The 102,225-nt window shown below is 34.3% G+C and overlaps 4 protein-coding genes across 4 annotated transcripts; 2 read left to right on the forward strand and 2 right to left on the reverse strand.

The window, feature by feature from the left end:
* Positions 1 to 6,695: 6,695 nt before the first annotated feature.
* LOC132543059 (stAR-related lipid transfer protein 5-like) lies at positions 6,696 to 47,095 on the reverse strand. Its single transcript, XM_060206513.1, has 6 exons — positions 46,937 to 47,095; positions 38,619 to 38,668; positions 33,014 to 33,146; positions 27,565 to 27,679; positions 23,150 to 23,243; positions 6,696 to 10,679 (listed from the first exon to the last, which is right to left on the reverse strand). The coding sequence occupies exons 1-6, from the start codon at positions 47,048 to 47,050 to the stop codon at positions 10,505 to 10,507; spliced, it is 681 nt and encodes a 226-aa protein (XP_060062496.1). The 5' UTR covers positions 47,051 to 47,095; the 3' UTR covers positions 6,696 to 10,504.
* Positions 47,096 to 51,698: 4,603 nt separating this feature from the next.
* Positions 51,699 to 69,478, reverse strand: LOC132543129 (arrestin domain-containing protein 3-like). The gene is made up of 8 exons (XM_060206590.1): positions 69,372 to 69,478; positions 67,165 to 67,310; positions 65,264 to 65,383; positions 64,572 to 64,801; positions 59,612 to 59,794; positions 59,063 to 59,245; positions 57,021 to 57,255; positions 51,699 to 56,509 (listed from the first exon to the last, which is right to left on the reverse strand). Exons 2-8 carry the CDS (start codon positions 67,277 to 67,279, stop codon positions 56,376 to 56,378), a joined length of 1,200 nt encoding a protein of 399 aa, XP_060062573.1. The 5' UTR covers positions 67,280 to 67,310; positions 69,372 to 69,478; the 3' UTR covers positions 51,699 to 56,375.
* On the forward strand, positions 69,401 to 79,086 carry LOC132543130 (mitochondrial outer membrane protein SLC25A46-like). Its single transcript, XM_060206591.1, has 10 exons — positions 69,401 to 69,579; positions 71,074 to 71,116; positions 73,110 to 73,170; positions 73,462 to 73,539; positions 74,143 to 74,243; positions 74,425 to 74,481; positions 74,709 to 74,766; positions 76,018 to 76,233; positions 76,734 to 77,144; positions 77,609 to 79,086. The coding sequence occupies exons 1-10, from the start codon at positions 69,444 to 69,446 to the stop codon at positions 77,627 to 77,629; spliced, it is 1,182 nt and encodes a 393-aa protein (XP_060062574.1). The 5' UTR covers positions 69,401 to 69,443; the 3' UTR covers positions 77,630 to 79,086.
* Positions 79,087 to 82,958: 3,872 nt separating this feature from the next.
* Positions 82,959 to 90,676, forward strand: LOC132543124 (guanine nucleotide-binding protein subunit beta-5-like). The gene is made up of 10 exons (XM_060206586.1): positions 82,959 to 83,085; positions 84,247 to 84,389; positions 84,986 to 85,027; positions 85,802 to 85,878; positions 86,230 to 86,353; positions 87,161 to 87,304; positions 88,081 to 88,221; positions 89,311 to 89,407; positions 89,720 to 89,886; positions 90,249 to 90,676. The coding sequence occupies exons 1-10, from the start codon at positions 82,959 to 82,961 to the stop codon at positions 90,258 to 90,260; spliced, it is 1,074 nt and encodes a 357-aa protein (XP_060062569.1). The 3' UTR covers positions 90,261 to 90,676.
* The last annotated feature ends 11,549 nt before the right edge of the window (positions 90,677 to 102,225 follow it).

A 102,225-nucleotide genomic window follows, 5' to 3' on the forward strand; every position in this document is an offset into this window, starting at 1 on the left:
GCATTTATAAAACAACCTATAAACAATCTACCTTATACTATCAAATATGAATTTGTTTCGGTCCGACACAGGAGTAAATATATATTTGTCTGTTGGCCAAAAGGATATAAAGGAATCGAAATAAGGGGGCCTTGCACATCATTGATTAGTTACAGTTTATCAATTTTCAATGGAGATTTATACTGTTGAAGACGGTGGAGAGATGTCTATTTGGATTGGTGTAAAAAAACATTTGCCTTTTGATTGGTGCCGAGAGGATTATGTTTGTGTTGGAGTAAAAATATTTGTGTTATGGGTTGGTGTAGAGAGGTTGTATTTGTATGGGAGTGTAGAGATTTGCATATGGGTTGATGATAAGAAATGAACGTTTGGGTTGGTGAAGAGAAACGTATAGCTTGGTGTGGAAAGAATTGTGTTTGAGTTGGTATGGAGAAATTTTATTTGAGTTGATATGGAGACGATTGTGTTTTGAATGATATGGACAGGTTTGTGTTTGGGTTGGTCTAGAAAGGTTTGTGTTTGGTTGGTGAAGAAAGGATTGTGTTTGGTTGGTGTAGAAAGGGTTGTGTTAGCGTCGGTATGGATGGATTTTTTGTTTAGGTTGACGTGGAAAAGTTTTTGTTTGGGTTGATTAAGTGAAATGTTTGTGTTTGAATTGATGAGGAAAAACGTTTGGGTTGGTGTAGAGAGGTTTGTGTTTGATTTCGTGTAGAGAGGTTTGTGTTTGGGTTGGTGTAGAGAGGTTTGTGTTTGATTTCGTGTAGAAAGGTTTGTGTTTGGGTTGGTGTAGAGAGGTTTGTGTTTGATTTCGTGTAGAAAGGTTTGTGTTTGGGTTGGTGTAGAGAGGTTTGTGTTTGATTTCGTGTAGAAAGGTTTGTGTTTGGGTTGGTGTAGAGAGGTTTGTGTTTGATTTCGTGTAGAAAGGTTTGTGTTTGAGTTAGTTTAGAGAGGTTTGTGTTTGATATCGTGTAGAGAGGTTTGTGTTTGATATCGTGTAGAGAGGTTTGTGTTTGATTTCGTGTAGAGAGGTTTGTGTTTGATATCGTGTAGAGAGGTTTGTGTTTGATATCGTGTAGAGAGGTTTGTGTTTGATATCGTGTAGAGAGGTTTGTGTTTGATATCGTGTAGAGAGGTTTGTGTTTGATATCGTGTAGAGAGGGTTGTGTTTGATTTCGTGTAGAGAAGTTTGTGTTTGATATCGTGTAGAGAGGTTTGTGTTTGATATCGTGTAGAGAGGTTTGTGTTTGATTTCGTGTAGAGAGGTTTGTGTTTGATTTCGTGTAGAGAGGTTTGTGTTTGATATCGTGTAGAGAGGTTTGTGTTTGATATCGTGTAGAGAGGTTTGTGTTTGATATCGTGTAGAGAGGTTTGTGTTTGATATCGTGTAGAGAGGTTTGTGTTTGATATCGTGTAGAGAGGTTTGTGTTTGATATCGTGTAGAGAGGTTTGTGTTTGATTTCGTGTAGAGAAGTTTGTGTTTGATATCGTGTAGAGAGGTTTGTGTTTGATATCGTGTAGAGAGGTTTGTGTTTGATTTCGTGTAGAGAGGTTTGTGTTTGATATCGTGTAGAGAGGTTTGTGTTTGATATCGTGTAGAGAGGTTTGTGTTTGATATCGTGTAGAGAGGTTTGTGTTTGATTTCGTGTAGAGAGGTTTGTGTTTGTGTTGGTGTGTAGAAATTTGTTTTGATTGATGTAGAGATGACTGTGTTTGGGTTGGTGTGGAAAGGTTTGTGGTTTGGTTGGTGTGGAGAGTTTGTGTTTTGGTTGGTGTGGAGAGGGTTGTGTTTTGGTTGGTGTAGAGAGGTTTGTGTTTTATTGGTGTGGAGAGGGTTGTGTTTGGGTTAATGTAGAGAGGTTTGTGTTTTGGTTGGTGTGGAGAGGTTTGTGTTTTGGTTGGTGTGGAGAGGTTTGTGATTTGGTTGGTGTGGAGAGATTTGTGTTTTGTTGGTGTGGAGAGGGTTATGTTTGTTTGGTGTAGAGAGGGTTGTGTTTGGGTTAATGTAGAGAGGTTTGTGTTTTTGGTTGGTGTGGAGAGGTTTGTGTTTTGGTTGGTGTGGAGAGGTTTGTGTTTTGGTTGGTGTGGAGAGGTTTGTGTTTTATTGGTGTGGAGAGGGTTGTGTTTTGGTTGGTGTGGAGAGGGTTGTGTTTTGGCTGGTGTGGAGAGGATTGTGTTTTGGTTGGTGTGGAGAGGTTTGTGTTTTGGTTGGTGTGGAGAGGTTTGTGTTTTATTGGTGTGGAGAGGGTTGTGTTTGGGATAATGTAGAGAGGTTTGTGTTTTATTGGTGTGGAGAGGGTTGTGTTTGGGTTAATGTAGAGAGGTTTGTGTTTTGGTTGGTGTGGAGATGGTTGTGTTTTGGCTGGTGTGGAGAGGGTTGTGTTTTGGTTGGTGTGGAGAGGTTTGTGTTTTGGTTGGTGTAGAGAGGTTTGTGTTTTATTGGTGTGGAGAGGTTTGTGTTTTGGTTGGTGTGGAGAGGGTTGTGTTTTGGTTGGTGTGGAGAGGGTTGTGTTTTGGTTGGTGTGGAGAGGTTTGTGTTTTGGTTGGTGTAGAGAGGTTTGTGTTTTATTGGTGTGGAGAGGGTTGTGTTTGGGTTAATGTAGAGAGGGTTGTGTTTTTGTTGGTGTGGAGAGGTTTGTGTTTGGTTGGTGTGGAGAGGATTGTGTTTTGGTTGGTGTGGAGAGGGTTGTGTTTCGGTTGGTGTGGAGAGGTTTGTGTTTGGGTTGATGTGGAGAGGGTTGTGTTTTGGTTGGTGTGGAGAGGTTTGTGTTTTTGGTTGGTGTGGAGAGGTTTGTGTTTGGTTGATGTGGAGAGGATTGTGTTTTTGTTGGTGTGGAGAGGGTTGTGTTTTGGTTGGTGTGGAGAGGTTTGTGTTTTAGTTGTTGTAGAAAAGTCCATGTTTTGGTCAGTTTAGAGAGGTTTGTGTTTGGGTTGGTGTGGAGAGGTTTGTGGTTTGGTTGGTGTGGAGAGTTTGTGTTTTGGTTGGTGTGGAGAGGGTTGTGTTTTGGTTGGTGTAGAGAGGTTTGTGTTTTATTGGTGTGGAGAGGGTTGTGTTTGGGTTAATGTAGAGAGGTTTGTGTTTTGGTTGGTGTGGAGAGGTTTGTGATTTGGTTGGTGTGGAGAGATTTGTGTTTTGGTTGGTGTGGAGAGGGTTGTGTTTTGGTTGGTGTGGAGAGGGTTGTGTTTGGGTTAATGTAGAGAGGTTTGTGTTTTGGTTGGTGTGGAGAGGGTTATGTTTTGGTTGGTGTGGAGAGGTTTGTGTTTTGGTTGGTGTGGAGAGGGTTGTGTTTTGGCTGGTGTGGAGAGGGTTGTGTTTTGGTTGGTGTGGAGAGGTTTGTGTTTTGGTTGGTGTGGAGAGGTTTGTGTTTTATTGGTGTGGAGAGGGTTGTGTTTGGGTTAATGTAGAGAGGTTTGTGTTTTGGTTGGTGTGGAGATGGTTGTGTTTTGGCTGGTGTGGAGAGGGTTGTGTTTTGGCTGGTGTGGAGAGGTTTGTGTTTTGGTTGGTGTAGAGAGGTTTGTGTTTTATTGGTGTGGAGAGGTTTGTGTTTTGGTTGGTGTGGAGAGGTTTGTGTTTTATTGGTGTGGAGAGGGTTGTGTTTGGGTTAATGTAGACAGGTTTGTGTTTTGGTTGGTGTGGAGATGGTTGTGTTTTGGTTGGTGTGGAGAGGTTTGTGTTTTTGGTTGGTGTGGAGAGGTTTGTGTTTTTGGTTGGTGTGGAGAGGGTTGTGTTTTGGTTGGTGTGGAGAGGGTTGTGTTTTGGTTGGTGTGGAGATGGTTGTGTTTTGGTTGGTGTGGAGAGATTTGTGTTTTATTGGTGTGGAGAGAGTTGTGTTTTGGTTGGTGTGGAGAGAGTTGTGTTTTGGTTGGTGTGGAGATGGTTGTGTTTTGGTTGGTGTGGAGAGGTTTGTGTTTTTGGTTGGTGTGGAGAGGTTTGTGTTTTTGGTTGGTGTGGAGAGGGTTGTGTTTTGGTTGGTGTGGAGAGGGTTGTGTTTTGGTTGGTGTGGAGAGGTTTGTGTTTTTGGTTGGTGTGGAGAGGGTTGTGTTTTGGTTGGTGTGGAGAGGGTTGTGTTTTGGTTGGTGTGGAGAGGTTTGTGTTTGGTTGGTGTGGAGAGGATTGTGTTTTGGTTGGTGTGGAGAGGATTGTGTTTTGGTTGGTGTGGAGAGGGTTGTGTTTTATTGGTGTGGAGAGAGTTGTGTTTTGGTTGGTGTGGAGAGAGTTGTGTTTTGGTTGGTGTGGAGAGGTTTGTGTTTTTGTTGGTGTGGAGAGGATTGTGTTTTGGTTGGTGTGGAGAGGTTTGTGTTTTGGTTGATGTGGAGAGGGTTGTGTTTTGGTTGGTGTGGAGAGGTTTTTGTTTTTGGTTGGTGTAGAGAGGTTTGTGTTTTATTGGTGTGGAGAGGTTTGTGTTTTTGGTTGGTGTGGAGAGGTTTTGTGTTTGGTTGATGTGGAGAGGATTGTGTTTTTGTTGGTGTGGAGAGGTTTGTGATTTGGTTGGTGTGGAGAGGTTTGTGTTTTTGGTTGGTGTGGAGAGGGTTGTGTTTTGGTTGGTGTGGAGAGGTTTGTGTTTTAGTTGTTGTAGAAAAGTCCATGTTTTGGTCAGTTTAGAGAGGGTTGTGTTTTGGCTGGTGTGGAGAGGTTTGTGTTTTGGTTGGTGTAGAGAGGTTTGTGTTTTATTGGTGTGGAGAGGTTTGTGTTTTGGTTGGTGTGGAGAGGGTTGTGTTTTGGTTGGTGTGGAGAGGTTTGTGTTTTATTGGTGTGGAGAGGGTTGTGTTTTATTGGTGTGGAGAGGGTTGTGTTTGGGTTAATGTAGACAGGTTTGTGTTTTGGTTGGTGTGGAGATGGTTGTGTTTTGGTTGGTGTGGAGAGGTTTGTGTTTTTGGTTGGTGTGGAGAGGTTTGTGTTTTTGGTTGGTGTGGAGAGGGTTGTGTTTTGGTTGGTGTGGAGAGGGTTGTGTTTTGGTTGGTGTGGAGATGGTTGTGTTTTGGTTGGTGTGGAGAGATTTGTGTTTTATTGGTGTGGAGAGAGTTGTGTTTTGGTTGGTGTGGAGAGAGTTGTGTTTTGGTTGGTGTGGAGATGGTTGTGTTTTGGTTGGTGTGGAGAGGTTTGTGTTTTTGGTTGGTGTGGAGAGGTTTGTGTTTTTGGTTGGTGTGGAGAGGTTTGTGTTTTTGGTTGGTGTGGAGAGGGTTGTGTTTTGGTTGGTGTGGAGAGGTTTGTGTTTTAGTTGTTGTAGAAAAGTCCATGTTTTGGTCAGTTTAGAGAGGTTTGTGTTTGGTTGTTGTGGAGAGGATTGTGTTTTTGTTGGTGTGGAGAGGTTTGTGTTTTTGTTGGTGTAGAGAGGTCTGTGTTTGGGTTGGTGTAGAGAGGTCTGTGTTTTGATTGGTGTAGAGAGGTTTGTGTTTGGGTTGGTGTAGAGAGGTCTGTGTTTTGATTGGTTTAGAGAGGTTTGTGTTTTGATTGGTTTAGAGAGGTTTGTGTTTGGGTTGGTGTAGAGAGGTCTGTGTTTTGATTGGTTTAGAGAGGTTTGTGTTTGGGTTGGTGTAGAGAGGTCTGTGTTTTGTCGTATTCCATTGTTTATTAAAGATATATAAAATAATATTTCTATTTAGAACAAAGAATAACTGTGCCAACTGGATTATAATTTCATTAAAATGCCTGTTGCATGCATCGGGATATTGTTTGATGTGGTGTTTACATAGCTCACAATTATACCAACAAACAAAGTTTGTAGGTTCATGAATTTTAATATATGACAGCAAAATCTGTCATTTCAAAAATTTAACAATGCATAATGTAATTATGTTGATAGTATTCATATTAAGTATAATATATTTTACATTCTGCCCCAAAATGCAACAAAAGCTAACACATTCCAACATTTCATTGTTATTTAGAGATATTCATGGTGTAATATTTTTTGTATGTTATAGGCAGTAATTAATGTTTTGGTTAATTTGTACTATATATTGGTGTGTTTGGTTGGTTTATTTTTTCTCTGTAACAATTAAGATGTATTCTAATTTTTATGATTTTTTTTTTTTTCTGAAATTTGAAAATTATCCATCCAGGACATCTAAGAAATACTGATAAACTTTCATAGTCAAAATACAAGATGTCAACCTGTCAGCCATTTTGTTTTTCTGATCTGTCCAAAAGTCAAAAGGGCACATTTAGGGACCAGAGGGAACCTACAGATGAAATTTAAATGAGATCCATTTGGAACTTATCAAGAAATAGCAAAAGAAACATTTCCATGTCAAAATCCAAGATGGCTGACAGTTCGCCATTTTATTTTTCTAATATTACAGTTTCTGAATGTTATCTACATAACAATCATAATGGATGTGCCAATTCTTTATTGTGCTAAGTTACAAACAAGAGATCCCAGAGAGATCTTGGCACCTGCCATTGTTTGATCTTTACCTGTTTTTAAAAGTAGGATCTTTTCCCTTTTTCTTCTCTTAATTATTCGGAATTTGAACATTCCTGTGAAGAAATCGCCATAACAACCTTTAATTGTCAAAATCAAAGATGAATGCCTACCAGCCATTTTGTTTTTCTTATCATTCCAAAGATGAAAAAGGCAAAACTAGTGACCAATGGGCCTATACATGAAATTTGAGAAAGATGGACAATGGACTGGGAATATAGGGTGATCTGAACAATGTAGAACTAATTATAAACAAAGTAAGAAAAAGTGTGACAGAATACAATATTTATTAGATTTTTTATATTTTCATCACATAAAACATTGTATCTATGACAACAGGTTAATGAAAGCAGTTGTAGATGATCCTAGCCATTAAGTACAATATAATAGCAATATTTGATCTTCTTCATTAAGTACATTATCAAAATAATAAACCAAATATTCTGTCAAAGCATATCTTTTTGTGGGGCTCAAACTTCATGGTTTTGTTTAAAACTGGACACTTGACTTTGTGGATAAATATCCAGTACTATAGATAAAATAGACTGATATTAAGAATTCAAATCAATTTACATCCATATTAAACAACATATTTAAGGGTGTCCTCGAAAACAATGAAAATGACCCCCACAAAAATTGATGACACTACAGTATTTATGCCACATAACACAAAAGCTATAATTAGGATCTTTGGTCAACATGCACATCGTGTCATATCTATGTAATATATTATCTTGTTTATTTTGTCACATACATGTAATATATTAGTTATTGTCATAATTGTTTATTCTAGTAAATATATCTACACTATCTCTATAAAATATATATGATCTTACATGAGTTTTCATTTCATTTGAAATTTAGGAAATGAGTCCCAAGATTTTTTCTGTTTGATAAGAAGCCTCTGATGATGATGTACACTGTAATATTAAGTGGTTCAAATAATTCTAACTTTAAGCAGTAAACAGAACAAAAGCAGCAATACTTTCTTCGTTTCAGTTTTTTCAACATTCCCTCCTTCATGTTATTTCAGCTTAGTGGCACCAATGGGAAAGTTTATTTTTCAAGATGGCAGCCATGGTGGTCATATTGGATTTTGGACCCGACCAAAACAGAACAAGAGGCCTAGCGGCCTTGACACCTGAGATAAGCAATATTGAAAATAAAGGTTAAAGGATAGTTATCAGGTGTCATGAAACAGTAAATGTGACACTGAATAGAGTAAGCCAGTGTCAATACATGCATACCATCAAAACTGTCATCCCATACTGATAATTCTTATTAAGTTATTTCAAGTGGAGAAACGTTATGCTCAAAAATCTATTTTTCTATGAAAATTATTATGAAGTCTAAAAAAAAAAAAATCCTCCACAGGAAGAAATGAGAGACTCACTTTGGTAAATAAAACACCTTAAGATGCTTCCATTCCTGAAGAGCATTTGATTATACCATCTGAGCGTTGAGAAGAAGATTTTTGAAATTTAAGTCAATTTGACACTTTTGGCCCGGCCCATCAGACCCTTGTGGTCAGTCAGGATCAAAATGGGCATACTATCAGGCTGTCACCCTTCATTAATATTTCTAACCAAGTTTGAAATATTTCCAATGGAAATTAAACAAATCATGCTCAAAAATCTAGTTTTCCTATATAAACTATAGTAAACTTTACCCCCTGCCCACGGGGAAATGTGAGACCCTTCACCCTCAGGCCCCTGGGGGCGGGGACTGTATAATTCACAATTTTGGTTCATCTTAGGCCAGGAAAGGTTTCTGCAAAATTTCATTGAAATTGGATCTGGGGTTTGTTGAGAAGAAGTCGAATGTGTTAAAATGTTTACGGACGCATGACGCACAATGTTGGATGAAGGGTATTAGAATAGGTCACCTTGAGACTGTCTCAGGTGACCAAACAATTTAAGAAGCATAAAATAGGTGTTATAAAGGAAAACTATGGCTGTACAATCATGTTACAAAATAGCTGTCATGTCTTAAGTTTTGATGAGGCTGAAAACCACAGACACTTTGTTGGCTTACTTGTCCTAAATATCTCCTCAATTTTCAGCTCAATTGCACCACTTGAATTAGAGAAGAAATTTTTTCTTTCTAAATGGTGGCCTTATCAATTTTCAAGGGATTTGAAAAATAACATTTAGTCAGGTTTTTTATCTCACATGAAGAACTTTTGAATTTGAAAAGTTTATGCACAGCAGACAATATACAAAACACGATCATGTGACAAATTTCATAAATCACATCTGAAATGGAAACAAATTTAAGACATCCTTTCTTTTATCACAAGATCAGTTATTTTGGCAAATATTGCAGGAAACAGTTTATTCTGTGTTGGAAATGAAATCATGTATGGTGTATATTTTGACAATGTTATAAAATCTGAGTTTTTTTTGACATCATATCATCACCTATTTCCGACATCACAATAGCAAAAGACATACAATGTGTTTATCATGAGTGAATCTACGGACTAACAGGGCAATCTTGTGATGATATCTGATGATATACTGGTCAATAATGTGCCTAAACAGTGTCTGGTGATGAACTGGTCAATAACGTAACTTAGCACTGTCTGGTGATGAACTGGTCAATAATTTAACTTAGCACTGTCTGGTGATGAACTGGTCAATAATGTAACTTAGCACTGTCTGGTGATGAACTGGTCAATAACGTAACTTAGAACTGTCTGGTGATGAACTGGTCAATAATGTAACTTAGAACTGACTGGTGATGAACTGGTCAATAATGTAACTTAGAACTGTCTGGTGATGAACTGGTCAATAATGTAACTTAGAACTGTCTGGTGATGAGCTGGTCAATAATGTAACTTAAACACTTAACTTGTCAATAATGTGCCTAAACTGTGTCTGGTGATGAACTGGTCAATAACGTAACTTAGAACTGTCTGGTGATGAACTGGTCAATAATGTAACTTAGAACTGTCTGGTGATGAACTTGTCAAAAATGTGCCTAAACTGTGTTTGATGATTCCTCAGCTAGAGCAAAACTTTTGATGGTAGCCTTTATTTACATTTGTCATTTCAACATTATTTCACCAATATATTGATCACTCGAAAGAGACAATATACAACAATTAAACAGAAGAAAACAACAAATAATTCATCAACACCAGACTAGTTAGCTTGAGGGACGGTGAGATGTGCAATTTGTTACAGACGCACATTAATTTTGTTCCATTTTTGATAAATGTATCTTTTTCACTATTCATAAGTTAAAACACACCAAGAACTAAGAGTTACTTCCCTTTACATGCATGTATCTAGTATAATTTTACTAAAATTTGTTGTCGTTTTATATTTTAAACTTCTGGTAAATATGTGTACTTGTTTATCTCTTGAAATCATTAATCAATGAGTGTTGCAGGAAACTATGTCCACAGTTTGTTGAATGTTTTATTTTAACTTTGCAGTGTGTAGGAAAATCTAACTTCTATAACACAAAATTCAGTGATGTCAAAACATCTATTTCCTCTGCAGTGTCTTGCTACCTGTGTGCGTGGTTGGAATACTAAGCGTCTTTTTAATTATCTGGACAATGAAGCTAACTTAGAATATTGACGGTATTTAACACAAATTTCTTTAAGATTTCAACAAAAAAAAAAACTGGAACAAATTTAGGTAATATCAGAATCAAAACCCTGTTCAGACCTGATAAATGGTCTGTTAAAATGTATGTCAGTGATTACTGGATGGCCAATATGCATCACACTTGGCAGTGGCTACCAGATCCTGGTCAGATATGAAAGAGTACAAGATCTCTTGCCTGACCACATGGGATTTCCCCAAGTACTCCAGCATCTATCTCAATGACCAAAGCAACCAGAGCAACTTGTATAAGTTAATAAGACTAGCACTCATCAAAAAAAGTGAGTAATGCTGTTAAATTCTGAAAAGAAATATGGAGTATAAAGATTTTTAAAAACTTTAAGCACTGGAATTAAATACCAGTCAATATTCAACCTATCACTACATGTGATCATCTACATGTTTCTGTAGGATATGAGGAGGACATGCCAATAATTATCACATTTCTGTCGCTTGGTGCTTGGTTCAGTCACTTGATTGTTCATCTTCACACAGCTTGCCGTCTGCCTTGAGTGCATCACGTAGTTGTGTAAAGAACTCCATCATGGAGCCTGGAATCGCAGCTTCCTTCAGTGAGGCTGGAACCATTCCACATATATCAGGCTGAATGAGACTTATCAACTTACACTTGTTGGGTTCGCTGCAAAGACAATAAAGTAAAGATTATACATTATCAGGAATTCTGATGTGACAGTGGTCAATGTCGACTTACAATCAAATGTAGATCACATTACATACTGTAAATGTAATTGTTTTAGGTATGATTGTATTTCCGCGCTTTTCATACGGTACTTTTAGAGATTGTATGGTTTTTGATCATACATTACATGTCACATTTGTTTGAATAAAAACAAAACTGTGTACTACATTAAAAAAAAATGAATGTAAACTGTAAAGAGTTAGGTAATGGGACTGTAGGTACATGTCAGAATTAGGTAGTGAGACTGTAGGTACATGTCAGAATTAGGTAGTGAGACTGTAGGTACATGTCAGAGTTAGGTAGTGAGACTGTAGGTACATGTCAGAGTTAGGTAGTGAGACTGTAGGTACATGTCAGAATTAGGTAGTGAGACTGTAGGTACATGTCAGAATTAGGTAGTGAGACTGTAGGTACATGTCAGAATTAGGTAGTGAGACTGTAGGTACATGTCAGAGTTAGGTAGTGAGACTGTAGGTACATGTCAGAATTAGGTAGTGAGACTGTAGGTACATGTCAGAATTAGGTAGTGAGACTGTAGGTACATGTCAGAATTAGGTAGTGAGACTGTAGGTACATGTCAGAGTTAGGTAGTGAGACTGTAGGTACATGTCAGAATTAGGTAGTGAGACTGTAGGTACATGTCAGAATTAGGTAGTGAGACTGTAGGTACATGTCAGAATTAGGTAGTGAGACTGTAGGTACATGTCAGAGTTAGGTAGTGAGACTGTAGGTACATGTCAGAATTAGGTAGTGAGACTGTAGGTACATGTCAGAATTAGGTAGTGAGACTGTAGGTACATGTCAGAGTTAGGTAGTGAGACTGTAGGTACATGTCAGAATTAGGTAGTGAGACTGTAGGTACATGTCAGAATTAGGTAGTGAGACTGTAGGTACATGTCAGAATTAGGTAGTGAGACTGTAGGTACATGTCAGAGTTAGGTAGTGTGATGACCATTATTATATACTGTAGGTACATGTCAGAGTTGGGTAGTAACCATTATTGTATACTGTAGGTACATGTCAGAGGTAGGTAGTGACCATTATTGTATACTGTAGGTACATGTCAGAGTTAGGTAGTAACCATTATTGTATACTGTAGGTACATGTCAGAGGTAGGTAGTGACCATTATTGTATACTGTAGGTACATGTCAGAGTTAGGTAGTGTGATGACCATTATTGTATACTGTAGGTACATGTCAGAGTTTGGTAGTGACCATTATTGTATACTGAAGGTACATGTCAGAGTTTGGTAGTGACCATTATTGTATACTGAAGGTACATGTCAGAGTTGGGTAGTGACCATTATTGTATACTGTAGGTACATGTCAGAGTTTGGTAGTGACCATTATTGTATACTGAAGGTACATGTCAGAGTTGGGTAGTGACCATTATTGTATACTGAAGGTACATGTCAGAGTTGGGTAGTGACCATTATTGTATACTGTAGGTACATGTCAGAGTTGGGTAGTGACCATTATTGTATACTGTAGGTACATGTCAGAGTTTGGGTAGTGACCATTATTGTATACTGTAGGTACATGTCAGAGTTTGGTAGTGAGATGACCATTATTGTATACTGTAGGTACATGTCAGAGTTTGGGTAGTGACCATTATTGTATACTGTAGGTACATGTCAGAGTTTGGTAGTGAGATGACCACTATTGTATACTGTAGGTACATGTCAGAGTTTGGTAGTGACCATTATTGTATACTGTAGGTACATGTCAGAGTTGGGTAGTGACCATTATTATATACTGTAGGTACATGTCAGAGTTAGGTAGTGAGATGACCATTATTGTATACTGTAGGTACATGTCAGAGTTGGGTAGTAACCATTATTGTATACTGTAGGTACATGTCAGAGTTAGGTAGTGAGATGACCATTATTATATACTGTAGGTACATGTCAGAGTTAGGTAGTGAGATGACCATTATTGTATACTGTAGGTACATGTCAGAGTTTGGTAGTGACCATTATTGTATACTGTAGGTACATGTCAGAGTTTGGTAGTGACCATTATTGTATACTGTAGGTACATGTCAGAGTTTGGTAGTGAGATGACCATTATTATATACTGTAGGTACATGTCAGAGTTGGGTAGTGACCATTATTGTATACTGTAGGTACATGTCAGAGTTTGGTAGTGACCATTATTGTATACTGTAGGTACATGTCAGAGTTGGGTAGTGAGATGACCATTATTGTATACTGTAGGTACATGTCAGAGTTTGGTAGTGACCATTATTGTATACTGTAGGTACATGTCAGAGTTTGGTAGTGAGATGACCATTATTATATACTGTAGGTACATGTCAGAGTTTGGTAGTGAGATGACCATTATTATATACTGTAGGTACATGTCAGAGTTGGGTAGTGTGATGACCATTGTTGTATACTGTAGGTACATGTCAGAGTTGGGTAGTGACCATTATTATATACTGTAGGTACATGTCAGAGTTTGGTAGTGAGATGACCATTATTGTATACTGTAGGTACATGTCAGAGTTTGGTAGTGAGATGACCATTATTGTATACTGTAGGTACATGTCAGAGTTTGGTAGTGAGATGACCATTATTGTATACTGTAGGTACAAGTCAGAGTTGGGTAGTGACCATTATTGTATACTGTAGGTACATGTCAGAGTTTGGTAGTGAGATGACCATTATTGTATACTGTAGGTACATGTCAGAGTTGGGTAGTGACCATTATTGTATACTGTAGGTACATGTCAGAGTTGGGTAGTGACCATTATTGTATACTGTAGGTACATGTCAGAGGTAGGTAGTGACCATTATTGTATACTGTAGGTACATGTCAGAGTTTGTTACAAGAGGCTGTAGTAGGAAAGGTTATCAAATGTTTGGAATATTTTAATAGTTTCAATTTCTTAACATTCCCATAATATTTCAGCAGTTGGTAGTCAATGGAACTCAGAAGGTTTAAAACTGGATTTTCAAGATTTGGACCAACCCGAAAACTATGTGCTTCCCTTAATTAACACTCACTAAGTTTCAGCTCAATGGCATCACTGGAACATGAGAAGAACTTTGAAAATGTGTTTTTCAAGATGGAGTCCATTGACACATGCTGGATTTTGTACTAACCAGAAAAATAACAATACTTGCTATGAACTATCTTTGGATAATTTCAGGCAAGTTTTTAAGCCACGGATAAATCACTATGGTTACAGGGTCATCCTGATCCTTCTGGTCAGATGACCTAATAAGGTATACATTATTATCTATATATTATCAAAATAGAGGACAAATCTGGAGGACAAATGTATGTGAATATAAAATCAAAGAATCTTGACAAATGGTTGAAATTTCTCTATAGCCTTCAAATTACAGAGTATAATTTAACCCAGATAAAATCTGCACCAACAGCTAACCTACTGCAAGTTAAATGTCACCAATTAAGGACAGCATTATTTTTTTTATCGTAAAAGTATAATGTAATATCTACTGTTAAATAAAGTCAGAATGAGTTGAAACTCTGGTAATCTAATAAGGCAATTTTGAGCTTTTTTCTCTTAATTCTGTAGGTTCAGTGATTTTCATCTCACATTTTATCATAATTGCCTATACTTACAAACTTAATGAATGTCTGATGAAAAGAAAACACTACAATGACCCAGAGTTTCATCTTGCCTATTACAAGCACTGGCTTTGTTCCCATTTGTAATGGGCATGTAACAATAATAGAATTGTCAACATTTTTAAAGGGACCTGTCTGTGCATGCCTGAAACACAGTTTTGGTATTATTGGTACACTACTAGAAATAAATTTTTGGTTAACTGACAACATCTACTGTAGTCCTATGTAGGAGAAACCATAAAAATCCAGATATGTCTATGTTAAGTATAAGTGCATCTAATACACTGTCACATTAATCAACATGGATCAACATGGATCAACACATTTCATATGAATCAAGACTTCAGGAATCGGGGAAGCCTTTAGGTCGTTAAATATGAAACGTTTTCATGTAGTAGGTATGCCGAGTATTGCCCCATGGTAGATCATTAATAATGGAATGCAATAGGTTTGCATAATGAGTAAGATAGCACATAGGTAAGTGGTATGTAATGTATCAATGTTAATGTCCTCAGATTACAAGAAATCTTAATATTTCCTTCACATTTTCCAGTAAATATTTCCCTTTCATTTTACAGTAAATATTTCCCTTTCAATTTACAGTAAATATGTCCCTCTCAATTTACTGTAAATATTTCCCTCTCAATTTACTGTAAATATTTCCCTCTCATTTTACAGTAAATATTTCTGTTGCAGAATAGAGTAAAGCTTTCCTTATCAGTTTACAGTAAATATTTCCTTTACAGTTTACAGTAGACATTCTCATTAAGTTTACAATAAATATTTCCCCATTAGTTAAATGTAAAATTTTCCCTCTAAATTTCCAGTAAATATTTCCCTCGAAGTTAAGAGTAAATAATTCCCTATCCATTTACAGTGAACAAACCCTATTAATTAACAGTATACCATCCCTCAAGTAACATCACAAAATCTAGCATAAAGATTGTTTTAATTTTAACAAATTTTTCTTCATTTTGAAGATTCATAGATTTTAAATATTATTATTTCACATTGTGCTGGCCAATGAAATGTTATATAGATGACACACCAAATAAAACTTGTTATCTGTAAACATTTTCGATATGACCCTGAATCAGACCTGATAAATATCTTTAGTAGCTGCCTTTTCAATGTGTGTGATCCTACCCAAAGTAATTAATCTTAATGGTTATCAACAAGACACTATAAGCAATATAGAGAATCTACTTTTAATTGAAACACATTTCAAAATCTTCTTTCAAACTGCATAATGACTCTATATAGATATAAAAATATATTCACCGACTGAAATTCAATCGAAGTTCAAATTTTGAAAGTACATGAAATGAAAAAATACAAAATGAGATAACACCATTTCTTGCTCATGGAATTCAATAGATTAAAAAAAAAGATAAAGATTTCTAAATCAAAATCATGAGTTTGTAATTCCAATAGATAATTTAACAAGCACTGAACAGTATATTTGTAACAGAAATAAGATCAGTGCTGTGGGTATAAGCCTTGAATTATTAGAGGAGTTATTTAATACATAGCATAATGAGCAAGGAATTATCTCTTTTCTATAGCCTACAGGCAGTGATCTGCTGATCTAGAGATGTGAGAGCACAAAACTATTTTTTTCTGTGAGAGTTTTCGAAATTTAATTATTGATATCTAGGTGGGTGGTCAAATGATTTTATCCCCAAGGTTCTTTTATCACAAAAAACTCACTCTGAAGTAAGTTCTTGTTACAAAGGACCTAATTACTTAAGTATCTTAAAATATGTGTACCAGTGTTGTATACAATACTTAATTAGGTTTTACAAGAAGGCACTAGTATAAATGTATATTTGTTTATTTCACAGGAAGATGCTGTGATCAATTTACAATTATCTATTTCACAAGAGTCTGTGGTCAGTGAACAATGTATGACTGTCTATTTCACAAGATTCTGTGGTCAGTGTACCATGTATGATTGTCTATTTTACAAGATTCTGTGGTCAGTGAACAATGTATGACTGTCTATTTCACAAGATTTTGTGGTCAGTGAACAATGTATGACTGTCTATTTCACAAGAGTCTGTGGTCAGTGTACAATGTATGACTGTCTATTTCACAAGATTTTGTGGTCAGTCTACAATGTATGACTGTCTATTTCACAAGATTTTGTGGTCAGTGAACAATGTATGACTGTCTATTTCACAAAAGTCTGTGGTCAGTGTACCATGTATGATTGTCTATTTTACAAGATTCTGTGGTCAGTGAACAATGTATGACTGTCTATTTCACAAGAGTCTGTGGTCAGTGAACAATGTATGACTGTCTATTTCACAAGATTCTGTGGTCAGTGTACAATGTATGATTGTCTATTTCACAAGTTTCTTTGGTCAGTTTACAATGTATGGTTGTCTACTTCACAAGCGTCTGTGGTCAGTGTACAATGTATGATTGTCTATTTCACAAGTTTCTGCGGTCAGTGTACAATGTATGATTGTCTATTTCACAAGTTTCTGTCATCAGTGTACAATGTATGATTGTCTATTTCACAAGGTTCTGTGGTCAGTTAACAATGTATAATTGTCCATTTCACCAGATTATGTGGTCAGTGAACAATGTATAATTGTCCATTTCACCAGATTATGTGGTCAGTGAACAATGTATAATTGTCCATTTCACCAGATTATGTGGTCAGTGAACAATGTATGAATGTCTATTTCACAAAAGTCTGATATCAATGTACAATACGAAATTGTCTATTTAACAAGATTTTTCTTAAAATATCATGTTCCATAATGTATGATGTAAATAATTCAATATGTGATGCACTATCAATACTCATTGTCTATTGTTACTTATTCATTGATAAAACTTGTAACTTGCATAAAGAAAAAAATCTATATTGCTTCAAATAAATATTTGAATTTCATACACCTAAAGAAAAAACCAAATAACAAACAAAAAAAAACTCTCATAAAAGCATGATAGATAAAAGAAACAACAATTGTAATTTATACAAGCAAGACAGATAATTATTTGTATATCATTGTGTGAACTCAACATAATTGTTAGATCTGTGCCCCTAGAATTCCATACTACTTGATATACACATTTAATGTACTTGTATTACAATGCAACATGCAGAGGGTTACATCATGCATACATAAGCTTGTACATGATTAAAATAATATTGTTAATTGTAGAAATTTTAAGCACTAGTACATACAGTATAATAAGGTAGAGTCTTTATTAAAATACCTTCTGACAAATACAACGATACAAATACTTCAGGAAACCAAAAATTCCAAACAACCACCTGCTTGCCATTTTTCCTCCTATCATTCTCAAAACTAACAAAGTCTGGATCAATCGCCACAGAATTCGATAAACATTCATGCAGAAATTCTAATGAACTAACAAAAGAAACTTTAATAGTGGAAATTCGACATGGCAACCAATTTGTCTGCCATTTTCTTTTTTGATCTATATGTAAACTGAACTGGAAAAGTAGTGATTCCAGAGGCACCTATATATATATCAAAAACCTAATGTATACTTTAAAAACAAATAGCAAAAACAAACTGAAACCATTAAAATCCAATATGGAAGCCTATGTCAGCCATGTTTTTGATCAATATAAAACTACTCGTGTGTTACAATCAAGGGTAACATACACACAAAGTTTGAGAAGCATCATCGATAACAAAAATGTAATGACAATGTAAAATATCCACCTTTCCACCATTTTACTTTTTTGAAATCAGTCCCAAAACAAGAAGCTTAACCATGGAAAACCTTCCTACAAAATAACCCTTTGTTATATCAAATCTTCACATTTAATTCATTTGGCTTTGATCTTAGATCAATGAATGACACCACTTTGAATGAAGATGATAGCACTTTGTCCTGCATGCTTCAAGTCTTAAAGATTATGACCTTTTAAATAATTTAAAAGAAATTGAAAAAAAAGAAAGTCACATTTACTTGAACATACACCACTGACTCAATCATTCCAGCATGCTAAAGGATAGATAAAGGCATTATTACCAAGGCCTCTTGGTTTTTAAGAAGAAGATTTTTTTTGTAGAAATTGAAAAGATTCTAGATGGACAATGGAATGAAAGGCTGTATAGGCATATACCTTAACGTAAGAATTACTTATGCCTTAAAAATATTTCTAAGAAATGATCCATCTTTCCTTGCCATTTGAGAAGACCTGTTCATTTTAACATCACAATTAATGGTTCCTTTGACACTTACGATGGCAATTTGACGACTATAATACCACATTCATAGTTCCATCCTCGCACATACTTCTTCTGTTCTTCGTACTCACCCTTTATACTGATAGCTAGAAAACAAGCAGGAAAATCAAACACATAGCCAATCAGCAGCCATAATGGGTGGGCCTGATATAACACATATTTAGCCTATTACCAGCCATATCTGGTGGGCCAGATATAACACATATATAGCCAATCAGCAGCCATAACTAGTGGGTCAGATATAACACATATTTAGCCAATTACCAGCCATATCTGGTGGGCCAGATATAACACATATCTAGCCAATCAGCAGCCATAACTAGTGGGTCAGATATAACACATATCTAGCCAATCAGCAGCCATAACTGGTGGGTTAGATATAACACATATCTAGCCAATCAGCAGCTATAACTAGTGGGTCAGATATAATGCATATCTAGCCAATCAGTAGTCATAACTGTTGGGTTAGATATAACACATATCTAGCCAATCAGCAGCTATAACTAGTGGGTCAGATATAACGCATATCTAGCCAATCAGTAGTCATAACTGTTGGGTTAGATATAACACATATCTAGCCAATCAGCAGCTATAACTAGTGGGTAAGATATAACGCATATCTAGCCAATCAGTAGTCATAACTGTTGGGTCAGATATAACGCATATCTAGCCAATCAGTAGTCATAACTGTTGGGTCAGATATAACACGTCTATGTTTGAATAATTCACCAAGCAATAAACAACTTATATATATCCAGCAATAAGCCCGCTCACATATATGTTCTTTTCAGTCAAATTATTAATCATTATCATATCATTATGTCCAATAAAAAGCCCAAGATGACTGGAGTAACAAGTGGCTCAATGGACCTGGGTTTCTCACCTATTCTACAGTATACACAGAGACATTAGTGGTTCATAAAATCAATTTCTGCAAACTTGAAGTTCTATTTCTCAAGCATGCTACTCAAAAACACCATAACCTAGGAGGTATTGCGTGAAAGAATAGATTTAAGATTCTTAACACATTTGATTTCTGTAACCTTGAAAGTAGGTCAATCACCCAAGTATGATACAGAAGCGATGGTGTTGGTGTTTAGGTTATCAAGAAGAAGTTGTGTGAAGATTTTAACGCATTACACCCTCATGACCTTGAAAGGTCTCATTTGAATAAATTTGATAGCCATCCCAGTATGCTGCAGGCTAAATATCACCACCCAAGACCTTTTGATTATTGTGAAGAAGTCATTTTAAGATTCCAACATATTTGACCCTTGCGACTTGAAAGTGAGTCAAGGTCATTAATCTAAACAAACTTGATTGTCCTTTATTCCAACATGCTAGAGCTCTGATATCAGCACCCTGGGCCTTTTGGTCATTGAAAATCATTTCTTTAAGTGTTTCAACACAATTGACCCCTGTGACCTTAAGTATGGGTCAAGGTAGTTTCTTTTCACAAACTTTGACCAGCTTCATCATTATTCTAGGCCTTTTGGTTATAGAGAGGAACTTGTTTAAATGTGTCATCAAAATTGACACCTGTCACCTTAGATATGAATCACAGTCATATCTTATCACAAATTAGTAGGGCTTCATCACAGGAACGTTTCAGCCAAATGTCTTGATTCTTGACCTTTGGATTATTAAGAAGAATTCATTTAAACATGTTTTATAAAATATGACCACTGTGACCATGAATATGGATCAAGGCCATTTCTTTTTGCATTACAAACTTTGTCAGGCTTAATTCCACAAACCTACCAGCCAAGTATTTTCACTCTTGAACAAAAGTTGATGTCGGACAGAGATATGCTGCACAGGCTCATCTGCCTCTAGCTAAAACTTAGGTTAAATTTGTCCTTTCCCGTCCCCACCTGCCCCAGGCTTATTGCAGGATAGATAAAGTAATGTTATGAGGTCAAAGGGCAATGTCAAAGTAGCATAGTCATGGTTACATTTTTTACATGATGACAATAACACATGCTTATAATGATATTGTGATTTTCTTGCTTGTGTTTCTTTCAATATGGCTAATGCTATGACCAAACAAACCATGTGACTTCATGTAAGGGTCAAGGGTAAGAAAGGTCAAAGGTCAGCTATATATCAGCTTGCCTGTGGAGGTAATGAATTAAAAGAGGGAAGCATTTATTATATTCTATTTCTGGAAGGCAATCCTCAGCTGAAACATCTCCAAATAACATATAACAACGCACTCCTCGGCTAATTACATTCCTACAAGTCTCTTAAGAAATCAACATTTTCTTACCTTTAAAACTTTCTCTTATGTAGCATTCATGTATATCTATATTTTTAAAGTAACAAATCAATGTTTACTTAAGGCCTGAATATCATGACTAAATATTTCAGAAAAAGTTTTTGTAGGCAAGTGTTGGTTTTCTTTAGATAGGACACAAAAATTGGAGAGCAGTGATCGCCCCTGGATGTTGATAAGACTTCTTAAGAAAGATGGTGGAACTTAACTGAGGAGGGTTCAATTCAGGAAGGATGCCATTAATATGAGTAGCCAGCCAGTCTACCTAAAACTGCTGACAGGATCTCAAGGATGTAGTGATTATCAGCATTTATAAACCTGGTAAATACAGGCAACATCCTGAAAGTGGTGAGAAAAGTGGTCTACTACCTCAGGGTATGTCTGTGTTCCTATCACCTATCTATCCCCCTTGTAGATACCAGTAGCGATCAACTAGATACATTACAACTTAATGGAGCTGCCTTCCATACATCTGACCTATTTGGTTACTTTAAAACTTTCTGTTACATTCACTAAATGTTGTTAAAGTTTCACTTCACTTCAGGTGTGCTTAAATTTAAACCAAGTTTAATTCCACACTCTCTGTACAATCCCTGACACCTAAATCAGTTGAGGAATTAATGGCAGATTGCTATAAATTCAGAAAAAGAGGTAAATCAGTTTTGAAAATGCAAGTGATAGAAGAGTGTAAACAATTGTTAAAACATTTTTTTTTACATGAAGTTGCTTCCTTTAAGTGAGTATTGATTCATGTGAGACATGCACATTAACATGCATGAGTAATTGTGCTGTAAATATATATATATATGTAGATATGGACTCGAGTTCAGAAGTATACATTCACTATATTTGATGTAATAAAGTGCAGGAAAATGATTTAAGTGGAGTCTTAAATATTGATATAATTTTCATCTGACACAATACCTTGTATTTTTTACTATTTTCCATCAACAGCAGTGGAGATACAAGACCTCCTTATTTCTCTCTCACGTGATGACTGTTCCACATTGAAAAAGCAGTATAATGTATATTATTTCATTAAAAAAACCCACCAAAAGCTCATGACAATCAACAGCAGGATTGTTTTTGCAATGTTCTCATACTCTGGGGGCAGCTGTCTTGATAGAAAAAACAAACAGTACTGCACGATGCATCTGGAAATCTGGAAGTCTAAACTTAATGAGAGGTAACATTTTTTTTATTTAACATTCCAATTCCTAGGAGGGCACTCTATTACATCAAATTTAGTATTTAATTAATATTTATGTAGGAGAGTAAAATTGGCAATTATATACACTAATGAAATTAGTAACTTTGATATTTTCAAGGAATCGGATGCAGGCAGAGAAATAATTTATATAGCTTTTTTTAAAGAAAACTGATATTAAGTGTTATTGTCAGAAACAAGTTTATTAAACTTTCAAATTTCTTGAAAAGAGATAGTGACAAGTCATATTTAACATATATTTTGAAGATGATCATAAACTTATCTGAGCATGCTGTATGCTGACAATACATGTTTTAAAGAAGTTATTCACCGTAAATTCTTATCTTCTCAACTGATAAAATAAATTCAACAGACATGTTTCTTCACTTCTTAAATAAATTGTTTATGATTTCAATGTTTAAAAGTGAATATATCACTCATTCTTAAAAGTTTGAGATTTTTTTTTTCAAATCTTTGTACTATATTTCGACTTTTATGTATGCCAGAATTCCTGAAGGGTGTATAAAGATGCTTGGTTTTGCCTTACTGGCCTAATCAGAAGTGTATGATAGCAAGCTTCTTAACATGTAGCTACCTAGCTTTTCTATATACATTGTACAGAGATAATATCAATAACAGAAGTTAAAGGCTCTGTTTGATTTCAGTTAAGACTGATTAAAAGTCATTTAAACATCTTTAAAAATGACTTTAAAAATTTAATTAAAAAAAGCAAACTTTCTCATCAATTTTTGAAATTATGAAACCTTTTTTCCATTTACACTTTTTATTTGTGATTGTGTTGGACATTCACATGTGTATGTTATGTAATTCACATGCTTACTGTGAACAATGAATTGCAAAATTAAGTAAATGGAAGTTATGTTTGAACAAATGAATGATGAAAATAGCATTCCTGATGACTTTTATTGATGTAGCGACACAGATACACAGGAAAAAGACAAGATATACAACTATCAATGCTTCAGTTTCAAGATGGCAGATGCAGGATAATCCCAAGCTTGCAAAACAAAGACAGGCATCGATGCATAGTGACAGATTGGAACCCCCACTAACATGGGAGACTTACTTTGGATATTTACACACAATCATACCACAGCTGTAGTTATGTCCCCTTACATGTTTTTCATCAGAGGGACAGTCGTTGTGAACAATACTTATAGCTGAAACATGAAACAAACATTATACCGAAAAACTTAAAAGTTTGATCTCGGGAGAGTCACTTTGTGTAGGTATAGCTGAAATACAAAACAAATCAGTTGAGACTGGACAATCAATTTGTGTATCTAAAACATGAAATGAAAAAAAAAAAAAAAAAGAAAAAAAAATGGACACCTTCTGTGAATGCTGAAATACGAACAAAATTTGCAAATTATTACAGGAGTCATATGATACTAAAAGCTGAACATTTAGATATTGTCTGTAGACCAATGTAACACTACAGAAAGACGAAATAAGCATCAGAAAATCAGAAACAACATATAAATATCATTAACATCTGAAATTCATGTAACATCAAAACATTGTTAACATCTTAAACAACATCTAACCAATGTAAATATCTAAAATAACATCTAAATCCCCTCAAATTATGAACATTTTTAACATCTTTAACACAACATATCTTTTATGTCAATTAACATCATATGCTGAAAATCAATATTCTGTTGCTGCTACTAACTTCAGCTATTTCAGCACAAAGCGTTTGTAGTGATTTACTTCTACAAATTTTAAACCACCACTTTAAAATTTGATATGCACACCATCATTCAAACATCAAAGGGAGCCCTGAGAATATGGGAATCTGTTTAAAAATTTCACAATTTTAAGTTTTATCATTTTAAAAAGCATTATGATTGAGTTCTTTGATTGGAAACAGATTCAAAATCAATAGTTTAATCTCTTTAGTTGAAAATTATCTGTTTTCATTAGTTATTACTTAAATAAAATTTCAATACAGTAATCTAACAAGAGATCACAGAGGGATCTTGACGCCCACCATTGTTTATGGTATGTTCTTTGAAAGTTGGACTTTTTCTGTTTTTTCTCTCTTCTTTTCTCTGTTTTTGCTCTGAATGATAAGACATTTGAACATTCCTCTGCAAAAATAGCCATGATATTCTTTACCTGCCAAATCCATAAATGGCTGTCTGGAAGCCATTTTGTTCTTCTGATCAGTCCCAAAATCAAACGAGAACAAGGATAGAAGAAGGGAACATATGTCAGAAAATGTGAGAGATATCCATTCAGTACTTCTTTAGAAATAGCAATAACAATCTTTACCAGGCAAAATCCAAGGTAACAAACTTTCGAATTCAAAATCTAAGATGTCTGTCTATAGGCCATTTTTTTAAATTATCAGAACCAAACCTGAATGAGTACAACTAAGTGAATCTATATCTGAAATTTTCGAAAGAAATAGCAATATCAAACTTCCAAAGTCAAAATCCAAGATGGCTGCCTTTCGGCCATTTTCTTTTTCTGATCAGTCCCAAAATATAATGAGTGCAACTAGGGACTAAGGGGAACCTACAAATGAAATTTTAAAAAGATTCATCCAGTACTTCTCGAGAAATAGTGATGACAAAAATAGTTTATGGAGGGACAACGGACCATGGATGCAGATCAATTTGGTAACTGGTATGAGAACAAGCTGCCGGTGTGTACTGTAGAAAATCTAGGCCCTAGCTAAAGGTGTTCAATAAATGAATGCTTGGTTATTACAAATAAAAAATATTGCTTATTGAACACACCAAATGAACCCAAAAGTCGTCACAAATTTCATTTAATTATATGGTATTTTTTATCACCAAAAAGCCTTCCTAACCTAAGTTAAACTACTTCAGTTGTTCCTATGATTTTAAATCTATTCCCATTTATGGGATCCTCAGAGCTGATTTTTTATAGTCCTTTATGTAAGTTGTCAGTGTACCACGGCATGAATGGTTTAAATGGCAGCAACTCTTGACAAAGATTTAATTAAACCTAAATGAGAATTTTGTTAATTCACAAACAATAATAAATGTGTATAAAGACTAGTGTGTACTTTGAATGTAGAAATATTCACTTTGTCATCCTAACCACAAATTAAACAACAGTGTTTATTACAGCACAGTGCAGTGACAAGTACACACTGAGGTAAATTTAATCTCCACAACAACTACCAATCTTGGGCTCTGCTTTACTTAAGTAGGCGGTCTTTGTTAGATGTTATCACTAAGATCTGTATGTGGGGGACGTAGCAGATGTAACAGATATACTGTGTGTTAATGTTGAGTCAGTCGAGGTCGTACACTTCCGGCTCTGGTGAACATAACACTCTAATCCTGTTTTACTGCATAACAAAAGTGTATTAACATAATCGAAAAAAGAGTGCTACAGTTCAGAATAAGATTTTGTTTGAATATTTTCTCTATCAAATTTTTTTTCTCATACTAATAATCCATTTTTTTCAGATTTTCACAGATCTTGAATATGTACATCATGACCCCATCTTTATTTTAACAACCTTAGTTACTCTTCATTCTAGTTTGCTACAGGCAAAACATATGTATAACAGTTTTTTGGTTTTTAATAAGAAGTTGTTTGCAGATTTTAGCACAGGATCAAGGACATTTACTTCATCACATTTTAGAAGCCTCTATCTATCTCAGTGTGCTTTTAAGCTAACTAAAATAGCCTTTGTGTAACTAAGAAGAAATCATTTGAATCTTTCTGACATTGAAAAGTGGGTCAAGGTCTTTATTTTTTAATGCTTTGAAAGCCATTCCCCTCAGCATGTTTCTAAGCAGGTATAATGACTTAAGGCCTTTTGGTTTTACACAAGAAGTTATTTGAAGATGTTTAGTAATGAAATATTACTTTTAGACTCTTGATCATTTAGAAAAAAATTATGACCTTGAACATTGGCCAAACAAGTTCTTTGGTTTATTGAATAAATGTAGAATAAAGGAAAAAGTGTATGCCATGTGAATATGATGATGCTGAGGGAAAAAAATTGAACTTATCATAATAATAAGCTCATAGATTCAGATTGAAAAAACTCAAAGTTCACATCTGCATGCAAATAAAAGATTTATTTCCATTTTTTGTTGTGTGCTTATTGTTTGTTTGGTTGTATTCTAAAAAGACTTTTTCCTCCTCTTTTTATAAAGATTTACGTAAAAGCTTTGTTTTCATTTGCAAAATCAATATTTTCATCAGAGTTCAGAGATTTTATAGCACCGATCTTGTCAAAGCTTGTTACTTGAACTATATAATGTACAGGACACTTGCATCGTATACACAGGGAATGTTTCTAGAGAATGGCAGTAGGTCTTTGTGTAATAAACAACAGCAGCATTGTGTCTGGAGTTCTAGGTCCAGTTAAACGTTTGGAAAACACAATCACTACACAATGGCTGCCTGTAATAAGGTTCATTATCTACACAACATTTACTAACTGTAAAAAGTATAAAAATTTAAAATATACCATTAATGTACCTCATACATGTCTAAACCATCAGAAGTAAATTAAATAATAATGTGATATTTATATATCAACTTACAACCAAGAGTACTTGTATTACCAAATTAAAGGATTACTGAAATTAATTGAAGTAAAACTGAAACTGCCAAGTTGAATTTGACTGAGACAGGTAAAGTGTCTCTTAACAGAAACAAGTGCCTGTATAAATTGGGAAAATATAGTACTGTTTCCTTTAAAATTTAGAAATGTACTGTATCAGTATTTCTTCATTTTGGGAAAGTAACACACTTTTTATCTTGAGGAAACAGCCTGTGTTTAGCTGTAAAACAGGACAAAAAAATCACTACTACCCAACTTATTAAACTGAATACCTTTACATGACTTTGCCTCTATATTTTGCAGTTTTAATTCTGTATATGCTAAATTTGGAAACAAGAGTTATCTCATTTTAACTTTTATATTTTATGATACTGTGGAAGTATTACTTAATATCTAAATTTTATATCAGAATCAAATGTTAAAGTGATTGATGATGAAAATTCATGCGAGATGAATTAAATTTCATGTTTTTTGTTCCCAAAGTAATGAACCCTCTGAATCAGAATCATATTAAATCATGTCAAATCAAAACAAGAGGCCCATGGGCCTTACCAGTCATCTGACATAAAATACAAGATTTCAAATTTTGAACTTGAGGTCTTGAAGTCGAAAATGTGATTTCAAGATGGTGCCATGTTAGATTTCGGACCAACCCGAAATTAACAAACTTTGGTCAGGATCATGTCACGATCATTTCAGGTAAGTTTCAGCTCAAGACATGTAGAACTTGAGAAGTTGAAAATGTTTACGACGGACAACATACGACGGACCATTCCGGACAAAAGGCGATCGCAATAGGTCATCAGACCAAAGGGTCTGATGACCTAATAAAGACCATGAAAATTTCAAATCAAAATTTCCATAAATGTTGACAAAATGCAGACATCTGATTGGCTAAGTATGTTTTTTAAACTCACCATTGGTTGACAAGTATTCATCTGTTTCTTTAATTAATATTAAGTCTACAAAATCACGTGGCGATATTAGTCCCATACAGGCACTGTTCGTACAGGCTCTGTTCACGCGAAGGTCCTGCAAGGTACAAAACACATAAGTTACTTGTACATTTTCATGTGGATTCTGCAATTAGCCAAGGGGGCCAAAATATCAAATTCTGATTCAAAGTCAGGGGATTGGATATTGTACAGGTTTGAAACATTCTTGAATTTGAAAGGATGTGCGGGATTTTTCTTTTGTAAACTAAAGACAAATTGATGTAAAGATATAAAACACTTTTTAAAATTACCATACAAACTGGCAAATTCATAATAACTAACCAGATGAATCTGCTAATATAGACCACATTTGTTAATAAAAAATCAATATGTGTTGTCTTATTTGTTTACAATTCAAAAAATAATGCACTGCACAGTTGATCTAATGGGCAGCCACAGTAAAAGCATGCATAGGTAGGTGAATCTATTTCAGAATCTATTCATCTGTGTTTCTATGAAAAAAGGTTTCATTGTTATCAATAAAAAGATTGAATAGTTTATTAATTCTATTACAGATTCTTTCTCTTCTGTACATCTACTTACATCTCTTGTTTTTATATTAAAAGGTGTTTTTAGTTTCTGGAAGGTACTATGACAGAATTTGGCAGAAAATCTTGTTCTTAAACTACATTATACTGATTAGAGACAGCCCTAATGTTATACTGGTCTTAGACAATTCTGATGTTATACTGGTCTTAGACAGCCCTGATGTTATACTGGTCTTAGACAGCCCTGATGTTATACTGGTCTCAGACAGTCCTAATGTTATACTGGTCTCAGACAGTCCTAATGTTATACTGGTCTCAGACAGTCCTAATGTTATACTGGTCTTAGACAGTCCTAATGTTATACTGGTCTTAGACAGTCCTAATGTTATACTGGTCTCAGACAGTGCTGATGTTATACTGGTCTCAGACAGTCCTAATGTTATACTGGTCTTAGACAGTCCTAATGTTATACTGGTCTTAGACAGTCCTAATGTTATACTGGTCTCAGACAGTGCTGATGTTATACTGGTCTCAGACAGTCCTAATGCTATACTGGTCTCAGACAGTCCTAATGTTACTGTGGTCTCAGACAGTCCTAATGCTATACTGGTCTCAGACAGTCCTAATGTTATACTGGTCTCAGACAGTGCTGATGTTATACTGGTCTCAGACAGTCCTAATGCTATACTGGTCTCAGACAGTCCTAATGTTATACTGGTCTCAGACAGTGCTGATGTTATACTGGTCTCAGACAGTCCTGATGTTATACTGGTCTCAGACAGTCCTGATGTTATACTGGTCTTAGACAATCCTAATGTTACTGTGGTCTCAGACAGTCCTAATGTTACACTGGTCTCCGACAGTCCTAATGTTACTGTGGTCTCAGACAGTCCTAATGTTACACTGGTCTCAGACAGTCCTAATGTTACTTTGGTCTCAGACAGTCCTAATGTTACTGTGGTCTCAGACAGTCCTATTGTTACACTGGTCTCAGACAGTCCTAATGTTATACTGGTCTTAGACAATCCTAATGTTACTGTGGTCTCAGACAGTCCTAATGTTACTGTGGCCTCAGACAGTCCTTATGTTACTGTGGTCTCAGACAGTCCTAATGCTATACTGGTCTCAGACAGTCCTAATGTTACACTGGTCTCAGACAGTCCTAATGTTACTGTGGTCTCAGACAGTCCTAATGTTACACTGGTCTCAGACAGTCCTAATGTTACTGTGGTTTCAGACAGTCCTAATATTACTGTGGTCTCAGACAGTCCTAATGTTACTGTGGCCTCAGACAGTCCTTATGTTACTGTGGTCTCAGACAGTCCTAATGCTATACTGGTCTCAGACAGTCCTAATGTTACTGTGGTCTCAGACAGTCCTAATGTTACACTGGTCTCAGACAGTCCTAATATTACTGTGGTCTCAGACAGTCCTAATGTTACTGTGGTCTCAGACAGTCCTAATGTTACACTGGTCTCAGACAGTCCTAATGTTACACTGGTCTCAGACAGTCCTAATGTTACTTTGGTCTCAGACAGTCCTAATATTGCTGTGGTCTCAGACAGTCCTAATGTTACTTTGGTCTCAGACAGTCCTAATGTTACTGTGGTCTCAGACAGTCCTAATGTTACTTTGGTCTCAGACAGTCCTAATATTGCTGTGGTCTCAGACAGTCCTAATGTTACTGTGGTCTCAGACAGTCCTAATGTTACTTTGGTCTCAGACAGTCCTAATATTGCTGTGGTCTCAGACAGTCCTAATGTTACTTTGGTCTCAGACAGTCCTAATGTTACTGTGGTCTCAGACAGTCCTAATGTTACTGTGGTCTCAGTCCTAATGTTATTTTGGTCTCAGACAGTCCTGATGTTATACTGGTCTCAGACAGTCCTGATGTTATACTGTCTCAGACAATCTAATGTTATACTGGTCTCAGACAGTCCTGATGTTACACTGGTCTCAGACAATTCTGATGTTACACTGGTCTCAGACAGTCCTAATGTTATTTTGGTCTCAGACAGTCCTGATGTAACAATGGTATCAGTCAGTCCTGATGTTACACTGGTTCCAGACAGTCCTAATGTTATTTTGGTCTCAGACAGTCCTGATGTTACAATGGTATCAGTCAGTCCTGATGTTACTGTCCTGATGTTACACTGGTTCCAGACAGTCCTAATGTTACTGTGGTCTCAGACAGTCCTAATGTTGTTTTGGTCTCAGACAGTCCTGGTGTTACACTGGTCTCAGTCAGTCCTGATGTTACTGTCTTGATGTTACACTGGTTCCAGACAGTCCTAATGTTACTGTGGTCTCAGACAGTCCTAATGTTGTTTTGGTCTCTGACAGTCCTGGTGTTACACTGGTCTCAGACAGTCCTAATGTTACACTGGTCTCAGACAGTCCTAATATTACTGTGGTCTCAGACAGTCCTAATGTTACTGTGGTCTCAGACAGTCCTAATGTTACACTGGTCTCAGACAGTCCTAATGTTACACTGGTCTCAGACAGTCCTAATGTTACTTTGGTCTCAGACAGTCCTAATATTGCTGTGGTCTCAGACAGTCCTAATGTTACTTTGGTCTCAGACAGTCCTAATGTTACTGTGGTCTCAGACAGTCCTAATGTTACTTTGGTCTCAGACAGTCCTAATATTGCTGTGGTCTCAGACAGTCCTAATGTTACTGTGGTCTCAGACAGTCCTAATGTTACTTTGGTCTCAGACAGTCCTAATATTGCTGTGGTCTCAGACAGTCCTAATGTTACTTTGGTCTCAGACAGTCCTAATGTTACTGTGGTCTCAGACAGTCCTAATGTTACTGTGGTCTCAGTCCTAATGTTATTTTGGTCTCAGACAGTCCTGATGTTATACTGGTCTCAGACAGTCCTGATGTTATACTGTCTCAGACAATCTAATGTTATACTGGTCTCAGACAGTCCTGATGTTACACTGGTCTCAGACAATTCTGATGTTACACTGGTCTCAGACAGTCCTAATGTTATTTTGGTCTCAGACAGTCCTGATGTAACAATGGTATCAGTCAGTCCTGATGTTACACTGGTTCCAGACAGTCCTAATGTTATTTTGGTCTCAGACAGTCCTGATGTTACAATGGTATCAGTCAGTCCTGATGTTACTGTCCTGATGTTACACTGGTTCCAGACAGTCCTAATGTTACTGTGGTCTCAGACAGTCCTAATGTTGTTTTGGTCTCAGACAGTCCTGGTGTTACACTGGTCTCAGTCAGTCCTGATGTTACTGTCTTGATGTTACACTGGTTCCAGACAGTCCTAATGTTACTGTGGTCTCAGACAGTCCTAATGTTGTTTTGGTCTCTGACAGTCCTGGTGTTACACTGGTCTCAGACAGTCCTGATGTTACACTGGTCTCAGACAGTCCTAATGTTATTTTGGTTTCTGACAGTCCTGGTGTTACACTGGTCTCAGACAGTCCTGATGTTACACTGGTCTCAGACAGTCCTGATGTTACACTGGTCTCAGACAGTCCTGATGTTACACTGGTCTCAGAGATTCCTAATTATTAGATTAATGACCCTTTCTGGCATCAATATGCTTAGTCTTTATATCTACAATAAATGAATTAAGTGCGAATTTGTTTTTGATATAGATTTTTATTGACAGCACAGTTTACAAACATTGAACCATGGCTGATATTTCCTACAGAAGTGATACATTACACACACAGTTTAAAGTCAGCAGTATGAGATCTTTTACAGGCAGAGCTGCCCCCTACTGTAATTAATAACCGTTTCACAGCTGCAAGAAAACTGATAATTTTCCAGTCTAGATGTTGTACCTGATCACACCCAAAATACTCTCCATGTATAAAAAGAAAGATTTTAAAGTGTTTCATGTTCGAGTTTCACGTCTAAACCTATTTGATCACTAGTTGTTTCTGCATTTTAATCTTTAAAGCTACAAATAAAAAAAAAAAAAATACAAAATGGATACATTTTTTTAAAAAACTTTAAGTGGAATCTTCATATCATACGTATCTATTTCACGTGTACTGAGGTCTTTGAGTAGTTAATGAAAATCCACAAAATGCAAAAAAGAGAAATGTTATTCATTTCTCCCTAATGAAATTAACAACAAGAATTCAATTAATACAATAAAAAGTATCTACTTCACATCAAAATATTTTGAATATTTGAAATGTTAAATTTCAAAAGCAAGAGATTCGAGTGTATATGTAAATGTAGTTAAATTTACACATTATTGTATTTCATACTTAGTGTTATTTCTGTATAAAGATGCACAACCTGAAAAACACGTTTCCAATAAAGCAAACCTGTCTATAGCAACCACCCATGGGATCAGAAGAAAGTTGTTGCTATAGACAGAGGGTCATTAAAAACAGGTGTGATCTGGTCGCTACCATCATGGATCAAAATGGTCAAGGGTGACATTTGACCTTTAAGCTTGACAAATGACAGGGCTCTCACACCCCATTTTGGGACTGGGGCCTGAGGCCCTTAGAATTGGGGAAAATATCAGTGTTTTCCTTAAAATTGGGAAAAGTTGGGGTCTAAATTGGGGAAAAAAGATACTATTTTGCATTGGGAATGGGGCCGAATATCGGCCCCAAATCAGGCAGATTGAGAGCCCTGAATGACCACCAAAAATCTTATCAGATGTAGACCTTGGCAGTATAATACTACGGTGTGAATATGAATCAAATCTGTTCAGGGGTTTATGAGATATCATGTACACAAGGTTACTGCTGCCTACACATATCAGCCTCACAGAATGACAGCTATGTATCATCTCCCATTGCACAGTGAAGGATAAAATAAACAAGGTTTATATATATGTACAAACAGAAACAGAAAGCAACTTTAATAATGATATCTAATCTAGATATCTACCTTATCAATCTGTTTGATGATTTCTATCTTCTTCATGTTTTTGTCCCATTTTGCCCTGTGTCCGTCAGGTAGAGGCTCGATATAGTCAAACACATCCTTTGGTTTAGCACAATAAACCGCTTCACCTTTGTATCTATATCGCAAAAATAAATAAAAATAATATTGATAAACTGCCAATCATGCATTAGACATAAAAATCAACTTTATTTATGTTTCAACAATTGTGAAACAAGTCTTGTTGGCCCAGAAGGGAATGGGGAAGGGATCTTTATGTATTACCAGGGAAAATCCACATGGTCGGCAGGTGATGCCATATTTTCAACATATGTTTGGGAAATTGAACCTGGATGTGGAAGTGAAAGGTGAGTAGCATTGCACCATCTGATCACCCTCAAGTAATACATTACATAGTCCTCAAGGTAAAATAATCCTTTGATTCAATCTCTCTTTAAAACAATATGTCAAACTGATGCATAATTACTGGCGTTCATTCTATGTATTATCCTTAATGTTATGCTATGAGAACTTTTCATAACAGGTCAAAAATCAAGATTTTCCAGGAGATATATTATATATCAAGAAGAATATAACTATCATTTTCTTCCAATGTCAAATATCTATGGATAACCTTGATTTGCACTTTGAAGTTTACAATTGAAGTTGTAATCCTGATCACTATTTACCATGTTCAATGGAGTCTGTAAATTTGTATATTTTTGTTGAGCACAAATTTCTTGGTTTTACAAAAATATGCATTTATGCTGGCACAGATTAAATCTTACTAATGAATTCCACAAGTACTATACTAAAATCCATTTCATTCTTTATCTGTTTATCAACTTTTCAAAGTAGTTCAAAGTGAAAGTATTGGACTAAGATATAACTGTGTTAACTGCAGTTACTTTATGTTGATTATAATGAACTGTACCATATTTTCTGTGGGGCTCAATTTTCATTATTTTTAAGGACTGGATTTTGTGAATATATATATAGTTCAATAAGACTACTTATACTTATTCTAACAATTCGGGACATATAAATTTGTGAATTCAGAATATCAACAAAATCAATGAAAATAAATTTGACAAAAAAAAAAAAAAAATCATGATTTCACAGTAATTATTGTGGATATAAGAATTTATCATTGTGCTAATTTGATAAAAAGTTATAATGTACTAAAATTTGATCACGCCAAAAGAAGTATATGTACAGTAGTTAAGTTTGTAAATTACAAGTCACCCAAAATTAAATGAAATTAAAACCTCTACAAAAAGTATTGCTTCAACAGTACAAAAACTTGCACAAAAAATAATGATTTAACAGTATAAAAAAACTCCCACAAGAATTAACAATCAAATAGTAAACTCGACCAAAATGTGATGATTTCAAAGTAAAAATCAATGATTTTAACAGCATGGATTAAGGTTTGAACAAAGAACAACAAAGGGCTTGGTATTGTACAGATGATGTAATATTTTCAATCAATATTTTGTGTGACAGACATGTTCTTTACCATACAACCAATTGCATGATTCATTTAGATACTCTACATGTATAGCCAGGAAAATCCTCCTGTTAAATAAGTAACATTCAGGACTGAGATCTCGCCAGTTTTCATTTGGTATAGTACTTTCTATACAAATTTCTAGTTATTTCTCATCAATGGACCTCCCCAGACAGCACTTGGACCGATATATAGACTAAATTCTTGTGAAATTTGCCAGTAGTCTTGATAAATCATTAGTACTAATGAAACATCGGTCAGATCTAACTCATTAGCGATATTCATTTCAATCCAGACAGACTTCGGAATTTTGTAATAATTATACATCCTTTGTGTAACTGCCTGGGTCTGTTTAAGCGTAACATGCTGGCCTTGTGGAACAGGTCGGAGCATTATAAGAGTCCTGATGTTCCGTGGATAATGATCTTTTCCATGCATCTTCTGACACTTTGTAAGTTGGCTCATTTGTGCACCAAACTACAAAAGTTACAGTTTCTGCTATGTTAAAGGATTCAGCCCAGCTCAATTTCCTTTTGTAACTCATAAATAATGCATTCAATATTGCAGGAGGTTAGCTCGGTACAACAGGAGTGCCGAAACCTAGGCAATGCACATGTTCTGTCTCCATTTCTTGAGGGCATTTGTGTTTCATTCTGCATCTAGTCTTTCTCTCCTGTAATCCTGATAACGTTTCTCTTTCTATGGTATCCCATTTCAGTGACTATTTTTTATGTGAACATATCACATACATAACACAGTCTAAGGGACGTAATAAAAAATTAGAAAAGCTTTAGTGTTGGGAACTGAAATGTACCCCTGTGCATCTGTATAAATTTAGAGCCTGATGGTCAATTACTGCAGGGTTTTCCTGAGATTCACATTTTGTACTTTTTCTAAAAGCCAACAAAAAAACTTGATTCTTGAACAAATAGATTTTAAGAACACATTGAAATCAACAAAAATACTTTAAAAACATATATATTTCAGTGGTAATACTTTAGCAGTTTTCCCAGTGATGGTATCGCACAAAAGCATGATTGTGCTAATTGTCACTTCTGCATATGGTTTATATAGAATAATTATCATTGATGCGAGAAATCATCATTGCTTTAATTTGCTGAAATGTGTGTACTTAAAGTTAATTGTCTTAAATTGAGAATGTTAACAGTGAAAAACTAGAAAATGTCTGCCATCTAGTGAAATCAGTTTAGGGGGTAGAGGGGTGAGGGGTTATACTTTTATATAGCATGGAACAAGGTTGACCATGGTCTTTATCTTGGGGGCCTCTGAAACACAACAAAGTCCAAAGTATATTCATAATCGTTCTTTCCATAATGTTTTAACGAAAATCCATTGAAAAAATGAAGCTGATAGGTGCTCATATTGAATAAGACATTGGCAAAGCTAAATGCCCCCCTCCCCCCCCTCCAGGTGGGGGATAAATAAAAAACAACAAAAAGTGATCATGACAGTCCAATTACTGTAAAATGTATTGAAATCAACAACAGGTGCAGTAAAGTGATTAAACCTATTGCCATTTTGACATAATGTAGGATTATTACAATATTCTCCCTGGACATGTCAAGAGAAATCACTATCATCATTGACTTTAAACCTCTCAAAGTTTTATCATAAATATATTTTGATCAATTCCTTTGAAATTGATTGATATTTCTCAATATCTAGTCACAAGTTCAGGTATGGACAAATATGTCCGTCCACATCTATGTAAATCTGACTAATTTGCAAAACCATAGACATAGAGATACCATCAAGCACAATGTATCAAAAATCTTGATCTCATTAATTTTTACCTCTTCTCAAATTAATGACCACATTTTATCACTTTTCTTATGTTTAGAAATCCCTACATATGCATGAACCAAGTTCTGAATTAAGGCTAGTGTCAGAATTTTGAGTGAGCAGATATCAACTAGGCCAGCATCAGTATCAGCATTTTGGCACCTTGCTGTTATTGAAATAAACTCAAAGTGTCATATCTTGTTTTTTTGTGTTTTTTTAAGCTCTTTATGATAAACTGTACATCGTATGTTCCATAAACGAATTAAAAACCTGAATGATAAAGAAATTCACAATTTTGATAAAGAAATTCTCAATTTTGATAAAAAAATTCTCAATTTTGATAAAGAAATTCTCAATTTTGATAAAGAATTTCACAATTTTGATAAAGAAATTCTCGATTTTGATAAAGAAATTCTCAATTTTGATAAAGAAATTCTCAATTTTGATAAAAAAATTCTCAATTTTGATAAAGAAATTCACAATTTTGATAAAGAAATTCTCAATTTTGATAAAAAAATTCTCAATTTTGATAAAGAAATTCTCGATTTTGATAAAGAATTTCAGAACTACATTTTATTTGATTCTTCTAGTGTTAGCCATGTGTATAAATGGAACTGTTTGAACTCAATTTGACTGCATCACTAACGACACTCAGGAGTACTGGCCAGAAATATAACATTCATTTTTCAGCCTCTACCCTCATGTCCCTAGAGAGAGGGCCAGCAGACAACATAATGCAGTCCTTGTTTGTTGTTTTGGCTCCAGCAAAATTATTGAAATCAGTTTTCAGACTGTGTGTTTTGTGAAATTGACAAGCAATCCCAGAGGGATTTTGGCAAACATCATTAAATGATCTGTATAGGATCTTTATAAGAGACTGTATGTTTTGTGAAGTTGACAAGAGATCCCCGAGGGATCCTGGTGTACATTGTTGTATGACCTGTATTAAATGTCAATAAATTGCCACTTTTCTTTACTTTTTCCTCCAGATCTCTTGCTCTCCATTATATTTTATGTCACCAGGTGAATAAGTAACATGGTAGCATACATGTAAATTTGAAAAAAAAAACCCATCTACGACAGAATTGAAAGGACAAAGGTGAACCTACAAATCAATTTTAAGAGCAATCTGTCTAGACTTTTGTGAGGAAAATGATAATAAAATTTAACTCTCTAAAGTTAATATGACCACTATACTCAACCATTTTAATTCGCTTCTTCTGATCAGTCCCATATTAAAATAAAAAAAAATTTCACAGCAGTAGTAACTACGGGGAACCATACATATGAAATTTGAGAAAAACACCTTGTCATCTTTCGAAAAGATATCTATAACAAACTTACACCATAACATACTACTGGGTATAGGATTACACAAACTTACTGGGTATAGGATTACACAAACTTACTGGGTATAGGATTACACAAACTTACTGTGTATAGGACTACACAAACTTACTGTGTATAGAACTACACAAACTTACTGGGTATAGGACTACACAAACTTACTGGGTATAGGACTACACAAACTTACTGTGTATAGAACTACACAAACTTACTGGGTATAGAACTACACAAACTTACTGGGTATAGAACTACACAAACTTACTGGGTATAGAACTACACAAACTTACTGGATATAGAACTACACACACTTACTGGATATAGAACTACACAAACTTACTGGATATAGAACTACACAAACTTACTGGGTATAGGACTACACAAACTTACTGGGTATAGGACTACACAAATAGATATAGAACTACACAAACTTACTGGGTATAGAACTACACAAACTTACTGGGTATAGAACTACACAAACTTACTGGGTATAGAACTACACAAACTTACTGGGTATAGGACTACACAAACTTACTGGGTATAGAACTACACAAACTTACTGTGTATAGAACTACACAAACTTACTGGGTATAGAACTACACAAACTTACTGGGTATAGAACTACACAAACTTACTGGATATAGAACTACACAAACTTACTGGATATAGAACTACACAAACTTACTGGATATAGAACTACACAAACTTACTGGATATAGAACTACACAAACTTACTGGGTATAGGATTACACAAACTTACTGGATATAGAACTACACAAACTTACTGGGTATAGAACTACACAAACTTACTGGGTATAGGACTACACAAACTTACTGGGTATAGGACTACACAAACTTACTGGGTATAGGACTACACAAACTTACTGGGTATAGAACTACACAAACTTACTGGGTATAGGACTACATGCTAAAAATAAAAGATAGCATACTTACAGGAAACCTCCAAATTCTGGTGACCTCTTACAGGAGATTTTAAAATGAGTCTGAAACAATAGATAGAAGCACTTGTAGTTATGTACAAACCAGACATAATGAAGTGGATGAGAGGATAAAGAAAGGAAAATAGAACAAGAATGGATGACTGTTATTATTTTCCATTGTTTATTATAAAATGAGATTTTTTAGCATGCCATTATCTGTCATTTTTTTCCCTATAATGATTTCAAAATAAATACCAATGAATAGAAATGACATCCAAGCAAGTGAAACAAAGTAAAAATCACCTATTGATAGTGAACCCCTCTTAATGCCATATCTGTTAATGTAATGTTAACTGTACTCTATTTATGTAAACACTGAAGGGATTATACATGTTTCACAAACTGAAAAGTGTTGTTATTTGATGCGATGTTAGTTAAATGAACTACCATCATCAGAATTATTTCTAATATACAATGAAAACCACTCAATATCGTGTCTGAAAATGTGATGTTAAGTGGATCCATGACATCAACTGTTGATGTCATTTTTTCCCTCCTTTACCACAACTTGAAGTGAACTTGTTTAAACATCCAAGCAAAGTAATTCTTCATTAAGTTGGGATAAATATGCAATTCACTTTGCTTTCTCCCTTCACGCTACCAGTAAAATTTCACCATTTATTGAATTATCTTATCTGACGATACAGGCTATATTTCATGACTAACTTGTACAACCCTACTGTACTCAGGGTGCACATTTCTACAGTTCTGACTAAATATAGTAAAAAGAAGACTGTAAGCCAATGGATTACTTATAACACCTTCCCCCACCCCGTCCCCAACCTCCTCGTCCCCTTCCCTGTTTTCTATCATTTACAATGTTCACTTTTAGTACCATTATATTTGACATTTCTCAAAAACTCTACAAATTTTCAGCTTAAACAGACATTATCTTGATTTTGACCAATTAGAAGCCTCCATTTTGTTTCCATACCCATGGTTTGAGAAAACCTTATGTGCCAAAATATATATCATGATCAGTTATACATCACATGACCAGGTTTGAATAAAATTGAGCAAAGTCAAGAGCTGATGACCCATGGGCTTTTAAACGAACGTCCTTGTATTAAGGAAAATCACTGAAGCAAAGGAAACACATTACATAATTATTGTACAGCACTTACATCATCATTTGTAAGGCTTGTATTGCACTGACTGATCCTTATAACACATGCTAGACATCCCTTCGAGGACACAAATAACACAGTTATTTGTGAACTTTGAATAATTCACAACCTATTACACTGTGCCATAGTTTACATAATGCCATGACTATGTTGCCCCCTCTCTTCCCCAGGCCTATCTCAGGATAAGTTTTGACATAATACATCAATAGTTCAAAATTCTGAAATCTAAAACAGATACAAAAGATGATGAACCAAATTATACCCCACCATCCTCTTTCCCTCTATAAATAGCAGATATAATTTACTTCAGGTGTCTATGATCAGACATATTTTAGCATCTTAAAAAAACCCAGACTTTACATTCTGGTATTACAAATTCTTAACATTCCAGAAAATCATCACCTGAGATGACCTTGTAACCTAAATCTTCTTTCTTCTCTGTCTGGATAAGTGCTTCTAAATCACACACCTACATGTGTTACCATACTGTGTAGAACTTCAAAACTATTGCTACATATACTGTGTATTCTCACACCTATTCTTAAATACTCTGTATATCATCATACCTATTCCTAAATATACTGCAATATCATCACACCTATTCCTAAATATACTGCATTATCATCACACCTATTCCTAAATATACTGTATATCACCACACCTATTCCTAAATATACTGCATTATCATCACACCTATTCCTAAATATATTACAATATCATCACACCTATTCCTAAATATACTGTGTATCATCACACCTATTCCTAAATATACTGCAATATCATCACACCTATTCCTAAATATATTACATTATCATAACACCTATTCCTAAATATACTGCTATATCATCACACCTATTCCTAAATACATTTCAATATCATCACACCTATTCCTAAATACATTTCAATATCATCACACCTATTCCTAAATATACTGTATTATCATCACACCTATTCCTAAATATATTACATTATCATAACACCTATTCCTAAATATACTGCTATATCATCACACCTATTCCTAAATACATTTCAATATCATCACACCTATTCCTAAATATACTTTATATCATCATACCTATTCCTAAATATACTGCATTATCATCACATCTATTCCTAAATATCCTGCATTATCATCACATCTATTCCTAAATATACTGTATATCATCACACCTATTCTTAGATACATTTCAATATCATCACACCTATTCCTAAATATACTGTATATCATCACACCTATTCCTAAATATACTGCATTATCATCACACCTATTCCTAAATATACTGCATTATCATCACACCTATTCCTAAATATACTACAATATCATCACACCTATTCCTAAATATACTTTATATCATCATACCTATTCCTAAATATACTGCATTATCATCACATCTATTCCTAAATATACTGCATTATCATCACATCTATTCCTAAATATACTGTATATCATCACACCTTTCCGTAAATACATTTCAATATCATCACACCTATTCCTAAATATAATGCATTATCATCACACCTATTCCTAAATATACTGCAATATCATCACACCCATTCCTAAATATACTGTATATCATAACACTTATTCCTAAATATACTGTATATCATCACACCTATTCCTAAATACATTTCATTATCATCACACCTATTCCTAAATATACTGTATATCATCACACCTATTCCTAAATATACTGTGTATCATCACACCTATTCCTAAATATACTGTATATCATCACACCTATTCCTAAATATACTGTATATCATCACACCTATTCCTAAATACATTTCAATATCATTACACCTATTACTAAATATACTGCATTATCATCACACCTATTCCTAAATACATTTCAATATCATATCTATTCCTAAACATACTGCAATATCATCACACCTATTCCTAAATATATTACAATATCATAACACCTATTCCTAAATATATTACATTATCATAACACCTATTCCTAAATATACTGCAATATCATCACACCTATTCCTAAATATACTGCATTATCATCACACCTATTCCTAAATATACTGTGTATCATCACACCTATTCCTAAATACATTTCAATATCATCACACCTATTCCTAAATATACTGTGTATCATCACACCTATTCCTAAATACATTTCAATATCATCACATCTATTCCTAAACATACTGCAGTATCACCATACCTATTCTTAAATATACTGTGTATCATCACACCTATTACTAAATATACTGCATTATCATCACACCTATTCCTAAATATACAATATCACCACACCTATTCCTAAATATATTACAATATCATAACACCTATTCCTAAATATATTACATTATCATAACACCTATTCCTAAATATACTGCAATATCATCACACCTATTCCTAAATACATTTCAATATCATCACACCTATTCTTAAATATACTGTATATCATCACACCTATTCCTAAATATACTGCAATATCATCAAATCTATTCCTAAATATACTGCAATATCATCACACCTATTCCTAAATTTACTGCATTATCATCACACCTATTCCTAAATATACTGTATATCATCACACCTATTCCTAAATATACTGCATTATCATCACACCCATTCCTAAACATACTGCATTATCATCACACCCATTCCTAAATATACTGTATATCATCACACCTATTCCTAAATATACTGTATATCATCACACCTATTCCTAAATATACTGCAATATCATCACACCTATTCCTAAACATACTGCAATATCATCACACCTATTCCTAAATATATTGCAATATCATCACATCTATTCCTAAATATACTGTATATCATCACACCTATTCCTAAATATATTACATTATCATAACACCTATTCCTAAATATACTACAATATCATCACATCTATTCCTAAATATACTACATTATCATCACACCTATTCCTAAATATACTGCATTATCATCACACCCATTCCTAAATACATTTCAATATCACTACATCTAGTCCTAAATAGCTTTGAAAAAACATGTCTTCTAACATTGTTGAATTAAATTATGTTCCCTGTGCTAATGTAGGTTATTTGTCAGTGTTTATTAAAAGATAGGTTCCAGTGTATTTCCACCAATAACTTTCCTCATCAGGAAAAGGCAAGGTAATTTTTTCATCCCCCCCCCCCCCCTTGAATTCACATAGCCCTAAGCTTTCCATTTCTATAAACAACATATGTAAAGTCGTTTTGATTTACATGTAATGTCTGACCTTGTATCCATAATAACTTTACTTTCTCCATTGACTGAATCATTTGTGTTCTTGCACAAAGTTTTAGAAACAGAATTATTCAAAAGACATGACATATTGCAACTCTGAAGCATGGTTGTGTAAATAAATGATATGAATGATCTGATCAACACCTTACAAAAATATAACATTGTACAATAACCTAGACCAGACGAAACAGCCATTTAATTGTCACTTAACACACTTCTAGACCTATTCATACAGATAGCAAACATGCATGTTCTCCTACATAATGCAGCTATGCTTTGTATTGAATGCAAACCCTGTGTTTCCCTCTACTGAATGTGTAACAAACTGGAGACCTCTCATTACTGTGAGAAGTCAGAAAATGTGTTTTACTACTCGTACTCACTTAGGTTAACAGGAGGAAGTTTGATCTTATAGCCCTAATATACAGTCTGCTAATAAAATCTCCCTTCCTTATAATGTCAATCTTTGTCCCCACCAATATTGGCATTATATGGAGGGTATCAAATGTATCAAAAACAAAATTCAAATTTATTTATTTAGGATAAAAAATATTCTTGATTTGTTATGTTAGAAACAAAAATAAACAAGTTTCAGACAACTGATCAATACAAAGTTGATGAAACAGATACAACATGGAAAGACAGTCACAACTACATTTAACTAAATTAATTATAAGACAAGCTTAACAAATCTGAGATCACTTCTAATTTTTTGAAAAACAAATCAGCATATTTTAATTTTCTCCACAATTATTTGACAAACACATTTGGCATCATATAATACAGTTAATATTTTAAGTTTGATATATACTACATTGAAAATTTGAAACATGAATTGTCTCTTGTTTATAATTTAAAACATAATTCTGGCCCTAGATGGAGATATACTGCCCCTAGACCGATAGTCAAAGTAAATACATTGTCAGAGTAATTCAGACTAATGGAGGACTGCATCATATTTTCCTGTTATGTCATGTGTTTATGTTTTAATACATCCTATATGGGGAGTGGAATGATCGCATTATGTACTCAATGAATGCAATCATCCAAATTAAATATCAAAGGTAAAATTCGATGGAACAGGTCACATTCAGTTTATATCCTGATTATTTACATGCTAATGAGGCATATTGAGGTTACATCCCAATGAAACTCTTAATATCATTAAAACCCTGAAGTACTTCACAAGTGTTTTCTGTTTCCTTTATTTTAAGTGAGGCCAGCATTTTGTAGTTTGTGACAAAAACCAAAAAGCAGTAAATACATTGGAACACATCTGAATTTTTGTTCAAGGTGCATGGACATCTACATCCCTGCTGAGAGTCACCAGTCTGCGAGACGCTACATAAACCTTCTAGGTGATCAGTTGGTAATATGGTAATGTACTTGTCTTTCACTTAGGTGATTCCCGCATCAAATGAAAAGGTACAGGTCACCTGCCCGCAACTGTGGGTCTTTAAAATGAATTTGTTTTGTGTAGTCATGAGTGGAGATGAAGAAGTCCAAACGCTGCTCGGGTGTTGGAGGTTTATTGAGATGTAGACTATGGAGAGATGGAACACTTACATGCCTTCAGGAACCGATACATACTGGCTCTAAATGTGGTCGTATTTATACTAGCCATGTTAATTAACTTATAGAGTACTATTACACATTAGCTAACAGGTAAACATTGATTGAATTATACAGGAGTTATTGACATGGTCTTGCAAACATAAATGGCAATAGATATGGCTGTTTACATCAAGATAAGGTGATATTGACCTTCATACAGACTGCTTAGAAAGGCTTCAGGTAATGACTTATATAATCAGGGAACAAAATGATACCTGAACATGTATAGTAGATCAACAACAACAGAATGCTTCTGGCCACTGGTCAATACATAATTGTTCACAGTAGTAATAAATTAACAAAGGCAGATACATTATGATGAAACATCTGACTGATGTCTAGCACAATTTTGAATAACTCAATTAACTTACATATTAAGTTTTAATAGTTCATTTTCTCCCAGGTTCTCTGGTTTCCACCGACAATAAAATTGCTTGTGCACTTCTATCCAGGCCAATAAGAGTGATTAATATAAGCTGATAGTTTTGCAAAATATAAAAAAATACTAGCCTCAGCCAATGGGAATTTCCCTTTAGTCAAGTAGTAGGTTGTCTGGCTAGAGACTGAAGGGTCGCTAGTTCGAACCCCAGCAGAAGCAGGGTATTGTCATTACTACTTCCTTATACAGATTTGGTGCCTTTGACCACTCTGAGTGAAGAGCTATAGGCGATTGAGATGCTTCCTTGGAGATATTGATCCAAGGTTGTTGTTGTTTTCGGGGTCTGAGACTTTTTGATGGAGGGACTATTATAGAAGTTGAGAGTACACGTTAACTTACTAGCTTCAACTACTAGGAATTTCCCTTTAGTTGTGCAGCAGAGTGTCTGGCTAGAGACCAAAGGGTTGCTAGTTTGTACCATGCCAAGGGCAGAATGTCTTTCCTATCACAGAAGCAAGCTCTGTCAACTGCGTAACCGAGACAGTATACAACTCCTAATAACCTGCTCCTTTTATATTGCCAACACTGAATGGCAAGAAAACTAAATAATATTTATATAATATACTATTATCTACAACTGAAGCACTTTCAAAGTATGAATCTTAATTTTATACAGAAATTCTACATGTATCGATTTCAACCCAAGTTCTTATAAAACTTTCTTCGATATATATACCCACAGTAAGTTAATTGGTAGTAAATGTGATGTAACAAGCTTGACCATTAAAATAGGTGGAAAGTCATTTCTTTTTACAAAACTTTGCAGTACTCAATACCAACAAGCTACTGGCATGACTGTTTTCAAAATAAATTTGACCGCTCTAACCTTGAACAATTAGCGATGGTAATTTTTTCACAAACTTTGTTCCTACTCATCATAATAATCTACTGACCAAGCATAGCATGTGCCTTACAAAGAAATCAGTGGTTCTTCGAAAGTGTGTGTGGTTTGAATGAAATATTTTGACAGACTACTGATCAGATGGACATCTAATGGTACTGCCATAATATTGACTTTATAAAAGGTAGGTCAAGTGAGCTAAAACCAAACCATCAGAATTATCCCAGACTTTTTCTGCTGTTTTACTAATAATTTTTCATGAATTCTGTGGCTTAATTTTGAAAACTTAATTATTTTAAAAGTAATTAACTTACAGGATATTTAAACAAGAGGTCCAAAGAGTCTAAGCTCACATGAAAAGCAAAGAAAATAAAGACAAAATATTTTATACGGCATATCTAAATCTAAATGTACTGATTCAGTCTGCATTCATATTCATTACAACATCAGAAGGGGAATTTTCCTTTTTATTTCCTAATATTAAATTTCAAGATAACAAAACCAAAGCTCAAGTGAGACTGGTATCAATATGTATCAGACAGTCTGCATGACACACAGTTTCATTGTAACAGACACGGGTTTTTAACCGAATGAACTTAATTAAAATCATTGACCACAATTTGGTTATTCCTATGCTAATTAGCAGGTAGGGCCCTGCTATTTGTCCCCGAGTTCATTATCGCGTGCTCTGTACCTAATATACATATTCGCACCAATAGGTAGGGCACAGACGGTCGAAGTTTATTACCGTCTGATAACACATCCATTTCATGGGAAAACTCAATTCGATCGCGACTGCCAACCGGATAACGTCTGCCCGTGTCTCGGTGGGGAACATCAAGATTCTTTACTCTAATATACAATATACATCTCTCATAAGAACCAATCTTGCATCATGATGACACATGCCTACGGCTGATCACGTTGATATAGGCTGTCACCACATGCGCACCAACAAAAATGATGGCACATGTGCCGAACTAATATTGTTATCGATATTATTAATAGTTACCGTTTTTTTGCTTTCCGTCCAGTCTTTATTATCGTGGTAGTATTGTTGTAATGTGTCGGCTACTTCTTCTCCAAGTTTTCTGTATGATTCCGGTGTTTTTTGTCCGTCACTCATTTTTGTTAAAGTAAGTCAGTCTCCGCTATAATAACACCTGTGATACAGTGCCTACACCGGGTACCGTTGTGTATGTCACAAGCACAGTGAGCATGCACTATAAACCTAAAACGTGGTCATGTGATCTAGTGACCCCATCAGAGGTTACGCGGGGAGCAGTCATTTTAAAAACTTTTCGGTGAATAGGTTGGCTTTGTTATTCATTCAATGCTAATGGCATGTAAATAACATTTATTGCCTTTTACATCAGTTTTATAACACCAAAAATATACAATGCCGACTCAAAAATTAGATTAGGGACAGAGATATACGGTTAGAAAATTCTATGATTTTTAAGTTGAACTACCAGAGTTATATCCCTTCTTTTCACAGTGAGCTTGACTGTTACGTTTCCTGAGATTTTGTCATATAACATGTTAAATTTCACTGGGAAAAGGTAAAATATTCCAAAGGCCCAATAGTCAAACTACCTGTATGAAGCGTACATTCTATTTTTCCCATGTGGAAATTATTCTTTGTCTTATTTCTGCACTGGAAATACATTTTTTTTAAACATTTTGATCAAATTGTTAGTTTTTAGTGCTAAGTCACTACATAATTAAAGAAAATAAAAAAGGAAACAGTAAAGGATTCAAATGCGACATATACAACAGCGACACATATGATTTACTATATAAAATTCCCAAAACATGCATTTTGTGTCTAGATTATGAAATATAGAAGAAAAAAAAAGAGTGAAAAAATTTTGTATATCTATATAAAGGTTGAGTTCTGCGTGTTGCAAATCGGAAATTATTTCAATAAACTAAGTATATATGTATTTTGTATAAAGGGTCTAACTTCAGTTTACACTCATAGGTATTAAATCTATGAATGGTTCATGAACAATTATATCTTGGCTGTACAAGATTGCACAAAAGTGATCTTTTTCCATGACATACATATGGTTCACATTTTCCAGTCACAATGCAATTTGTGAATGTGTGCGTCATTTCATTATCTAAACATGACGTCACAATGACAATATTACACTTGGTAATACTTAAAATATCACATAGGTTATAAGCGTTTTTATTGAATTAAACAGAAATAATGCGAATAAATATGTTTATGCATAAATTTAATCGTTCCATGCTTGAGTTCAAAATAGAGGAATTATCGAAATTTTATAACCAAATTTTCCTTAAAGTACCAGGTATGTGTTGAAACATGACTGTGCCTGCAATGTATTTCAGCGATAAGGTATACGGTTTACCTTTCTAAAAGTTGTGTTTTCCAATTTACAAATAAACTGACAGTTAATATAGTTCCCGGCCATAACATTATAATTAAATCAAGAAAGTATCCCTTCTAATCATCAGCTGCATAATATAACTAATTTGCCAATATTTTCACTCCATTGAAAACTTTTATTATTTTCTTTTCCTTACTAATAATATGAAATTTCATTCTAACATATCTTACCTTATCTATTTTAATATAAACGTGGGTTAGTGGGTTAAGTCAACTATTGTATACAGTGACATGCCATGTTTTTCACATCCACTTCCCCCTCCCTCCCATTTTCTTTTTACTCGATACTATTTGTATTTCTAATCATTTCCAATGAATTTTCCTGACTTCCTTCGTGGATCATGTTTAATGAAATTTTGTATACTTTTGGAGAATTGTTTCCTACTTCATCTCATGTTATTTCCATTGTTATTCGTTGTGTATTACCAGGGAAACAATAATTTATTTACAACATGCAAATTTCGGGACGCCATTTTGACGAGCCATCCCTAAGAATACATCATAAGATATAAAAAAAATTAAGAAAATAATAAGAAATCCTGAAAGACTTTTTTTTAAGTCACTGTAGCTATGGAATCGGACCTGTAAACAATAAACATTGGCATCTATAATGCATGTTTTATTTTTCTTAATCTATAATGGCACCAGTACCATTCTAAACACTTTATACAGTCCTGCGGATGGAATTTGACATGGCGGCCCGTGTGAGACCCGCCTATCCACGCACGATCTTTGTGTGAAAGAGAGTGCGCTGTATACACTCATTCAGACTAAAAGGTTTTATCTGATTTTCAGTAAGGGATTAACCAGTATTCAAATATTAAACATATTAACCAGGATATGAAGTCATCATCATATCCACCCTTTTTTCATGAGCGCCAGGATGAAGTAAAAAATAAAGCAAAAAAACTCATTTGTGTAAGGCAACAACAGGGCGAGGAAAAAAGTCTTCTAAGACTGTTCAATATCTAGAATTCATACAGACAGTTTTACATCATGAGGGGGTGCATGCCGCATGTCCTTTTGGGATGCAAGACAGAAAAAACCAACTCAAACAAAAAGGGTTTGAAAAAATTTGGCGTTCCAGATGTATGTGCTAACAAAGTGGACACAAGTATGCGTTCCTCAAGAAGTTTTGCGTTTTGTAACAGAGCCTTATGGAGATATGTACCATGAGAAAAATAAAACGACAATGTACAATTTACCATATCTTTAGTTATGACTGTTAGATCTTTTTTAATGCACCATATGAACCAGGTAAGACTTTTCAATGCTAAATTAAAAAAAAAAAACTAACATTTTCAATCAACAACAGGCATACCCTAGTTTTGGAGTATTGGGGATGGGATATTGCTTTATTCACAAAATTTAGAATAAAACGGGAAGATCAATTGTCACTGAGCACGGATACCTTTTTTATGTAACGATCACAGTTCTTGAGAATTCGTGTGTAGGCAAAGTACGTGAAAATGATTATAAAAATGAAATAAAAAAGAGAGAAAAATAAAAAGCATGGAATACATAAAATGGAATATACAGTGTTTGTATCTTGGACAATTTTGTCGGAAACGGAAGGATATAGCGTCCCGTTTGTTCACTTTTTGTCACTTGTTGTAGTGACTTAATTTTCAAATGTATTTAGTTTGGATGATGATGATGGTTTCTCATCTCCGTGACTGCCCATTGCCAGGCATGGTCCAATCGACGTGTCGATTCTCTGGCGAGGTGCCTGTCTTCTTTTCCTACCGAATCTCCAGGCTGTCTTACTATGATTACTAATTTTTGATCATGGGAAATTTAGAAGTCCTTTCCTAATAGAATAAAAATGACATGAGGCTGAATGTGTTATGTTTAATTTGGGCTTATTCGGGCTCCTGGGCGGCGTTAAGCACCTACTCTTATTATCAATAACAGCAGGAGGATCTTTTTCATGCGAGGTTGGACAATTCTCACACAGGCCACCATTTAAAGTCCCGTCCGCCGGGCTATTAGTTATTAGTTGGTGCTGGTGTGAAAATTACTACTTTACGTCCCATCTGCTTAACCTTCCGACCACACTGCAAGTAAACTGCTCTGCTTTCCAAAATGTCTATGACTTTCTGTAATTCCATTCTGCTCCTTCAACATACATTGTTTCACATTACGGACTTGTGTGTATTTGTGCTAATGTGCTTGTTTTTGAAAGGGGTTAGCGATGTTTATGACGAGATGTTATGTTGGAGTAAAAAGTGGTATGTTAGTGCAAGGTTATTCAAGATGGATAGCGGGATTTAATACTCAGGGTAGGCATGGAGGATTTAGGTTATGTTATGTATTTAGAAGTGGTACCATGTTAGTACTAGAATTTTTATTTTTTTTTAACCAGGATAGGGGTGGAAGGATTTAGGATATGGTTGATGAGGTTTAAGGTTAATGTTGTGTATGAGTGATGAGGTTAGAGGTTAACATTGTGTATGGTTGATGAAGTTAAAGGTTATTATTGTGTATGGTTGATGAGGTTTAAGGTAAATTCACTGTATGGTTGATGAGGTAAGAAATTGATATTGTGTATGGTTTATGAGATTGAAGGTTAATATTGTGTGTGTTAAATGAGGTTGAGGTTATCACTGTGTAATGTTAATGAGGTTAAAGGTTAATACTATGTATGGTTTATGGGGTTTAAAGTTATAGGTTAATGCTGTGTATTATTTATGGGGTTAGAGATTAATATTGTGTATGGTTGATGAGGTTAAAGGTTAATACTGTGTATGGTTGATAGGTTTAAGGTTAATACACTGTTTGGTTGATGAGGTTAAAGGTTAACATTGTGTGTGGTTGATGAGGTTAAAGGTTAACATTGTGTGTGGTTAATAAGGTTGGAGGTTATCACTGTGTTATGTTGATGAGGTTTGAGGTTAATATTGTGTATGAGTGATGAGATTAAAGGTTAATATTGTGTATGGTTGATGAGGTTAAAGGTTAATATAGTGTATGGTTGACGAGGTTTAAGGTTAATACACTGTATGGTTGATGAGGTTAAAGGTTAATATAGTGTATAGTTGATGGGGTTTAAAGTATCACTCTGTATGGCTGATGAGTTATTGGTTAATACTGTGTATGGTTGATGAGATTTGAGGTTAACACTGTATGGTTTATGGTGTTTGGAGGTTATCCAGTGATATGTAACAACACTACATTCTACTTCACCTTCATAGTCAGCTATGAGACTTTGTGAACTGAATCCATGAATACATTGGCGGGAATGAAAAAAATATTTCTTTTAATATCTTATAAATTTAACACATATGTAAGTTATCAGGTTTTGAAAAAGTAAAAAAATAACAACAAAGAACAAGAAAAAGGAAGAATACTCAGTTTCCATGTTTATTTCTAGTTTTTATACATTATACATATATATGTAAACAAGCGGACCACATGATTAATACCCAAGTAAGCATCCTATATATCATGGGGGTATATTACAGAGCTACTCACTCTACAAACAGTATCATACATCATCGACATGAATTCTGAGATATCACAAAGAACCTTATACCAAGCAAGGGTGAATGATGTACTCTCTTAGGAACAAATAAAGTATATAATCCTTCTATGGTAGAGAATTACCAATGGGTGTGGAGGATTAATACTAGCAGCCAGAGGGAATCATGAGGTATCAGTCTAGGACATAGAAAACTATAAGAAACATGAAAATCTGTCAAATTTCTAAACTTCATTTCACAAGCTACAACTTTTATGGAATTTTACAATTTAGATGTCAGTTACAATTTGCATTTTGACAAATAGTAATTTTTGTACATGAAATTTAAGTGCAACTAATTGGCCTTTTATATTGATTTTAATACTTAAGATAAAACATGTGCAAATTAAAACTTTACAAAGGATGTGTACAGAACCAAACTGCATGGGGCTCTCTACCTTAACAGTTAATTGGTAAATTATTGCCTGAGGGATATAGTATTATGAGAAAAAAATCAGAAATATACAACAGATGAAAAATAAACTAGATCAGGGATTTATGATATAGAGGAAACTACCTATACCTCTTTGCAATGCTATATTGAAGAAAGTCGAGTTAAATAGCCTTGCTGTGTTTTTAAACCATTTTTCTCAGTAAGTACATAACCAATTTTCTCCAAATAAACAGTAGTCAAAAGCTTAAGAATTTTCAAATCGATTGTGCTAATTTCTGTGACAAAAGACTTTTTACTTTTGAAATTCATTTAAAAAAACATGCATGTTTAAGCTATTTAAAGCTGAATACCACATTCAGCTTGAAATATGAAGACAACAATATTCAAAGAAATGGCAATGAAAAACCAAGTAATCTTCTGACTCCTGTAAAGTTAGTGACATCACTTTAATTCATCAGTATTAGTTTTGTTAAAAATGAAAAAGAGATTCACTTCTCCTTGGCCAACAAAATGGTTCTGGTCAGACCAGTCAGTGCAAAATCCCCATTTACTGTAATATGGGGCATAGGTAGATAAGATTTGATAACAGCTGTGATGGAGAAGGGATCTCAATGATGTCACGGCTCAGTGAACAACAAAACAGCTACATCCTTCACTGGGTTTAGTTTCTTAAACCTCTTTTTTCTATATCTGTAGTAAAAATAAAAATTGAAAAATATTGATCTTCTACAGCAGTTTTATCATGTTTCAAAAAACAAATCTCATGTCAGTTAAATACAGAATATGAATGAGAGTATAAAATGAACAAACACACAATAACATATGTTAAAGAACTTAAATATTCAACCAATGAGATTGATAAACATATGTAAAGATGTAAAAAATTCTTTTAACACCCCAAAAAACAAAATATTGCACAAAGTAGACCATGAATAACAACAGTACAGTGTAAAACATATATACATATTTATACCGTAAACAAACTTTCTTCTCCTGTAATTGAATTTCTTGAATTTCAATATCGAAACAATTCCTTAAAAGTCGATTCTTTTTACCAATGATAGGAATGATGAAAAATGACAAAAGTGTTTCAGTTCATTCTGGTTTGGTATTGCGCAAGTAAAAAGTCACAAAAGAAAGCTTGTTTACAGTATGCAGTTTTGTTTCCCACGGCATACTATGGAAAGTGTAAATTAAAGTGTATATTCTAGGTTAATATATCATAATACATCATGAATGCATCAGTGATTAACAAATAAAATACCATGGTACACATAAAAAGAATATTTCACTACCATATTCTAACTGTACAAATTACCTGAACAGCTCCGAAGATTCTGACAATTTAAGCTTAAAAAAATCCTAAATAATAGTTTAATTGACTCCAAAAATGGCTTCACTTTTTTCTTGTGTTTCTAAATCTCTCTAAATTGTCTTTTCCAGATCATCAAAACTTTTAAATCCTTTTACAAAAATATGCATACCTATCTATTCTGCATTAAGTCTAAATGACGGACATATTGCTAGTAACTCCCAGTCAGGGAGCAGACTTATTACAGGATGATGAAATGGCACCAGTTATTCATTGTATGGAATAGTGATAAATATTATTAGAATTATTGCTGGTTTGGGCTTATTATTGGAATAAAATACAGTACATATAATTGACTGGCCCAGACTATGTGCGGCTCTTCTTGTAAACAGGGAATCATAAGCATTATCCCTAAATGGGTAAAAAAATTGATTTATTGGAAAGAACTGACAGATCTAAATTGCCCATCTGAATACATTCCAATAACATTTCTATCACAGATACTATTTTGACGGTTACAGTGTAAAATCATATTGAAGCATGGTAGTAATCAAAATCACACCGGGTTTCCTAGCAATGAAGTATTAAAAAAGCAAAAATATTTGATTTGGAGAAAAAAAGATATCTATCTGCACTTACGTACAAAGGCACAACAACTGATTGTCAAACAGTTGATAAAATACAGATACAGTTATTAGCATTAATTTTCCATGTATCCACAATTTATCTTGATATCTTAAGCTTCAACTTTGAATACCGGGATAATTCTTTTTCAAAACAATATATTTAATACCTGAGACAATTTAATCATAAGAATATATCTTGGATAAAATTGAAAATAAAATTAAAGTGGTTTTTTATACCACCTTCTTAATTCATATGTTTTTTTTAAAAGGAAATAAGTTTTTTAGCTATTTTGAAATAAATCTTGCAAACCTCATATCATCTTGACAGATCTAAACATGGTACACATAATCTGCAGTTATAACTATGTTAAAAGATGTCCTCAAAATGCCTGTTATTGTAAATTGGATTTTTGAAGTTTTATGTTTTATCCTGAAAAATGCAAGGTGCTAGTAAGGAGAGATTTGTCAGTAATGCTAAGTCACTTAATGGTATAGCAGTTTTTCCTCATGGGCTAAGAATACAACAATATACTTAAAGATTATAATCATTTTGAAAAATTGATAATAAAACTTTTGTTTATCTACATATAGTCTTCAGGAAAGCATTTCTAATTGTATCAACTTTGGGCTGACACGTTACCTTAAACATTTTGATGGCATATTATCTTCAGTTTGTGGAGGAGTTAATTACTTCAAATATTGACAGACAACCCATTACAATGACCAACAACCCATACAACAATAGACAACTAGGTAAAAGATGATGATCAATAAAATGTTACAACAATTTATTATATCTTCACTGGTGATATACAGCGAAATATCAAACGGACACTTTTGAGAAACAGCTATCATCTTGCAAAACTGACCAATCAAAATTCCAGATACAAAATTACAAAAAGTAAAATGTAAGCAAAAGTCTATTTAATGGTGTTTTCAGTATGAAGACATAAGTAAATTTCATTGGTGTTGCTAATAATTTGGTACTGTATCTTCAAATTTGCCGTGCAATCAAGAAAGATACCAAAATGTAAGCCGAACTTGGCTAATATATTTATCATTTCTGAAGACTTAAGGACTCTTACAACTAAATCAGCCAATGACTGATTCGGATTCAGTTTCGTCTACCTACATAGAGCCCCCACCTAAAATCAGAGTTGGTAACAGATTGTGTTTACTGGGATTTCTTAATTTATAAATGGTGACAGATATCTTCATGTGTTTGGCTTTATAAAAATGTGCAGTTTTTATACATATCAGTATCTGTGGGGCAGTCTTAGACAGGTGCAAAATGTCATGGTTTTTCCTTAAGTGGGTGGTTATTTCACTTGTAAACTTCTGGTTGTTGACTTCTGAAGCAATGATAGTCTGAGATGCCATTTAACTTACCAAATTATGCCATTTGTAGCCTTTAACCAGTATGTTTCTATAAATCTAGACAGTTGTTACATGTATTGAACTTCAAATATCAATGCTATTAGCTTAAATGCTAAGTAATAACATAAAATGATTGATCCAGTTGTGCGAGTCCTTAATAGATTAATATATCCTCAATGTGTTCATCAGCTGAAAGTACATAAAATCGACAATACAGTAAGCAAAATATATGTATTACTACATCAATAAGTACATGACCCTTCACAAAATGATAAAGGTAGGAGGGCTAATTATAGGAAGTAAAGAAGTTATTTTGTTGGTGATTCTCCTGAAATAGCAAAGAATAAAGTGTATCTCCGACTGGGAAGCAAACTTTGACAGTACAGGCCACAGAAATCGATATAATATATACACACAAAGCAAAACTAATCATGGTCAGTGATGATAAATTTGATCATTTGACATTTACTATACACTGACAGTTCCATCTAATGCTTTCACAAATGCCACTAAACACCAACCAATCATTGCTGTGCTTCCATCTTATGACACAGACACAGGAAGTTAGTTGCGCTATGGCTGTCAAGACATGCACATCACAGCTTCTGGTTTCACTACAAGAGCACATTACAAATTGCTTTGGAGAGATTGATCTTTTTGAAGTACTACTACCAAAGTCACCATAGTTGATGAGCAACAATGCCTTTAATATCATCATAACTTTTCATTCCTTCTACATTGAAGAGTTCTCTATTTTCAATATCAAAAGGAATTGTGGCCCTTGTTTCCAATGCTATGAAGAATTATGATTTCTGCTTGTAATAAGGGTAGGAGGGTGTGAAATTGGTAAAATGATCTTCTGTGTCTGCGCTGTTGCTGTTTTGACGCATAATCCTGACTCGGTCTGTTGTCATACATTCCTCATAGCTTGGCGGGGCTGTGAAATACAGATATACAACATTGTCAGGTATTCCTGTCTTGTCTTGGCCAGTTACAGTCCCCTACCATTATAAATGGTCATATGATGATATTTGTCCTATGACATTATAAACTTGTCTAATCATGATACAATGTATGTCCCTTAATCACTAAGACATCACACAACACTTGTCTCTTAACATCAAAAATTTTCAGGAAAATACATGATTTCCTTCATCATATCATAAATAAATTTTAAACTTCTTAAACTTGAGTTCAGCATCATCGCTATTGCTCTATGAAACAAATTAATCCTAATGTGAAATGACTGATTGTTACTTCATGTACTGAGACGTCGTAATTGATATAAATATATAATTTCATCATTTTTAACCAGAAGACCAAAATTATATCTCTGTTACATACTGATGAGATGCCAAGCTATACATTTGCAGAGACTTTGCTTAAGTGAATGACAGCATTAATATGACCTGATTCAACTATTGACTACAGAATTAGCAGCACATTACCATCAGCAGGGTATGGGGGCTGTGAAGTGATTGGTTGAGCGGAGGCCATGTTATTCATTGGTATATTGCCAGGCTGTTGGTCAGGGTTACTACCCCAGGTTGTTTCTAAAGGCTGTCCTGGCTGAAATGGGGCAGGAGATTGGAACAATCCCTCAGGACGCAATGGGATAGTTCCAATTATGATCGGCAAATCAAAATTAATGTCCATTAAAGACCCTTCCATATCAGCAGCAAGCTGTGAAAGATAGAATGAAATGAGAAATAGCTAGTTCATGCCAAACTGAATTTCTTCCATGACTTCTTTCAGACAAATTTGATAAATAAAAAAACAATGACAAACTGGAAAAATTACCAAGTGACCAGCAGGTGCTCACAATTCTTACCACACTAAATCCTGACATTTTTATTTCAAAAGTGGTCAACCATTGACCCTTTCACCTTGACCAGTGACCACCAAAATATAATCAGGTGTAGGACTTCATGTTATGGTACCATGTCGTGAATATCAATAAAGTTGTCTAGGGTTCCTGGTTTCATGAGATATCTAAGACAACAAGCTCTGCATTTCAAACATGACAGAGTGGGACATTGACCCTTCAACCCTGACAACTGTTCAACAAAATATAATCAGCTGTAACAGTTGATAGAATGATTCCATGTAGTGAAGACTCTGGTATTAACAAAATCTGTTCAAGGGTTCATGAAATATTTACTAGTCTGATTTTTTATCTTCCACCTTCAACAAAAAATCTGGAGTAAACTAGATGTAGTGATACCATGATATACTTAAGAACTAAATCAGGGATTCATGAGATCTGTACAAAAGTTTTGAACATTGCTGTGTAATGACAAAGTGATCTATACAATTCACCCCCTCCTCATCTTCCCTTCCCTATCCCTAACCCCATGACATTTCAGCACCCCCTCCAATGCCTACACCATCTCATCTATGATAGTTCAGCAAAGTCAGTATTTGATAAATTAATAGTAATATTTAAACTGCACTTTATGCAAAATATGCATTGTATCGTTTTGTCTCATTCAAACTGTAAAGGTCATGATAACAAAACGTTCCTAGCTCATAAATCTTGATTATTTGTTCAGATGATAGAGCCAACGCCGTTCATTCAAGTTAGGTGGTTTGTAGGTTCCTCCACTCCCCAGCTGGATACCTCAGGTATGCAGGGTGATTGAGCAAGAGAGAAAATCTGAATATAAGTATCAATCACCACAGTCTGCAGAATGGTTGTTCCTTGTATTTATAAAATACCGTCTACCGGTTTCGCCCTCCCAGGCTTCTTCAGGATCTATTTATATAATACCGTCTATCGGTTTCGCCTTCCCGGGCTTCTTCATGACGTCCTGAAGAAGCCCGAGAGGGCGAAACCCGTAGACGGTATTATATAAATACACGGAACAACCACTCTGCAGACTGTTGTGATTGATACTTATATTTTGATTATTTGTTTTGTCATACAAACATTTTTGTTTTTTAAATTAATTTCTATTAATTAAGTGCTGAAGTACAACTACCTACCTTTGATCTTAGACATAAACAGCTCATCACTGTTTGAAATATCCCATAATGAGGTGAATATAAACTGGCCCTAGAGGCAACAAAAAAATTCAGTCCTTCTGGTTCCCGGTGGGGTTAGAAGACTGATAAAATAGAATATGTCTGTGAGGCATGAATGACCCTCTTCCTCCTACCCAAAGAATTTATTATTGCGAATATCTAACTTTATTAACAAATTTTATGAACCTTTCAAAATCCCCCAAAAAATTAAAATCCCAAAACTTACATGTTTTCTTCTTCTTATTGTAAATACGTGAGTAATACATTCATTCTAGTTGTGAATCCATCAATTATAAATGGATACCAGTCAGCATGCAAATTTCTTATCAAACATTATATGCCTCACAACCAATATCAAATACTGGGGACATAAAAAGAATAATGATTTATGTTACAGAAATGTATGCATTCTTATTAAAAACAAGTAATTATGTACATCATTGAATATTTTTGTGGCAGTCCTTACCTGACATGTGTACTGTATGTCAATGATCGAACATCCATACAAATAGGATGGTGGGGTTGGTAGAACAGCAAGTTGTTCACCACTCCAAACATCAGAGTGCCCTGGACCAACGGCTGGATGGGAAATCGTTGATATTACTTTATGATGCTTTGTTGTACTTCCATGTGCCCTGAACTCTGTGGTCTGAAACGGAGACCCATAAGACTTATATAGTATTTGTTTTACACATGCTTAGTGGATGTACAGGTAACTGTTCGAACAAAACGAAACAGTAAAATGTATATCTAATTTAAAATTCTGCGACTAATACTGTTTTTGTATAAAAGGAAAAAAAAATAAATATCAAAGTTATTTTTTTCTTGTATTTTACATTGCGAAATCAGAAATGTCTGTGAAATATTTCCAGGAAAAATAACACATTTTAATGAGAATATTCAATAATGTATTTATAATAATTTCTTGAATCTTACAGACCTTTATACTCAAGAAAATAGAAAAGAAAAATTAGAAAGTAGAAATTTGACAAAAACCAGGTAAACCATAATTTACCATACGCAGACTAATATTGGTATTTCGTATTGATGAAGTTCCATTATTGGTGACTTCTGCGTTGATAAATATGCTCTCCCCGGGAACATAGCCCTGTTTGTCTAAACGTATCATGCATGTTACAGGGCCTGTTTCACAGCACCAACAACATCCAGTTTTAGTGTCCTGCATCTGGGTTGGCATCTGACGATGAAAAAAAAAACAATTGACAATGCTCCTCAAACATCACTGCTACTAAGGTGTGCAGGTTTGCACGTAAGCCATTTTCCTTTCATACAGTGATGCGCAAAACTTCAACAACTTTCAGCAGAACAATATACATTCCGTGCCAAGGAGAAAAACATTATTGTATTGAAATGAGCACAAATATGGAAATGGAAATATTGCGTCAAAATGCTGTAAGGAAAAACCAGTGATATCTGAATGTTTTGATGATTAAAGCATACTTAAAGAGATGAGTTAAAAAATGAGAGAAGAAACCTCAGAACCAGAAATTTTAAAAGCTGCAAAAAAACCAAAGGGCAACAACTCTTTCCATTATTACTAATTCTCATGTAACAGTTATAAAGCTTACCATGTTTTAAGGAAATTGCTTAAATTCTGAGTGAGGAGATAAATAAAGATAAAAATACTGAAAAAAGCTAGAAGTCCAATTGGCCTGCAATGCTCACCTGGTTATATATATATATATACACCAGTAAAATACCATGCTTCTAGGCCTATGAGTTAATGAGAAGAAGCTGTTTACAGGTTTTAACAAATCTGATCCCTTGAATATAGACCAAGGAGATTTCTTTTCAGAAACTTTGTCAGGCTTCATTCTGGGAACATAACAGCCATATATCAAAATATTTGGTCCATTGGTTATTGAGGAGAAGTTGTTTAAAGAAAAAAAAGCCAACGACGGTTGACAGATGACGGACGCTGCGCCACAGTATATGCTAACTTTTGCCTTCAGGCCAGATAAGCAGATAAAAAGCAACAACATTCTAAAAATTAGAATATCAAAATGCCTTTCAGGAAAACACAATTTCCCTTCATAGTGATTAAGCCTACCAAGAAATCTGCAGTTGAAAACTGAGAGTGTCCAGACATGATTAAGATTTTGAAAACAAGTGGCAATTCTTCCAAAAAAATATACATTAAAATAACACTTCCTGTGAGGAAAACACAATTTCATGATCAGGTGATTATGCCTACCAAAATTAAAAGAGATTGGTTGAAAACATTGGCAGGAGATATATGTACAATAAACAAGAGATTCCAGAGGAATCTTGGTGCCCACCATTGTTTGATCTTTATATACCCTTTGAAAGTTAGATCTTTTCCCTTCTTATTTCTTCCCTTCTATGTTTTTGCTCTTAATGATAAGAATTTTGAAGATTCCTTTGCAGAAATAGTGATGATAATCTATACTTGCCAAATCTAAAATGGTTACCTCAAAGTCATTTTGTTTCTTGTGACCAGTCCCAAACTCAAACAGGCACAACTAGGGACCAAGAGGAACCTACACATGAAATTTGAGTAATATCTATTCAGTATTCCTCAAGAAAAAGCGATAACAAACTTTCAAAGTCAAAATCCAAGATGGCTGCCTTTCGGCTATTTTGCTTTTCTGATCAATTCCTAAATTAAATGAGCACAGCTAGGGACAATGGGGAGCTAACATAAGAAATTTGAGAGAGGTTCGTCCAGCACTTCTTAAGAAATAGCGATAACAATTTTGCAAAGTCAAAATATAAGATAGCTTACTGTCCACCTATTTTTTTTCCCTGATCAGTGACAAAATTAGATGGGCCCAACTTCATTTCATTTTTCCATTCATTTATTAACTTAAGGCTGGACGGCCCATCAGTAGAGCATGTTCATACATGTACATTACACAACAAGGCAAAAACTATGTATGCAGTGAAGAATGGAACACAAATTTAGCTTTTTAAGTTGTTTGCTTCAGAAATGTATTTACCAAGTCGACATAATTCCTTGATATTATTAACACACAAAACTTGTAGAGCTTTAGCATAGATGGTTTTTACGTATTATACTTTTACATGTTTATATGTATCACATATTAAAATGGAATGTTATTCATCTTCGACTTCAAAGTCTGAATTACAAAAAGTACAATATCTTTGAGCCCAAGTAACATTACGATATCTACCTGTCCCAATTGCAGAATGTGTAGATAAATGTAATTCTTCTGTATTGTCAAATAACACTGCACAGAAAAGTGATCTACAATATGTTTATATAAATAACACTTATGTTTGTATATGTTTGTATAAATAACACTTATATTTGTATAAATAGCTTTTAGCGAAAGAATCTAATAAAGCTCTTAACGACTGGAGTTGGTCGAAAATTCTTTGACGTATAATTGGCAAATTTTTTTTACATCAGATGCTGACCGGCTTAGCCATACAACACCTAAGCTCAAAGCAAACAATTCATTCTTAACATAATGAACCCAATTAAAGCCCCAATATATGTAACAGTCACCAAAAATTTAGTGTAGAATCACACATAATTATTGAGATATTCTCTAAGATGTAGTTAGAATTAAGTTATTCAAACAATAGTTACCATGACTTTGTGCATAAAGTATTGATATATGAGCAGTTGAAACTCGCTATTTGTAAACACACCCCCATTTTAAGCACGCCGCCATCAAAATTACGATTGTTGCCGAACCACGTCGGAAAGTTCATGACCTGATCTTGCGAGAGTTGAGGTTTCTACTTATAGAGGAAGCACATGCAGATATGTCTACGGTAAGTTTTTGTTTACAAACATTGTTTGCGAAGACTTGAGGTATTCCTGTGATAAACATTCAGTTTTTGGGAAATTATTAGAAGGAATAATTAGTTTAGAAACGATACGACGCACAATTATAACGTAAGAATTCAGAATTGGCCTGATGTATGATTGGAAAGAAAGGAAGCGACTGGTGAACGTCTGTACTGCGTCTGCCATGTTTACACACACGGAATATGCGCATGCGCAATGTCATTGCTACGAGCGGTAATGTATGAATTATTGTGGGTCCCACATTGTTTATTTTCCGATTTTTTTCCATTTTTATTTAAATTGAAAACAGTCAGTTTTATTTTCTTTAATTAAAGGAAAGTATCTGTTTTGTTACATATATTACGGGGAAAATAAGATAAAGTTTGTTTTTTCATAGTGATTTTTACGTATATTGGAGCTTTAAAGCAAGTTCCTGGGCTCCTTTCTGATAAAAAAATTTATGCTGTTTTCAAGATAAAATTATCAGAGCAAAGTAAATTAAACCAATACTTTACAATTCTATACTTCCTGATACATGTTAATGGTTATTATTATTATATTTTTAACGGCCCGTCCACACATAGAAGGTCATTAGGGCCATCGAACGGTAAAACACACAACAATCCAAAAGGATATTACCGTAAAAACCCACGTAATGTCCGCATCTGTGTAATGTCCGCACCCCTTTTTTGACACAAAAATCTGGGGAAAAAACCCACCTTCCATGTAATGTCCGCGGGTAAAAAATGCAAATTGAAGCTGCCGATTTCATTTCACGTACGCTAATGTCATAATGGCCGAGAGCATGTCGCATTGTGTATAACTTACAGGTACCATTGAAGAATTCACTTAATTGTTTATAACAACAGTTATTCTCCATAATGGTACAGTAAGCTTACCAGTATGACAAGTCCTCATTTCGATAATTGGTGTTTTGATAAGGGTTAGCCCAGCAGTGTTATAAACAGCTTGGGTCGTCTCCTCACCTCGAGTGTGAGTGAGTGACAGCGTGTGATTAGCCAATTAACGATAACTATACAGTAACATGACCCGCCCATGACCCATGGCGCCACTGACCCTACTGACCCACCATCAGACGATGAGAACGCCATTTATTACAACGACCAGACAGAGGAAGACAACTTCAATGTACATTAAACAATCCAAAGTTTGAAGTTTGAAATATACCATAATGTTACATACAGATTTCTGAACTTTGAGCAGTTTCTTACAAAAATTAAAATGTACATTCTTGATGTCAGGACCTTTAATAGATCCCCATAGTTCACAGGCATGTCACAGTATGCTACTAACATAGGTATCAAACAATTGTAACATAGTTTTATAATTAAGACTTGAATTTGAGCATCTTGAAAATAAAGCAAACATTGTTTTATGTCCCTGATCAGATAGTTGTTTCTGATTACAATTAAACTTATTGTTGTACTTAAAGAAAACAACGAAATAGGTAAATTGATCTACACAAGTGACTGTTTTACCTTCACAAAACCAAATTTCATCATTGCGAATCCTCCCACTTTTTTTGAAATACCACAATCTTAGTCTTATCAATATTTACTGTCAAATTCCACTGTTCAGAGTAACTCGCAAGCTTATCCAGCAGTTCTTGTAAACCCTCAACAGTCCCAAAATAGAATGGGCCCAACTATAGTCATAGAGAACCTACATAAGAAAATTAAGCGAGATCCAGCAAGAACTTTTCAAAAAAATAGCGATAACAAACTGCATTAAAAGAAATCCAAGATGGTCGTTTGTCCGTAATTTTGTTTTTCTGGTCAGTCCTAAAATTGATTGGTGCAATTAGGGACCAAAAGTAAACCTATTCGTGAAATTTGAGAGAGATCCATCCGGCACTTCTAAAGAAATAGGGATAACAATAAATTAGCAGGATAGATGAAGGACCGTGGATGTAGGGTGATTTGAATAGCCCACCATCTGATGATCGTAAGGTAAAAATTACGACAGACGGACGATGCAATACCATTATACATCCTGTCAAAATGGAAGTACAGAAATAAGCCAAAGATAATTTACAGTGTCATATCAAGTAAGTTGCTAAAACGAAACATGAAAGAGGCAATAAAGCATTGATATATCCTGACTTTTGTCATTTCTTTGGTTTTGTTTTTTCAAGATAAACATTCATACTGACCCTAGCCTCTGGTATGGTGTTCAGATCGAGCATGTAGATGACCGTGAAAGGATGCTGAACCCTGTAAACAGTTCCACCCTTTATCTTCACCTTGGCTTTGATCAGGTATCTAACGTAGCCAGTGCCACCCTCAAAAGAGGAGGGCAAAAGCGGAGGTAATACAAAATTGACAGGGAAGTCATAATTTCCAGGATCCATTTCCACATAATTGCCATCAGCACCCTCAGCAGCTAAGATACAAGAAAATGATTACAATAAATTAGATATTTACAAAATAAGTTGACATTCTTAGTTGAAACAGACTATAACTTTAGCTTCAAAGGATTCCCTATATAAACACCTTCCTTTCAAGTTGGCAGAGTTGGTGTTGGGGAATGAGCTGTTTCCAATATATAGACATGGACTCATAACATGACCATGTAACATAGCCACGGAAATCAATGCTCATTTATGATTTTTAATGTCCTGGACATTTAATCACCATTCTTTGTAGCAGTCTATCAATGTATCTACATTATATGGAAAAAGCAAGACCAAAATAAACTATGGATTATTTTATGAAAGAGGACTCCAGACTATATTTATCCAAATTATCAATTAAGGTTTATTGAATTTATTTCATGGAATAAAGGTCAGAAAAAACAGAAAGGATGATGGTGACCTTAAGGAGAGTGGCTGATGATATTACAAACCTTGGAATAGTGGTATCTCTGTTTTGAAGTATTGTTCAGTCTGGCTATGACTTTGTTTATTGTCCCCAGATCCAGTTGACCAACTTGTGTGAGATTCACCTTTGAACTTAGCATACACTCCTGCAAATTAACAGTATTTTTTTTTGGTTTTTAAGGGTTTTTTTAACAAGCAAAATATATACTTTTCTTTAAAATATATGTCTCTCTAAAGTTGAAAACTTTAATTACATAAAAAAATAATCTATACGTTCTGTATGTGGCCAAATTGTAATTAAAACAAGATTAATCAAAAGCTTAACTATACACACAAGTATATGTACACAATACTGTAAAATATGTCTATATAACGTCTTTTAAATGATACAACATTGCTAAATGATTATGATCATGTATGTATATATTACAACAAGAGATCCATATACATGTAACTCACCTGTATATTTTAGTTTTCATATAAACATATTTGTATTCACAATAAGTGACAGTTCAGTATTCATCAAAAGATGGGAAATGCTAAAGCTTCTACAAATTTGGTCAAAATATTTATCTTCCTAACAGAAGAGGAATGATATTTGAAAACATTTATAATTTTGGACCCTGCCTCTCTAGGATAGACAACAGATTTTGTTGTGGTAACAAAAAAAGAGTACAACTGACACTTTGATATTGTAGCAGCAAAGGAAGACAACTGGCATCATGAAGTTGTAAACAAGAGGCTCATAAGCCTTAACTGTCACCTGAGGTCACAGCATTTGAGCAGGCAGAACAGAACTGTTATATGCATACTTACAAAGTTTTAATTGTTCCAAAGTTTGAAGACTTAATTTTAAAATGGAGCTGATAACACTCTCTATTGTTGTAGTTTAGCATATTTGACCCCTGTGATCTTGAATATAAGTGAAGGTCATTCCTTTTAACCCAGCATGCTACTGACCCGATATAAGCACCCTGGGCCTTTTGGTTATTGAGAAAAAGTTGTTGACCACCAATATGAACAAACTTGGTAGCCCTTCATGCCAGCATGCTACAGGCCAAATATTTGCACTCTGCACCTTTTAGTTGCAGTAGTTATTAGAAAGAGCTCAACACATTTGACCCCCTGACCCTGAAAGTAGGTCAAGGTTATTCATTTTAACAAACGTGAAAGACCTTCACCCAGCATGCTCTACCAGCAAAATATCAGCATTCTGGGCCTTTTGGTTATTGAGACGAAATTGTTAGAACATTTTGACATATTTGATCCCTGTGACCTTGAGAGTGAGTCAACGTCATTCATTTCCACAAACTTGGTCGCCCTTCATGCCAGAAAGCTACAGGCTCCGATTGACAGAAGACAACAAAAGGCAATCACAATAGGTAATTTGAAAAACTAAAAAAAAATGGAGACAATTGACATAAAGGACAGGGAGATAACTGAAACCATGATATGATAACAGGGAGGGAGGACTATTGACATCATGATTTTGTAACTGACTGGGATTATTATGTGGTAACATACAGGAGGAACAACCGACAATGTGATGGTGTAACATACAGCGGAGACAAATGGCACAATGAATTTGTGACAGAAGGGGAGGCAATTGACACCATGACATAGTATCAGACAGAGAAGACAATTGACACTGTGATGTTGTAACATACAGGGGAGACAAATGACATCATAATGTTGTAACAGACAGGGGAGACAAATGACATCATAATGTTGTAACATACAGGGGAGACAACTGACATCATAATGTTGCAACAGACAGGGGAGACAATTGAGTCTGTGATGATGAAACATACATGGAATCCACTGAAATCCAGATGTTGTTACAGACATGGACAGCTTCCTTTTGTAACAACTAAGGGAAGACATTCTACAGTAGCTGCAACACAAAAGTAATGTCAAATATTCTAACCTTTTACACGATTTGGTATTGTAGAGTGGAATTTGACACATGCCTGTACGGTTTGTCCAGGGGAAAAAACTGCACTGGGGTTGTTCAATAAGCTGATTGATAGATTCACTACCATGATGAAAAGATAGTGTCATCAATCCAGATGGCTAAAAACAGAAAAAATGTATATAAGTCATTAAATGAAAGATCTGCTGAAAGGTAAGAGATCCCAGTGGGATGTTGGCAGCCAGCATTGTTTAATTTTTGTTTAATTTCACCTTCATATGTACTGATAACATCTTGTCTTTTAAATAGCAAGAAATTTATTGAATACATCTATCATATATATCCACCTGAACTAGAAATCAAAGATACAACACATTCTTCTACATCAGCTGCTTATCTCAATATTTCCCTAAAACAAAACCAACATGGACAGCTTTCCAACAAGCTTTAAGATAAACATGATGATTTCAATTTCCCTATTGTGAACTTTCAATTTTTGGACAGCAATATCCATGCATCTCCAACCTATGACATTTACATATCACAGTCGATTCAATATTCAACGATCTGTTCCTGTTATCACAATGTTCATGCAAGAAGTCATTAACTGACTGACAAACTCGTAACATAAGGGTACAAAAGATGCAGAATGATTATGGGGAAGTTTTATGTCGGCCATAGTGATCTCATTGAGAAATATTCTATTTCTTTGTGTGACATGAAGCTGATGCTCGTTAGTTTGCCTGTTAGTTCCGTTGTTGTATACCTTGTTCTCATTTGATAATGTGACATTACTTACTTTGATTGACCAAGCTTTACATGGCGGGGGTCGTCAATGAAGCAGAAGATGCTTACTCTTCCATAACACCTGTTCTTATTCTCCTTGTACTTTTTCAGGAGTCTCTGTGTAAATCATTCTTTTGTTCATATTTTGCCCTAGTTTTATGGAATTTGAGTTTGAAATACAATTATGTTGCCATGTTGGTATTTTCTTGATATTTTTTGTTCTTTCAAAGTTGGAACTTTTCCCTTCTTTTCTCTTTTCCATGTTTTTGCTTTTGATTACCTGGTATACGAAATTTGAAAATTCCTCTCAGAAATAGCAATAATAATTGGCCAATTTTTCTAATCAGTGCAAAATGAACTATGCCTATGTAGGAACTAAGCTAAACTTACATTTGAAATATGAGAGTGATCTATCTTGTGCTTCTCAAGAAAAAACAATAACAAGAATTGTTTAAAGATGGACAGACGACTGACGAAGGGCAATTTGATTAAAAACAATGATTATCGTTACTGTAACACAACCCAGAAATTTATCACATCAGATGCTTGACAAGCCCTGGTTTTAACTACATACATCTTTTTGAGGGCCTTAAACTCTTGTATTACAGTGCAGTCATTTTTTTGCCTTTCACCAGTTTGTGTGTGAAGACATAAAGAACGTGCAGAAATGCTAACCACTTTTATGTACACTTTGGATGCGCTGAAATACAGGCAAGCATTCTGCAAGCAGCACTATGATGGCAAAACCTGGTGTTTATTGCTTAGTGTGGCACATATACATCATAAAACATGAAGACAATATCAACAATATCAATACCAACAACAAGGATAACATAATTACCTTCCCTGTAGACCTGTGAATTGCAAGACTTCATAAAATAGTGATAACAAAAAAGGGCTTCGTCATGCATACCGCAAGAAAAGTGTTATGTATTTCTACATGCAATGATTATACAATGGAAAAACACACAATTGAGCGGAGGTCCTCTAGCTGACCTTTTCCCTTGGTGTTGCTATCCTTTCGATTTTGATATGATTAGTGCTAATTTGGTAGTATAATAACAGGTAGAGCATAAGATTTCTGTGTTTAAAACTCCTCTGTAAACGCAGATTTACTGCAAAATCATCGCTTGACACAATCAAATACAGCTCCTATGACCGGAGTTCAATGGCACTAGAATATGTCTTCATGGGAATCATATTTATCGAAATCAAAACTTATTTACCCCAATAAAAGACCGGAAGTACACCATAACACTCTTCTTCGAACGCACCTTTATTAACTTTGTTGGTAATCGTAAGGTGTTTGTGTCTATCATATACAAAAAAAAATACTCAATGCATGTTCAATCAAAAATATCATATAAATCTTGTTAATATTCAAAGTACAAATTATTTTGATGGTCATTGACATCAGTGTTTTTACTCGAACGCACCTGTCAAATGCAACACTTCCCCGCCCGACATGCAATGCTAAAGTTGCTGGTTCCTGCGTTGGAGCTATAAAAATGAGTGACCGTTCCTTTGTTCAAGAAAGGGACCTTAGACAGTCGTTCAGACACCAAGAACTGAGGCAAGAAGATGCATTTTACGGGAGAACAGGACGATCGCACCAGCAACAACAGCAAAATCGTGGACAAACAGGTTTGGAATAAAAGGGAGCTAACTCTTTCAGGGATTCGATTCAATGTCATGTGGGACGATTTGCTAATTATAAATAAAGGGTTATTAGCCGGTCGAGCAATATATCTGTTATATGTACGACATTTAGTCCAAAACTCGTATGTTTCATGATTGCCTTCTTTTATCTTTGCACTTTCCATTTGTTCGATTATTGTAAGGTGAATTACTGTTAGGCCTTAGGTTAGAAATGTAAGCAACTCCCAACAAAAATCCTGCCCACTATGCATCGTATATGATGGACTAGACTTTTGCTTGAGTTGTTAACAACGTTCCAGATACAGGTGTCTGTGTCTACAAAAAGGCTTTGGACACTCACAGTGCTTAAGTGTAATGAAATATTACACAGATCACACCATATTATATTACAGGGTATATATAAATAAAAAAAAATAGAAAAGGAATGAAAATAAAAAATAAAAAAACAAAAGCAGGGACGTATATCCCTGACAAAACCAAAAAACTAATGAATAAAAAATCACAGAAAAAATTAATAGGACTTTGAAAATATGCAGGTAATAGTATAAAGATAGGACAGTTAGTACAAGACAGTAGACAGTAGTAATTTACTTAGAGTCATGATTGTCTTGACCTGAAGTGCAGTAGCTGCAAAGTCATGTCAGAAATTATAATTTGAATTTTAAACAATAACGACATGTATTGACAAAGACCAATTTAGATGTCTGGATATAAGAAAAGATTATGTATATCTGTTTTCTGTAAAGGAGACTGCACTTCTCATATCGTCTCTAATTTTTAAGTATTTTTTGAGCTCCAGAAGTGCCATGCTAGAAAACAATAGGTAGGGGTATGTACAACCAATTACATGCTTATAAACAGGTCAAAATTAATAAATCATTGTTCATGTCAACACCAAGCAGTTTTTGAGAACTTTCATATTTATTTTTATTTTTTACCTTTTTACATTCCAATTTCAAAAGTTGGGGTTCTCTCTGAATTTGCATCTTGTTGCAACTACACTTAAAAATATCAGTTTTGACTTTTTTCTAGTGTGCTGGTAGGATTGGCATGGTTATCACTAAAAAAAGAGTGTGTTGTCATCTCCATAGTTGTATTAAAATTCAAATAAAATTTTTTTGAAAATGATATTAAAAATATCATTGATAAAATTGTTATGAAACAGGGGGCCATCTGTGGCACCCTGAGGTACTCCCTTTGTAAACAAGACACAGTCACAGAGTGACAGACTGGTGTGTAATAACAACCCACACCAATTTGTTGCTTTTATGAATTATAGACATTTACCAATATTTCTTAACAAAGCTGGATATGTAAAGACATATCCATCACACTTCATACATTTTGAAGTATTAATATTTTTTTTTCTTCATGATAAATAATTGATTGCATCATAAATTGTTATGATTGCAGATTATGGATATGAATGTTGAATGTGATATCAACAGTAGTGATATCAATAAAATTTCAATTTTCCAGAGCAAGTCCAGACATTTGCAGGATGGGCCATAGGACTTTCAAGGTTGGTGGTGTTTTTTTTATTTCAGTCAAGGTTGATTGACATTGTTTTTGGGTAGACCTCACCTATAATAAGGTATTTGGGCAGCTCTGTTTTTGTTCGGACTTTGATAATATTTAGTAACATTTGTTAGGTCATCTGACCCGAAGGGTCCGATGACCTATAGTCATCATGCTTCGTCCGTCGTCGTCCGCCGTGCGCCGTCCGTAAACTTTTCATTGACTTCTTCTCAAATACTAGAAGGTCTAGGGGGCTAATACTTGGCACAGAGGATACTGGCATGGAGCTCTACCAAGTTTGTTCAAATGAATGACCTTGACCCACTTTAAAGGTCACAGGGGTCAAATATGTTAAAATCTTTAAACAACTTCTTCTCATTAACCAAAAGGCTCAGAGTGTAGATATTGGGCCTGTGACATGCTGGGATGAAGGACTACCAGATTTGTTCAAATGAATGACCTTGACCCACTTTAAAGGTCACAGGGGTCAAATATGTTAAAATCTTTAAACAACTTCTTCTCAATAACCAAAAGGCTCAGATTGCTGATATTGTGCCTGTGGCATGCTGGGATGAAGGGCTATCAAGTTTGTTTAAATGAATGACCTTGAACAACTTTCAAGGTCACAGGGGTCAAATATGTCAAAATCTTTAAATAACTTCTTCTCAAATACTAGAATAAATACTTGGCCCATAGCATGCTGGCATGGAGCCCTACAAAGTTTGTTCAAATGAATGACCTTGGCCCACTTTCAAGGTCACAGGGGTCAAATATGTTAAAATATACAAAGGACTTCATCTCAATAAGCAAAAGTCTATGAGTGCCGATATTGGGTCTGTAGCATGCTGGGAGGAAAGGCTACCAAGTTTATTTAAATGAATGACCTTGAACAACTTTCAAGGTCGCAGGGGTCAAATATGTCAAAATCTTTAAATAACTTCTTCTCAAATACTAGAAGGCCTAGAGGGCTAATACTTGGCCCATAGCATGCTGGCATGGAGCCCTACAAAGTTTGTTCAAATGAATGACCTTGGCCCACTTTCAAGGTCACAGGGGTCAAATATGTTAAAATATACAAAGGACTTCATCTCAATAAGCAAAAGTCTATGAGTGCCGATATTGGGTCTGTAGCATGCTGGGAGGAAAGGCTACCAAGTTTATTTAAATGAATGACCTTGAACAACTTTCAAGGTCACAGGGGTCAAATATGTCAAAATCTTTAAATAACTTCTTCTCAAATACTAGAAGGCCTAGGGGGCTAATACTTGGCCCATAGCATGCTGGCATGGAGCCCTACAAAGTTTGTTCAAATGAATGACCTTGGCCCACTTTCAAGGTCACAGGGGTCAAATATGTTAAAATATACAAAGGACTTCATCTCAATAAGCAAAAGTCTATGAGTGCCGATATTGGGTCTGTAGCATGCTGGGAGGAAAGGCTACCAAGTTTATTCAAATGAATGACCTCAACCCACTTTCAAGGTCACAGGGGTCAAATATGTTAAAATATACAAACGACTTCTTCTCAACAAGCAAAAGTCCATGAGTGCTGATATTGGGCCTGTAAGATGTTTGGAGGAGAGGCTACCAAGTTTGTTCAAATGAATGACCTCAACCCACTTTCTAGGTTTGGCTTGCTTTTTGTCAGATGACCGTTAAGGCCCATGGGCCTCTTGTTTATATGGCTATATTTACAGCATTTTAAAATGTCTAGTATCTAAGTGATGACTTAACCTGTCAGTTTGATTGTTATGGCCTTTTGAAAATAAAAATTAATATACCGTAACATCTATGTATTTGATACATGCCATATACAGATAATTTGATATATTGCTATGTTTTTGACTTAAGGTGCAGTCACAACAAGGTCACATCTGAATATATGAATGTTATTCATCAGTTGTTTTTGCAAATCAAAATGCAAGATGCCGAATAATGGACTTTTGTAACAAGACTTCCGTACATATGACAAATGATGGTACTTCTTTCATTTTACAGTAGCGTGTTTGCAGAACACATCCTGTCCCATCCATGTATTGTCCTGCGTCGACAGTGTCAGGTTTGTCTCGTGGTCTAATCTAATGATCTATAATATTTTTCTGTGTCAGGAGTTTCTGGTTTGTTCCCATGTCCCAGCAAAATATTGTTTAAATGCTACCTAGCGTATAGAAAAAATATGAATACTTGATTATGTGAATTTTTGTGTGGAGAAAAAGAAAAAAACTAACCATATATCTTGTGCTCAAACTCAATGATTTTATAAATTATCTGATGAACAATTTTGAAAGCATTGTCAAAGAGAAAAAAATTACAGAATGTTTCATATTTATCATATTGAAATCATTTACAGGTTCACCACAATGCCTCTTGGTATCACCTGACGCCATTTTCCCTGTTCCATGTGATTTTAAACCTGGAGAGAACACAGGTGAGAGAATCACGTAATGATTGTGTTAAAATTTATTCTGTCACATCCCACACTGTTGATGGGGACTTTGATATGCTATTTTGATACCTAAAATAATCAAAATTAGTATGCTAGTACTTTTCACAGAAATACAAAAAAACACATGTAGATATGTTTGTAAATCACAATGTTTGGTTGGTGGTAACAACATATATTTAATAGTTAAAAGATACATGCTGGATGTATTATATTTGGTGGTAATTACAGATATAAAATGAATACTAGATACACATAGGATGTATTATGTTTTGTGCTAACTACATATAGTAAATAGTTACTAGATTCACACAGGTGCATCTATGTAGAAAAATTCTGATGATTAACTACATATATTAAATAACTACTAGATACACACAGGATGTATCATGTTTGATGGTAGCTACTTATATTAGATAGTTACTAGATCAAACAGGATATATCATGTTTTATTGTAACTACATATGTTAAACAGTTAATAGATACACACAGAATGTAGCAGGTTTTGTGGTAACTACATATATTAAATAGTTTCTAGATACACAAAAGATGCATATATGTAGAAAAAAATTCTGATGATTTTTACAGGGTCTAGGAACTCTATGGAAAGGAATAGGGAGTGTGTTTCTGGCAAAGGGAATCTTCATGGTTAGTGAAACAGCCATCAGTGAAGTCACCCCCCTTCCTAAGTAAGTACAGAGGCATTAAATGACTTTAAAACACAGGAAAAATACACGTTTTTTTTTTGTGCTGATATTATGGGACTCTCCAACTTAATCTTATCCCAGACTTAAAATATCAAAAGTAAGAGCACCCCAAAAATAACAACCTTTAAAATATATTTCTCAAAATATCTTATTTTCCTTTCAGAGAGGTATCAAAACACAGTCCACTTAAGAAGCACCTGCAACACATGGTCCTGAAAGGGTAGGCTTTGATTATGTAGTTAATTAATTAGATTAATTAATTGATAAAATCATGATACCTGAGAATTAATTACTGATACTGTAAACTGTAAATTTTGGATTCTACAGTTTGATGACTGTTATATTATTATTACTCTATTTCTAGAGACTTTATTGATGAACATGAGGTCTTTTCAGTTTGCGCTCTCCATTTTAACTGGTGTATGGATGATTGTTTGTCCTTTTCAGGCTTTCGTATATGATAGCTACACCATTCTTGGCTGCCAGTCTCCTTGAAACTGTTCAAGTAAGTTTGGTTATTACAAGCTAGAGATGATGTTTGTCAGCTGTTATCTTTGATTAAAAGTGTTGAAGCCTTCAATTTAGAGAGTAAAAAGTCATAGAGCACACATTCTCAATACTCCAGGGGTTATGATCACTTTTTCTCTCTGTGCTCTGGAACATGTTGTAGCAAAGTTGAAAGCACAAATGAAGTAATTTGATTGGTTCCAGGATAAAAAAAAAAGCACCAATCACAGGCTGATATGCTCCTTTTGAAGATTACAAAGGAGCATCAATCAATTTCAAAGCCATTACAATATAGCGTTATGTGACCTTGAAATTCATTTGATGTACATCTAAGGATCACTCACACTAGTCTTTTTGTCCTGTCCACAAGGAGTCAAACACCGAACCTTCAATTTTGCCATGACGGGTTCCAGGGGTGCAGAGATCGATAATGTTTGAATCCCCTGGGGTATTGAGGATGGCAGGCACAGAATATGAACCCATGTCACTGTATTACTTCAATTTAAAAGCAGTCTGATAGAAGTCAGTTTTCACCAGCTTCTCTTAGATACCAGTTGAATGCCAGGATAAATCTACACACATGTCCCAAGTCCTGTACACATAGGATTTTTATAGGACTTGAAGAATTAATGGAAATACTTAAATTATACATTGTGGGACCCATTAATTTTTATCAATGAAGATGAAAAAGGACCCATGAAAATATATTCTAGATTTATCACTGTGAATAAATTACATTATATTCAATTCATGTTCAAAGCCATACAGAGATAGCAGACAGACACCCTCCCAGGTTATAAAAAGATCCTGATATATCAATGTCACTTTATCTGAAAAAAAAAATGACGGTTTACTATCTCTCTTCCTCTTTGTGAGCGTACTTTTCGGTATAACCAAAACACATTATCATAGACTGAAAATGAGGCTGACCAGTGAAAACAGACACAAGTAGATCAAGTGATCCAGTTATGTCTTCCAAAATAAAATGGCTGACTATCTTTTTAGTTTGTGGTGTGGTAATCTAGCATATGAAGCAGAACTAGGATATTACCTGGTATGTATTTACTTACAGACAACAAACTCTAAAATTTCTGAAGTTTTGACTTAAGTTTCAACATTGCTGACAACATGTTTTGTCAGCCCACATCTGTTCAAACTTCTTTCATTGATAGTGTTTACCATGTCACATGTTAAGGAAATATTTTTTTATAAAATCTGGCCCTGTACTTATTTTGTTTATATATTGTAGTCCGATGTGTCTAGCGAGAGGCCTGGAACATTTGACTGCTTAATGGAAGGTGTGACCCGCGTGATGGGATGGTGGTCCCCACAAACCACACACCTCCTACCTGTCTGGAAACTAATTCTACCAACAGCCATCTTAGGCATTGCATCCTACACTATTACGCAGCTTGCTAAGTACACGGTCATCTCTACCATCAAACTTGAGGAACAGGAGTCCAGGGTAACTTATATTTGTCCTTAAATAAGTCCAGTAACTAACACATTATGTTGGACTTGAGCTTATTACAGAACAATTGTGTAGATTTTGTTGATATGTCTACTTCTAAAATGACAATACATGTATGTGTAGATGGGCTTATTACCAGACATGGGCTAACTTTTGGATAAGTACAATATTTCATTAAAAATCCTCATAAACACTCCTTTCTCATAATATAATCTTATTGTGTGTTTATCTTTAGAATTATACATACAATCTGCAACTGTTTTTATGTATACGTAAATGACATAAATTTTTTAGGATAAAATAAGATCACAAAAAAGTTAATTGAAAGAAAATTTTAAATATTTACAACTATGCTTTCATCTCTTCTTCATCTAGGTGCAAAAGATACTGTTCTATAATATACTGTCATTTCAATTTTTCACACAGCCTGTATTAAACTCTTTCTTTAAAGCTGAATGCTAATAAAAAAGTGTGTATTAATTTTCGATACATAGGCAAATTCTTCTCCGGTGGATGGACACACAGTTGCCAAAAAGATGTATGAGAATTTCTTCACAGAAATGTTAGCTAGCTTCACTGGAAATCTGCTTGCGGACATGATGACTTATCCAATGGAGACTGTAGTTCACCGATTATATCTACAGGGCACACGAACTATTATCGACAATACCGACACTGGCATGGATGTAATCCCCATCAGCACACGCTACGATGGCGTGGTTGACTGTTTTCGAGACATTGTGATTAAAGAAGGATTTTCTGGGCTTTATAAAGGTTTTGGTGCAGTGTTCCTTCAATATGTATTACATGCAGCTATTCTACGAACAGCAAAATTCCTTTTCGAGAAAATATCTAATGAATTTGGCGGTTCTAGGCATTCTCCAAGACCGCATCCTCCTACAGTGGTAAGTTTTACCCTTTATGATGTTTAACTACAAATGTGTATCAGTACTGAAATCAAATTCAGTGTTAAAGATTTACCTTATATGGAGTAAAATGTTAATTCTGTCCTATGATGTTCAAAGTTAAGACTCGCCCTCCATGTTACAAATGTATTTCAAAAATTTATCATTATGGTGTTCATTATCAAAAATTTACCACATATGGTGTTCAGTGATAAAGATTTAATGTATGTCGTGTTCATTATGAAAGATTAACCCTTTGTCATTGTTATCATTGGCTTCATATGGTGTTAGTTTTGAACATTTATCCTGAACAGTGTTTTATATTCACAATATACCTTAAATGGTATTGAGTATTCAAAAAAATTATCTCATATTATTTTCAATTGATTTTTTCCAGTATGGTAATTGGTGTGATGGGTCTTAAATTCTAATCAATATATTGTATTTCAAATGTGTTTTTTCAGCCAAAGCATCCTAATCAGTGAGGATTTCTTCGGACGGCAGGCTCTGACATGTGGGAAAAGGAAGTGTGTGTGTCTCTAAGTAATTCATTTTAAAATTAACGAAAAAATACAAACCAGAAATGTGATAATTATTATTTATGGTGATGTAAGAGACCTTGTAATAGCTGAAAGATTGGAAGACAAACTGCTCACATTGATGTATGACTTGCATTTCTACATACGCAAAGAAAAAAAACAGTATAATCGAACCTAGTTATTCTGCATGTTTGTGTAATGGATAATGGATCTTTGTCGTTTTAAATGATTTTACTTTCTGGGTGGAATCGTGATTAATGGACAGCTGTCATTGATATCCTGATTAATTTAATGGCTATTTATGTGTATTAGCTGTAACTGTTTTACGGATTCATGAAATTAACTATTTTTGTTTTTCGAATAAATCTATGATCTGTTTGTGTAGTTCAGTATTGGAAACTCTAATTTTCTGGATTTGAAGTTGAAATTAAGAAGCTTAAAGCTTCATTCTACTTCAAAACTTTCAACTGTCGACTTGAAACTCCAATAAATGAAAGGCTGCTTCCTGATCATTAGCAGATAAAAGTTAATTTCTGATAATTTTGTATGGATTTCTAGTCTGCTTTGGAGAAGCTGAATATCTCCAGTGGCTGTTTGAAGTCAACAGTATTTGATGTACATGTAAATAAACTTACGTTGTAATATAGGATAGATAAGGGTAAATTTTTGTATCTGAGAACAAATGGATAAAGAAACACCATGATCGAGGCATATTTCATCATTAAACCCAATTGTTTTTTAGTTATAAAAAAGATAATAATGTTGAAGTTCTCAACACGATATATGATTGCTGCCAAAAGGATTAAGATCTATTCACATATTCAGATTTTTTTTTTGTTTGTTCAAGGGAGGAAAATGTAAACAAGTGCTACTATATAATATACCGGTAGCTGTATTCTTCTAAAATACTGAGGTGCAGTTTTGAGAAATGGTTATCCTAACCCCAACTTAAACATTTCTGACTAAGAAAAATGTGATGTGTATTGATCGGTATATGTGTCATTCTGTTTTGTTAACTGGAAACCAGAGTGTTCAAATTGAAGTTAAAGGAAAAAATTTGTGTGAAACTTTGTCAAGAAGTCACAATAAATAGTTTCAGACTTGATTTAGTTAATGTGTGCTGAAATTTTGTTTTGTTTTTGTTTTTTTATAACACCATATTAACTGTGGAACTGCAATGTTGATCTGCAGCATATATTTTGTACAATTATTAAATTTGTGTTTCAGGTTTACCATTGCAGTTGTGTGGTTAAATTGAATTTTTTTATGATCAGCTATAATTAATTAATGTAACTGTGATTTGTAATGACATCTAGTTTCTCCTGTTTTGTTTTCTCAAAAGTATGTAATGTACTGCAATATGATTTTTTAAAGTTGATAAATAAAATTATTTTTGTTTTGTGTTACTGGAAATTTTGTCTTTTCTATTACAATACATCCTGCTGTGATGAAGCCATTGTGAAAGCAAATTTCATCTTTGAATTACATGCAAGTGCAAAGGCATATAATTCCTTCAATTAAGACTCGGGAAATGTAAAATTGTACACAGATTAATAATCTGGAAATAAGTGAGGAATCAATAATGTTTGATCACAAAAGATATTGTTAGAGTTGTTTTTTCACATGATTCTTACTTTCAAGATTTCCGTGGCTGTATTTCAACCACAAAATATGGTTTTAGTGAAAATTTAGTCCAATTTAGATAATGTATTTACTGTTAATACAGGTTTTACGCAATGATTCTGGGAGCTTTGTAAGTGAGGTTAGAACATTTAAAATTTACCAATTTAATTAAAAACTGCATGTATAACTTTAAAATTATGATATCCCCCTGACAATTTGGAACTCTATAGCCTGTCTGGTAATACTTCACATTTCAGCACATCAATGGATTGAAAAATTTAACCTGCAACGTTTTCCAATGAATCTACTCTGCAAAAATTAAGTCCAGTGCAAAAAACAACATTTGCAGTTGTTTGACTACATTGTAATCAGCATGTTTAGACAAATCACAGTCAAGTAATTAAGTTGATTGTTAGGAAAGGATTCAAAATGGGGCAACCAAAGAAACAAGTGTAAATTATAACTGTACCTGCACTGATCTGACCACTAACTACTGACCATAGTCTGGTGGACAGAACTTTAAATGGTGGCCTTTGTGAAGACTGTCCATTAAGTTGATTGTTAGGAAAGGATTCAAAATGGGGCAACCAAAGAAACAAGTGTAAATTATAACTGTACCTGCACTGATCTGACCACTAACTACTGACCCTAGTCTGGTGGACAGAACTTTAAATGGTGGCCTTTGTGAAGACTGTCCATCTTTGCACAATAAAGGCCTCTCTGTGGTTTTTAGAAGATTAGGTGTAATAATGCCAACCCAGAGGGAAAGGGAATTGAGTTAAGATAAAATACATTTCTTATGAAGGCATTCGATGGACATCGAAATTGCTTAATATTCAATCAAATTACAACTCTTGCCCCCTCCAACCAGACTTGCTAGAATCAATTGGTACCATGCGACAAACACCAGCTACACCACTGACAGGATAAGTACCATTAGGCCAAGAAGCCATCTTCTAAAGCTACTAAACATTTTCAACATCCTGACAGAGGGCTCTACTCCAGGAGGGGGATGCAGGTTGCCCCCTCACCAGAACATTGATGAGACAATGCCTAGGCGTAAAAAAAGTCTCAAAGACAGAAAACTTTCAATCAACCAACCAACCAATCCTGTAATTTTGGTAAATGTCACATGTGAAAACTGAAGGCTTTATATGTGCAATCTTATGAATGTTATCAACTGACTAATCTCTATACCGTTATGGAAGATATCACACCTATGATCTCTTTTAATAACAAAAAAAAAAAAAAAAAATCATGCAGAAGCATGAAAGGCCAAATGGCCAGGTTTGCAGCCCCTTTGTATCTCTGAAGGGCAAAAAGACTACTGTCTTCAACCCATTAAAAAGTTAAAAGATATGACTGAAAGTGAAACCTTTGAATTCTGACCTTCCCTGCTTAGAGTGTTTGTAAGACACAATAAAGAGAAAACAGATGTGCAAACAGCAATTAACAGACAGTTAAAGTATGTTTATACAGTATGTAAGTGAAATGAATAACAAGGTAAATATATACATGGTGACCGCTTACATAAGGAGAATATGATCTGCGTTTTGCCAAACAATCCTGATCATCAATGAGAGTTCATCTTAATTCTGTTGAAAGTTGAAGTCACAGTAAATATAAAGGCAAAATTTCTACATCATCACTAACAAACTTTAAATAGATGTAAAGTGTACAACATTGTCATCTTATTACAGAAATGCTCAAATTTTAAACCAATATTTTTTATTTATTTACATTTACTTATTTAGATTCAAGCAACATATATGATCTTCATAATCACATTTTTATTTTCCAATTCTCAATGAAAATGGACTATTACCTTATTGTACCTTCACCAAAAGCACTGCATTAAACATTTCTGTTCTCAATCCTTAAATATTTAAACAAAAAGAAAATAAAAAAATAAATAAAAAACAGGATATACTGGGTAGTATGTAATATGAGTTTGAAATGACAGAAAGAAAAAGGACAAAGTCTTTATGATTTTTTTTGCACATGTAGTACATTCTGTATAGTGCTTTATGGACAAGACTTGATGACCAGATATTTGATCTAACTATTATAGATGTTGAAACAACTCAAACCTCAGATGTTTATACATAGGACGTTCTAGGCAGAAATTATAGGAATTTTAATGATTTATAATCATAATTTAGGAAACCGTTGAACTTACATTCAAATTCTACAGCCCATTGACTTTAAGAACCAAGATCAATGTTTAGATATATCATCTGCAAAAAGCTTTGATGCAGAATACTGTAATACAATATGTACATGTCATTAATTAATATATACCTAGAAATAATAATGGACCTAAGACAGATTCTTGTTGACCTCCTGATTTGTTGCATGTTGCAAAAGCAGTAAACATGTTTGTTTGTTTTTTTTCCCCAGAGCTAAACAGAAATCATGATACACTGTGAGTTGATACAGAGTAAAATAATTCAGTATGAAACCAGACTGGTGTTCATTTTAAGCTTTCCAAAATTTTGTTATTATAGACGTGTTAAAAAATTACTCTTTCAAACACTTTCCCATCAGTGGTTACCCTTATAGATTATCTGGTTAGAAATTGGTTTCATCTTTCCCTCTTGATGTGCCATATAAAGTTGAAAATAGGACACATATTGGAAGCCAGAAATAAATATATATATAAACAAAAACAAAAAACAAATGCACACAAAAAGTACAAAACAAAGAGTGCTTCAGGCTGATTTCTCTGTTAATGACCAGATATTTACCTGGTATGTCAATTAAACCACTAACTCTTCACACAACATAAAACATCTTAAATCATATACTATCCTATTTATCACAAGCAATATTTATCACATACATGCTACATATATATATAGTTGTGTAAACCATGGATGAAATATAGGAGTGCAGTATTAAGGGAAAGTTAAACATTTTCTTACTTAATTCAATGTTTATGAGTTTTGTTTTAATAGAACAATTTCAACAAAAGATGTTGACAGGTTAACTTTCTTACAGAGTCATGCTTCACAACTAACAACGACATTACCACAGGATGGATGAAAATTGTTCAAACAATGTTTGAAAATCAACAAATTATTTCGCAGTGGTTCATTTTGAAGACTTAAGTTTACTTGGAAAAAACTTTCTGTCCTTAGTGAGCCTCGAACCCATAGGGAAAGGAAGTTTCATCGTAGACTTGCTACAGTCCAGGAATCATACAGCAGTATGATAAATGTTTCGTGAAAATCAGTCGACTTAAACACCGAAATGAGCGTTGACCTCTCATTTTGTTATTTTCACTGACCACACATATTTTGTTTAATGTTAATTTAATTTTCATTAAAAAGTTCAATCGAGAAACCTGTACAGTTTATATGTGGCACGAACGGGCATCATAACACCACACGATAAAATTAGGGTGTTTGATAACACAAAAAATGATCTTGAACCATTTCAAATGATCACAAAAATAATCAACAGTTGTATATAACAATATTTGTGCGATAATGACATAGAATATTATACATTGCATCATTTTGGTTGGATTTGTTTACATTAATATAATATCCCATTAGTGTCACGGAAAGATTACTTCCGCATTCTCGGAATGTTTCGCGTTCATCCATCTTTCTACCGAGAATCAAATAACTTCCTAATAGAAAATTAAATGAAAATGGCTACCGACGGCTTGCGAGTTGATAATCCACAAGATACCATAGAAGCACTCAGTCGGGAGGCTGAGATGCTGAAGAAAAGACTTGAAGATGAAAAACAAAAACTAAAAGACGTCGATAGTATGATGCATTTTTGCATTTATTGTCTAGAAATACGAATGACCTTTAATTATTGAACCTCATTTCCCAAGATCATGCTTATGTCTGAATGTTTTGGCTGTCTGGTATGCAGTCCTGTTGTGAAAGTTTCACGTACCTTAGTAAACCTACCCCTAACCGACCCGCTAGCTTCGACAGATTATTTTTGTTAGCGTCATATTATGTTGTATTTATTTACTTGTAAGTTATAAAGCTTCATTAGATTCTTGCCAGATTCTTGGATACGATCAGCTGTCGAACTGGCAGCTGACCCAAACAGACACAACCACACATATTGGTAACAGTCCTGCATTCGTGTGTTAGTTATTGCTTTGAGTAATGAATTAGTTACTCAAATGCGGGATTATTTGAAATAGAAAAACAATGATTTTTCAAGCTTTCGAAGTAAAAATCGCTTCACGTTTTTGACAAGGACCAAACCAATGCAAAATTGTTCCATTTAAAAAAAAAATTGACGATGATAATGAAGGTTTACCGTCTCCATAACATTTTTAATGATTCAGTTATCTGGCTTTTTGTAACAATCAAAAACTTAATTATCCCCATTGCTCATAATGTGGCTAAAATAGAACAGAGGTATATTCAGGCTCACTTATACCATTTGCACTGAATGCCTTCAATGGTTATGCACTGTAGTCAGTGAAAAAGTTTTTGGTATAATTTCTAATTTAGCACAAAATTGTAAGATAACAGAAATGAATATTTCATTTGAAAACATTTACAGTGTCACATTGGCTATTGGATCATAACATACATTTTAAAGGTCTTTATTATTTCTTTTTCAAATAATCTGTATTTGAGTAACAAATTGCCTACTCAAAACTGTAATGATCATGCAAATGCAGGACCATTACCCGTATACAAGGTTGTGCCCAACTTGTCAAAAGGCACACATCCATATACCAAACCATAGCAATAATGTATGATTCAAATAATAAGGATCCAGGTTTTTGAACCACTCCATCTAAGCATGTATTCTTACTATCATGCTATTTCTTATAATTTGGCCTCATCATTTTTGTATACCAGGATATTATGAATGAGAGACATTGAAAATATATTTTAAAATTCTGAAATATTTATATAACTATTTATCTACTATAGTATAAATTTTATTTGCAGTGTGCTCGGCCACAAATACCATAGAAAACACTGGTTTAAGTAACTTTGTTATGAAGCAGAGGAAGATGCTGAAAGGACATCACGGAAAGGTGTTATGCATGAACTGGTCAACTGACAAACGTCGCATAGTGAGCTCATCACAGGTGAGAATAATTCGTAGACATGGTATAGCCAGCTCTCCGCATGGGAAATTTAACAGATAAACATTTCGTATTTAATTGAGCTCATCACTAATGAAAATCTTCAAAGTTTCATGATGGAGAAAGATATATGTGTATTCATTTTTTTTTTTACGAAAAACACAACCCTTTTAGTTTGGTTTATAGCTAAAAACTTCATCAGTAACATTGAATATATCAAATTGTCACAGGGTTTTCCATAAGAGCCGGTCGCCGGCCAATTTGACTGGCTACTTTGATTAATTGGCTGCCTACACCAATCCAGTTCCGTAATTATGTTTCGTACACGACAGGCCAGCCTCCTACTTTCACTACACAGCCTATTACTAACAAACCCTGTGTCAATAAATTATTATAGTTCCACACTTTTTCTTTCATTGGATAATATTTTTTTCTTTTTAATTGCTATTGTTGCTCTACAATCTGGCAAATTTCGAAACTTAAACAAAAAAAATTATTTTCAAATTTTCTTTATATTTACATAGGTAGGAAAACATACTTAATGTGTGAATAAAATAGTCCTATTTGGATATCATTATTCAAACCGCTTTCTGTTTCAGGATGGTAAAATGCTGGTATGGGATGCCTTTACAACAAATAAGGTAAATGTTACAAAAGTATGCTTAACGACGTCTTCTTTGTTAATTAACATATGGTAAAAAACATTAAAAATCTTAAATTGACAGTACACCATAAGTTTTCTTCCATTTACATGTCCCCATCATTTTATGGGGTCAGGCATATAGTGTTGTCCATGTTTGTCCATTCAATCTCATCATATTGTCTCCCATCATATTCGGAAGAAACAAAAATGATTTTAAACTGTAAATTTTTGACACTTTTCTGTGATATATTTAAGTACCTATGTTGGTTGCCTTTTTGTAAATGAGTATTACACAATCAAGCTGTTTAAATGTACAAGGTGCTCGATAATTTAGCTCCACAAAGTGTGAATTGTTTGAACTAGATTTACAATATACTCCTCTTCAAATGTTTTTTTAATTGCCATCTTTCTCTTCCCATAGCAATGTCATATCTAGATCTTGAGAACCATTCAACAGATTCAATTCTTTTTTACCCCCATAGTGTCATTAAATCTAATTGTACACCTTTATCATATATAAAGGTGGTCATCAGTGAAGGTTTAAAGGTTAAAGGTCACATTTGACAGCTTCCTTAAATTGATCAAACAGTGATATTTGTATGCATGGGAGCAGGGTCATTTATGTGTAACAGACATTTTCTGGGAATTAGGTAGTGAAGAAGATATATTCAGATTGTAATAAAAGCTTCACAACATGCTTGTCACTTGTACAGTGATCCTAACTTTTATACAAGGAATGCTAACAATCATGTCTTCAATCTCTTCTTTACAGGAGCATGCAGTTACTATGCCAACCACATGGGTTATGGCATGTTCCTTTGGTCCTTCAGGAGAGGTTGTAGCCTGTGGGTAGGTATTCTTAAAAAAACAGTTTGACATTTCCATCAATTCTTCTTGGTGTCTGTTCATGCTAAGCATTCAGACTTTCAGAATCAGTGAAAGAAAACATATGTGTGCCAGTAGGAAAAGAGGCTTTCCCTGTTTTATGTGATTCTCTGAGAATTTTTCTGTTTCTTTTTCATCTCTGCTGCTTGGAATTTTATTGTCTCTCATATGTCTCTGCTCTTGAGAATTTCTTTGCCACTTACACGTCTCTGCTATTGGGAATTTCATTCCCTTACTAATCTCTGCTACTGAAAATTTTTTTCTCTTTCATTCATCTGTGCTGAAATGTAATAATGTCATTATGTTATATTACAGGGGTCTAGACAACAAGTGTACGGTTTACCCTGTGAGAGAAGATGACCCTGCGTCTAAGAAGAAGGCTGTTGCTACACACACTAGCTATCTCTCATGTTGTACATTTACAACCTCAGATAAACAGGTAAATTGGAATGGGATTTTTCTTGTAATAATGGAAAAGGTCCAACTCATAAGTTTTGACTGAAATTAGCATTTGTTGAAAATTTTACTGTGCGTTTTTAAAGATGGGTAAGCTATTTGCCAAATAAATATCGTAATTAGATACTATTATGAATCAATTCATGTGTTTGTATAAAATTAAACTAGATTAAGAATCAGTTAATGAAATAGAGTGGTAAATATTAGGAATAAATTCCAAACTTCATTTTGTAAGTTGTGCTATGATAAAGCCTACCAAACATGATATCAACCTGTTGTACTGTTTGAAACTTATCTTGAAGAATTGCACATGATTTTCATGTGAGACTCGGTCAAATTATGACAACCTAGTATATCTTTTAGTAATTGGATTTATTAAATGTTTGGAAATGGTCTCTGTGTATGATCCTTAATATGACGTTTGTGTTAATTATAAAATGGCTGTGATTTGAAGATTTTTCCTTATAGAATTTCATCGATAAATCAAAGTTTTTCATTTCAATTTCATGCTCAGATGATTAGTATGTTAACTCATGAAATAATGAAGAGCAGTATGGATGAGTTGACATTTTAGCAAGATTTTCTAGGATATGAGAAATTTAACATATGTTTTCGTCTAAGTTTGATTTTCCTCAGCATTATAAACTGATAAGGATGAAACAGTCGTATGATCGAGTTTAATCAATTATTTGGATTTACTGTGTCTAATTGTAAATTTGTCTCAAGAGATGCCATTCACTTGTGTTTCTTTTGTACGATGCAATGTTGCTCAATTGCCTGTTGTTTTCAGATTTTAACAGGAAGTGGTGACAGCACTTGTGCATTGTGGGATGTGGAGAGTGGTCAGCTGATCCAGAGCTTCCATGGTCACGCTGGAGATGTTATGAGTATTGATCTTTCACCTTCGGAAACTGGCAATCTATTTATATCAGGAGTGAGTATACATTTTCACATGGTCAGTAAACACAAATGTTGGTTGTGTTGAACCCAGTTCTCAGCACTGAAGAAAACATATTCTCTTTTTTATACTGAAATATTAAAAAGAGAAGAAAAAAAACTTATCAATCTTATCATGTACTGTAAATGTTCATATTTTAGCACGTTTCACATTTAAAATATTGTGCTAAAATATGGTTTTGTTTCGCATGATTGATACAGCAATTATCATTAATGCATGAGTTCATCATTATGCTTGCTAATTCAAAATTGATTTTTTCTAAAATTTGATTATGCCAAAATGTTGAAAAGTACAGTCAGTAAAACTAAATTAATTTTGAAGGAAATCAGATTCTGTGTGAAAAAATTGCTATGTTATCAGTGTAAAATCATTCATTATATAAGTTGTGTTATAAACCTGCATGTAATAGAATGTATAGGAGATCTGACTGGCTGAAGATTTCCAGTGTTTGAATTGTGATGTCATAACTTCATGCCAGCATGTGCTTTGTGATGTCATGAAAGAAATAAACAAAAAGTGAGATTTTATATCAGTCAAAGGAAATGCTGTTTTCATGAATGCTTGTAAAAGTATCTAATTTATGTTACAAACTTGAATCTTACATTCAGTTTAGGAAATGGGACTCAAGAGTTTTTTTACATAAAATGATAGACACATTATGATTACTCAACCATTTTGTCTGATGTTGGTATATACAATGTAATAGATTATTGGGATATTTATCACAGACGTACAAATTCTTATTTCAATAGGGCTGTGATAAGGCTGCCATGGTGTGGGACATGAGGTCAGGAGAGTGTGTACAGATGTTTGAAGGACATGACTCGGACATTAACAGCGTTCGCTTTTACCCAAGTGGAGATGCATTCGCAACAGGATCCGATGATGCTACAGTGAGTGATTTCTTAACATACCAGATTACAAGTTAACTTCAATATATTACCGTATTTGTCTGAAATTTTGCCATTGTCTATTGGGTTAAGTCTTACCTCCGTGGGTGGGGTCAGCATGGGATAAATATGGTACACTAAAAAGAATGCTGTTTGAAAAGTTTCTGGTAATCAATGAAAAATCAGGGCTGTCACACCCCATTTTGGGACTGGGGCCCGTGGCCCTTAGAATTGGGAAAAATAATGGTGTTTTCCTTAGAATTGGGAAAACTTGGGGTCTAAATTGGGAAAAAAGATACTATTTTGCATTGGGAATGGGGCCGAATATTGGCCCCAAATCTGGCAGATCGAGAGCCCTGAAAATATAAATAGCAAGTGATTTTTTTTTTTTTTTTCTCTTTTTTTTTTTACTGTATGATTTGAATAATCTACAGACATAGATACTCTGTATATGACCCTGTTTAATCTAAACCTTTTCTATTATAATGTATAGATAGGTATACCCATAGCATAATTTTTTTTCTTAAATATTTTTTATTGCATTAATCACATAATTAACTACAAGTGAAACGAAAGGTTCTTGATGAAAACACACACTATATAAAAATATCAGAGACAGATTCATTCTAAAAATAAGTGTGACACTTTCTCATTCTTGATGAAAACACACACTATATAAAAATATCAGAGACAGATTCATTCTAAAAATAAGTGTGACACTTTCTCATTCTTGATGAAAACACACACTACGTAAAAATATATCAGATATAGATTCATTCTAAAACAAGTTTGACACTTTCTCATTTTTGCCGGATCTTGTTGACTGCATTTTGGGTCAACATATAGGTTGAATATAGAACAAAGTTTCTGTAATTTTGAACAAATATCTTGCATGATTCCCAGTTTGGAATTTTACTTCTTTGTTGCATCAGCAAAATGGTTTATTTTTTAATAAGCTATATGCATATGTTTAAATTTTGATATGAGAAATAATTACTACAAAGTTCATCCCAAAGTAAATGCATATCCATTGTAACTAAATTTACAAACTTTGGGAGTTAGAAGTTAAAAAATGTCATTTGAACTTTTCAGTGTCGTCTTTTTGACCTTCGAGCGGATCGTGAGGTGAACTGTTACAAGAAAGATAGTCTAATAAATGGATGTAACTCAGTCGACTTTTCAATAAGTGGTAAGTGTTCGTGAGGGCAAGGTCACAGGTTTAGTTTGCAACTCAGAGATGAACTTGATTTTGACTGGTGTTGGTCATTGATTTGGTTTTGTCTGTATTTTGTGTAAACATTTACAGCATATGACGGTTCGAGGAGTTCAGGGAGACAGGCAAAGCGTCTTACAAAATTTTATGAATGAATTTCAAGCTTGCCGCCAGCATTTTTCATAGCTGGAAGTTTATAATTCTATTAATCAAATTTGTAAATATATCAAAGAAAGCATATAACATAATTTTGAATTCTTTAAAAGAGAAAGATTCTATTTCTGACAGGTCGGCTTCTATTTGGCGGATACAACGATTACACTGTAAATATCTGGGATGTATTAAAAGGAAATCGAGTGACAATGTTGTATGCACATGAAAACAGAGTTAGCTGTCTTGGTGTCTCACCAGATGGCACTGCTCTATGTACTGGAAGCTGGGATTACTCTTTAAAGGTAAGTGAATATTCATGACATTATAAATCGGTGATTATGAATTAGCTTTAATAATTACAGTTTTGGAGTAAGCATTAATTATAAGCCTATAACTAGTTGGTGATTTTTTTATTACGTGACAACAGGTAGCCACATAGCAATGATAGGGTTTTTCTAGCAATAAGTTGACTTTGAATCTGAGTTAATTTGATGACCCCTTTGGCTTATTACAGGATGAATTTGTATAATATGTATTATAAAGAAATACTTAACAAAAATAATATTTACTTACTTCTTATCATTTAACTGTTTCGAAATAGATTCATGTTGCTCAAGGTAGCATACACCTTTAAGTCATTTTGTTGATTTTGGTATTATTTCAGATTTGGGCATAGGCATTTCTCTCATACAAGACATGGTGATGCGTCCTTGTTGAATCTTCGGCAGGACCTATCAGTTGGTCGTCACTCCTTACCCTGTAGCAGGAGAAACTAACATACAGTCATTGTCTTGTGACAGTCATGTTGATGGTATTTATGAGGGGGTACTGTAATATCTCTTTTAATGTATGTTAGTATTGAATTAATTGAAGGAGGACACCAGGCTTGTACAAATATGCCGATAGTTATTTTTATGTTAACTGGGTCAATTTTTATTTTGACCTCATGATCTGCAACCTTTCACCCCATGACCTTTGACGTCTTTTGACTCCTCATCCTTTATGAGTCCTGACAATACTTTTTTCCTTTGTAAAATCGAAAATTAGCTAACATGCAATATCAAATTAAGATTGATTATTTGGTTTTGCTGTACATAGGTATGTTTTGTAATTTTGAAATGTCATTAATTAACAAAAAAGAAATCATTCAAAACCTTAGCTATGTGATCATGGCATTAACTTTTGTTATGAGAGATTCCAATGTTATTTATTTTGTTTTAAGACATTTCATTTCTATAATTAGTATCAGGTATTATAAATATTTGTATGACCTTGACCTTTGTAAAGGTCAGAGGTCATATAACCTCCGACTTGTTGTACACTGGTACATCTGTTGAGGCTCTTTCAATGTGTGTTTTTTTAAGCTTGAATGCCTATATATTAGTACATATTTTTGATTTGATAGTTTCTTTTCTATGATTGTTTTTGTATCTAATTATACATTCGATGTATTTCTGACTTTTAACTATATTTAATGTTATTGGCATATTTTTTTTTCTTCAGAAAATATCAAAACCAATATAAAATTCTCTTATTCTGTAAATGACTAACAAATGTTTTAGTATTTTTCAAGACAGTCATAAATTTGATATACTGTATATTTGGGAACTTTTGTCGCAGTTTAACAATGTCCATGTTGCATATTTGTCTACTGGGCAAATATAAAGGTGGATAAAAGTTTGAAGTTAACAAGCTTAACTATATGTTTTCATTATTACCTGGTAAAGGGTCAATCCTACCACTGGGTGAAAAAGAACAGCTAGATGCGAGAACAAAAACTGTCCTTAGGAGAATAATTTCCTATATGATGTCTGATATATCCTGGCTTTCATCACAGGTATCTGGTTTTGAATGTGTAGCAGTTTATATTGTCTGTAAGTAGAACACCTGTATAAGAATTTATTTTCAGCTTTCAGATTTCTGTGAACCATGAGCAGAGGGCTTTTAACCCCTTCACCCCTACATGCATAAACATCAAAATTGCTTGGCTACACGACTGAAATTTTGTTAGTATGTTTGCATTGTCACTATATTTTACATGTGTTGAATGTTACTTACCTCCCATAGAAATAGGGTTGTACCCCATGCCACATATCTTAGGCTTGCCTATTATATCAAATTGGTCAACAGGAACTCATAAGATCAATTTATATTAATTAAATGTTTTTTTTTAAAATCTTCTCTTCATGCAATTCACGAAAAAGATGCATTTTTCTGCAAGGTAGCAGACTCCAATTCTGTTATTTCCAAGTCAACGTCGACAGGATCAAGAAAAACTGTTGAGTTATGGGAGTATTCAAGTTAAAAATTCATCATAACCTAGATACAAAGAGGTGATTTGGCGAGGAACAGATAAACACCTAAGTTAAACGGAGTCTTCAGGTTATCAAAATTTCAGATACTGAAGTGTGCATGCTGTTTATATTTTTACATGTGTACACGATACATGAAGTTTTATTTTGTATTGTATGTTACAAAAACTGAACATTAACCCAATAGCACTATTTCTATGACAACAATTTCTAAAGCTTATTTTAACCTGCTTTTTCAGCTTGAAAAGTTCCAACTGTTTCATATGTTTTAAACAAAAACAAAACAAAAGACAAAGAAACTATGAATAATGAAAATATATTAACATGAGCACAACAGTTCTTTGAGGATAAATTGAAGGTTTCATCTTATCAAAAATACCTATCAGTGAGTCGGTCATATTAAGTGTCTGGGTAGTCCAGCACTTAGAAGTTGTTTCATTTTCCAATGAGATGTACTCAAATTGTATTGTGTTCAAGTCTTGTGTAGTTATTTAATTTTCCAAATAGATGTACCTGCTACTCAGATTTTATTGTGTTCAAGTCGAGAGTATATTTTTAATTTCTAGTCAAATCTTTATTTTATAATTGTTTTTGTTATCAGAGGTGTTTCTACTATTATAGTGTTTTATCTTTCCTGTTGGTGCTGATTCAGGTTTGTTTTATATGTTTCTATAAGATCTGAAATAACCATTAAAGATCTGAAAGAACCATTTTTTAACTGTTAATCTGTCTCATTTTTTGTTCCTTATAATTTTTACAATTTATTTTTAAAATTGTACCCTAGTAGAGTTTTAAAAAACCTTAGATTTGTTTTTATTTACTTATTTTTTTCAAATTTTTTTTTTGTAAATAAGACTTACCAACTTAGGTTATTGTTAGAATTGAATATATAGATATATATGTAGTTTTATGATTAAACAAGAAAAAGGAGAGAGCAAAATTTGTTATTTGTAGAAATCCATATATTGACATGAAAAATTAATCTAAGCCTGTGAACTGTCAATTTTATATGATTTTAATTTTTATTGTAACGGAAATCCTGGAAATAGAACAAAGTGCTGTAAAAGGAAAACAGGAAAATATTTACTGCAGTTTTTACTAAATTGAAATTCTCATGTAATTACATGTATGTATTCTTAACGCGTCATTTCCCATGTAGCTGAGTCAGTAACACAAAAAGGTGGCCCATCACTGTAATGCATAATTGAGCGTCTCACCTCTGAATGCTTGAAGATATATTTTTTTCTTTGTGTGCATATTATTAATCAGAAATGAGTGTATGTGTCTATCAGACGATGACCGCATGTACAGTTATTTAACATTTTTATCAGTCCCTCAACTGTCATTACCTGTTTAACATAAGTATACCCGGTACTGCGTATCGACACATCAATAGTATTACAATTATAAAATTGTTGTAACTTTGTATTATATATGTCTCCTTGATACATTTCTCATCATATGGAAACTTATTGCCTTTCATGGAAAACATACAGGAAACTTATTGCCCTTTGGAAAACATTGTGGAAAAAACATTGCCTTTCATTGTGGAAAACATGGTACAAGTTTAAAGGAAATCTAAGTTCATTTCATGTCAATAAAAAAATCCTTTGGAATGATACTGAAAATAAATTTGAGAAAGTAATCCTGGTGTATGCTTATGTAAAAAGGATTAAAAAATTACTTCTTTTAGACAAGAAGATACATTGTGACCATCTGTAATATTTTTAATCTGATTTACAATCTTGCTTTTGATGTCTTGGAGACATTGTCATTCTGTCACTTTATCATACAGCTTAAACATCAGATGAATTGTTTCTGTTGTGACCTGAAAAATTAAAGGTAAAAAATGAATTCCCTTTAATTCTAGTGGCAGAATGTTTATAGCTCGTACATTTTCTTGATTGAAAAAGATTTACGGATGATCTCATTTTTTACAAAAAGGCAGATCCGCTTACTGTTTTTGATTGTGTTAACGTGTATAGTAATCTTTATGTATAATCTTGTAGGAAATGGTGTTCTCTAATTCTTTAAATGACGTCCAATTTTCTTCTGAATATCTAGCTAACAAAATTTTTTCTGAATATTAATTTAAAACAAACCATCTGATTTTGACGATACTTTGTACTCACAAAATCGTTATTAATTGATATCTATTTTAACTGTTCATCATTTCACAGACATAAGAATTTATGGATTAAAAGTAACCAAAAAATAGATGAAAATAAAATGTCTGTATAAATAAATATACAATATTTATGAATCAGGTTAAACCAATTTTGTGGAGGATATTTCCATATTTGTAAATATGTTATTTTCAATGTATGCATAAACTTTGTTTTCAGTGTTTGAATACTAAGCTTGATGTGCATTATTGAGGTGAAAAAGTTAGACTGCATATCCATATGCAACATGAAACACAACCCCTATATGGCTCACATACAAGTGTATGTGTATATCCAACAGTAAGCCCATGTTTGGTAATAAGCCCACCCATAGATTTATTGCTGTTTAGTAAAATTATGAACCTGTGATATTTCACTGTCCTAGAATAATGCCATTCCCTGATTTATTGTAAGATTATGTGTTGTCTCCCTGGGCTTACTGCAGGGTAAGCACGGTATTTTTACAGACTGTGGGTTTTTTAGTGATCTTTGAAACATCCTGGTGGTTCTCAAGTGTTCTTGTAAGTTTGTAGTAGTTCAAGTTTCCAAAAGTCTACAGCAACATTTATACTCTGCTTCACAAGATTATATATCTGCACAATGTGTGTGATCATCAGACTGTAATACAAAATCCTTTTTAACGATGTTGTAAATACACCATTAAATTGTACAAAATGACTTGTCATGGCTTTAGCACTAATACTGTAATCTAAAAACTTGCTTGTTGTATCAATATTTTGCATATCTGCTGGCAGGAATTATTGGCAAAATTTTAAAACAAAGTTTTGCAACAGTTTTTTTATGTTGCAATAAACATGAAATTATGCTTTTCTAATGCTGATGTTTTAAAGTTATTCAGCTCTCTGTAAAGTGTTGATTTAAAATATCATTGAATAAAACTGTTAATTTTGAATGGGCCTGCAGTTCCAGTTACATTCATGTATTAACAGTTTGAGGTCAAATTAAATTATGCAATTTGTTTGGACAATTTTTTTCTTTGTGTGAAGTTCAATGAAATTTTGAGTTAAATCATGGATGATGATAAAATCTGCATTATGAATAAGAAAGGATTTCACCTCGACATAGGTTTAGGAATGTGTTGCAAACAATTGCTGTCCAATAAAATGAAATATTTTATAATAATGTATTTCATCATTGCATTTTAAATTGTTTTAAGGATTAATGTGATATACAGTGAACCTATTTATCTTGGTGTAATCAAATTTATTAGTATTATTATTATTAGTTTTTAACAAATTACATCATGATGAATTTGCACATTCGCAATAGTTGTAAGATACACAATATACAGGAACTGCAATTAGCACATTCTAATTTTAGACCCGTTGTTTTATTATGAAAAGCATTAGAATAATATTATCCCAAAGGTATGTGAATTCACAGTATGAGGATCAGATAATATGGATTGGCTGAACATTTTCAGATTGAATTTAGATAATTAGGTTAAATTTGAAGTTGTAGATATATAAAATGGTTACACAACCATTTGTTTCCCCCTTGATTGAAGTAACAACATACATGACTTTGTGATGTTGTTTCCAAATATATATAGAGAAGGTGTCAACAGTTCCTTCTGGATGTTTGTGTCTGTCAATCATGTTTCAGCACAACTCCACATATAAGTTATCATGACTTCAGTTTTGATTTTTGTTTTTTAATTTTAATTGTTTTCACTCTTTTGTAAATGATATTAAAATGTATGTTTCTTTTTCTTGTTTGGTCTATCATAATAACATTACTATTTAAATACACTGTTTCACCAAGTGATGTAAAATTATTAGCATTTTTCATAACATATTTATCTGACAATAAGCTCATGCCTGGTAATAAGCCCGCCCATATCTACTGCAGTATAGTAGGTTTTCCAGGTAAACTTATATCAGGCTGAAGCTGGTCAGAATTATCCTGATGCTCTGGTTACTTTTTGGTCTGGGAGTCGATGTCTTCAGAACGATGTAAAATGTTGGAACATCAGACCAGTTCTGATAGTGTTAACATTAGGGACTGTTTTATTAAGAAATTTTGACAAATCTCCAAAATATTATCAAAATTCATGTAATGTAGGATCCCCTTTGTCTTCCTCTCTGTTCTCAACTGGTTCTCTTTCTGCAGTGTGCCTAGTTAGAGTACGGTTAGAGCTATGATTAGGTTAAGGGGGTCGTCATCAAACTTATTGTTCAATAACAGGCTTAGTATTAGAGATGGCTCCCAGTCTACCTCATCTCGGTATCTCACTCTCTTCCATCACTTCATACCATTTCCTTTCTACTCCTTTTTCTATCTTTTATAGTCTGTGGAATAGTGGATGCAAGCCTGTTAAATAATGAATAATTCTTATGACTATGTCTTAAGCTTACCTCCCTTAAATTGTAGCCAGATGTGTTAGCTCCCTGGAGGTTGTTGTAAGGTATAGTTAGTTTTAACTTCAAATTATCACTTATCATACATATTTATAACACAGATGTTAATTGAAAAATGTGAGGACCAACATAATCACCTTTCACTGTTACATCCAATCCTTGTTGTACTATTAAATCATTAATTTTGGTGGGCGATTGATTTTGGTTGAATTTTTGGGTACTCAAATTCCATGATTTAATAAGTCCACAAAATAACAAATGGATAAAATTTGATATACAAATAGAGTACTAGTGAAACTCTTGAGCAAGATTTAAAATCAGGAGTCAATCTGTTTTGCGAAAATCACAAAATTTCAGCCTCTTAAAAATTCATGATTTTATAGTACATGGACAGATTCCTGTCATAAAGAAACTCATATATTTTATAGTATACTTGTAGTTGGTGTTGACAGGACCAAACAGTAATTTTCGATGTACACATTTTTATTTGTTGTTTGAAAATTCACTTTGACTAAACCAAATTATGATATTTAGAAAGAGATTTTTTCTGTTTTCTTTTAATTTTCTTTAATGTTTCATGCTAATTTATAGACAAAAATCAGATATCTACTAGACAAAAAATTTAGCAAGTATGACTGAACACTTCTCTCAGAACCAAACGTCAATATTGAAATGAAATATTCACAGGAGACTGTAAGCAGAAGCATGAATCAAAATAGTTATGGATTAAATGAAGAGGGACCCATATTATCGATCAGAATTCATAATTTTGATATTTTTGTAGTCGACACTTTCAGAAATACATGAAGCACAGATTGAAATGTCCCCAGTATGTTTTGTCAGGGGCAAGTGTGCAATTTAATTTAGAAGACGATACTCTGTCTTATCCCTTGGTGCGAGCTCGGCCCTGCAAACCTGGAAAGATATACAGGGGCTTGATGATGATCAGCCATGTTAGATGGATATTTCAAGCAAAATCTCCAAAATTACAGTGTCTGTAATTTTGAGAATAACAACTAGTTAAATTTATGAATGAAAAAGGAAACAATGCATGTGTGAACAGTATTTGTTTTTTGATTTTTGAAAACCCCCCCCAAAAAAAAACCCGAACTGTATTGTAATCATTTTACTCTCTTGTATGGTTATCAGTATGTATATATATATATATGAGGCAGTATTTGCTATTATATATAAGTAAATGTTTGGACTCTCTCCTAAGTCCATAGATCTGAGTGAGTTTTTTCTTTTTTTTTACAAAGTACCTACTGTACATTGGTATATTAGGGGCGGTGTTGACATCACTTTACAACAACGGTATTAGTTCTCATATATAGTGCAATAGTTTTCTTGGTGGAGTGTGCAATATATTGGAGTGCTTCTTTCGTAAACAACACAAATATATTTTGCAGACGATTAATGCAGCAAAAAGTACCAATTAATACTTGTTTCCATTTTATATGGATATCTGAATATATTTGTTATATAGACAGTACATGTTAAATAAAACATTACAAACGCATTCTTGTTTTGAGTTTTTCAATCTATTTAAATTTGTAATTTCTTTTATTTCATTTTCAAACTATTCAGAAAACAAACTAGCAGACTGGTGGCCATTTTGGATTTAGTTTAAATACATAAAATGTTTTGGATGGATTGATTTCCTAACTGATATAAAAGTTTGTCCTTAATACTCCTACCTAAGACAAAAGTTCATTCTTAATACCCCTCCCCCCGATCAAAAGTACATTCTTAATACCCCCTCCCCCAAATCAAATTTCGTTCTAAATAACCACCCCCAAATCAAAGTTCATTCTTATACCCCCTCTCCCAGATCAAAAGTTCCTTCTTAATACCCCCTCCCCCAGATCAAAAGTTCTTTCTTAATACCCCCTCCCCCAGATCAAAAGTGCATTCTTAATACCCCTCCCCCCGATCAAAAGTTCATTCTTAATACCCCTCCCCCCGATCAAAAGTTCATTCTTAATACCCCTCCCCCCGATCAAAAGTTCATTCTTAATACCCCCTCCCCCAGATCAAAAGTTCATTCTTAATACCCCCTCCCCCAGATCAAAAGTTCATTCTTAATACCCCTCCCCCCGATCAAAAGTTCATTCTTAATACCCCCTCCCCCCGATCAAAAGTTCATTCTTAATAACCCCTCCCCCAGATCAAAAGTTCATTCTTAATACCCCCTCCCCCAAATCAAAGTTCATTCTTATACCCCTTCTCAAAGATCAAAGGTTCTTTCTTAATACCCCTCCCCTCGATCAAAAGTTCATTCTTAATACCCCTCCCCCCGATCAAAAGTTCATTCTTAATACCCCCTCCCCCAGATCAAATGTTCATTCTTAATACCCCCTCCCCCAGATCAAATGTTCATTCTTAATACCCACTCCTTCGATCAAAGTGATTTCTTAATACCCCCTTCCCCAGATCAAACTTCTTTCTTAATACCTCCTCCCCCAGATCAAATGTTCATTCTTAATACCCCCTCCCCAGATAAGAGTTCATTCTAAATAACCCCTCCCCAGATCAAAGTTCTTTCTTAATACTCCCACCCCCTTATCAAAATTCATTCTGAATACACCCTCCTCAGATCAAAGTTCGTTCTTAATACCCCCTCCCCAGATAAAAAGTTCATTCTTAATACCCCTTCCCCCAGATCAAAAGTTCATTCTTAATACCCCCTCCCCCAGATCAAAAGTTCATTCTTAATACCTCCTCCCCAGATCAAATTTCATTCTTAATACCCCCTCCCCCAAATCAAAGTTCATTCTTAATACCCCCTCCCCCAGATCAAAAGTTCATTCTTAATACCCCCTCCCCCAGATCAAAAGTTCATTCTTAATACCCCCTCCCCCAGATCAAAGTTCATTCTTAATACCCCCTCCCCCAAATCAAAGTTCATTCTTAATACCCCCTCCCCCAGATCAAATCATTCTTAATACCCCCTTCCCCAGATCAAAAGTTCATTCTTAATACCCATTCCCCAGTTCATAAGTTCATTCTTAATAACCCATCCCCTGATCATAAATTCATTCTTAATACCCCTCCCGCTGATAAAATTTCTCTGTGATTTCTCCTTATATAGACGTTTCATGTGACTTTAGCATGACCATGACAGCACAGTCGGCTCAGCATTGACTGATGTAACCTCAGGTTTGTGTGTGTGGTTCAACACTCCACACTTGCAGTTTGTGTTTCTCAGGGAGATGAGATACAGTCTGTGTTGTTGTGACCGAGTCCTAAGGTAAGGCACTTTGAATTCTGTGGATGTGGTTGTGTAGACTTTTCGATGCGATAGCGACAAGCTATTACTATTAGACTGCTGATATTCATGGGCAGTAAAACTAGCAAACAAACTGGTCATCACAGATCCTCTATGCTGACTAAAATCCAACAGATATTCCAGTTTGTTAAAAGGTAAGAGAGAGAGACTGAGAAGAGAGGAGGGTGTGTTTAACTTCACCTAAGTTCAAGGTTCCCCCCCCCCCCCCCAAGTATGTTGCTTTCAAGGAGAAAATACAACTCAAGGATCAATCAGGAAATGAGGAACAAGAATTTTATTTGGTCAAGAATTAATATATTATATAATATCATGGTATATCACAGACAACAATCCTCAAGGTTAACAACAACACTGCCACGATTTCTCTGTAAAACAGTTGGGTCGGGACAATTAGTACATCATCAAATACATTGTCAACAATGACAAGGTCAGTAATTCTCCAAAATAAAGGGTTGAGACATTGTGACATTGTAAAAAGTAAACTGTTACAAGGTTATTAAATCTTTGTAAAATCGGTTTCATAATACGTTAAAAATTCATACAAGTCTGCATGGCTCACCAGAATAATTCAGCTATCCAATAATTTAACCAAGAATTTTGAATTGTCAAAAATTCTGAAATAATTTTCCTGTTGGGTCACGGCCTTGTGGTCAAACATACCTCAGATTCACCATTCATAAAAATTGCTTCAGATCAATCGTAGACAATATTTATGGAAGAATGATTTTTAGGAACTTCCATTTTCCCTATTGGGCCCCACATCTTTGATGTCAGACTCCTGGTTGATACAAAATTGGTTTCCTTTAAATTAGGTATGCTTCGGGCTGAATTGGGACAGAATCAAGGCATTCCCACAAAAGATGGATTTTAGAGAAATTCCTCTATTCTCAGTGATGCATTGCTTATACAAAATGATTCCTTTTCACTTCAGCTGGAATTAAACCAACTTGGCAAAACATTCATGCATTCCTACAGAAGAAGTATTTTAAAGAATTTTGCTCCATTTCCTCTATTGGGCCTTGTCCCTCTTGCCCCATTTGGCCAACACCTGCTGTTTATATAATTTATTTCCATTAGCCAAGATTTTTTTGCCCTCAAACATTTGCTCTATAACCTCTACAGGGCCAAGCCTCTCCCTCCCCTAAGGGCTGAGACCAACTTTCATACATTTGATTCCCCAATGGAAACTTCTGATGAAAGTTGATCAAAATCCAATCAGTCATTTGTGACTAATAGCAATTTTTAGTAACAAGTTTATAGACACCGGACACTGCACCATGGCATAAGCTAACCAGTGTTTCAGACCAGGTAAGCAAAAAACATTCAGTGTTGTGTTGAAACAACTTAAAGATCCTATGCGTAACATAATTTTTTCCAGTTTTTTCCTGAATCCCACCTTGATTCCAACTTTTGCAGAGTCATATAAAGTTTCATACTGATGTACTGTACACAATACAATGCCAGGCATAACATTTTTTAATGTAAATAACCCAGCATTTCATGTTACGATGTACAAATGTCTCAAACTAAAAAACAGTTTTCTCTCAATATCAGAATGCCTCAAAATCTTTAAAAACTGTTAAAAGCAACAAACTCTAGAACAAGGACAAAAAAGTATCAAAATAAGAGACAGACCTGAGAATAAATAATTATTTAGTTAATAAATTAAGATGACTAAACCATGTTAATAAAAATTAAATTATAACTAAAAAATTTGATCATTTTAAAAAATTTGTTCACTACATCCTAAAATATCTCCTTTGTTAGCACTATGCTAAATATGGTTCTACAAACTATTGTAACAAATAATTATAAGACATATATTTTAAATAAGCAGATATTTGAAGTTAAATATCCTTGTATTTAAATATCTATCCTGCTGATGTATTTTCTGCCCTTTGTTGGCCACAATCACTCATTTACTTCCTGTACAAGGATGTCTCTTGACAGTAAGTATCCTCATTGAAACAGAGGGAGTCCAAAACTGGAGCTGCTGAATTTATCTAACAGGCTTTACGTCAGCTATTACAGCCTTGCAGCCTTTCAGCAATAGAATAGACTACTGACATCTATAATTAGGACAGTATTTTCCATAGCAAAATAGAAAACTACAAAAAGTACATGTGTATTGTTATTTTCATGACAGACAATGTTGAAATATGTATAAACCAAAAACATAACAAACAGGTCGACACTTGAGCAACTGGGCAATGGATGGTATAACAAGGGATAAAATTTCATTCACTGTAAAATCTAGTTTCGGAAAAAAATGTTTACATGACTTGAATGCCCTCACTCATACGCAAACAGGGTATAGAACACAGATGTCACACTATGGGATAACTATGAACCAAATAAGTTGGGAGATTCTGAAGATAAGACACTGAACGGGACACAACACACTGGACCAGACAGAGATGAACAAGAAGATATGCTCCCATAAACTACAGTCTATCTGTAACTGATCTGACTAGTAAGTAATATCATTTATGTC

Source organism: Ylistrum balloti, unplaced genomic scaffold (assembly GCF_031769215.1).
Source record: "Ylistrum balloti isolate Yb309-2 unplaced genomic scaffold, AGI_CSIRO_Ybal_v1 Utg369740, whole genome shotgun sequence".
In the NCBI taxonomy this organism is placed as follows: domain Eukaryota; kingdom Metazoa; phylum Mollusca; class Bivalvia; order Pectinida; family Pectinidae; genus Ylistrum; species Ylistrum balloti.

What these genes read in the sequence shown, in the direction of transcription:
- LOC132543059 (XM_060206513.1), bottom strand. Translation starts at nt 47,050, where the DNA reads ATGAGTGACGGACAAAAAACACCGGAATCATACAGAAAACTTGGAGAA. An exon ending in TCATCAAACAGATTGATAAG is followed by an intron (nt 27,680 to 33,013) that starts GTAGATATCTAG and finishes TGTACCTTGCAG; the next exon opens with GACCTTCGCGTGAACAGAGC. An exon ending in TGAATACTTGTCAACCAATG is followed by an intron (nt 23,244 to 27,564) that starts GTGAGTTTAAAA and finishes TTCATGTTTCAG; the next exon opens with CTATAAGTATTGTTCACAAC.
- LOC132543129 (XM_060206590.1), bottom strand. Translation starts at nt 67,279, where the DNA reads ATGGTAGTGAATCTATCAATCAGCTTATTGAACAACCCCAGTGCAGTT. An exon ending in AGAGATACCACTATTCCAAG is followed by an intron (nt 64,802 to 65,263) that starts GTTTGTAATATC and finishes CTTGTATCTTAG; the next exon opens with CTGCTGAGGGTGCTGATGGC. An exon ending in GCCCCCATACCCTGCTGATG is followed by an intron (nt 56,510 to 57,020) that starts GTAATGTGCTGC and finishes TGTATTTCACAG; the next exon opens with CCCCGCCAAGCTATGAGGAA.
- LOC132543130 (XM_060206591.1), top strand. Translation starts at nt 69,444, where the DNA reads ATGAGTGACCGTTCCTTTGTTCAAGAAAGGGACCTTAGACAGTCGTTC. An exon ending in TAAACCTGGAGAGAACACAG is followed by an intron (nt 73,540 to 74,142) that starts GTGAGAGAATCA and finishes TGATTTTTACAG; the next exon opens with GGTCTAGGAACTCTATGGAA. An exon ending in GAAGTCACCCCCCTTCCTAA is followed by an intron (nt 74,244 to 74,424) that starts GTAAGTACAGAG and finishes TTTTCCTTTCAG; the next exon opens with AGAGGTATCAAAACACAGTC.
- LOC132543124 (XM_060206586.1), top strand. Translation starts at nt 82,959, where the DNA reads ATGAAAATGGCTACCGACGGCTTGCGAGTTGATAATCCACAAGATACC. An exon ending in GGAGAGGTTGTAGCCTGTGG is followed by an intron (nt 85,879 to 86,229) that starts GTAGGTATTCTT and finishes GTTATATTACAG; the next exon opens with GGGTCTAGACAACAAGTGTA. An exon ending in GCAATCTATTTATATCAGGA is followed by an intron (nt 87,305 to 88,080) that starts GTGAGTATACAT and finishes TTATTTCAATAG; the next exon opens with GGCTGTGATAAGGCTGCCAT.